The 144,179-nt window shown below is 40.8% G+C and overlaps 1 protein-coding gene across 2 annotated transcripts; it reads left to right on the forward strand.

Moving 5' to 3' along the window:
* Positions 1-16,151: 16,151 nt before the first annotated feature.
* LOC308664803 (protein transport protein Sec16B-like) lies at positions 16,152-93,756 on the forward strand. Of its 2 annotated transcripts, none has more exons than XM_081322319.1 (27): positions 16,152-16,229; positions 17,361-17,528; positions 18,516-18,853; positions 20,587-20,672; positions 24,993-25,113; positions 40,464-40,614; positions 40,820-40,967; positions 43,670-43,824; positions 47,604-47,665; positions 49,623-49,758; positions 50,476-50,706; positions 51,610-51,707; positions 51,807-51,888; positions 53,886-54,003; positions 54,523-54,634; positions 59,349-59,454; positions 60,917-61,057; positions 67,458-67,571; positions 79,197-79,266; positions 80,038-80,304; positions 84,830-84,900; positions 85,819-85,965; positions 87,842-87,931; positions 90,494-90,596; positions 91,782-91,846; positions 92,201-92,287; positions 92,893-93,756. In XM_081322319.1, exons 3-27 carry the CDS (start codon positions 18,573-18,575, stop codon positions 92,974-92,976), a joined length of 3,126 nt encoding a protein of 1,041 aa, XP_081178445.1. In that variant the 5' UTR covers positions 16,152-16,229; positions 17,361-17,528; positions 18,516-18,572; the 3' UTR covers positions 92,977-93,756. The 2 variants fall into 2 exon arrangements, with proteins under 2 accessions (XP_081178445.1, XP_081178444.1); XM_081322318.1 differs by having other exon boundaries at positions 18,552-18,853.
* The last annotated feature ends 50,423 nt before the right edge of the window (positions 93,757-144,179 follow it).

The raw sequence follows: 144,179 nt of genomic DNA on the forward strand, positions 1-144,179 counted from the left end.
AGAAATTAATGAAGGTGAAGGTTCGTTCTCTGAGTTTGTGGGTTGGTTTCCAAATGTTTCAATACCAGGCTAGGTAACATCTTCAGTGGAGTTTAGGGGATGTCAGTGTGAGTGTTCGGTTTATAAGGATTCAGGAGTGGGTGTGTCAACTGAGGGTCTTGTGATGGGTGTTGTGATAGGGAGGTTACATCAGGTCAGGGTTATTGGGAGATGAACTGCTGGTGTGGGGAGGGAGCTTGTGTGGATTGGTTGAGGGTCAATACTGTCTCTGGTTGGCTGTGTGGTTGATTTGGATTCTGAGGGGTTTGTAGGCTGGCTGTAGATCAATGCTGATGGAATTGTTTGTGGCGTGCCAGGCTTCAAGGAACTCATGAGTGTGCTGGGTGGTAGCATGGTCAATGATTTTAGAAATTAATTAATAAATTAAAAACAACACTAATATTATGTAGTATAATGCCACTGACCAATATGGGTAAACACCAACATCTAAAAATCTCTCCCAGAGGCATATCTTTATGTATTAATGGAAATTCATTAAGGAGGAGAACAAAAGCTAACCCCTTCCCTTTGCATACACATACACACCCCTAATTACAAATATAATTAAAGTTCTCCTATACTCACCACTCCCAATAAAAGAGTTCCTAGTGTTACTAGTCCAAAGATATTCTATGGGCATCTACGGTGATCCATCTTTCTCCATCCCATCCACCCCTTCCATTTCTAAAGCCTCATTAGGGCATCTGTTCCCCAATCTATTTATTTAATTTCATTTATTCATTATATTTATATGGCCACCCATATCACAGACTGTAACTCTGGGCAGCTTACAATTATTTATTTATCATTATTTATATAAATGCAGTGGTGCAATGGCTTAGTGCAGACATGTCAAACTCAAGGCCCGGGGGCCAGATCCGGCCCGCGAAGTGGTTTCATGTGGCCCACGAAGCCATCCTGGAAACAGTGAGGGAACGGCCCCCACTGCCTTGGCCCTGGCCCAGAGACCCTCCTTCTGCCAGAGTCCCTCAGATCTGTCCCACTCCTGCCCAGGCCCCCATAGGCACCCTTGATGCGAACGATGTAGAGCTGGCCATGCCCACCCAGTAGGCCATATGCACTCTAGCCACGCCCACCCAGTAGGCCATGCCCACCCAGGCCATACCCACCCGGCCCCCTAAGGGCAACCTCAATGCTGATGTGGCCCTCAATGAAATTGAGTTTGACACCCCTGGCTTAGTGGTTAAAGACTCTGAGCTTGTCAACTGGAAAGCTGATAGCCTGGATTTGAGACCCGAGTGCTGCATGACAGAGTGAACTCCCTTTGCTTGCCCCAGCTCCTGCCCACCTAGCAGTTTGAAATCATGCAGATGCAAGTAGATAAATAGGTACCACTTTGGTGGGAAGGTAACAGCGTTCTGTGTGCCTTTGGTGGATAATCACGCTGGCCACATGAACACAGAAATGTCTTCAGACAATGTTGGCTCCCTCAGCTAAGAAAGTTAGATGTGACTGGACAGAGGAAACCTTTACTTTTACCTTTATTTATATAAATAAATTTTGTGGGACAACTAAAAAAAACACAAATGGAAATCATGAAAAATTATAGGGCTCCAAATAACTTAATATTACATTTATCATGGAATGGATTAGATAATTTCTATTTCTTCTTGTTTTAATGTGTGTTTGCTACCTGCCTGCCTATACATGCATACATACATACACATATACAGTATATACACACACAGGTTTTTTACTACATTTAAAACTAATTTATGTACTTTATTCAACATAATTTTAAGGATAAAAATACACTTTAAAATCTTGATTCATTCACCCCATTTCTCTACATTTATCATGTCTGTGGAGTATAGACCTGCAGTCTTATTTAGTGCTGAATATCTCACCCTATCTAGTCTATCAAACTGATCTGTAATGCTACAGAATAGAAATCACCAGGTATCCTACTTAGCAAGAGATGTTGATAGATGAATATGGAAAAGGGAGTGCTAAACATAGACAGAAGGCAGACTTTCTGCATGAGCCAGAAGAAAGAAGTGCTGGTGACTCTAAAATGTACTGTCCTCATTACCAACTTCTATTCTGCAACAGTAGTGAAGCCAGCATAGTAGTGCTGATTTTATTTATTTCAATGCACAGCAAGTTAAAAAAAAGTGCTTGATAGATTCCCCTGGCTTTGTTTCTCCTCCTATAAAATGCCACCTGCAGTCAGGAAAAACAACCACCAATTGTTCTCCTCAAAATACAATGGAGCAGTGACGGGCAAGTAGAGATGACTGCTTAAAGCAGAGAATTTAGTCACCTGTCAACTTGACTAATGCATTACAGTTCAGAGGTGCCCTGTACCGGTTTCCTTGACAATCAAGTTATATCTGAACAAGATGTAGCATTCTTCTGAAAAAGCACTAGATACGTGTTCAGAAGTCATCCAGCTCATATTGTGCAGGTCCAGAGGGTGTGTGTGTGTGTGTTTGTGTGTGTAAGAGGAAGCAGTTATAAATTGAATACTATTTTTTGCAGTGCTGCAAAGAATAGTAGCACTATGGTAGCACATGGCTATGGCCAGCTGCACCTGTGGACTAGGCAGAACGGCTTAGAAGCAGGCAAAATTTCTCTCCAACCAAGCATAAAACTAGTAAAAGGAATGGCCAGATGACACCTCTTGCAGGCAATGGCAGAGTATGATACACTCACTGATGATAATACATAGCAGACCTTCACTATTCCAGGATCAAATCAATCTTCTGAATAGCACACAACTAGAGCTGTCTCAAGAGAATGCTACTCCTGTTTTTTAAAACATACAGTATTTGTAATGCTCTTTCTTTAACATTTCCTCTGAAAATGCTGAGAAAAACCTTCAAGTGATTCACGTATTGCAGAACTGACTATGCTCTCATTCTAAAGAAGAATTCTTTGGAGCCCTAATGTATCTATCCTCTTTCTTTTTCAATGACACCAAGAATGCTTGAACTTTCTTGCACAACACCCCAGTTTTATAGCAATCTCTAAACTTGCATGATTTTTACATGGTAAATTACTACCAAGTTTACCACTCATTGCCACATCTCACTGAGTTCCCATAAACTAAATCAATTTAGCTCAATGTTTTCTCCCTGGTTGTCTAGCACAGTTGAGGGGAGGATATCCCTTAATGGGATTTAGTCAAGGACTTACTTGTACCTTTGCGATTAGAAGTTGCTTTTACTAACAAAAAACAGACAACTCCAACTCACTAGTTCCTTTCCTCTTTAAAGATAACATGAAGGGAAAGAAGTCACCATTTCAGATTCTTTATAAGGAAAAGATCCAGAAGCAAAGAAGTTGAGTTTTAGGCTATTAAAGTTTAGACACTATCAGATGTGCCTTTTATGATAGATAGTTCTTCACACAATTGAGCAATCAGCTTGTTAAAATTAAATTACAAGTCAGTCAGTTTCCTGCTGTTATACTTTATGCTCTTTGGAAATGAATCTTGAAAACAGAAATGCATTTGTTGGTTGGTTACAAGTCTGTAAGCTAACCAATAGCAGTTAATACATCCTCAGTGCCCGACTGTTCTTCATTTTGTCTGCCAAGAAAACAACACAAGAGCTTTGCTAATCTGCTCCATAATCTCAGACTATATTAATAATAAAATAAGGTATTTCATTTTAGATTTCGGAACTGGTATATTTAACTTTTACAGGATTTTGTCTCACAATTGCCTGCAATATTTCATCTTTTCTAGCAGGAAATTCAAATAACTGCAGAAAAGCATTTGCCTCTAGCTGTATTTGTTCACAGCCTGAGTCATCCCTGAAAGATTGTTGATAGTGAACCAAAAATTGAATTATTTCAGCAATGTATTTTACATAATATCAGTTCTTTTCGACAACCTCAGTAGCATTTTTTTTAATGGTTCTCACTCAGCAGGCAAATCTGGGCAATTAACAGTCCATTAAAATAATGAATACAATTAAAACATATTGTACTCAGGTGGACTCAAAAATGCACAACCACCTTTCCAAAGAAGCAGGCCCATTGTTGGTAAATGGAGGATTAGATTCAGTCTAATCTTCTGAGAAAGGAATTTCACATAAATTAGCTGTTTTTACTACAGTGAACAAATCAGGAAAGATGGTTGTTCTGAAATCAGTGAGTGGTGGCAGTAATAAATTGGTGATTTGCATGAAATAAGAATAATATAGCATTATGCCATATAAGAAAGATCAACATATCACAGATTTCATAAGTGGCTGAAAAGAGATTGGGCTTTTGATGAATGAACCTTTATTGTCAAAGTACAACCATGTATACATTGAGATTGGCTGAACCTCCCTTTGTGCCCCCACCCCCAACTCACAGTGACACAAACCCTCCATCTTATTACACCATGTGAGCTAATTGCACAACGCACCGGCCTCGCAAGTCAATCATGCATAAAGTTTATAAAATTATTTCCCGTTCAAAAGCCTAAGAGCCCATGGATAAAGGTTATTCTTCAGCCTGTTGGTACGGCTGGCTATACTCCTATATCTCCTACCCGATGGTAGGAGAGTAAATGCTATCACCATTTGGCAAACGTTACAGCTCTTAACCACTATAGAATATAACAACTTAAAAACAAGCATCTGTAGATAGAAGGAGAGTACTATTGGGAGAAGAAAAGATCAAGGAAATATATTATTAATTGATTATGGAAATATAAACATTAATTATTATTGACTGTTAATTAGCTTTTTTTAAAAAAATCATGAACCAAGATAACATGCTGTACGTCAGGCACTAAGGTTGTTATTGTAAAAAATCAATAAAACTTTTACAACCACCCCCCCACCAAAACAGCCTGATTCTTCTAACCAGTACAAAAATTTCCATGTGACATGTTGCTAAATTACTGGTCTAGACATCTCTCAGAACTCACCTATCTGTCCATGGAGATTCTTAGTTTTTGGAACAACTCACCAACCCCTTATTCCCATTCCACTCAGGAGAGCGATTGGAGGTTATTTTCCTACCAGCCAGTGACATTTGGTGGAAAGTGGGGAATGCAAAGCTGGAAGAGGCCACCAACCCCATTCCTTAACTTGCTTTACATATCATAAATGCACACCTGATCATTTGTTGGCAAACTAGAAGACCTGCTACAGAGGCAGAATAAGGATCAATGGGAGATAGGTGGATGTGTGCAGCTGGTGGATAGTGCTTTAACGTGGCAGTGAGAAAAGGACCTCAGTTATATATATCTAAGAGAGTTTTTATTCACATACCTGACCCTCCAATTCTGATTTCAAATAGATATAATCGTCAGGGGACAATTTCCTGTATACCCACTCTAACCATTAGAATAAAATATTACACTTTCTGTGATTGACTGGGAAATGGGAAATGATCAGGAATTGATGGGAAAAAACTAAGCTCAAAGAAAAAATACTGTTAAACTGCATGGCAATGAAAGGGTGTAGACCAGTCAGATGTTTTAATCAAAAATGAAGTAGTTCTTCACTTGGTGTAACCAATTTTTGATTTTCCTTGCCTTTATATTGGTTGCATAGTCAGCCCGATGTTTAGACTGGATCGGGCATTTTTATGCACTTATACAGTCCTTCCCAAGGATCTGAGATAGGCAGATGTTATTGTTTGATGGCATTAAAGGTATCACAATATTATGCTTGATCATACTGTCAGCCAGATGCCTAGATGGAACACATGATCTCCCTCCATTCCACTCCAATCTGAAAGGTATACAGGTGCTCTTCATTTACTCTGGGACCATTGCTAAATGAGTCACTCCAATTTTATGATTTTTTTTGCTACAGTTGTTAAGCAAATCACTGCAGTTGTTAAGTGAATCATGCAATCATTAAGTAAATCCAGCTTTCTCCATTGACTTTGCTTATTGAAAGCTGGTTCTGAAGGTCACAAATGGTGACATGACTCTGGGATGCTACACTATCATAAATACAGTACATGCCAGTTGCTAAGCTTCAGAATTTTGATCAGTGACTGTGGGATTACTGCATGGTTGTTAAGTGTGAGACCAATCATAACTTACTTTTTTCAGTTGTAACTTCAAATGGTCACTAAATGAATAGTTGTAAGTCAAGGACTACCTGTAGTTTGAGAAGGGCAAGTGTTGCAACTTGGTCATTACATCTGTAGGTACAATGAAGAAATTCCTTAAATGACCTGCTCTCCTGTTTCTCCTCTTCTCCTTTTCAAATATTTCCAGAACCTGTGTGGAAAATAAGGTTGCTGCTTATCCGAGAAGAGGCAAATTAAGAATAGCCAGCAACTCAAAGAACTGGAGTCATACATCAGCAGCTCCATGGCAACACATTCATCCCCATGGCTGCCCAGTAGCACAAGTAGAATTTCACTGATGGGTGGAATGTAACAAATGGAGTCAGGATCCCAGCTGTTTCTGGCAAAGTGCAACCATCCCACTCTCTGAATCCAAACTCTAGTTCCTTTGTTCAATAGAGGGGGAAAAAAACCCTCAATGGAGGGTGGGTTTGGGGAGGGGAAAGGTACATGAGGAAGCAAATAAAAGGAGAGATCATATAACAGAAAAGCTTTTTCCAGGTCCTGGGAGTTAATTTTTTTAACCATTTTTAAGGAACTAATTAATTACCTGAACGTATCATATGCTATACAGGTCTTGATTCAATATTCATCTTTATTATTGTTGTTGCTGTTCTTGCTGCTGACAGATTCCTTTCTTTCCTCCAAACACCTCTCATGTCAAACAAAAGAGAAATACTCAAGGAGCCTTGGTGGAGCAGTGGGCTAATGCCTCCTTAAGTAACACCAGCTGCCTGCAATTAGTGCAGGTTCGCATCCCACCAGGCTCAAGGTTGACTCAGCCTTCCATCCTTCCGAGGTAGGTAAAATGAGGACCCAGATTGTTGGGGGCAATTAAGCTGACTTTGTAATAATGCCGCTTGGGGGTTGTGTGAAAGCCCTAATAAGCAGGCATATACATAGAATGAAGGCTACTGCTAAGCTTGTAAGCCACCCTGAGTCTTCGGAGAAGGGTGGGATATAAATGGAATAAAAAAAAAGTCTCCCTAGAAGGTCCCCTTAAGTTCCCTCTGTCTCATAGCGGCACCAAAGTGTCTGCTGCCAGTCCCACCTCATTACTTCAAAATTACTTGTAAATGATGGAAAGGAAGATCACCCAAGAGAAAAACCTGGTTATGGTTGGCTTGCAGGTGTTTTCCTTCCTAGATGGCCAATACAGGCTAGAGTTCTTCCAGATCCCACTTGGGAGAGCTGCAGGCTCCTGCTGCCCTCTTCTCTCCTCTTTTCTCCTTAGAAAAGAATGAGTTGGCCCTTGATTCTTTCTGCAGATGCAATATACATTTTCTTCTGTATAGTTGGGACCCACCACCCCATTTATTCAGACCAGTTGTCCAAATCACATCAGTATTTTCTTACTATTTGTATCCAACCCTTAACTGTGCCATTTATCTGTTCTGCCATCTTCTATCATATTTTGACCAACAAGAAAGAAGAGGGAATATGTTAAAAACAGAAATCTCTTAAATTTTAGATATGCTTACTTGTTTACCTCACCATCATGAATAGTCTAGTCAAGAATGCAACAGGTCAAGTAATGATGAGAGTACCAATTTTTTCCCCATGTAACAAACCTACTTCAAGAGCTGTACTTGTTGCTAGTTGGCATCCAAATACAATTCAAGATGCTCTTGAAACCTTAGGTTGTGCGTGGACTAGATAATTACAAGACTGCTTATGTCAGTGGCTTTTGCTCGTTCAGTGAAATTGGGTAGGGTTGGCTTACTCCACATCCCATTTCTTAAAGATTATCATCTGCAGGACCATAAAGTCAAGCCATCTTGGTTGCAACTGTTCTTCTTCAGAGCAGTTTATTTCCTGAGATCAAGATAGCTCTCACCTTGTTCTTTTTAGGAGGGCGTAAGAGGAGAAGGGCTCTCGAATAGTTGGAATTCTCCAGCCTGGGTTTTGCTTAGATACTATTTATATTACATATAATTTTTATAGACCTCCCATTTTAGGAGAATGTGTGGGTGATAGCAAGTAACTTGTTAAGCTGCATTCATTTGTAGTGCATTAATAGCCGGGAGGAGAATCGCTAATTCTTCTCAAGTGTACTAAGATTTCTTTGTTAAGCTGTCCTTAGGTAATTCTTCCTGAATTTTGTTGAAATGGTATTTCTGGACTTGATTTACTATGGGGAACCCTAATATGTGAGCTTTTATTCCATATCTCAAAAATTCCATATTTTGTTCCAACCCAAGATTGGATACCATTGAGGTTTATTTTCAAATTTATATTATGCAAATTTTATATAAAAGTGACTCTGGTCAGTGTACAAGTAATAAAATAGTAAAAATGTAAAAAAATAATAAGACATTATCATAATTAGCTGTAATAATAGAGCCATCTTAGAATGTTACCAATCCCAAGGGTGATGATCTTGAAGAATTTCCAGGATATTAACAGGGATGGAGAAGAAACCTCATTTTGGGGAAGATGAAAGAATGTTCCATAAGGCAGGTGCCACAGCAGAGAAGGCTCACCTCCTAAGACTGTAAAGCCCTAGCAGATGGGACCTAGAGCATACCTTTTCTGCAAGATCTGATGGGATGGGCAGATATAATCAGGGAGAACGGTCCCTTCTATAACCCAGGCTCATGCCACGAAGGGCTTTAAATCCACCTTGAATTAGATGGATCTTGCCAGGATTCAGCTGAAGCCTATTGCTCTTCATCCAAACTCTTACAATTTCCAATCAGCAGGATAAAATGTTCACAGCATTATTCAATGTATAAATGTGCAATAAGCTGTTTGTTTTATCTGAATTCAGGATCTGAATTCAGATGTAGCTTATTAGGTCTGGGAAAGTTTTCAGTTTACTACCAACAATTTCCCTGGTAATAGTATTTGTTTGTTTGTTTGTTTATGGTGCCTTCGAATCAGCCTGGACAGGTTGTTGCAGTTTTCTTGGCAAGATTTTGGAAGTGGTTTGCCATGGCCTGCTTCCTAAACTGAGAGGTTGTGATTGGCCCAAGGTCTCCCAGTTTCTAGCTTGATGCCTTAACCACTACTCCAAACTGGGTCTCCATGCTGCGTACCTTTTGTTAATAATGCTTATTATAAGACATAATCTAAAACTTGGGAATCCTGGAATACAGAGCTCATATCCAGGTTTCATTGGCTCATAAACCAATGTGGTTATATGATTTCTCCACCCACTCAGGCATTCATGCATACAATGTGTTAAATAGCAGTAAGTAAAAGCTTTCTTCTACAATGGCTTTGGTGCACCTTCCTATGCAAGATACAAGCAAAGAACACATTTAAGTACAAACCTTTCTTTCAGTTTGACTGAAAGAGTATCTCAGGGTTTACATGTTAAGAATACAACTTATGAGAAACAGGAAAGTGCAAAAAAAATAGTACAGGCATAAGAATATATACTTAAATGACACAAGACATAAGAGTCTGGTGGCTAATTCAACTCTGCATCCAAAGACCTTCAGCTTGGCTGGAAAAGAAAGAGTGATGCATGCACTGATATCCTGTTACTGTAGTTCCTTTCTTCTTCATATATCAACTTGAGAGGGCAAGAGATGCGTCAGGAGGTACATGGTAAAGTTTCCCAGGCAGGTGGTAACACAGCACTTTTCAGTCCTCAGAAGTCCTCATTACCTCCAAAGCCCATTGGCATTGATTGTTTCTAGTCCTTGCCTTGGATGCTCTGTGCTCTGGACTGAACTGCTATCATCTCATGGAGCAGGAGTGGCTTCTTCAAGCAGTGTTACAGCTTTTGGGTCTCTGTGGTTGGAAAACAGGGATGTCACTTTTTGTAGTGTTCCTGAATTTCCTGACTTCATCCTTTCGTTGTTATTAGACGTAGGCATTAGCTCCTTAGGTCTTTACCCCTTAGTTCCCAGATATACTGTCCTAAGGATATTTATGGTCATTAACTTTTTAGATAGTGTGTTTCATCAAACTGCTATAATAATATGACATAATCAGGTTGCATACCCTGATTCACCATTCTGCAGAGAATGATGTAGGTAATCAACTTACATTCTAGTACCATGTATGAGAGAAAGAATACATCAAATACCATTCAGATACAGTCAACATTGCGTGTCTATTACAGTATCACAAGAAAAGTAGAACATCTGTCTATCTTCCTATCTCTGATTATTATTTCAGTCTTAATTAAGCAACATTATTGGCCTGACACAATTCAATACAACTAAGCCTAACTGACACCTTGATACAATTGATAAATGCTAACCATATATATGTCTTTTCCAGCAGTGTATGCAATAGGAGGAGTGAAAGAAGGGATACAGGGGATGCGCTTCCCCACCAATTTGCCCTCTTTCTTAATGTAAGTGATGATTTCATCATGCTGTAATTGCAAATCATGAAATGTAAATTTACCAGAAATAAATAATGATGGCATCTTTTTTATCATGCTAAAATAAGATTGGCCATTTTATGAAACAAAATTAAATACTATTCTCATACACAACTGGGGAGCAAGGGGGGGGGAATGATGTCTCATCAGGATATCATTGCACAAATGATGCAAATCATCCTTGCATCATTTTCCACAAATGGTATAGTGATACATTCAGGTCAGCATAATTTGCGTCAAATGCTTCTACCTAAGCTGCATTTCAATCAGGAAAATATTTTCCAGCTGTGTAAAAGCACCAATTGATTTTTCTGTCATATAAATAAACAGTCACATGTCACACATTAAAAAAATGGAAAAAAAGCTCGGTATTCTTGTATTTCTCTCTCTATCTTCATATTTTAGGAATTGCAATCTCACCCAGGCGAGGAACTCTCCATTGAGGACAGAAAGGAATCTTACCTTCCCAGATGAGAATCCCTGCTTTAGATCTTTCAGTGTTGCCATCTTTAATATTTTAAAGTTGAATTTATAGCAAACATATTCATTCATAGATCAGATGCAGTCACTGGGAAGTAATACAGTAGTTAACCATTCTAGAATTTATTTTTTTTAAAAACAATAGTAATCCCATTTTTTTTCAAACTTACTTTATTGTGCTCACAGTGACATCTCCTGGCCATTTGTCAGTACTGGTTTCTATGAAAGTAACATACTGTGTACAGCAAATCCTTAATTTAAAGGGCCATTTGTGGGGAGGAGGTGTCTGTTAAATTAAAATGCTCATTAAATGAGAATAGGCATCATTTGTGCCCATTTGCATCATTTACCTACACTAGTGGCCAAAATTGTGGAAACCTTTTGCGAAAAGTGTACAGTAGAAATGCCACCTTTGGTTAAGTTTCCACCAATTTTTCTTCTAATTTCTTTATAACTGTAGCCTTGTTCACTTAATAATACTATTTTAGATCACTTTCTGGGCAAACAGTCAACTTTGTTACTTTAATTTTATTACATTTTACAAGCTCACTAAATGAAAGAACACAAAAAACCCCAACCAACTTGTTAGCGATCACATAACATACTGACAAATATCCTCCTCTCAGCTTCAATACAAGATGTCAGTAACTGAATCCTACTGATATGATTGGCTCATTGCCAAAACAAGATGATGCCTGATTGGGTCTCTAAACACTTGTGCTCATTGGCTACAATCAGATGAAGGAAAACTACCTGATATCAACCTAAGCAAGTTGTGCTTCGTTTTTCTGGTTATTTCGCTATAACCTTTCATAGAATACAGAACAGATAATTGAACAAACTTTGTTGCATTACATTTTTGATTAAATTATCTTTCCATTGATATATAATTTTATGGTACTGCTCCAAAAAACAAGTGGTGTTATTAGCCATCAAACCTCAAAAATACACTTTTCCCAAAAGGTTTCCACAATTTTGGCCACTACTGTAATTACGACATTGACCTAAGTGGCATTATTTGCTATGAAACTTTGGTTTAATATACGCAATTTATTAAACATAGGTGAAGTCTAAATGAACAAAAATGATGTATTGTATCTCAAATGTGCTAAACTGAAATCTGCTAAACTGAGGATTTAATATATTTGTGTAGAATGTCTGAAGGCATGCTTATGTAGCAAAGTTAAGGCTCATGAGGAAAAGGAAAACCCATAGGTACATTTTTTTAGGATCAACCAAACTGACGCCAATAAATTTTCAGATACTTCAGACAAGATGGCGTTAAAACAAGGGGATAGGGGTAGAATTTCTTTTTTTAAAAATCTGTAATTTAGCTTAGATGCTAGATTGAAGCTTATAGTTTGGATTCAGTCCAGATGTCTCAGCAGAGTATGATGAGAAAAAGTCAAGATTTTGGCCAGGAAGGTGTCCTCAAAGTCCACCTGTTTTTATATGCATCTTGACAAGGATACCATTGTGTCTACCATCCTGACTTTTTTGACGATATCCTGTGGACAATGCTGATTCAGTCTCAGGGTGGATCTTGACAACAGAATGAATTCATAAGAGCAAAAAGGATTTGTTGTTTTTATCTGAGTGGCTTCTACACCACTGCTAAGTAGTACAAAATAACATGAACATTTAATAAAAAATTCAGGTTTTTCCCCAAAACCAAATATATGAGGTAATTTCTAGCCTGAAGGGAGCCACCTTAAGTTGTTAATACTACAGAACAAGCTACAGTAGAGCTCAACTGCTTCTTGATACTTATCATGCAATATCTGATGCCTCCTTTCCAAGTGGTGTAAAATTGTAGCTAAAAAAAACAACAAAAAACACCTGTGGTCTGGATACACCACCTCTGAATGAAGCAACTAGAAGCATGTACCTACTTACATAATGACCCTATATTCTGAAACTGGCTGTCCCTTCAGCCAGAAATTTGGCCTTGGAAAGAAGGCAATACAGTCACTAAATTAGTTTTCTTGTTTGAAGATTTCCAGATTATGCACTTCAACATCCATTATTTCAATATATCATGATTAATGGATGTACAGGCTAAAGATGATGGACAATGAAATTTAACACCTCTGGAGAGTACCACATTGCAAAAGGCTGTGCTAAATACTGATTTTGAATTGCAGCCATTTTTTGACACCAGAGAAGAATGTAGAAAGATTTGTCTCTGCTTAGTTTCTCATCAGTGTTGAGTCCTAGTGGCTGAATTAGTCTCTGCTGTTTCCTTGGCAAAGTTTCAGAAGTGGTTTGTTGGTGCCTCCTTATTAGGGCTGACAGTAACTGGCCTAAGGTCACAATTTCCATTATACTTAAAATGGGATTAAAACTATTTTCTAGCCTGATGCCTTAACCAATATACCAAACTGCCTCTTGTTGCTTCTTAGAAACTAATTACTGTGTTTGTATTAGATGGAATGAGAAGAGGTGAAGGGAATGGAAAGAGGATAGCTGCAAAACAACAAATGAAAAAAAAAACACTTCTCTTTTTTCCTCTGGTTTCCATTGCCTTTTTCCAGTGAAGGCTGTAAGGAGGCTTGGCCTTCTCACAAGTTGGTTTAATGTGATTTCCTTTCACTTGAACATAACTGTAGGTTGACCTTTAAATGAAACAAGCCATACTAATGCTTGGGAATGGGGATATGCCAGAAACACTCTTAAGATTTTACACCACCAGTATTTAGACAGGCCATATAAGTTCCTCCAGTTTCAAGCTTCACTTCTGTTAATTGCAGAAAGAGTAGCTGCTGGTGCCAGAGGGCATGTTGCTGTCTTTAAGACCAAGCTACGCCCTCTTCTGCAGGTATCGTTGGTGATGTACAGGAAATCTTCATAATCAGACAAGAATCCTGAAATAGCTAGTTTTTCTCTTAATCCCTCCTCCCACTTTTAGTTGCCAAAAATCAGGTAAGGTTGAATAAGCAAGCAAAACCCAGTTGACTATAGTATAGCTGTCCTTATCAGGTTGCCTTGGTTCAAGAGCTCCTTCCCAATTCACAAATGAGAAGGAACCATTCACAAATGAGACCCTTGCTGGATGAAAAGAAGAAGCAGTTTTCATTGGTTACTCCCCCCATAACCAGCTCAACAACCTGGCTCTGTTCTGGAAGGCTGTTCTAGCACTGAGGGAGGACTGATGATCAGGAGAAATAACTTATGAGCATAGTTCTATGTAAAGAACTTTGGATCAAGCTGGTTTGTCTGCATATTTTCTTTCCTTGTTTGATGTTTCTTATAAAGATAATTATGCTAGAGAAACCTTCACCAATCTAGTGCTTATTTAGGATCTCAAGTCCCATAATTCCCAACAAACATGCTGGACAACTACAACAAAGGAGCCAGATTGACTGCATTTCCTTATGAGTGTGGGGAATTCTGGATGCCTGGAGCTCCACAGCTTAATATTTTGAAGCTTGTTCATAATGAGAACTGATATTGCCAATTTACCAGAAGAGTATTAGGGTGAAATTTTACAAAAAATATGTCAAGAACTGCAATGAAGCTATTTTAAGTGTACAGTAAAATATATTTTAAAATGTAACCATACAAATGAGAGAAAATAGATGTACCAATGCAATAGAACAAGCTTGCCCCTTTTAATGCATAGACTACAAAGCCAATGGATGACCACCCATTTGATGTATTCCATATCACAAAATGAATAAAATAGAGATAGCAGATTTGTCATTTCAACACTTGGATTGGAGAGATAAGGCAAACAATAGAAATTAGACGAAAAAAAGAGTTCTGTTATGCTCAGTCTGGATCTGAAGTTCTAAACTCTGGATTGAGTTTAACAATACAATTTGTCCATTGACAGAATATGCAGTATCAAAGTTTTATGATTTATTGGCTGGTTCACTTAACATACGAAGACAATAAATAAATAAAACACATTTAACATATTGTATAAACTCAGCCATTTCATCTGTGTAAATGTTTTTGAAGAGGTTAAATTACAATGTGCCAATTTAAAATTCTCTGCATCCTACATGGTCTCTACTGTAAAATTAATTCCTTGCCTAATTACATGTAATAACTGTACTCTCCATACTTCAGCTTCCAGTCTTCAGACTACAGATACTTTCAGAAATCACACCTAACATTATTCATTACATATAGTACCATAAAAACAAAAGAAAAGAAAACATTCTTTTGGGAAATTGTTCATGACTCTATTTAAATTACTGTCCTACTGACTTTTCATGCGTCTCTGATTTTGACAGTGTACGTATCTGAGAAATGCAAGAAAGCAGAAAGGCTTCAAATTAAACCAGATGGACTCCACAGTTCTTCCTTCTGAATTTCAAAACTGATAACTCTTATCTCAGCTGTTCTTACCACTATCCATGAATGTACAGTAATCCCGGACTGGTATCAACCTTTATATGCAAAAAGATGAACAGTGCCGAACAGGGATTCTTGGAAGTCCAAGCATCAAATGGATGAAGACTCTTATCCATCACCTCCCTATTCAGGGTTATCCTCCACTCTGCCTGATATAAACTGTAGGCTTATATTAGTTTGGATCACACCCGTGCAGAATAGGGTAGGTCCGCTATTTGAAATGATCAGGGGATTCAAAATTTATAATTCAAGACGGTAAATAATCCCAAGGATGATTTCAGTTCTTCCCGACAAACCCTCTGTCAGAGATCACTGACATGAATCTCCCCCCAAATCGGGGGGGGGGGGGTGGGCAAAAATACGGGGATCAGTTGCAGTGAGAAGAAAAGGTCAGAGTTTCAAATATGCATGCTAATCAGACCGAACGGTACGGTTCCAAACTAGAGAAAAATATGCTGAATGGAGCACACCCCGCCGGCATCTTCTAGGTTCAGGAGGCTCGCAGTGCTAATTCTCCCATTTGGGTTTCATCATTCATGGCTTTGACAAACACTCTGAATTCGTAAGTGGGAAAACTCTTCTTTCCTTTCCTTCAAAGAAATCTTGAATATTTTTCTTTGTCTCAAAACTCACTTTGCAACATTGACTGCAACTCTGCCCCTGCCAATACGTGGCAAGCGTTAACTATAAATTGCCGTCAAACTTCTCGAACGCTGGAATGACCTTCTTTGCATGGCGACCCAAATTTAACTATCTCATTTTTCCCTCGCTTTCAGCGTGTTAAGGAATAGTTCCGGCGAGGAGCAGGAATCCCCGCTCGAAGGTTCCGCTTAGCTGACGTGGCAAGGAAAGCCTGTCCTATCGGCTATTATTCTAATGAGCCAATTCAGCGGCTGAGCTTGCTACCGTCATGGGATGCAGAAGCATCTGCAGACGTTTTGGTTTAGTGATAGACTTTGTAAGTAATCTCTGTAAAAGTATCAGTTGAGAAGAATTGCGGAGATTTTAAAGGTGAAGCAAGGAAAAGAAGTAGTTTCTAAGTCAGGATAGAGAAACGATATATAAAATGAACTTTGTCTCAGAAAACTTTACAGTTTCTATTGGGGAGAGGGAGGAAGAGGAAAGAAAATAATTATTTCTTGTAATGTTTGTTTACAATTATGTGTGGATAAAGTTTTGTTCCAGCTAAGAATTAGCCTTATGTTCAGTTTATCTTCAGTGGTGATCTGCATGGTGATCTACCTCCCGTTAGATATTTCTGTGGTTAAAAATGTCTACAGCTCAAGATAATGTGAACTTAATGTGCAAGATGACACATTCAGTTCTGAGTTGTGTCCAGTCTTGAAATACTTCCAGTTGCTGTACTATGTGATAGAAAAAAATACAGTATCACCCAAACAATGAAAATCTGAATTAGCATTTTTTTTGCACCTGCATAACCTACTAGCCATGTATTCAGAGTCAGTTTAATGTGAAATCATCAAACATTTTGACTGGGAAACAAAAGATTTGTCTTAGTACCCCATAGTATGTCTTCTGTTTCTGATGTAATTGACTGGACTCCTGGATTCATTCTTTTTTCATTCTCTTTCCCCCCCATTGATTCCATAAAGGCAAGTTGCTATCTTCTCCAAGTCTCCGTCTTTCATACTCCCCTTCTGCTATATCTACACCTTGAGGAAACTTGTTCCACCTGGCCAGTACTCACTAGGTTTTACCTGGCCAGTACTAAATTTTAAATTTAGAATAGCTTTTGGAACAAACCTGAGCATCTTGAAACAACTTGCACCAAGTCATTCACTTTTCATTATAAAAACCCAAGAATATTTGGCCCTCGTGTAGAAAAGGTTCCTGAAGATGGGGGGAGGGGTGGGGGGGGGAGAAAGGGGAAAAAAGTGACCCAACTTTGCTGAGCAACTTCCCATGTGTTGTATTTTTAAATGAATTTTATTCTAGTCTACATGCATTTTAAGTGATGCAAAATGCACTAAATATTTAGTTTGTTTGGAAGGATCCAATGTACAATATTGTTTACCAAAGGCTTAAGGTGCCCTTTGCTCTGCTCAGTCAGGATTATTGCATTGTCCAGGACTTTGACACCAGGAAAAAACTGAGAGTGCTCATCTACAGTGGGTAGAAACTTGCTCAGGTATCCACCCATGTGGCAAATGGACTTTGACAGCTGTCTTGGAGATGGGCAAGTACCACTGCGGCTAAGCTGAAAGAACTGGAGCTGGTGGTCACATTTCTAATAAAGGTATGTGCATTTGGAAATAGGAGTGTTGTGGGTGTATAGACATAAGATAGCATTGTTCACTCAAGTTGTCCTGGAGTTATTCTGTAGCATCTTTCATTTTACCTGAATTTTTTTCCCCGTGCTCTTTTGGTGTGTAAATGAAATAGGTTTTACCATACAAAAGTGTTAAAGTTGCACAAAGACAGGTTTGATAGAGAGGGTTGCAATCAATAAAATGTGTTGTCAGATGTTTGTAGGATATCACTCCCTTGCTGGTTTGGCAATGTGACTGAATGACTGATATATAGATAGACGTTGGTCTGTGTATCTGTATGAACCTTTTAAAAATGGACTTAAGAGACCAGAAAGATCTCAAATTTATTCAGCCTTTAGGGAACTGTTGCAGACATCTTTTCAATAATAGTGATATAATAGCAGAAACATTAAACTGTATGCCAGAAAATAAACCATTATCTCATGTTATCATTAATGTATTAGTAAATAATGAAAGTATTTATTAAGCCACTGTTTTCTGTTAAACCAAGCAGGATTTGTTGTATAATTTTGAAATAATGTATGTTGATTGGCCTGATTATAACTTTTTATTTTCATTTAGCATTAAAGTTATCAATGTTAGATATCAATTAGTGTGAAAGCTAATTGCAGTATTAAAAACCTGTAAGAATTCTGTGTCTAAGGCATAATAAACCTGCTTTCTTTAATAGTAACCTCATGTATTTTCTATCAAACTACAAAGAGATGAATAAACTTTAACAATCTCATATATTCTCTTTTCCAAAGGGGGAAAAAGTTTTTTTTAAATTCCTAATTTATAAAAAAGTTATAGATATGTCTAGACCATAGCAAGAATAGTCTTCCCTGGAGCCTTTCTAGACCTATAACATGAAGGCAAAAGCCTTTACATTTTGGCTGTAAATATTTGGAAGAATGTTTCTTTTCATTGAACCTACTATCTTTTGATTGTTTTTATATTTATGTAAACTGAAGAAACTTAGATATTGAACAAAATCTAAATAAAAACAGGTCTTTAATAAAAAGTCCTGAATGGACTCATGGATGCCACCAAGACAGCCCCAGGGCCAAGGGAGTCGTGCAGCCTGGTTTGAAGGATATGGAAGGAGCCCACGGAGGGAAGTCTACTATGGTCCTCCACCTCCACATTTCAGGCATGAAGAATACCATCCTGATTTCCAAGTAGGACCTCAGCCTTGGCTAGATACTCAGCACCACCATCCCATCCATCATCCAAGGCTCCAGAACTATATGAGACCAAACTCCAGGGCAGAGTATTACAAAAACAGCTTTTCAGACTGGTCTTACACAAGGTAAAGCTCACATAAAAATAAGGAATAACAATGTTGGGAAATGAAATAGACAAGCTATGATTTCAGCTGGTTCTAAATCATAGAAGAAACGAAATAGTCTGATTTCAGAAATTATGGGAAAGTGTGTTATATTGCAGTTGGGGTTGTTTTGAATCTTTTTCTCTTATATCTCTATAGACTGCAGAGCCCTGCATTGGGTCCTGAATAAGGCCAAGTGCCACCATTATAATCTAAATTTTGATCTTTTGGATCCTGCAGTGTGGCTGAGCAGTAACATCCACGCAAAATTTATTTACTTAGCCACCTTGTCATGTTTAGCTTTTCCTGATCCTCTGGAAGCAATTGCAAGATTGAGGGGTCCTACAGTTTTCAACTTGGCTTCCCCTGATGCTTTAATTTTTATATCTGGACTTAAAACTTTTGTTGACAACCCCCCACCACTTAATTTTAGTCATAGACTGACTATGGAATTGTGGCTTCCCTAGCTTGTATATTGCTTAATATGCAATTTATTGTATGTTGTCATGCTTCCCTGGCCTATATACTGTATATTGCTTAATATACAGTATATATTTAGTACATTTTATGTTAGAGTTTTACAGCTTTCCAGCGCAAAAATAAGCCCAAAAAATAAGCACACATTCAAAATGAGCAGGAGGCATAGTTTAGAAAAACTTTATAAAATATATATAAACATGATACATACAGTTTCATTCAGCTCTGGGGAACATCAACAACTAACTCAGGAGATCAGGACACAGGGAAAGACTAAGACACGCCCAGACCTAGCCTGCATCACATGCTTCACACAGCCAATACTGTGTCTTAATCAAAACAGTTCTCATTGGCTGGTTTGTTGCTATGGCTATTCCAGTTCATAAATTCTTACACACTGACATTTTATATGGTCTAGCTCAGGGGTGTCAAACAGCCGGCCCACGGGCCGGATGCATCACACAAAAGCCACGCCCACCCCATTGCCGACAATGGCAAAACAGTCCCAATACGTTGTGCGACGTCTAATATATATATTAGATTTGCCTATGTTTCTTCAGTTTGCCTGCTATGTTTTAACCAGGCCTTTGTATCTTTGTATCTTCTAAATTAGAATACAAAAGCTTTGTGGTCTTGCCACTGTTTTACATTCCACATCCTTCAATTTGTCCCATCTTTTTTTTTAGTGCTGCCACTACTTATTCTACTGACTTATAGATCACTAAGTTCAATAGTCTACTGAGTCAGTGGGCTGTAACAAATTGTCAATGAAATCAGTCATTCATATTTTAAAATTATTTAATAATAAAGCTAGGAGAAAGGGTCAAATAATGATCTATTATAACTGTAAATAAAGATCTATTATCATTATTATGTCTAATAATTATGAGAAGACCCAGCTCTCTGGAAAAGGCTGTAATGTTGGGAAAGGTGGTAAGGGAAGATAAGAGGACGACCTGTGGCAAGGTAGATGGACTTACAATGGTGATTGTGTGCACCATGGGAAGATGTGGAGGACCAGGTTAGAGATAGATCATCGTGGAGAAGATCACTAGGAGTTGAAAATGACTTGCTGGCACATAATCAATAATAATATGTGCTATTTTCTGGATCTGTTTTTAATGAACTATTTCCAATTATTTTATTTCCTTCATCAAAAAGATGTAGAAAGCCTACTAAAGCTAAAGCAGATTTTTCTGCTTCTTACCTGGCTCATAACATTTGGGGTTACTTTTCAGGCAAGGATATGAAGAACCGCACCATGGCTTTGTGGAGGATCATGAAGCATATCAAAGATTCACCCAAGTACATCCAAGCCAAATAGGTACTGCGTTCCCCATAGAATAATGGCTGTGTCATTATGGACCTAAAATACCTTTCTCTGGTCTGGTGTCTTCTGGGCTAAAACAATTTATAATTTCCAACTAGCACAGGTAAATCTATATAGGAATAATGGATATTGGGGAATGAAGTAAAGTAATAGGGTGTGCTTGAATTTGTGTGTGTTACGGGAAGTCATTTGTAAGCAATTTTTTTATTCTTTATGCATCCTTTGTATCTTAGTATAATGAGGGACTGAAGTTTAGAATGGTTAGAGTTGAATGTCCTCCTGGTAAGGAGAGAACAGGCCTGTGAAACTGCAACACTTAAGTATTTGTAACTTACTACAGTATATTAACATTTTGAGATTAAGGAGGCAGCCAGTGTAGTATATTGCTTATGAGAATAGAGGACTAGAGAGGATTAGAGAGACTCAGATTCAAGTCTATCTTTGGCCATGAAATTCATTTGGCAACTTTGAGCCAGTCACTTAACCCAGCCTAACAAGGATATACTTGTAGAGAAAACCTGGTAGAAAGTGTCAAATACGCTATCTTCAAGTTTGTAAAAACTGGGAATGTAATGTAATACCGCAAAATATTTCAGTATCCTATCTTGATCGCAGTCTCAAAATCTTCCTCGGATCACATGCTAAATTGAAAATGCTATTTCAGTTCTGTGGCCCCATTTGTAAGATTAAATAACTCACATTTCTGTCTCTTTTTCTCATTCTCTTCTCCTCCCCCTTTATTTATTTTTTTTGTAATATATTTTATTGATTTTTTAAAAATATAAATCACTTAATAATTGGTAAACAGTGTGTTGTCCGGGTTACATTTGTAAAATAATCACTAAGAATTGATTTCTATAATCCATAATTCACATAATGGTTTTAGTTGATTTTCTCTTTTCCCACAATATCCTCTTTTGCAAACATTGAGTTGATACAATTCTTATTGTTTTGATAGATAATAATTAAATATATAATTTTTCCCAATATTCCTAAAAATAATAATCACATCAATATAATATTTCTTTTCTATCCAATCATTCTGGTTACCTTATCATAGATCCTGTTAAAGTCCTTATTTTAATTTGTTTCTCCCACCAAATTCTAGGTGTTCTTACTGGTTAAGATTTCCTCAAAAATTAATTACATTTAAAAATGTAACTCTATTTTTCCATATGAACCATCTCACATTTTAACATTTCTTAAGGAATAGATAAAACAGTGGAAAAAAAGAAAGGAGAGCAAGAGTAAAGAAACATAAAAAATAACATACTGTTTAAAATATATATCCCTCCTAAGCTAATATATATTTCCTAAATTTCTTATTCTTTTTAACCATAATTAAAAATATGTTTAATCTTTAAACATTCCATTTAATACATCTAGTCATCTAATCCTTTAACTCTTATTCAAAATATTTTTATATCTATTATAATTTTCTTAAATTCAATCATATTTAAATATCTAAAACATTTCCTTTATTTAAATCATTTCAACTTTTTTATATTACTCATATCAAGAAAGAGAACAAAAAGGGAAAAAAGCATACTATATTATTTAAGGAGTTCATCCCTCTTAGAATAACTTATATATTCCAAAACATTTCTATTTCTTTAAACATATTCAAACAAATGTTTCTTTTTTTAAGTACCGTATTCTCTCTGGTTAGTCCCATCATCTATTTTCTTGGTTTCCACTTTAGTCTTTTTCCTTTGCCCAGTATCTTTCTTAATCAATGTATTTTGCTGAATCAAAAAGGTTTTCCATATGTTCATAAATGTTGCTGTAGATATAAAAAGCAAATCAGGTGAAGTATCTTTGTAAGGGGCTTCTGCTTTTCCATGTTTGTTGAAAATCTTTTTCTTTTTCTTTCTCTCCGCTTCTCTTATCATTTCCTTTCTCTCCGATGTTCCTGACATCTCTACGGTCCATTTTATTCAATCTGTTTTCTTCTCCTCAGATTTATTTTGTACTCTTAATGGATAAGTTGTTTTTTCCAATACTTGTGAATTTTTTTCCACTAGGATTAAACCATGTTTCCTTGTTTTGTTAAGTTCCATCTTTAAGTCTCTATTCTCAATTCTATATTCATTTATCTGTTTTATCTGCTCCTTCTCAGTTGCTGTTTTCTGGGAATTTTTTTTGTTGTAGAGTTAACTTGGAAATAGATTGATTTATATTTTCAAAGTTATTTTGGATTTCTCTGTGGTTTAAGGTCATTGTTGTTTGAATTAGTTGTAGTATACTTTATATCTCTTCCTGTGAAGTATTTATGTTTTCTTGATATGTTCTTTCTATATGTCTCTGGTCCATGATGGCCAAGAACTTGAGTTTTTCTCTTCCTTTCTTTTCTCTGCAAATAGCTTTAGAGTCCCAATTGAATAGATATTTGTAATCCAAATAGTTCAAAAATATTTTCCCCCCTGAAATTTATAATTCTCTCTTTGTTTACAGCCCAGATTATTGTCTTTTTTTGTCACAGCTGTTCTTTGTTGTTAAAGCTTTCAAGGTCACAAACACAGATTAGTTTTTCCCAGGTTTTGCCAAGTTTTATATTAAAGTCATAGCTGTCATAGTCTTCATCCACCACTAGGTGTCAGGAACTATTTGTTTTTCAATGAACAATTATCTTTAGAATGAGAATCTTAACCATTCAAACAATTTTATATTTATCCAGATTTAAGTTTTAAATTTCAGGTTTTATATTTATTTCACTTCCATATATTTTGATCCTCCATAAAAAGATTAATTCACCACTTCCGTTAGTATAAGGGTAGGGCGGAAATCCCCCTCCTTCCCTTTCAGAGGTATTTTGTTCTCAGGGAACTTTTCCAGGAAATTAAATGTAGAATAGAAAAGAGAAGATCGAATTCCTCACCCAGTTTCAAGCTCGCTGTTCACAGTTGTGCTGGTTAGTGCTTTTGGGCTTTGGTTTCTAATAGCTTGGGCTGGTCAATGCAATATGGCCAGCTTTTCTCCTGTTGGGTTACAAGGCTTTCTCCAAGTCGAATGGAACGGCTGCCACCATTCCAGAATCGCTGGAGCACCCTTCTTTCTTTGTCGCCTCTCCAGGGTGACTTAGACCCATTTAGGGTCCCCTGGCAGGGCGAAATTAGCCATGGGGTAAAGAGAATCCGCAAGCCCATGACCAGTCACTACCGTGCAAACCCAGAAGTCTTCTTCTCCCCCTTTAGCTTAGCCTCAGAACTCTATATCATTCCAGTCTCATCCTCCTTTCTATAGTTCCCCTTGTTCTTCTCCAAGTATTTCAGCTGCAAGAAGCATGGATGCTATTTTCTTCATTAATTTCTATTTCCCCTTAAGATGTGAAAAACCACAGGCAGCTCTACTTACTCCTAATCTCAATTATAGAGAACCTTGGGCCAAGGTTTTACACACAAACACATACATACATAGACACACACACCTACATTTTATTTCATTTCATTTCATTTCATTTCTAATGCATGTGTTTAAAAAATTAGTTGTGCTGTAGCTGGGTTATAAATATCTGGACAACCTGTAGATGGAAGTAGTGAGATGCTGTAAACCAGCAGCCCCCAACCTTTTGGGCATCAGGGACCGGTTCCATGGAGAGATGTTTTTCCACAGACCAGAGGGGTGGTGGTGGTTTCATGTGCTGCCTGCATCCTGTGAATGGGGCTTCGCTTGTTTGCATGCCGCAGCCCAGTGTCGGACCATTGCCTGAGGGTTGGGAACACCTGCTGTAAACCTTCCATCATATAGTTTTTAAGCTTTTTGCAGCCCAAATATAATGGTTCTTAAAAGCGAAAGCTACCAGTCCTTGCAATTTTCTTGGCAAGTTTTTGCCACTGACTCCTTCCTAGGGCTGAGAGAGAGTGACTGGCCCAAGGACACCCAACTGGCTTTGTGCCTAAGACAGGCAAAGAACTCATGATGTCTTGGTTTCTAGCTTGATGCCTTAACACCGCACCAAATTATATTATAATTTGGTTTAAATAGGGAAACATTCCTGCAATGGTGATTTGCTAAAAGAAGGAAGAGAGCAGGTAGGAGTCCTATAACCCTAGCCAGTATTTGGGAAAATTACTATCGTATAATTTCATTTCTCTTGTTTCTCAGCTTCATGCTGTTTACCTGCAATCCTTCCCTATCCCTCCCCCCTCAAGGTAAATAATTGGCATTATCTAATCTGTTCCACTACAGCAAGAGCATAGTTCAATTGTGCAATCTAAGGAGAATGGCATTCCATTCCTCTACGCCTAATTCTGACTAGTCTTTCATTCTTAATGCATCCAAGAAGACCTATTTGTTTATATTTATTTTGTACAGATCCAAGATGGAGAGATAACTGGAATGAAAATGCAGATTCCTGGAACCAGAATTACTATAGAGATTGCCAACCTAGGGATGGTAACAACTCTTTGGGGCATTATGATGTTGTACTAACTCAGTAAGTAAAACTCTTAAAAGACAATGTTTAAGATTGTCCATATCCAATTATTCTTAATACTGTTGGATCAGCTGGTGGCCATATTTATTGACAAAATCTCTGGCCAGCATGATCACTGGCTGGCCAGGTTGAGGACAGAGTTATGGATGTTATACCAATCTTTGCCTTGTCTTCAGTGTTTATGTGTATGTGTGTACCCTATCAAAACCTACTTCCCCACTGGAAATATTTTAGATTTTTCCAAGCTGAGATATGTGAGAAGATGTATTCATCTTCCAATTTTTCATGCATAGAACTTCTATGCATTATTTTAGGGAACTTCTAAGACAGGGGTCCCCAACCCCTGGTCCATGGGCTGGTACCAGACCGTAGCATGCCAGCAACTGGTCTGCACAAACAAGCAAAGCCCCATCCGTGGGATGCAGGCACACAAAACCACATCCTCTCCGGTCTGCAGAAAAACCTTTCTCCATGAAACCGGTCCCTGATGCCCAAAAAGTTGGGGTCCTCTGTTCTAAGATAATTACTTACCATCACAATTGAGCCCAAAATTTATGTTGCTAAGTGAAACATTTGTTAAATGAGTTTTGCCCCATTTTATGACCTTTCTTGTCACAGTTGTTATGTGGATCACTGCAGTTGTTAAATTCATAACACGATTGTTAAGTGAATCTGCCTTCTCTGTTGACTTTGCATACAGAAGGTCACAAAAGCTTTTCACATGACCCTGGGACACTGCAACTGTCATAAATTTGAATCAGTTGCCAAGCAACTGCATTTTGATCACATGACCATGGCAATGCTCCAATGGTCATAAGTGTGAAAAACTGTTATAAGTCACTATTTTCAGTGCCATTGTAACTTTGGTCATTAAACGAACTGTTGTAAGTCGAGGTCTATCTGTATATGGAGAACGAAGGTATTGAATATACTCTGAGCGCTTATCAGTGCATTGCATGTATCTCCTATTGGTGGGTTATGGCAAAAGTAGGCTGGCTTGCAAGGTCATTTTGATTAGTGAGCACACTATAGTATTAGGTTGAAATACTGTACTGTAGTATGAGTGCACTGGGGGGCAAAATTGAGCTTTGGCTGAAATGGTGATTTGTGAGTATCTGCTTATATAAATGTTTGTTTCGAGTGCTTAGTTTAAATGTACAGTAGTGGTCAAAATTGTAGAAACCTTTTGGGAAACGTTTACAGTAGAAATGCCAACGTTGGTTAAGTCTCCACCAATTTTTCTTCTAATTTCTTTATAACTATAGCCTTGTTCACTTAATAGTACTATTTTAGATCGCTTTCTGGGCAATCAGTCAACTCTTTGCACCATTACTTTAATTTTATTATGTTTTACAAGCTCACTAAATGAAAGAACACAAAAAACCCCAAACAACTTGATAGCGATCATATAGCACACTGACAAATGTCCTGCTCTTAGCTTCAATACATGATATCAGTAACTGAATCCTACTGTGATCTGGTTGGCTCATTGCCAAAACAAGATGACACCTGATTGGCTCTGTAAACACTATGCTCATTGGCTACAATCAGATGAAGGAAAACTACCTGATATCGACCTAAGCAAGTTGTGCTTCCTTTTTCTGGTTATTTGGCTATAACTTTTCATAGAATACAGTACAGATAATTGAACAAACTTTTTTGCATACATTTTTGATTAAATTATCTTTCCATTGATATATAATTTTATGGTACTACTCCCCAAAAAAGTGGTGTTATTAGCCATCAAACCTCAAAAATACACTTTTCCCAAAAGGTTTCCACAATTTTGGCTACTACTGTAAGTCTGTTCATGCATGCATAAAAATGAATTGAGAAGCATGATTGATTTTTATGGTCAAAGATTGAGAGTATCATACAAGGATTCTGAGAGATTCTGAATGTGAACCAGATTATTTTTATACGGTACCAAGAATTGGATTTTAGAGAATAAAGGGCACATAAAGAATGAAAATAATTGGAAAAAATACAAGTGGAAGGACTGTAGGAAGAGAAAATATGATTCTTGTTTGGAAAAGTATTAGAAGATAAATGAATTCCCAACAGAATAAATGAGAAGTGTGTAAAAGGAAAGAGGACACGAAAGCTGTTTGTAGCATGTAACAGAAGATTGCAGAGTTATATTAAAGGAAATAAAAACACATTACAGAGGTAAAAGAACTGTAGATTAGGAAAATGCACACAAACACAAATTTGTGGCAAAAATGAGCCAGATAGAAAAATATTTTATAAAGTGTATATGGAGAAAAACAACAACTGCATAGTATACGTTCAACGAGAGCAGGATATGCTTAAGATTTAAAAACGAAGACAAAACAAAAAATTCACCCAAGCGGGGTGAAGCGGGCTGTCGGGAAAGACATTCAGGAGGGTCACCCTGGAGAGGAGAGGGAGCAGGAGGAGGAGGTGATCGACTCGCCCGACCCAGTCCGGGCCGGCCAGCCCCGTAACGTCCGAGCTCGCACCGCGGGCGGAGAGGCAGGAAGCCGAGAGGAAGAAGACCGCCAGGAAGCTGCCTCTGCAGCCGCCGCCACCTCCTCCTCCGCCGCCGCCGCCGCCTCTGTCTCTGCCGCTGCTAGGAAGGCTGCCGGTGCTGCGGCCGCCTCCGCCGCCGCCACTGCCTCCTCCGCCACCAGGGCCCGACCGGGGGTGTCGCCGCTGGAGGAGGAGGAGGCGGCAATGTCTTTCCCGACAGCCCGCTTCACCCCGCTTGGTTTTGCAACTTGAAAAAGGACGCCTCGCTTGGGGGAGGGAAGGAGGCAAAGGCTCCAGCCGGGCGGCACAGAAACGCTTCCTGAGCTGTGTCGGAGACCGCCGAGAAGGCTTGAAAGCTTGCCGGAATCCCATCGCCCTCTCTTGGGGAATCACCCCGAATCCGAGGCGGGGAGAGGGAAAACGCGGGAGCGGGGAAGGCGAGGCGGAGGGGAGGAAGGCAGGAAGGAGGGCAGGCGGGGGGGCAGGGCAGGGGAGAGAAGCAGAAAGCAACCAGCCGAGAGAGCAGGTGGCGGCGGCTGTAGGAGCGGCGGCGGCGGCAGCAGCCAAGCGGGAGGAGTCCTGATCCCTCGCTTCTGCTTCCCCCCCCAGCCCGGGAAGCCTCCTTTTCCCCAACCCCATCCCTCCCCCCCAGCCCAGACCCCCTCCTCTCCCAGCCTTTTCCCTGGCGCGCACCTCCCCAAACCTCCCCAAACGTCGGCAGGTCTCCCGTTCGCCCGCCGCCCCGCTTTCCTTCCTGAATTTTGCGCTTCCTTACCCAACTCCAAACTTTCTCTAGCGCCCCTGTGCTTTAGGAGGGGGAACCAAAGGCGGAGCCGTTTCTCTCTCTCTCCCCCCCGCTTTTGCCGCTCCCCCACCCAACCAGTATCCCGCTTCTCCTTCCTCGGCAGCTTTGCAGATGGGCCACACACACACACACACACACACAAAAGCACAGAGAGTTCCCCTTCCCCCTTGTACAGGAATGAAAGGCCCCCCGAAGGAAGCCCAGCCTCTTCACCGCACCGATCCGCTGAGGAGGAAAAAAGCTTATTTCTATTGCCACGTGCAAACTAAATTAAAACAACTTGGGAAGCTCGCCCGTGGGCTACATTTAGAAGGATTTGGGGGCTTTTGTGATTTGCTTCGCCTACAAGTGCCTTAACCACGACTAGCCCATGGCTCCAATTCAACAAAAAACGCTCTCTCGGTGCCTTCCAGATGCGCGAAGGTCACCCTGACTACAACCAGCCTGGGATTTGGAAAGGCTTCCCAGGTTATTGGGACAGACTGGCTCGAATACTTGGGGTAACATTTTTCAGGAGGAGGATCCTTATGTCCACCCCGATAGGGCATCTTCCCCTCACAAATCTTCCCTTCCCTTCCCTTCCAAGCGGGAGCCCCGCAGCAAATGACCAGCGTGTGAATGGGCGAGCGTCGCCGTCCCCAAACAACGCAATTCCTTGCAGCGATGCGGACAAGAGGGAAAGGAAGCCCAGCGGCCGGACCGCGCTCCCGCCCTGCCTCCCCAAGGGCTTGCGCGCGTCCTAATGGCTTGCGCGCGGCCTCTCGCAAGGTTGCTGCCCCTCGTGAGCCCGCTAGCTGACGCTGGCTCCGTCTCTCTCTCTCTCTCTTCCTTCCTCCCTCCCTCCCTCCCTCGGTCTCCCCATCCCCCTTTTCCGGCTCAGCCCCACTTCACCAGGAGACCAAAACGGGGACATCATGGCAGAGCGGAGGAGACACAGGAAGCGGATCCAGGTACCGGGCTGGCTTATCTCCTCCCTCTTTTCGCAACCGCTCTGCGGGATGAGTTTCCCTTTTCCTTCTGGCTCACCCCCCCGCCCGGTCACCCTTCCCTCCCTCCTCCCCCTCTGCCTCCTCCAAGGCCGCCACCAGTCAGCATCTCTCCTACCGTTTCTGCAGGTTTTCCGTCGCCCCTGCCGCTGCTCCCCCTTCCCCGCGGAGCCGGCCGCATCCAGCGCCTTCTTCCTCTGGAGGGGAAATCGTGGCCCCTCCAGTTCCCGCTTCTTTGGGCCGAGCGCCGCCTTGAAGGTTTGGAGAGCTGTGCGCGCACCTCCACCCGTTCGGAGAGGTGCACGCGCACCAGGCGACTGGGAGCCGCAGGAGACGGCTCAAAGAGCCACATGCGGCTCCGGAGCCGCGGGTTGCCGACCCGTGGTCTAGTTTAATGAAGAGAAGGACTAGGGGTGACATGTTAGCAGTGTTCCAATATCTCAGGGGCTGCCACAAAGAAGAGGGAGGCAAGCTATTCTCCAAAGCACCTGAAAGCAGGACAAGAAGCAATGGATGGAAACTAGTCAAGGAGAGAAGCAACCTAGAACTAAGGAGAAACTTCCTGACAGTTAAAACAATTAACCTGTGGAACAACCTGCCTCCAGAAGCTGTGAATGCTCCAACACTGCAAGTTTTTAAGAAGAAACTGGACAGCCATTTGTCTGAAATGGTATAGGGTTTCCTGCCTGAACAGGGGGTTGGACTAGATGACCTCCAAGGTCCCTTCCAACTTTACTATTAGGATTATGATTTGTGTATGCATCTAGTGTTCTAATTTGGTTTGAGATTCTGAATGATTTGTACTGAATGTTAATTAGAAGTATGGTATTATAAAGAGTTTGAATGTTGATGTTAAGATTTTAACAGCTTCATTGGTGTGAAGACTGCAAAATACATTGCCTGTTGTAATTTATCTTAAACAATTCATGAAAGACTGTTAAGGTTCAGATTGTATAAGTCTAATATAATAGACATTTGTTATCATTCAAATCATGGATTTGTGTCAAGTATTGCAGGATTTTAGATTTCCTATGTAATTAATTTCTTCGATTAACATTTATTATCATAATCCTTCTGATTTTGTAAATATTAACTGAATTTTTTCACCAGTAATAAAAACAAAGGATGGAACTTGTCTCATTTAATTTTTAATTTAACTTGGCATGCCTAATAAAACTAACTCTTAACATCAAAGGGATTTGTATAGTTGAATTTGAGTATAGGTTTTTAGATGAAGATGATAATTTTCAACAATTGTCTAATCTAAATTTGAAGCATAGTATGTGTGTATGTATATACATAGTCAGTATTCTAGATATAACAATAGAATAGAATAGAATAGAATAGAATAGAATAGAATAGAATAGAATAGAATAGAATAGAATAGAATAGAATAGAATAGAATAAAGTCAAATATTCTACTAGTTCATTGTCTGGAAAATATTGGGGTTTTTTATATTGTTCAGAAGCTATCCCGAGGAAGCTACTGAATTTAGTAGGTAATAATATTTCAAAATGTATCACTCAGGTAAAAGAGGCTATTGAGAGGCGAATAAAAACATCCTTCGGTTTCTTGGGAAGAACTAGTGTTATTAAAAACAAAATTACCATCAAACGTATAGATATTTTCAGAGCAATGCTTATCTTGGTTTAGCCTAAATATTTTAAATAAGTAGTTTTTGTTTTATTTAGAAAAGTTAATGATTATTGTAAAATTTTATGGATGGAGAAAATACTTAAGTTTGTCATTGGCTTACTTATTAATCTAAGTCATGTATTGGAATGGAACTTTATTTTTTTAATAATATTTTATTAATTTTCCAATTTTACATTTGAGTATTAAAAAGCAACGTGGTGACTGGGTTAATCAATAGTTCAATGACAAAATCTTTAGTACAAATCTCAGGTTACAACTTCAGACATTTCTTCTCTTTTTCCCTTAATATTTACTGTCTTGTATTCAAGCTAATACAGTTCTAATTATATCAACTCTTTATAAAAACATGATTGTTACATTTATCAATAATTTTTTAGCTTATACATATCTTAATTACATTCAATCTTCATAAACAATCCATATCCAGTTATTAATTTTTACCCAATTTTTAGTTTCTCATCAATATTAAAATTTAACCTTTGATATTTATAATTTTTAGACTTTGGGTGACCAAGATTTCCCTTGTCTCACTTCATAAGAAAATATAATATCCAAAATATACATTTTATCTATTTGAATGTAATCTTGTCTATTTACTAAAAGTTATCTATTTTCCACCATATTAAATCATCTACTTAATAATATAATATCCCCTTTAATAAATCAAAACCATTATATATATATATTACCTGGGTTAATCAATAAATCAAACATATTCATAATAATTAATTTTCTTTTCCCTTTTAGGTCTGATTTTTAAATATTAAACAGATAAAATCCTTATTTTCAACTGATTTCCAAGTATTTTAAATCTAATGACCAAAATTCCCCTTATCTCAACATCTCCCTTTAACCCTCTAATTGATAATATGAAATCCCCTCTAATAAGTCAAAATGCCAATTTTCTTCAACCTTATTCTGGCTTTCTTCCTTTGCCAACTAGGCTTCCATATCAGTGCTTTTAGATCGTCAAATAGATCTCCCTCTATTCTTATATATGTTATTTGAAATAAAGGAGACTAATTGCCAGTTTTCTGGAAGGACTAGCCCATTTGTATTCATTAAATTGTCTCCCTGTTATTCCAGTCTCCAATGCTTGCTCTGATATATTTGTCTTCCATTCAATCTGTTCTTCTTTCTCAAATTTCTTCTGATTTATATAGAAAGTCAATTCCATTTTCAATGTTGTCACTTCCTTTTCTGGATTTTCCATCAGCTGTATTTGTTGGTCAATTGAGTCCTCTGTCTTAATATTTGATTGTCCCATTTCTTCTGTTATCTTCTGTATTATTGGTTCTTTGGTTGTAATCAAAGTTTGGATTTGTGTATCTAAGCTGGGGTCTTGATCTTTTATTTTAGGTCTTATTTTATCACAAGCTGAAAGAATGGTTTCATGTATTGCTTTCAACATGGAAACAATCTTTTCCTGGTCTTCATCCATCTCTTTCACGTATTTATAAATAGTCTTTCTAGTAAAAGTTGTTTGTCAAGCAAAAGTCAGTAAAGGTTTACATTCACAGTTCAAGTAGGCCTATTATGCCGCCCCGCTGTTTTCTTATAGGTAAGTCTCTCACAAGTCAAGAAAGTCTTATCTAAGGTCTGGGTTTCAAGACAAGTCTCTTTTAGGAAATAAATTGTAATACCAAACTTCGCCACCAGATGTCACTGATGCCATTGAAAGTTTTTTAAGTCCAAAATTTTTCTAGTCCTTTTTCCAATTTTATTTTATTTTTTGTAGATAAAAACAAGAGTCTCCAGTAAAAATAGGAAAATTTTTGATCCCTAAGTTTCAGGAACATATAAATCCAATTAGATTAAAATTGTTCTTTTTAATGGTTTGATTCCCCTGGGCAGTCAGATGCCTCTATTCTTAGATGGTGGGATAGAAATTCCCTTCCCTCTCTCTTCACAGCTTTTACAGGAAGAGAAGGTACTTAGGGTAAAGAGAAGATCAGATCTCACCCAGTTTCATCTGTGTTGCTTTTGAAATGCTTGATGGTGAATTTGACTTCGTCTGTCTGCAGCCTAATGACGGGCCATATTGCTATGGCCAGTCTTTCCTCCACCAGTTTGGAGGGCTGTCCGGAACGAGCAGAAGGGCTTCCACCCTCCTGCGATCAAGCTGGGCTCCCCTCCTTGTTCATCACCCCTACAGGGCGACTTTCAACCCTTTCCAGGGTCCCCCAGCAAACAGAAATCAGACGTGGAAGATGGAGCTTGCCTTCCAAGCGTCCGCGGTGTCAAACCAGAAGTCAGAGTCGTAAGATTCTGTAAGGCCCTGCCTCAGCTAATATTCCCAGGGAAGCACAACTCTTGAAACTGGCATTGTTTCAAAAGAAACTTTTATTGAGAGATAGTGAAGACAGAAAAGCTTGGCAAGATCTGAATAATTCCCACATGAAATGTTACATTAAACCCCTCTCTTCAAAAACCCCTCCTAGGTGCCCATCTACGCAGTCCAAATCCAACCAATCCACAGGTGTGTAGTTGTTATGGGAATTGGAAGTTGAAGGAGTGATAAAACTCTGTTCCCAAGCATTGCATCCTCTTCTCAGCGGAGCAGAGATAAGGCAGATAGCCCCAGGCACTTTCCTCCCCCTTTTACATTCAAAGAGATACATCAAAGGTTGAGAGAACAAAGCAAATCAAACACATTCCAGAGCTCACACAACCTCCCCCTCCCAACAGAGGAAAAGCGTCCCCCCTCCCAACAGAATGACAGCACCCCCAAAATGATTTGAGGGGCCTGACATGTCGTCCTCCTTAAAAGAAGAAGTCCACCTGGAGAAATATAAAATTATAAAATGGGAGAGAAAGAGAATTCACAGATTAATTGGGTTTATCCAGGTAATGTGCATGAAAATATTTGACTAACCTAGGGGCTCTAACATGTTTCTTGTGCACCCATTCATTCTGGGATGCTGGGACGTCTTTCCAGGCCACCAAAGACTGGGTGGCTCCATGGTGTTTGCATGAGTCTACGATTTCCTTAATTTCAAAATGTTGTTCACCCTCTACCATGATGGATTGTGGTGCTGGGGAAGTTTCTGGGCAAAAAGGTGATGTTATTTCAGGCTTTAGCAGACTATAATAGAATACAGGGTGGATTTGCCTTAAGGCCTTGGGGAGTTCCAACTCTGCTGTAACTGGATTTATGATGCGTTTAATGGGGAAGGGTCCCACAAATTTTGGCCCTAACTTTTTGGAGGGTTGGAGGGATTGTAGGAACCTAGTGGACAGGTATACTCTGTCCCCTATGTGGAATGGTTTAGGTTCCATGCTCATTTTATCTGTCTGAGCCTTACAGGCTGCTCTAGTCTCGTCTAGGGCTATTCTGACAAATGGCCAAGTATTTTCCAGTTGATTCATCCATTCCTTAAGGGAAGGAATTGTGGGTTCATTAGTGGCAGCTTGGGCATTGGGTGATTCCTGGGGGAGAGCATTCTCAGTGGGCGCGCCTGCCCTTTGGAATCAGCTGCCAGTGGAACTCCGGATCGCCCCCGACCTTCGTTCATTTCACCAGGACCTAAAAACCTGGTTATTTGAGCTGACCGGCCTGGACTGAGGGGTTTTTAAGACTTTTAAATCAAATTTTACAGTGTTAGGGCTGCTAATTTAATTATTTTATTCTGTATATTGTATTTCTTTTTAATTTTGCCCTGTAAACCGCCCTGAGTCCTTCGGGAAAAGGGCGGTATATAAATCGAATAAAATAAATAAAATAAATAAGCCACTTCAGCAAATGACAGGAGATCAGTGCAATTGTCTTGCTGGTAGTTGATGAAGCATTGTTGGTACTGTTCCAGTACTGAGTTTGTTCGTTCTGTCCCACCATTCGCTTGAGGATGATGACTAGAACGCAGGCCCTGGTCCATTCCTAGGAGGTCCAAAAATGTTCTTCGGAACCTAGAAGTAAATTGGACCCCTCTGTCCAAAATTATGTGATGTGGGGCCCCATGTAGGTGGTAGACTTGGTGGAGGAACAATTTTGCTAGAGTCTTTGCTGTTGGGATCTTTTGACAAGGAATGAAATGGAGCTACTTTGAAAACAGGTTGGTCACCACTCAAATAATGGTGTTTCCCATGCTTTCTGGAAATTTTACAACAAAGTCCATAGAAATCTCTCTCCAGGGTGCTGAAGGATTTGCAACTGGCTGTAGAAGGCCAGGCGTTTTCCCCTGCCTCCATTTTGCTGCTATGCATGTAGGGCAGCTGGTCACATAACTCTCCTGTTTGATAGAAGGCCACCAGAATTGTCACTTTAACAAATGTAGGGTCTTTACAAACCCAAAGTATCCCACCACCTTTGAGTTATGGCAGGTCTGCATAGTCTTTAGTCTCTGGCTGGCTGGGACATATAACTTCCCTCCTACCCATGCCAGCCCCTCTCACATGGAGCAAAGGTTCTGGTGACTAATGAACCATTTGTCCTTTTCCAGGGCTTCTTTAAAGGCTACGGTGATAGCGTTGTCTAATGGTGGGATGCCTTTTGATTACACCCTTGTGGTTACTGGGGCTGCTAGCTGCTGTGCCAGGAGTAGAGGCTTGACTATTTTGGCCTTTACACTGTTGTATTGTGGCAGCCTGGATAGGATGTCTGCCAGGAAGTTCCCCCCCCCCGGTAAATAGCAGAGGGTAAAATTGAAGTGCTGCAAGTGTTGGGTCCACCGTGCCGGCTTGGGGGACAGTTTCCTCGGGGTTTTCAACGCTTCTAGGTTTTCTTGGTCAGTCCAAACCTGGAAAGGGATTTTGCTCCCTTCTAAAAAATGCCTCCAAGTGAGAAGGGCCCACCTTACTGCATAGGCTTCCTTCTCCCACACTGCCCAGTCTCAGTCAGTTTTTTCTAAGTGTATGCCCAGGGCTGCAATTGGCCTTTTTTGTTTTCCTGGAGCAGTACCGCACCTACAGCCACATCACTAGTGTCAGCCTGAATGACAAATGGTCTCTCTGGGTTTGGGTGCCTCAGAAAAAAGTCTTTTCAGCTTGGCATTCCATAGTCCACTTTAGTGGCTGGCTAGGGTTTGGCTTATCTCTCCCCTTGGTTTTTAATAAATTCGTAATGGGGAGTGCAGTTTGAGCAAAGGAGGGAATGAACTGCCTATATAAATTGGCGAAAATCAAGAAGCTTTTCAATTGCTTCCTGGTGCATGGGGTTTCCCATTCTAAAGTGCACACGCTTTCTCTGGGTTCATCTCCACCCCCTCATGCAAGATCCGGTAGCCTAGGTAGTCAATCTTCTCTTTGTAGAATTCACATTTTGAAAGCTTGGCATATAGTTTAGCATTGCAGAGTTTATTCAGGACCGCTCTGACCAGTTTTACCTGATCAGCTTTCGTCTCAGTGTATATTAATATATTTATTTATTTATTTTATTTTATTTTATTTTATTTTATTTTATTGGATTTATATACCGCCCTATTCCCGAAGGACTCAGGGCGGTTTACAGGGTATTTAAAACAAGGAATACAAAAGTTAAGAACAATTAAAAGAAATTACGGTACATCAATCCCTGAAAAAAATAAAAACCCCAATTAAAATTAAAATTCTCAGCCTGGGCCAGAGAGCTTGAAGAGCCAGGTCTTCAGGTCCCGGCGAAATGAACGGAGATTGGGGGCAGTCCTAAGCTCCATGGGCAGCTGGTTCCAGAGGGCAGGCGCACCCACTGAGAAGGCCCTCCCCCTGGGTGTTATCCACCGGCAATCTTTTACTGGCGGCACCCTGAGAAGACCCTCCCTGTGGGAGCGCACTGGATGAAGGGAACTTGATGCTGGCAGCAGGTGTTCCCTCAGATATCCCGGACCCAAGCCATTTAGGGCTTTATAGGTCATCATCAGCACCTTGAATCTCACCTGGAGGGCAACCGGGAGCCAATGCAGGTTGCGGAGTAGAGGTGTTACATGGGAGTATCGGGAAACCCCCATCACAACTCCCGCGGCCGCATTCTGCACCAGCTGAAGCCTCCGAGTGGTCCTCAAGGGCAGCCCCATGTAGAGAGCGTTGCAGTAGTCTAAATGGGAGGTCACAAGCGCATGAGTGACTGTGCATAGGGCATCTCGGTCCAGGTAGGGTCGCAACTGGTTCACCAGGCGAACCTGGGCAAAAGCCCCCCTGGTCACGGCTCCTATATGATCTTCAAAATTGAGCCATGAATCCAGGAGGACGCCCAAGTTGCGAGCCCTATCAACGGGGGGTAACACCTAACCCCCCATTGTTAAAGGTGGAATGGTCTGGTTAACCTGAGATGCCAATATGCACAGCCACTCAGTCTTGGCAGGATTGAGACGAAGCCTGTTTCTCCCCATCCAGACCCGGACCGCCTCCAGGCAATGGGACATCACGGCGAGGGCATTGCTGGGTTGGTTTGGGGTGGAAAGAAAAAGTTGGGTATCATCAGCGTACTGATGATACCCCACCCCGAAACCACGAATGATCTCACCCAGCAGCTTCATGTAGATGTTGAACAGGAGGGGCGAGCAAACCGACCCCTGAGGTGGATCTCTGCCCTCCCATCAACACCGACTGCGAGCGGCCCAGGAGATAGGAGGAGAACCACCGTAAAACGGTGCCTCCCACTCCCAACCCCCTGAGACGCCGCAGTAGGATACCATGGTCAATGGTATCAAAAGCCGCTGAGAGATCTAATAGGACTAGGACAGAGGAACAACCCCTGTCCCGAGCCTGCCAGAGATCATTCACCAGCGCGACCAATGCCATCTCCGTGCTGTGTCTGGGCCTGAAACCCAATTGGTACGGGTCCAGATAATCAGTTTCCTCGAGGAACAGAGGAAGCTGATGCGCCACCACACTCTCAACAAAAAGCGAAGGTTGGAGACTGGACGATAGTTATTTAAAGCAGCTGGGTCCAGGACAGGCTTTTTGAGGAGGGGTCTCACCACCGCCTCCTTCAAGGCAGCGGGGAAGACACCCTCCTTCAAAGAAGCAGTTATTACTGCCTGGAACCAGCCTCGTGTCTCCTCCCAAGCCGCATAAACCAGCCAGGAGGGGAAAGGATCCAACAAACAGATGGTGGAGCTCAGCCTCCCCATGATCCTGTCCACATCATCAGGGGAAACAGGATCGAACTCAGTCCAGGTACACCAAAACTCCCTTATACAGGTGCTCATGTAACACTTCATTTATCAGTTGCAGGGATTACTTCTAATCCCAAAGGGAGCACTTTAAATTGAAAGCAGTCCAGGGGGCAATTTAAAGCAGTTTTCCATTTCTCTCCCTCTCTAATTCTGATAACCAGTAATAAGCCCCCCTAAGTCCAGTTTAGAAAATACTTTCCCCTTAGAGAGGTGGGCCAGCATGTCCTTCATGAAGGGCAAGGGGTACATATTCTCCTTGCACACTGCGTTCAGATACCTGTAATCCATGCAGAGACGAAGAGACCCATCTTTCTTCTCTCAGAACAACACCGGGGCTGCCACCTGGGTCTAGCCGGCTGGATGAAACCCCAAGCTAAGTTTTTATTTGTGAACTGGCACAGTTTGTCATGGAGTACAGTTTAGGTTTTGGAAGTTTAGCTCTGGGACAATCTCAATGGCACAGTCTATGGGCCAGTGAGGAGGGAGTTCATATGAATCCCACTCGCTAAATACTTCAGCCAAATCGTGGTATTCCTTAGGTATGCTTCTCAGTGACTCACTCTTTGTGGCTGTCCAGCTGCCCGGTCCAAATCCAGCCAATCCACAGATATGAAGTCATTATGGGAACTGGAAGTTGAAGGAGCGATAAAACTGTTCCCAGGCATTGCATCCTCTTCTCAACAGAGCAGAGATAAGGCAGATAGCCCCAAGCACATTCCTCCCCCTTTCACACCCAAAAAGATACATCAAAGGTTGAGAGAACAAAGCAAATGAAATACATCCCACAGCTCACGACCTCCCCTCTCCCAACAGAGGAAAAGCCTCTCCCATCCCAACATAATGGCAGCACCCCAAAAATGACTTGAGGAGCCTGACAGATTCAGAATTACAATTCTGGTCCAGAAATATTTGTTCTTATTATAGTAGGAGTTAGTTTATTTTCTAGCACTGAAGGTAATAAACAGGTAATTTACTATATGTAATTTACTTTTGTTCTTTTCTTTTTCTCTTTAATGTATAGTGTTTTTAAATGTAGTAGACTAAGTTTATTTTTGGTAATACAACAATAATATAGTTATATTGATATATTAATGTTTAGTTTTTACACAATTTCATAATTAAGGTTTTTAAAGAATGCTTTATATGAGAGTCTGTGGCATGTTGTCAGTTAAGGTGCTGGACTGAAAGTAGATAGACCCAAATTCTAGTTCTTCCTTAGGCAAAGAAGCCAGCTGGATGACTTTGAGTAACAGAAAATTATTAGTTTTTCCCCTGTCCTCCTCCATTATATTTTCTTTCTCTGTTCATCACTTAAAGTTGTATCACACTGACTACTTCTTTCCTTTGTGCATTTTTTTGATGGGGTTTTCATACTAGCTATTGAAGATAAAGCCAAACTGCTATATGTAACAGAATAATGAAGTTGGAAGAAACCTTGTAGGTTTTCTAGTTCAATCCTCCCCCCTCCCGCTCAAGCAGGAAACCCTATAACATTTCAGACAAATGGTTGTCCAATCTGTTCTTAAAAACTCCACTGATGGAGCACCCGCCATTTCTGGAGGCAAGTTGTCCCACTGATTAATTGTTCTATCAGGAAATGTCTCCTTCGTTCTAGCATGGTTTTCTCCTTGATTCGTTTCCATCCATTGCTTCTTGTCCTGCCTTCAGATGCTTTGAAGAATAGGTTGACCCTTCTTTGTGGCAACCTCTTAGATATTGGAATACTTCTATCATGTCACTCATAATCCTTCCTTTCATTAAACTAGATATACTCAGTTTTTGCAACTGTTCTTCATATGTTTTAGCCTCCAGTCCCCTAATCATCTTTGTTGCTCTTCTCTGCATTCTTTCTAGAGTCCCAACATGTTTTTTATATTGGGCGACTAAAACAGGATGCAATATTCCAAGTGTGGTCTTGCCAAGGCATTATAAAGTGGTACCAACATTCATGTGATCTTGCAGAAAACTGCAATTTTTTGTGTATCTGGTGTTCCACAGACTTTTGTAATCCAGAATTATTAGCTTGTGGGAGGAGATATTATCAATAGAGGGAGCCTCTTCTCACCTAGCACCGGACTTGGTGAGGGATGAGAAAGATCTAAGTGAGACATATGCTGAGACAGTTTGCTGTGTACACCAGTTTGCTGAAGAAATTGGGTCAAAATTCTGAAATAGAATCTTGTGCTGAACAGTAGATACTCAAGCATGACATTCATTTTATGTACTTATTATGGTGTAAGGAGACAGATATATAAATTTGCTGTAAGGTTGAGTCCAGTAGATTTTAAGCTCAACCTTTTTTCTTTGATTTCCTCCAGATCTAAGAAGCAGAATTCCTGTGAAGATAGCTATGCTTCAAAGAAAGATGCTTCCTATGATATCAACTACCATTCTCCTTTGTTACAAGGACACATTTGGGATAAATTCCAAGATAACCCTTTGACGAATGCCACTGTTCCAGTCCATGAGGTATCTAATCTCACTCTTGCTGACAGATTAGCCTGCAATTGTTTAGTATAAACCATTGGTGGGAGGAAAGTGGTCCAGACCTTGTATTTTTCTCTTTTTTTCCAATAATAAAATTCCTTGGGAAAGAAGTTATAGATTATTTTGCTTTGTTTTAATTCAGGCTAGCATTCACTCCCATATATTTTCTAATTTTTCCCCCACATAGCTTTCATTGCCTGATGGGCTAACCCCCCTCCAACAGTACAAGGAATCTGGCCTCAGTTCTAGCAGTTATGAGCTTAGTCAATATATGGAAAATTCTTCCAACCACTATGAAGCAACTTTCTCCAAGGACTGGAGCCCTGTTCAGTTAGGTGAGTTATTCAACAAGGATAAGATGCAGGGTGAGGGTAATAAAGGTGAATACTTATCAAAGACTGGATAGAACGATGGTGAAACTCATGGTTAGAAAACCAAAAAATTCTATTTGGCTCAGGAGTAACATCTGAGGATTCCCCCAAATTTGAATGCTGGCACTGGATTGGGCTAAAAAGCTGGGGTAATTTCATAGCAGTTTGATCTGTAGGGAGGGAGAGATGTTCAGAAGGGCTGAATAGACCTGTCTATGAGGATTTTCATCAGAATAACATGGCCATAATTTCTTGTTGTGATATTAGCTTTTATTGCTTTTATTCCTACCCTCCAAAAATACCGTCAAAAAACAAGCATTACTTTTATTATGCCATAATTTGGCTCATTTTCATTGGAAGGGTATGTGATGTTAAGATCGGAGAGAAAGGCCCTGTTTTATGGTCTGCCCAAAGGAGAGTCAGGTTGGATGGTCTTCAGGACTTAGGGTTTTGGTTTTTGTACTTGTGGTGTTTGCTCCAGATTTACATAGTAGTTCTGAGTGAACTCCACTTTCTATTCCTCCTACCCCTTTAGGTTGTTCCTAAAACTTAACAAAAATCAGTCAAGTTTATATTGCTTTTATTCCTACCCTCCAAAAATATCTTTAAAAAACAAGCATTACGTTTATTATGTTCATTATTGATAACATTTGAAATCTGCTCTAGGAGGATTTGTCTGAAAATGCTGACTAGAAAATATTGAATAAATAATATACTCCTGTTGCCTGCCCTAGACTTTCCTTTAGATTAGTTTTTTAAGATTATTGACTATATATTCATAGCTAGATCTGACTTGATGGAAATTGCTCTTTAAAGATGAAACCTAGAAGTAAAGAGAAATTTTCTGACAATTAAAACAATTAATCAATGGAATGGCTTGCCTCCCAGAGTTATGGGTGCTCCATTATTTTTGTATGTTTTTAGAACTAGACTGGACATCTATTTGATTGAGATGGTATAAGGACTTCTAGCTTGATATGGGGTTGGACTAAAGACTTCTAAGGTCCCTTCCAATGATTCAATGTTCTACAATCTGAAATGGTTCCAGTCAGATAAAATAAAAAGTGATGTTCACATTGAAAAGTCAGAAGCAGAAAGCCCAGCCATCAGCTTCCAGTAGCTTTGTTCCTTGTAGTTTCTCTTACCACATGATTTTCTGCTAAGCAAAGAGACCTCTGGGTATCAAAGTGCACCTGAAGAGAAAAGATCTGTGAGATAAACGATGGACCGGGAATCTGGATGACCACTAGATGGCAGCCAAGAGTTAAAACTTCCTGTATTTTTTTGCTGTCATCTAGTGATGACTGGATTTCTGCAGCCCATATTGGCTTGGAGTGATGAATCATTGGCAGAAATAATGTTTTGCACTTCACAATCCTATACCCTTGACTTTTAAAATTTCTCCCAGGCTCTTTTGTATATGCTTATGAGTTTGTACATATGGAACTACAGCCATACAGCCATTGCTGTAGTCCAGCCAGCACCTACTAGATCACCATGATCTCTGCATGACAAGGGGCCACAGGATGCCTTCCTTCTTTTCCCCAGAAGTGGGCATTGATTTTGAGGCAAGGTTGCATAAAAATCTGAATTATATTATCTCTCTTCAGTTTTGAGAGGAAGCATTTTTTGAAATAAATGGACTAGAATAGAATAGAATAATAGAATAGAATAGAATAGAATAGAATAGAATAGAATAGAATAGACCCTGGGGGTCTTCTAGTCCAGCCCCCTGCTCAAGCAGGAGAACCTACACCATCTCGGACAGGTGATTCTCTAGTCTTTTCTTAAAAATCTCCAGTGATGGAGCACCCACGATTTCTGGGGGGTAAGCTGTTCTACGGGTTGATTGTCCTCACTGTCAGGAAGTGTCTCCTTAATTCCAGGTTGCTTCTCTCCTTTTCAGTTTCCAACCATTGTTTCTCATCCTTCCCTCTGGTGCTGTGGTGAACAACCTGACCCCTTCTGCCTTGTGACAGCCCCTCGGATACTGCAATACTGCTATCATGTCTCCTCTATTTCTTCTTTTCTTTATACTATCCAAATCCAAGTCCCACAGCCATTCTTCATATATTTTAGCCTCCAGGCCTTTGATCATCTTAGTTGCTCTTCTCTGTATTTTTTTTTCAAAACTCTCCACATCTTTTTTGTGATATGGTGACAAAAATTGGCTGCAGTATTCCAGGTGTGGTCTTACTACTATTCTATTGTACCTAATTTTAAGGACCTTTCAAAAGAAAAGGGTGTGCTCTCATACCTCTGTAATTACAAAAACTGAATACAGTACCTGATAAATAATGACCAATTGATTACATTTGAATGCTGCCAAATCTATGTAGACTCATGGCACTTTGCAAAGGTCACATTAAAATGTCCATAGTAACAACCTATAAATCAGTAAAATCTGTGTGATACACTATACATAGTAAGACATTCACAGTTAATCAACTGTCATTAATCCATAATAACCACATACTGTATAAATCAACGGCACAGTTCAAAGAATCTGGACTAGAATGCAACTTGATAACTATCAGTTTCTTTTGCACTGTTTGATTTCTGAATAAATAGACACTGGGACATGGTTTGTAGATATTTGTATTTGTAGCTTATCATCTAGGCCGTTTGGCCACCAGTAAAAGGGCTGTCTTCTTGTCTTCTAGCAGAAGACTTCCAAGCTATGTCTAACCATGTGACCTCCCCCAAATTTACCCTCCCTCATGTACCTCTGTGTTTTGGAGCTGGAGGGCAGCTGGTCCGAGGATGTCCAAATGATCCAGCAGATGGACAACCTGCTCTTGTTGAGATACACAGCCTTGAGGTAAACTTTTAATTGCTCGTTAGTAACAAGCTATGATATTGCATATCTGCTTGCATGGGATCTGAACTCTGGCACTACTTGATTGCTCTTTGTTTCTTATTCCTTGGTTTTACTTTCTTCTCTGATTTCCCTATCTCATTTATAGTTGTTCCTAGTTAACAAAGAGCATGCCCTATTATATACCTTTTTTTTCTCTAAGCATCTTCCATCATTCCCTTTATATAGGTAGCATGGTTGTTATAATGCATTCTCTAGACACCCTCAGTTGTGATCTAACTGTTTGGCAAAAACATCCAACAGGCTTTTCAGCATTCAGCTTACATATTAAATGCTCTGAACAAAGGAGAGTGCAGAGGTTATGTAGGCAAATAAAGTCTATATTGCAAAGTGCATTTTGTAACCTACTTGACTGTGGAGACCCAAATGAACTGTAGTTAAGCGACTGCACTCTGAGTTAGGAAGACCATGATTCTAAATTCTCCCTCCTCAAAGATAAACCCAGACGTCTCAACTGGAGCTTTTGTGCTCAGTTTAGTTCAGGGCTTTTCAACCTTTTCAACCATTGTACCACTTTTAGGATAAGGCAATGTCCGAGTACCACCAGTCACCCAGCAAGGTGTCAAAAACTTGAAAAAAAAGGAAAAAAAATGATAAAGTACAGGTAGTCCTCGACTTACAACAATTTGCTTGGTGACTGTTTGAAGTTACGACGGCACTGAAAAAGTAACTTATGACCATTTTTCACACTTATGACTGTTGCAGCATCCCCAGGGTCATGTGATTTACATTCGGATGCTTGGCAACTGATTCATACTTATGACAGTCACAGTGTCCCAGGGTCATGTGATCACCTTTTGCAACTTTTTGACAAGCAAAATCAATGGCCGGGGGGGGGGGCAGCTCATCACTCAGGTTGCAGGGTGCCTGTGTGGGGGGAATCCATGGGTCTCTGGTGGGGGGTGGGTGGGACTGGAGTGGATGCCCTCCTTCCTCCCTCTCCCATTGTCCCTTCTTTCTTTCCTCCTTCTTTGTCCCTTCCTCCTTCCCTCCCTCCCTTCCATTGTCCCTACCACCTTCTCTCCCTCAGGTTGCAGGGTGCCTGTGTGTGTGTGTGGGGGGGAATCCATGGGTTACTATTATGAGTGCGCAGGAGGGAAACCAAACTTTTCAATAGGCATGTTACTGTTTATACTCTGAAGGGCAAATATCCCTACCTTTCTTCTTTCCTTCCTTTCTTCCTTCCCTCCCTCTCTCCCACTGTCCCTACCTTTCTTCTTTCCTTCCTTCCTTCCTTGATTTTTTTTCTTTTAACTTAATCGTATTTGAAGAAGTTCTTTTTATTCTTCCACCAACCTTGGTTCATTCTCAGCAGTTCACAATTCTGGGCTTCTTCTTTTGTCATCTTTTTGTTTTCCCAGTTCTTCCCTAAGATTTTTGGGTCGCTTCTTCTCTTCTTTTCTCCTCCATTCTCCGAGCAATTGTGCTTTCAACGAGTTAAAACAACTAACCAGTGGAACAACCTGCCTCCAGAAGCGGTGAATGCTCCAACACTGGAAGTTTTTAAGAGGAGACTGGACAGCCATTTGCCTGAAATGGTATAGGGTTTCCTGCCTGAGCAGGGGGTTGGACTAGATGACCTCCAAGGTCCCTTCCAACTTCTCCTCCTCCTCCTCCTCCTCCTCCTCCTCCTCCTCCTCCTCCTCCTCCTCCTCCTCCTTGTTATTGTTATTGTTATTGTTATTGTTATTGTTATTGTTATTGTTATTATTACCCCACCTCATCTCCTTTCCCCATTATTTCCTCTTGCTACCAGGCACTCTTGGTTTAGGAAAATCGCTTTCTGAAGTCCAAGGTAGGGAGGTATCAGACACAGTCACGCTTCCATTGCAGTTGCCCTTAAAGTCCTGAAATTGGGCTTATTTTGCTTCCGTAAAGTTTGTTCTTTCCCACTTCTGAGGCTTTGGCTGTCTCAGAAGACGCGAGGGCCCTTGCTCCTTATCAGAGACGCGCAGAGGGAGGTGTTGGGTGGGGGCAGAGCCTGGAGGGAACTCTTCGGAGGGAACTCGCTACCTGCCCGCCTGCCTGCCTCCGCGGCTCCTTCCCCGGGCGCTTCACGTCCTGCAAAGAGCGATGGGAGAGGAGCGGGCACAGGGCCAATCAGGAGCCCTGCTAGGGGGCAAGCCAGCATGAAGAGAGAGAGAGAGTGCCTCTCTCTCTCTCTCTCTGCAAATGCTGGAGGACTGGGAGCTGTAGTTGAAGGCTTAAACGCCTTCAGCTGTAACTGATCACACGTGTTTGTGTGTGTGAGAGAGCAGGGATCAATGCTGCTTTACAGCTGATAAGTGCTTCTTCGGGGCTCAGCAGACGTGCCGGGATCAGTGCTGCTTTCCAGGTGATTGGTGCTTATTCGGGGCTCAGCAGCTCCAGCTGGAGCCTGGCGCTGATCCTGGTGCTTCCGCTGAGCCCTAACTGCTCCGAAGAAGCGCCAAACAGCTAGAAAGCAGCGCTGATCCTGGCGCTTGAGCCCTGACAGCCCCGAAGAAGCACCGATCAGCTGCAAAGCAGCCTGATCTTGGCTTGAGCCCTGGCAGCCCCAAAAAAGCCCCTATCAGCTGCAAAGAGGCACTGATCCTTGTGCTTGAGCCCTGGCAGCCCCAGCACCGGGCCACCACCTCCCTCCCAGCCTCCTCACTGGCCAGGGCTGCCACCAGGAAGCCATCGACCCACCGGGAGCTCTCTGTGGACTGGAGCCCATCGGCGGAGGTTGAGGCCAGCTGTATGGAGTTGCCAGCTGATCGGTGCGTACGGCCAGCTCCGACCTCCGCTGACGGGCTTCAGTCCACGGAGAGCTCCCAGCGGGTCGACACAGCAAGGCTGGTGCATGGGTGCGATGCAGGGGGGGAGGAAGGTGACGCCACGTACCACCAGCCCGGTGCTCACGTACCACCAGTGGTACGCGTACCACTGGTTGAAAAGCCCTGGTTTAGTTTACTGTCAGGCAGGCTCTGATACCCTTTTAGATCAAAGAGATTGACATAATGAATACAAAGGTCTTTGAACATTTATTTAGAAAATAATAAAGTCAGATTTCAGTATGCCACAGAAAGGGAACTAGAGTACAGTTAGTCCTTGACTTACAATCACAACGGAGCCCTAAATTTATATTACTAAGCAAAACAAGTTTCCCTATTTTACAGTTTTTCTTGTCACAGTTGTTAAGTGAATCATTGCAGTCGTCAAGTTAGTAACACAGTTGTTCTGTGAATCTGGCTTCCCCATTGATTTTGCTTGTCAGGAGGTTGCAAAAGGTAATCACATGGCCTGGGACATGCAACCATCATAATATGAGCTAGTTGCCAAGTGTCTGAATTTTGATCACGTGACCATGGGATTCTGCAATGGTCGTAAGTTTGAAAAATGATCATAAATCACTTTTTCCAATGCTGTTGTAACTTTGAACTGTTACTAAATGAACTGTTGTATGTCAAGGACTTCCTGTAGTACAAACAGATATTCAAATGCATATGCTTTCTGCTGACTTAAACCAGTATATTGTAGCATGCTGCCTACATTACAGTTTGGCTTAATGAGTACAGGCAATTATTCTTAGAAACCTACTTGTGAACATAATGCTAATCTATAAAACAGTTTCTTTGTTTTGGCTTAGTGTGAGTTATAAATCCATTCTTTATGAGTGACCCAGGCCATTATAATTTACTGACAATTCTGCCATATGCTAATCAGCAAGCCAGGCCTTTGAACCTGCTTCTGTTTTACAGATTATTCTACATGACACTGCTGAGCAAGAAATGATGAGAATCTTTCCAGGACCTCTAATCAGGTACAAGATTTGAGGGGAGGTCGGCCCTTGCCCTTTCAAACAGCAAAGTTTGGACTAAAGGGTAACAAAATGGAAGTAGATGAAACTAATGTATGGAGAAACTGAGGAAGTTCTCCTGTTTCAGGTCTTTAGTAATACAGTTAGTCCTTGACTTAGGAAGACAATTGAGCCCAAAATTTCTATTGCTAAGCAAGACAGTTGTTAGGTGAGTTTTGCACCATTTTATGACTTTCTTGCCACAGTATATTAAGTGAATCACTGCAGTTGCTAAGTTAGTAACACAATTGTTAAGTGAATCTGGCTTCCCCATTGACTTTGCTTGTCGGAAGATCACATGACCCTGGGATACTGCAACCGTCATAAATACATGCCAATTGACAAGCATCCAGATTTTGATCACGTGACCACGAAGATGCTGTAATAGTCATAAGTGTGAAAAATGGTCATAAGTCACTTTTTTCAGTGCTGTGGTATCTTCGAATGATCACTAAACAAATGGTTGTAAGTGGAGGACTACCTGTAAATGGGTGCAGTGTAATACTGTTTTAATGAAAACATTTATCTAGCCATCTGTCACCCAGCCAAACTCTGGATGACTTACAACCCCAAAATAAATCAATATGTATAGCAATAAAAAGAAAAGAAGCAGTAAAACCGAAAGCCAGGTGCCGCAACTATCCTTCCATAATGCAACTGCCAACATTCTCCTCCCATTCCAACCTCACCTTATCGCAACACTTGGGAGAAGATCCAGGTCTTAAGTGCTTTCCTGAAAGTTAAAAGGGTGGTTAAGATGACAGTAAGCTTCTACAATTCTTGTTCATTCTGACAAACAATTCTATCTCATGATATATAGCAGTGATGGCGAACCTTTTAGAGACCGAGTGCCCAAACTGCAACCCCAAACCCACTTATTTATCACTGGGTGCCAGGTGGGCGTGGCCTACTGGGTGGGTGTGGCTGTGGTGGTCATGGAAGATTGGGTGGGTGTGACCAAGGTGGGTGTGGTCACCTCAATGTCTCTCATGGGGAGGGACACGTGTGGGGGGCAGCTGGTTGAAGAGGGACAGTTGCCACCTCCGAGGCATGGCGCGGGTGCCCACAGGGAGGGCTCTGAGTGCCGCCTCTGGCACCCGTTCCATAGGTTCACCACCACTGATATATAGTGACTAAGAAAAGATACCATTGGGATTTTCTGCTTCAGGCATCCCATATCTTAATGGGGCCTTTTGTTATGGTATTCTTTCAGAACAAAAATTGATATGTATTTTATATGATTTGGAGATTTTTTAATATGCTGTGAGTCACAGAAAGTATTGCACAGTAATTCAACTATTTTAGTTATGTGGCAGAAGACCAAAAGGGGAGAATGAAGGAAAGGGAAAGAGATCTTTACCTATTTCTTTATTGTTTGCTGGAGAATGTGATTACTTGAGCCTATTTCTGTAGCTAGGTCAAAGGGATAAGCCATACTTTTGCTTTCCAGATGCTGGATAGATTGCTGGCTTGCCAGAAGTCCCAGTTATGGGAGATGGCAGAGGAGTCTTTCTAAAGCCTATAATTACTGGCTAATGGTCTAGAATGGCTGGTTGACATTTCATCAAAGGGGAATGGTGACAGGAAATGGTCTCCTAATAGCCAGGAATCTGTCTTCAGCTTTAGGAGTGAAATACCCATCAAAGAGGGAGACAGTTCTGGAGGAGGAACAAAAATGGCTAATGGCATTTTGATGTATGAATGTGGAGAGAATGAGGCAGAAGAATTGGGAGGAAAATGGGAGGGTGGGGGTTTAACTGAAACATGGGTGTTCTCTATGGAAGGTGACATAAATGATTATCTAGGACAAGCCTTTGCTTTTTCGTGAGCTGCTTATGCAAAATTGCATAAATATTACACATATGCATTAAACCCTGCTGAAATTTAATTATATTATTGTTGTTCTTTTCTTTTCTGTCAGGGAAGATCTGCACAAGGTGGACGTGATGACATTCTGTCAGCGCAAAGCAGCCACTGGCTGTGACTTGACAACTAAGCAGGGCCGAGATTCTGCCTTGCTTTGGAAGCTCCTCCTCCTCCTTTGTCGACAAAATGGAGTAGGTATAAAGGAGGGCAGTCCTGGGTGGACTGGTTATGGCAGATGATGAATGCAGTCCAGACAGAATGAGTCTGTATTCTTCTGCATGTGGGTAGGTTGTCCCCATAACTGAATATAGTCTGCAGATCTGCCATATTTTAATCACTTCCTTAGGGTATCTGATGATTATATCATTTCCAACCTGACAGTTAGCGGTCATAGGATTGAAGACAGAGAATGCTTGATCTCTTCCTTTCCCCATTTACCCCAATATTGCCAATGCTGTGTTATTGACATGGGGAAGACTGTGGTTGGTCTCGTGCCTGCAGAGGTTTTTGCAAATGTATTGAATACATATGGGCTGCCCCTCTGGTGAAGCTTCCCTCCATCAATGAAGGTTTCCTCAACTCTTTCCAAATTTTCTGAGATAGCTTTTGGAAGACATTAAGATGATGGTAATTCTCAAATTCTAGCAGTAAAGTATATGATTTAATCTGAAGAACAGATTTGAAAATTGAGAAATCAGTTCTTGAACCTGGTTTTCATGAATTTGAGAGGCTTATTTTCCAGCAAAGTAAAATGTTAAAATTAAAAGTAAATTAAAGGATGAAACACTCAGGAAATGCCCATGGAGTAACTGTTCTGCTACTGCCCCTTTCTTGCTTTATTATTCCCCCTGATGTTTCTGATCTTCCAACCCATTGAATGTGTGTTGTTTTCTCCCTCCCCTTTGCAGTCCATGGTGGGATCAGATACAGCTGAGCTGCTGATGCAAGATTGCAGATACCAGGAAAAGTTCAAAAGACAAGAGCCACGGATGAACCTGATTAACCTGACAGGAGAAGAATGGCCAGTGTCTGGCTATGGAACCATGGACCTTCTCACAGGGGAGATGGTCCCAGCTGCTGGCACACCAGAGCAAAAAATAGAGAAATTCACCAAACTCCTTTTCTATGGCAGAAAGAAAGTAAGAGCTAAGTTTCCATGTTTGCTTTCTGAGGGCGTTATCTGTACAGAGCCTTGGATCACACTCATATTGTTATAACCTCAAATGATTACCCATATGTCTGTGAATCCACAGTTTCATTTTGCATGAAAAATGCAGGGAGAATGCAAATCAGACACAATATATTTCCACAGAGAAATATATTGCTTTTATTGAGAAGTATAGCACTATTAGACTGTCTTTTAATTAAACTCTATTTTAAAGTGTTGTACTCCACTGGTTTTATTGTCTTGCTTTATGGAACTTTGTTTTATTATTATTTACTTTTGTCAAATTATTTTCATGGAACATTGTTTTTATTATTTTTTGTATAGCCTTTGGGGCTCCTTCATGAGGAAAAAACAGTAAAAACCTAAATTACAATAGGAATACTTAGGCAAATGATTATATTGGTTCAGAAGTGACAGTTTGATGTCTTTTGCATGTTTAAGGTTACAGCTTACACAATCACTTCCCACTGACTATGCCTGCTAGTTGATTTGAAACGTTTACAGTAGAATTTCCAACCCCCAAAGGTAGCACACAGCCTGCTCTGCATGCCAAAGATCCACTGGTCCACTCTTTCAGATCTTAAAGAATCTCAACTTGCTGATCTTGTTCTGCTTAATACTTGGCTACCTCTTTTTTTCCTGTGGAATATAATATTAGGGTAGTAATATTTCCCTATGCTTTTCTTGATTCTCATATTCATTTTACTTAGACTACCCAATCCATGGAACACAGTGAAAACCACTGATAATCTAGGCTAGCTCTTATCTGCCATGAACTTTGAGTGTTAGTCACATTGGAAAATAATAGTATGGGATAAATTAGGGTGCAGTTGGCGGATATCAAGAGTTTTGATTATGGTTTGCTTGTTCATAGGAAGCCCTGGACTGGGCTATGAGAAACCAGCTATGGGGCCATGCACTTTTTCTATCAAGCAAGATGAACACAAGGATTTACAATCGGGTCCTGACTGGGTGTGTAGAATGTTTTGCAGTTTCCTTCACGTTAGCCTATTTTTTAAATGCCCATATTTGCCATGTCTGACAAAAATGATTTATTCTGTCCTGTTGCAGGTTCACAAGCACACTGGCCTCCAATGATCCTCTGCAAACACTTTTCCAGCTCATGTCTGGAAGGATACCCCAGGCATCTTTGGTACTGATTTCTGCCCCTGCCCCTCTGCTTTCATGGGTCCTGTTTATCTGGCCTAAGCAGGATGAACCTGAGGCGAGCAAATCATCAAGTGAAGATGGACGACAAAGGGCAGTTCAGATGGAGGAGCCAAGCCTAAGGCAGCAGTTTGATAGGACAAGGTGGAATCTTCTTGGCCCCTGGAGTCATGGACTCTTGGTGCAGAGAGAGCAGGCCAGCAATGCTACAAAGCGTCAATTAGGAAGCACCATAGTCCAGACTAATCCAAAGCTAGACTTTGATAAAACAAACCTTTTTTTCTTCTTCTAAGAATGGGCACTTAAGGGGATTGCTGGAATCACTTATTTTTTGTGTCTTTCTCCTTCCTGCCACCTCTGTGCATATGATTATCTGGAGATGCCATAGTTGGTGTAGGCATGGCATATGTGTAATTCTAGTAAATGTCTACAAGGCTCAGTAGGGAAGATTGCTCAGCTGTCAATATTGACAATAGCTTGTTGACACCGGCAACAATTATGGATTGCTAGGATATCCAAACTTACTGTAGTTATTGGATCGGTAGAATCCAAGGCTAATCTAACTGTTACTATTCTGACATTTTAATCTAGGACTTGATCAGGTTTGTTGACAATGCTTGAGAAGGCATGAGTTACAGTACAGAAGGCAGTGGGTTAAGAAAGGATCAACTATATCCTATTCATTTATTTGGTGGCTAAATAAGTTAAGCTACTTAACTGATGGACATGTTAGGAATACCTGAAAATTGCTGAGGAAATATTTATTTGTCTTAAATTTATTGGCTATGTTCTGGGAATGATTAAGAATAATCATGGTCTAAACCAAAAGGGACTACAGTTAATCAGTAGTATCAAGGCTGAATTGGAATCAGCTGATTCATATTTAGGCTGGAACTTAGGATCTGGCAGTCTGACCTTCAGCTGAACAGAGAAGTGTGGAATGTGTTAAAGTGTGAAATTGTGCCATTCCAGGTACCTCTTTCTGCCTGCCTGTTTTAGGGCTGTATGCTGTACTTGTCCATTCTCTTCTGAAAGGCATGGTCAGCTGCAGTGTAACTGAAATAATGAGGGTGTGGACATTGCCTCAGATATAGCTAGCTTGAATCCCACCTGTTCTTCAGGTTGCACTCTAAGTGCACATTCTACTTTTTATCTTTGCTAGATGATTAGGGCAAATTTTTATTAGGGTAGGGATAGTCTGAATGAAACACTCTGAGAATGGAGTAACTGTTCTGCTACTACCCCCTTTTTTGCTGCATTACTGCTTTTGTTTTCTTAGGAGCATCCAAATCATCCATGTATGTGATTCCTTGGGCCAAGCTCTCCAGCAATCTAAAAATTTCCCGCTGAGAAAGAATCCATGAAGTCAAAAAAGGTTAACCTCTGTTCCATGGGAGGCAATAATAGAGCCAGAAACTTTGGTATAGTTCAGAAGCCAAAATGTGCTGAAAGTTTACCTCAGGTCAGCCCTCCCCAATTTAATGAGTCATGAGGTGACTGACTCATTAGCGTTGGAATCAAACTAAAGAAAGCAGATTCAAGTGCTCCCTCAACCATGAAGCTTGCTGGCTCATTTCTCTCAACCCAATCTACCTTACCTGGCTACTGTCATAGGAAGGAGATTCTCATATACCATAAGCTGCCTTGAATAAAAGCTGGGAAAATAAACTTTTCCGTGTTTTGGCTAGGTTGGCTGAGCATTTTAGGAGTTGTAATGTCAGCACTGGCATTTGGTGAAGGTTTCCTTAAAGAAAGACTATATTTTTTTCCCCCGTGCTTCAGGTCAGATATCCTCGGTGCTTTGTTTAATGTTGCTTTGCTGAATGCATGAAGTGGTACAACACATGCACACAAAATTGGTTTGCTTCCCAAATATTTGTAGCCTTTTTCCTGGATCTTATGCCAAACAGAGGAAACAAGTTTGAGCTAATAATGATGTTTTATATCCTTTGTATCCTGTAATTTACTCTTTTTTGACTATAGTCCTGTGGAGATGAGAAGTGGGGAGACTGGAGGCCACACCTGGCTGTCATGCTGTCTAATCAAGTAGGAGATCTGGACCTGAATTCCAGAGCTATCATCTCTATGGGAGACACATTGGGTGAGGAAATTCACACAGACACGAGGGGGTGGGGTGGAATGATTTCCAATTCCAGTGCCAGAGGAGTTGCATCTATATTCCTTGGTACTTCAGCTGCATACAAATGGAGGAATCACTTAAAGAGGAAAGGCTTTGTGGGAAGAATAATGGAGATGTCCTCCCTCTACCAAACCTTTGATCCTCACATGATGTTCTCATATAATTTCTCCTGTCTTATCTCCTTCCTCCACATCTGCCTGAAAAAACAATGGCAATATCAGAAATAATCAGATTGGCAATCATGAAAGAACTAGAACTTTTGTTGTATTTAATTATACAGGATTGGCTAACTGTTATAATGTCTATGTCTTTCAAAGAGGGAAATGTGGGTGCATTTTAATGCTACAAAAAGGTTGCAATTTCCCCCAATGATTTTTCTCTTTTCTCACAAGGCTTCCTTTTCCTTAAAAGAAACATAATGCATTTTGTATTCTCTTATGTTCTTCCCGTAGTTTAATGTGTGCCTTCTTATCTATTCAGTTGGGAAAGGGTTAATAGAAGCTGCTCACTTCTGCTACCTGATGGCAGATGTTCCTTTCGGCCACTATCGAGTTCAAACAGATTATATGGTATTACTGGGAAGTAGTCAGAGGTGAGTGAACAAGAAATAGAAATTCCCACTTAATTTTTTTTAAAAAACATTTAATTTTATACTTTTCTTTCCCAAACTTTCAAAATTCCCATGAGCAGCCTTAGTACTGATTCCAAGTTAAAGCAGACCTGGGTATCACCCAACAATATTGGATGGTGCTGGAAGACAAGATAGCATTTTATACTGAGGTTGTATGAGATGATATATGAGAATGGGAAGATAAGTAGATCAGCCTCAGATAATTTCTCATGTAGTGGAAATTAGAACTAAGTTTAGGATTTGCTATTGTGCCTTCAACAATAGCTTGTACAAATCAGCAAAGGAAGTTAGCTGTGGGAAGGGAATAAAAATATCATTTGCTAATAGATGCACAATAGGTCACAGGCTGGTTGAACATTTGGCAACATATCTCACAATCATTATACTGGACCAACGTCTTCTCCAGATACTATAGTTATAATTGTTTGTGGTGGACCACTAATTTTTTGTTTCTACACAATATCAAATTTGTAATGTTAGAACATTCATTTTAGAACATTCAGTCTAAAATAGAGACAGCAGTTACCACCACAGATAAATCTATATTATTTCTTGAAATGTTGGTACAAGATGTTTTAGAATGTTTATATTAACTAGAAATAAGAGGCTTTGACATATATTGAAGAGATATTGGCTATGATATAGAATGCTGCTAACTTGTGTCCAAGCTAGCCAAATAATGCTACTGTAGTTCTATATTAACCTGCCTTAGTTTGCAGCCTTCCAAAAGCATAATTGGCATCTTCATTATGTACCATTGTATTTGATATTTCTTTTTTGGGGTGGGGGTGGGGAATTGAGGCTGGCTCATATTTAAGTGGGACAAGCACTTAAATATGATCCAGCAGTGGGCTGCAGCTGCCAAAAAAGCCAACACAATCCTAGGGATAAAATCAAGATCCCATGAAGTATTAGTACCACTTAATAATGCCTTGGTAAGACCACACTTGGACTATTTCATCCAGTTTTGGTTACCACAACATAAAAAAGATGTTGCTAGCCCTGAGGGAGTCCCCCCTCTCTCAGGAATGGCCTTCTAACCTGTGTCGCCTTTTTCTTAATGACGAGTCTTGGGACCCCGAGAGGTGGCATGACACAAAGAGGAAGTTACGGTTTTTTTATGTTAATTTGATTTAATACCTCTTAATGTTTGTATTTTGTGTTTTTATCGTTAGCCGCCCTGAGTCCTTTGGGAGATAGGGTGGCATATAAATGCCATAAATGCCATAAATAAATGCCATAAATAAATGCCATAAATAAATGCCATAAATAAATAAATAAATAAATAAATAAATAAATAAATAAATAAATAAATAAATAAATAAATAAATGTTGAGATTCTAGAAAGAGTGCAGAGAAGTACAACAAAGATGATTAGGGGATTGGAGGCTCAAACATGAAAAACAGTTGAAGGAATTGGGTATGTCTAATCTATAAGTGGGATTAAAATTAAATTAAATTAAATTAATGAAAAGAAGGAGTAGGAGTGACATGATAGCAGTGTTTCAATATTTGAGCTGCTGCCACAAAGAAGAGGGGGTCAAATTATTCTCCAAAGTACCCGAAGGCAGGACAAGCAATGGATGGAAACTAATCCAGGAGAGAAGCAGCCTAGAACTAAGGAGAAATTTCCTGACAGAACAATTAATCAGTGAAACTGCTTGCCTTCAAAAGTTGTGGGTTTCCAATACTAGAGGTTTTTAAGAAGAGATTGGAGAACCTTCTGTCTGAAATGGTATATGGTTTCCTGCTTAAGCAGCGGGTTGGACTAGAACAGGGGTGTCAAACTCAATTTCATTGAGGGCCGCATCAGCATTGCGGTTGTCCTCAGGGGGCTGGGTGGGTGTGGCCAGGGTGGGCATGGCCTACTGGGTGGGCGTGGCTAGAGTGCGTATGGCCTACTGGGTGGGCATGGCCAGCTCTATGTCGTTTGCATCAAGGGTGCCTATGGGGGCCTGGGCAGGAGTGGGACAGATCTGAGGGTCTCTGGCAGAAGGAGGGTCTCTGGGCCAGGGCCAAGGCAGTGGGGGCCATTCCCTCACTGTTTCCAGGATGGCTTCATGGGCTGCATGAAACCACTTTGCGGGCCGGATCTGGCCCCCGGGCCTTGTGTTTGACATGTCTGGACTAGAAGATCTTCAAGGTCCCTTCCAATTCTGTTATTCTGTATGTGGGATTTCAGCTCTCAAAGTCTCTTGCCCCAGTCAAGAATTATTGAAGTCCCACACTACTGGAAGTCAGCAGTTAGGAAAAGTTGCAGCATTCCATGCTACATTGGAAATGTGGAGATAAGCCAACCCCTTCCTGTCCAAGACAGGAGAACTTATACCATCCTGGACAAAAGATTGTATCTTTTCTTGAAAAGCTCCAGTGAAGGAGCTTCTACAACTCCAGGAGGCAAGCTGTTTCATTCATTAATTTTTCTCACTCTGAGGAAATTCCTCCTTGGTTCTTTAACAAGCTTTCACCCATCAGGTACTTTGGAGAATAAGTTGATGATCTCTTCTTTGTGACAGCACTCAAGTACTGGAAGACTGCTATCATGTCACCCCCAATCCTTCTCTTTGTTTGAATTAAGTTCCCTTAACCATTCATCAGTCATTTGTTTCCACTATTATACTCTATAAACCAGACTAAAGTGAATGCCTCTGAATTAGGGAATAGATCCAAAATGAAAATGTAAAGAAAATGTTGTAACTAGTCAATTTTGCAAAAATTGACATTTTGATTTTGATATTTGAATTTAGCCTATGATAACTTTAGAAGTAAATCTACTAAATGTAATGGGATTTACTTCTGAATTATTTTCCTAATATAAAATATTAATAAAAGCAGAACACTTAACTTCAGTAGCCATAAAATGGAATGACAGAGCACTGTAGAGAAAATATTGTTTTATTCCAAATAATAAATGTTAACCATCTAAAACAGCATATCCTGTATGCTGGAATATAGAAATATAAATTATGTATTTCCTCTGCAGTGCCTGAGCCCTTCTTTTTTGCTATATAAAGTATTCTCTACAGCCTACCACAAGATAGTAATCATTCTGTGAAACAGGTGATTCACCAGCTACTGATTTCACTAGCATTCAGTGTGGATGTCAAATGCTGATGAGAAGTTCAAGTATTGGGCAGACCAGGGAAAATTAAAATTAATTTTAGCTCCAATATGGAAAGGAGAGTGTTTGGTATTCTGAGTACGCATATGTAAGTGATTCTCTAGCTGATGAGACAGGTAAAGATCTGAACTTCAGTTCAGTGTACCAAAGTGCCCTGTTGAAGCTAGCTTCTTGTAAGATAAGGCAAACCCTGCAGCTGATTTAATCATTCACCTTTAGAGGCACAGGTAAGGTTAAAAATCCAATTTACAGAGCCAACAATTCCACTTATATTAATGGTGCTCTGGCCAGATAACAAGGATAAGTGTTTAATGATTCATTTCACCTTTAAGCTGATGGTGCCTTATTAGTATGACAAAGCCAAATGCACCTTGCATCTTCAAGCAACACACGTAACCAATTCTTGTGAGTCGCTTAAAGTAATTTCTGTGAAATCACATGTGTTTAGAAATCTGGTCTTAGGTGAAACCAGATTTTTTGCTTACTGCTCCTGTAGTTAAAAATGAAGTATCCAAAGGCAATCCTTGTTATTATTTTTCCTCTCTTTTTTCCATTTAAAGTACCCCTCCCCTTTCTTAATTTTTCCTAATCTTAAGTACCACTTAAAACAATTAAGAAAAGCAACAGCTCCACCTAGGAGTAGAGGAACAACCTTCATGTATCTTTCCAGCTCATATTATAAGTGAACTCTTAGGTACTCAAAATGAAACCATGGAGACTGCTGGTCTATAAATACATCCCTCTGGGAAGCTGTAGCTATTTGCTGAGTGGAAACTTAACAGGAATTGGGTGGGTGGTGAATCCCCTGAGTGGGAGCTCAAAGAGACAAGTCCAAATTTTGTTGATTACAGAATAAGTATCTGTGTTCACCCCATTCCACAGTAATCATAAATCAGAGGTCTTCCAAATTTCTATTTCTACCTTGCTTTATACTTTTGGATAGCTTCATTCAGGAAGTCTCCATTTCATGCAGGAGACACAAAGGAAAGGAAGAAATCAAAACAAACTCAAAATGTTGCATTTATTTAAAGCATTTATATATTGACTTATGTATTGACTTTCATTTGTTCGGTGCCAGATGACTTAATAAAATAAAAATAATGATACAAAAATGAAGCCTCCATATTGTGAATGAAGAGGAACAGAGAATAAAAATCAAACAGTGCTAGCAGGAAACACATTTTTGTCATGAGCAGTTTTATTTTTAAAGTCTATTAGTTATAGTATAGTCATCAGGGAAGAAACATTAAAGATAGATTCCAATTTTTAGAATGAGATTTACCTTTTATTTAGCATAATAGACAATGAGTTTGCCATTTTCTTTAATATTTTGAAAAATATCCAATAGTGAAATTTTGGTAATACTTCAGTGAAGCTTAATTGCCCATTAGTTTTTAAATTAGTTAAACAATCGCCTACCATTTAGACTGTCAGCATCTCTAATTTTATCTTCCAACTTCTGTGGAAGACAGAATTTGATGGAAAGAATAAATTGGGCTCTAAGGATGAAATTAGCTTCTGCTTCTCAACTCTTGATCTGCTTTTTTCTTTCAGCCAAACCTTTTCCCAGTTTGCAAGGACAGAATGTATTCACAGAATGGAAATTCTTGAGTATTGTCGGTTACTGGGGTGTCCCCAAGCTTTCATCCCTTCTTTCCAGGTAATAACAAGCCAATTAAAAAGAGCCAAATGTTCATAGGCCTCTATAATGAAAATATTTCCTGAAGTGAGAGCTTTTTGTTTAGTTTAGCCAACTTCCATTATCTGCAAATGGAAGGAGGCAGCTCTTTGAACTTCTTCAAGGTTAGCAAAGCTTCTGGTGGAGTCTTAGGGAAAGGGATATAGTGCCGTACAAGGCATTATATTGTTTTACAGTAAGGAAGAAAAGAAGTAAGATCCTGTAAAGGCAAAAGCACTGACACCTCTTTGGTAGGAGGATTGTGAAGCAGCAAAATAACAGTTTCCTTTTGACTCCTGATACTAAGGGATCCCCCAAGCTCTTGTACAACAAGCCCCACCTCTTCTGGTGATACCCTTGCTGTCAAAAGATACATATTAAAAAAGTGCAGCTGCAAAAGGGTTGCCGATTCTTGTTTTATGAAGATTTATTTAAAACTACTGCTGTAGTCTTGCATGGAGAATCTAAGGTAATTACAGCAGAGGGATGCGGTGGCGCAGTGGGTTAGGACGCTGAGCTTGTCGATCAGAAGGTCAGCAGTTTGGTGGGTCGAATCCCGAGTGCGCACAGAGTGAGCGCTTGTTACTCGTCCCAGCTTCTGCCAACCTAGCAGTTCGAAAGCACGTAAAAATGCAAGTAGAAAAATAGGGACCACTCTGGTGGGAAGGTAACAGCGTTCCGTGTGCCTTTGGCATCTAGTCATGCCGGCCACATGACCACGGAGACGTCCTCGGACAAGCGCTGGCTCTTTGGCTTTGAAACGGAGATGAGCACCGTCCCCTAGAGTCGGAAACAACTAGCACAGTACGCGTGTGCGGGGGAACCTTTACCTTTATGTATGCTTTACGTGGTTACCTTTGTTAATTTTCCCCCCAGTCTAGGTTAGAATTCAGTGGTCTATCAAAATTATAACTCCCAGGGCTGTTTGTAGTAAATAACAATAATTATCCTTTCCTATCTCTCCAATAGTTCAGCATGATCACATTGAGCACTATATATAGTCTTGTGTTTCTAAGTGATACCATGCACAGCAGTTACTGGGTAATAAATGTCAAATATACATTACTGCCATCTACATTGCCAAGAAATTCCAAGGAGTATTGACACATTTAACTAATTGGTTTCAAAATACTTTGGAGAGGAATTTGTAGTTTGTACTAGGAGTTTTTATACCTGGAATTAATTAATTGTATATTATTTTGACTGTTGAAACTATTTCATGTACATGAGCTCAGTGATTTATTTATTAAGCTTATTAATGCAGATAATATTATACACATACTTTTCTTGTGTCCCTACTTTCTCTTTGCCATTTGACCACAGTAGTTAACTCAGCATTTTAAGACAAAGATTCATACAAACAAGAGCAGATCGGCTACCACACTAAGAGTGTATGAGTATTTCCTCTCTTGAACTCATATTTTCTCTTAATTCTCTTTCATAGGTATATAAACTGATTTATGCATCTCGCCTGGTTGATTATGGTCTTACTTCCCAGGCCTTACATTATTGTGAGGGGATTGGAATGGCACTTCTTACCCAGAACTGGAATGCTTATCCTGTCCTCCTAGAGCAGGTTATCAAGGTGAGTGTCTGGTTAGGGACCCCAATAGGAATTGAGTTTATCTCTTAAACCTATAATTCATCATGTACTCATAATATGTGTTGGAATTCTATACTGCTGGAAATTTCACATGCAATTCATAATGCAGTTGTATACATTGTGATTGTTTATTTATCAAATTCAGATACTGTCCATCACATTTTCTTTACGACTCTGGATAGTTTACGGAGTTAGTCTTTGTTTTTGTGTTGTGAAAAGAGTTGGGATAAACCATTTTTAAACTCACAATGCAGATTTCTTTGGCTAATAGATGAAAGATTAAAAGGGAGGGACATGATGCAAAACAAACCATGTAAGATATTAAATGTGTATTAGCACTGCATACAGCAGCTTCTTGGGGCTCTAATCAGGACTAGACTCTAGTATATGACAAGAGTTATTATATTTTCCCCCAAAATCATGGTTGTGATAAAAATGAACATTTCATGATTGGTGCAGATTAGAAACTCACGCTGGTACCAAAGGGCAGTTCTCTCCAGTGCCAGATAGAAAAGGAGTATTTCATCTGTAATTGTGGCATAGCTATTAAAGCAGTGGTTCTCAACTTTTTCTTCACCATGGACCCCCTTTAAATACCTTTTGTGGTCACCGACCCCCCCCCCCAAGACTTGACTCAACATTTAAATCATAACATTTCAAGCCTTCGCGGACCCCCTGTGATGACATTGCGTTTCCCTTCCCCCAGCGGTCTGCAGACCACAAGTTGAAAACCACTGCACTAAAAGATTTTCTTTTTCCAACCCCATAAGAATTACAGTCCTATTTAAAACAGCAACAATAATTTCAAATATTAATGTATTGGCAAATTAAGAACTTTCCATTACATAAGAGAAATATTTTCAGAAACAAACTACCTATTTGCAGGTCCTCTTAAACTAAAACATGACAGAGGGAATTTATAAATATGTCCCTGTGTTCACAATAGTTTCTTTTCTGAATACAACAATCCTTTTTGTACAACATGAACAACCAAGGCATCCACTCTGGCAAACATCTCTCTTTTGCAAGCCTACAGTATAGAATGACTGCATCTTTTGTAAGGTAAAGGTAAAGGAGTCCCTGTGGGTTTGACTGGGCTAGTCATACCTGACTTTAAAAGGCAGTGCTCCATTTCTTTAAGCCATTGAGCCAGCACTGTCCAAAGACATTTCCGTGGCCATGCCGCAGTGCAAAGCATATGGCAAAACATGGAACACTGTTACCTTCCCAGCAAAGTGGTGTCTGTGTATCTACTTGCATTTACATGCTTTCAAACTGCTAGGGACAAGTGATGGAAGCTCACGGAAGCTTACTTCATCACCTGGTGGTAGGGCTCCAACCACTGGAGTACAGACATTCTCCAGGGTCTTTTAAGCCATTGAGCCATATTTAAATATAGCCTCTGGCTATATTTACATTCTTTTTGACTACCATGCTGAGATTGTCTTTTCCTGACTCCTTCCCTCTTCCTCCCATTTTTTTTAATGTTTAACAGAACAGGAAAATAATGTCTGAAAAGTCTTTGTTGGGATTGGCAAGGCTGTGAATAGATTTGGGAGAAGTTACTCATTCCACCTATTTCTGATCATTTTCCATCCATCACTGTGGCCATGGTGAGGAGAGGGGAATTGAGACAGCCACAGAGACATATCTACTAAGACATATCTAATAAGCCCCACATTTCTGGACCTTCATAGAACTTTGTCTGAGGCATGGACATTAGAGGGGAAATTAATCTTGTAATAAGTTCAGACAAATGGGGAAGATGAGTGATTTTTATCACCAAACAAAACTGGATGTCTTTAAGGTTGAGTCGAAACCTGCGGAATTAATTAACTAGATATGAACTCTGTTTTGGACACAGTTATTTCCCTCCCCCCAAACCCTGTCAAATGTATCATGCAAATAGTAAGGATAACTTTCAGCTCCTGAAATTTCAGAAAGACTGAACTGCTTCTCCCATTTATCTCTAACAATGAGGTAGCTCCAGTGATATTCACATCAAAGTAGGCATGTACAAACTCATAAAGAAGAAGTTTTTGATGCTGCTACTGCAATGGCCTTCTTCCTTGTTTTGACCCTTCCTCCTAGAAGCTGCTGGATTGTCCACTTTGATAGAAGCAAAGAAAGCAACTTGATTTCAATGTCTGTCTGAATGAAGACCTGATTTTTGCCCACAATTCTTAAGCAAGAAAATTGCATTTGATTATAGGTTTATTCTTTGAAAGTCCTTTACTACAAATGTAATATGCTCAAACAACTACCTGCTATATTCTGAACTGATTTACAGAGTTTTCAAGGGCAAATAATTTCAGTAGTCTGTCCTAGAGGTTACCATGACATATGTCAAAATGGCCAAATAATTACTGTTCAAAATAAGCTACTTCTTATGAATAGGGGTTTATTCACTTGAATAGCAGTAGCTAAGATTATGTTGGTGCAGGACAAAGCCTCTGCCTTTCCCTAACATTGATTCAGTTATATACCAGCTCAAAAGAAATGACTCCTCTCAATATTAAAACAGCACAAATTACAAAAAAGTACTTTGCCTATTTTGGATACAACAGTTATGAATCAGCCTGTTTTGTCTAATGTTTCATCTGATGAAATTTATATTTTGCTTCATTTGTGTTTCTTTCACATAAACACATTAATATGAAGGACTGTAGGCCCTTCAATCTGAGAAGTATCTTTGACCTGTATCAGGAAATACATCCCTCAAGAGTAGTAGCTGACATGAATCAACTGCTTCTAGGAGTCAGATTTAAAGATGATGGTTGCAAATGTGGTGTGTATTCTGGCGCAGAGTAATATAGATATAGGGATAAGGCTCCATTGATCAGACTGGTTATGCACAGTAAAAGTAATCCAAAAGGTAAAAGTAACTTTGGATCCAAGCTTCCTCTCTGTTTTTTACCTTTGTAGGAGATGTGGGGAACAAACGAGCATTTGCAAGAGTAGCAGAGAAGAATGTGGTGCCTGGGGTCAACATCAGAGAGGGGCTTCTTTTTGGTGGGAAGATGGGTTGGGAATGTTTGTAAAGCACAGCTAAATATTCTGTGTCAGCCCCAGCAATATTCACTTATTCCAGATGTACCCTGCCAATGGTGGTGAAAGCTATGTTGCTACTAAAACCAGAGCTAAGGGACCTCCAAATGTTTGGCCTAGAGAGTGTTCAGGAGGACCATGGTGGGTGCTTTTCTGTTGCATTGTTTCCTATAGCTGCCTTAGAGGACAAGTTGCAAGTTTCCTCAGTGTGAGACCACTGAGTACCAGGCTACTTCAGAGATCTGTATCGCTGTATTCCTACAACAGTAGAAAGCTAGCTGGCCTTCACAATAGTTTTCTCTTTTTATGAGGAAACCTTCCATGGAAGAAGTTATGGGGCCTATTTGTTTGGGATATGTCTGTGGCTGGCACAATAGCTATTGGTGGCTGTTTGTTTGTTTTTGAGAGAAACTGGAGAGAAAGCCTACAATTTTCCGCCTGCCTGAACTGCCCTCTGAGAGAGCTAGTGCTGTCCTACAACAAATCATTGTATTGTATATTTTTATAAGAACCAAGTGAGGACTTTGGTGCAGTGAACCCACTGAAGCACTCAAACAAATAGTCCAACCTAATTAATCTCATAAACAAAAAACCTGTGTTAATAGCCATTTTCCTAAAAGTAAATGTCATGCTGCATCACTACAATTAGTATTTATTAATTTCAGGAATACAAATGAAGCTCTCAGCCCATTTTTGTTCATCCCTATACAGACTTTCATAATGCTAGTATGACACATTTTCTTCCTTTGGATTGTTCAGGATATAAATGAAAGTTGTGCTGAACTCTGCCTCTTGTTCAGGAAAGGTCTTTACTCTCTGCAAATGAAGTACAATGTTTTTGTACCTTTTTCAGAGAGATTATAAGATTAAAAAGATTCTCAGAAAGAGAGGTTGCAGGAGGTGGCTGAGAGGGTGTTTCATTTTTCATTTGTTTACTCTAAAAATGCCCAGTGTATTTGCTTCTGCCATGCACCCCAGGCTTTTGACTTCCATACAGCTGGTTGCTTACCATTTCAGAGTTAGAACTATACTGTACCTGCAAGAAGGAAGGAAGGAAGCTGTAAGGAGCTCCTACAGGCACTGTGATCCAGCAGAGCAAGGGAAAAAAGATAAGATAAGATAATCTTTACTGACATTTTTTACTGTGGGCACAACAGCACACATCAAAAATGAAATTTAGTTGCCCGCTCTCAAAATGAAAACATACATGACACACACCTAAAACATACTATAAACAACGTATGTATAGACCCACACCCCTACATATACATAACAATAAAATATTAAATACTGTCCATCTTGAATATATAACGGAAGGAGGAGGCCTGAGAGTTCACAAGCTTAATGCTGTATGGAATGAAACTATGGCTGAATCTGGATGTTCTGCTACGGATACCATGAAGCCTCCTCCCAGAAGGTAACAAGGAAAAGAGGTTTTGAAGAGGATGAGTAGTGTCCCAGATAATCTTACGGACCCTGTTCAAACAACACTTCTGTGCTATGTCCTGGATGGGAGGGAGGGAGGGAACTGCCAATGATCTTTTCAGCCATCCTTACCACTCTCTGCACCGCCTTCCTGTCTGAAGCAGTGATGCTTCCAAACCAGACTGTGATGCTGTATGACAGGATGCTCTCAATCGTCCCCCTGTAGAAAGTGGTCAAGATAGGGAAAGGAAGATGAGCTTTTCTCATGCAACGCAGAAAGTGCAGGCGCTACTGCGCCCGCTTCACCAGTTTCTCACTGTTGAGCGACCAAGCCAGCCTACTTGTTAGCTGCACACCCAGGAATTTGATGCTGGTAACCATCTCCACAGGTGAATCATTAATGTACAGAGAAGTGTGGCTGTGCCTGCCTTTTCTGAAATCGACAATGATGTCTTTGGTTTTTCCGGTATTTAAAATTAGGCTGTTTTCCTTACACCAGTTCACCAACCCCTCAACCTCCTTGCGGTAAGCTTCCACATTGTGATCAAGAATAAGGCCCACTACTGTTGTATCATCTGGGAACTTCACAATATGGTTGGTGGCAAACCTAGCACAACAGTCATGAGTCAACAGGGTGAACAGCAGATTTACCACTTCCAGCAAATAAGGAAGTAAAGAGAACTCTTCTTCCTTCTCTGTAGACCAGACATGTCAAACTCGCAAGTCACGTGACGTGCAATGTATCGGGATGGTTTTGCCATTGCCGGCAATGGGGTGGGCGCGGCTTCCGCACTGTTATGTCGGGTTCATGACAGCATACACTACACGCGTGATGCATCCGGCCCGTGGGCCAGCAGTTTGACACCCCTGATGTAGAGTTTCCAAATCAGTTCTTACCTCCTTTTATTTCATTCTGTTGAAACAAAATTTAACACGTAGGAAAAATTTAAAAAGGGAATAAACCATTAGGCACAATCCTAATGCAAATAGATCTTATGTGAGGTTGAGACCAGTGCAAAGGCCTCTGTTTTGACAAAGCCTTCAGGCACCAGCATTAAAAAAAACCAGATGTTAGGAGGAAAAAAAAATCCACCCTGCAACATAATATCTCAGAATTATTTTAAAAGGAGATAGCAATGATCTTGTTTTCCTCCGGTGAGATAATAAAGTGAAAAACAAGGCAAAAGAGAAAAGTGCTTTGAGGAGCAGTAAAAGACATGGTGGGAGATTCATCTTCAATATGCAGTCTTATTAAACTGAGAATCCAGGAAGCTGTTTTCAGGCAATTTAAATTAATTTGTGCAAAAGTTATATTTTAAGGCATACTGTGACAAAGCAACATGGCTTGAGCATTCTTTAGAAATGTGAATGATGCCAGTATATTAAGATCTGTTTCCCTCACTAATTAGAACATATGACTCCTTGCAAAGCAGAAAGCAGAAGGAAAAAACAGTGTTCGTTCTTATTAGCAAAGCTTGATATTAATTTTAGATGATACTAATGAGCTAGCATTATTTATGGCACTTTCTTTTTTAAACAAGGTTTTGGGGCAAATAGGGCAATTTATAGTAGGAATAATAATTCTAGGAGTATCAGTTATTTATAAAAAATAATAAAGGTGGGATAAAGAGATGCTCTTGTAAAGAATCCACAAAAGCTGGACTTTTCTAGACACTTTGTGGCTTTCCTCCCTTTATTTGCTCATCAAAGTCTTAAACGGTTTTAATAGAATATAATCCTTGGTTTTATAGGCAATGCAATGTCTATAGAGTGAAAGATAGATTAGACTCTAGACTCACTTCTGCCCACAATTGTATTTGCTTCATTTAAAAAAATCTTTGTCATACAGTTTAAAAAGTCTCTAATAGCTTGGTGACTAATTCTTCTCTTTTCTTTTCCAATGGAATAGCTAGCAGAACGATTAAAGTACTCTGACCCACGACTCCTGGAGAAGGCAGAGTATGAGATAGATTTGGAACCAGATTGGCTCATTGAACTCAGAGCCCATTATCAACAGTGGGAGGTAAGAATTGTGGGATGGTGTGCCTTTGCAGATGGATTGATTTGTCATTTTGTGATTCTGGCCACTCCAATTGAATTAAATGATGCAACATCAACATGTTACTGGAATTATTTTTTTTGTTATCCCTTTATTATTTTTATAGATACCTCGAGGCAGTGAACTCAAGGCATCTAATTCTCCTTCCTTGTCCTATTTTTTCCACAAAAACAACCCTGGGAGGTGGGTGGAGCTGAGAGAGAGTGACTGGCCCAAAGGCACCCAGTTGGCTCTCCTGGTTACAAAGACCATTTGATGATCAGGGAAAAGTATTTTTATTTTTTCAAACATAGGGATGAAAGTTAAGATCTGGGTCTACCAAATATCTGACTTTATAGGTTTTCTGTTTTCTATTTAATTGTCATTCATTAAATGTATTACTTTTAAACTGAGTTGGACTTCATATTCTGGGGCAGGCAGACTTGAAATTTAGGGTGTTTTTTAAAAATTGAATCTACTTACCACAATATCTAGCTGACTGGTGAGATGTAATCCTCCTTAAGTAACACCAGCTGCCTGCAATTAGTGCAGGTTCACATCCCACCAGGCTCAAGGTTTAGGTTTAGGTTTTAGGTTTTATTTGATTTGTATACCGCCCTTCTCCCTAGGGACTCAGGGCGGTTCACAGGGCATATATAAATAACGATACAAAAGTTAAAAGGAGATTAAACCAGTGCCCAGTTAAAAAAACAATAATACAATACTAGAAACAACAATTTAAAAACCCATAATCCCCCATCAGGCCAGACCAGCTAATTCAAATAAGTGGGTCTTCAGGCCGCGACGGAAGGTTCGGAGGTCTGATGTCATCCGGAGCTCCACCGGCAGTTGGTTCCATAATGCCGGAGCGCCCACAGAGAAGGCCCTCCCCCTGGGGGCCACCAGTCGGCATTCCCTGACCGGAGGCACCCTGAGGAGGCCCTCTCTGTGGGAGCGCACAGGGCGGAGGGGAGTTGACGCCGGCAGCAGGTGGTCCCTGAGGTAACCCGGACCCATGCCATGTAAGGACTTAAAGATCATGACCAAGACCTTGAACCTCACCCGGAAGACAACTGGCAGCCAATGCAGCTCGCGGAGCAAAGGTGTAACATGGGAGTACCGGGAAACTCCCAAGACAACTCTCGCGGCCACATTCTGTACCAGTTGGAGCCTCCGAGTGGTCTTCAAGGGAAGCCCCATGTAGAGAGCATTACAGTAGTCAAGGCGAGAGGTCACGAGCGCATGAGTGACCGTACACAGGGCATCCCGGTCCAGATAGGGCCGCAACTGGCGCACCAGGCGAACCTGGGCGAAAGCCCCCCTAGTCACGGCCACTATATGATCTTCCAGGGTAAGCCGTGAATCTAGGAGGACTCCCAAGTTGCGAGCCCTATCCACGGGGGGTAAGAGCTCACCCCCCATAGAAAGAGATGGAACATTTTGAATGTCCCGGGATGCCGGAATGTACAGCCACTCAGTCTTGTCAGGGTTGAGTTGAAGTCTGTTCCTCCCCATCCAGACCCGAACCGCCTCCAGGCAACGGGACATCACAGCGAGGGCATCACTGGGGTGGTTTGGGGTCGAAAAGAAAAGTTGGGTATCATCGGCATATTGATGATACCCAACTCCAAAACCACGAATGATCTCACCCAGCGGTTTCATATAGATGTTGAACAGGAGAGGCGAGAGAACCGACCCCTGAGGAACTCCACAAACGAGAGACCTAGGGGCCGATCTCTGCCCCCCTGCCAACACCGACTGCGAGCGTCCCAGGAGATAGGAGGAGAACCACTGAAGAACTGTGCCTCCCACTCCCAATCCCCTGAGACGCCGCAGCAAGATACCATGGTCGATGGTATCGAAAGCCGCCGAGAGGTCTAATAGGACTAGGACAGAGGAATATCCCCTGTCCCGAGCCCTCCAGAGATCATTCACCAGAGCGACCAATGCCGTCTCCGTGCTGTACCCGGGCCTGAAACCCGATTGGTAGGGGTCCAAATAATCCGCTTCATCCAGGACCAGAGGGAGCTGATGCGCCACCACACTCTCGACAACCTTCGCAAGAAAGCGAAGGTTGGAGACTGGACGAAAGTTGTTCAATACAGCTGGGTCCAAGGCAGGCTTCTTGAGGAGAGGTCTCACCACCGCCTCCTTCAAGACGGTGGGGAAATAACCCTCACTCAAGGAAGCAGATATAACCGCCTGGAGCCAGCCTCGTGTCCTCTCCCTAGCTGCATAAACCAGCCAGGAAGGGCACGGGTCCAACAAACATGTGGAGGAGCTCAGCCTCCCCATAATCCTGTCCACTTCATCAGGGGTCACAGAATCAAACTCTTCCCAGATAACATTGACAAGACCGCCCGTGTCCTGATCGCCTGACTCTGCCCAGTTGGAGTCCAAACCGGTCCGAATCCGAGCGATTTTATCCGACAGATGTTGACTAAATTCCTCGGCACGACCCTGCAAGGGATCCTCCCTCACCTCCTGATTAAGAAGTGAGCGAGTCACCCTAAACAGGGCGGCCGGGCGATTATCTGCGGACGCGATGAGGGTGGAGAAGTAATTACACCTCGCCACCCTCATCGCTGCGAGATAAGACCTAATATAGGTTCTTAACCGCAACCGGTCGGGTTCGGATCGGCTAGACCTCCAACAGCTCTCTAGGCCCTGTTTCCGACGCTTCATCTCCCGGAGCTCCGCGGAGAACCATGGAGCTCGCTGGGATCTGCGCCGGGTCAGGGGCCGCAAGGGTACAACCCGGTCAAGTGCCTCAGTGGCTGCCCTTCCCAGGCTTCCACTAAGGCATCCGCCGAGCTGTGAGCAATGGAGGCAGGTGGGGACCCCAGCGCCGCTTGGAATCTATCAGGATCCATTAAGCGTCTGGGGTGGTACCATCTAATTGGCTCCGTACCCCCACGGCGGGGGGTGGCAAAACGGAAGACCAGCCGCAGGAGATGATGATCGGTCCATGACAGGGGCATAATAAATGGAGAGCCCCCACCAAGATCATCCAACCACCGTCTAGATAAAAAATCAGGTCAAGGGTGTGGCCTCCCTCATGAGTTGGTTCAGAAATTACTTGCGTCAGGTCCATGGCCGTCATGGAAGCCATGAACTCCCGAGCTAGCTCAGATGAACCTCCCAGGGATGGTAGATTGAAGTCTCCCAAAACTATAAGTTTGGGAAACTCAACCACCAACCCCGAGAGGATATCGAGCAGCTCGGGCAGGGCTGCCGCTGTGCGACTAGGCGAAATGTACACCAGCAGCAAGCCCAACTGCGCCCCAGAACCAAATCTCACAAAGAGAGACTCACACCCGACTATCTGAGAAACGGTGGTCTCCCACGGACATAAGGTCTCCCTAATAGTGACCGCCACTCCCCCACCCCTACCATGAGCTCGTGGCCGGTGTAGCACCCGGAAGCCTGGTGGGCAGAGGTCAACCAAAGGGACCCCACCCTCTGGGCCCAACCAAGTCTCCGTGATGCAAGCCAGGTCCACATGCTCACCCTCAACTAAGTCCCTGACGAGGGGAGCTTTGTTAACCACGGACCTGGCATTCAGGTACACCAGCCGGAGCTCAGGAGGCTGCACATCCTCGCTCCCGGGACCTCGGGGAAGAAGCAGAGGGTCGGAGCGCCTCACCGCTTGCAAGTAGCGGAGACGGCCCTCCCGGTAGCGGTACGGCCCCCTGTCTATCCGCCTGCTGCCATTCCCCGTCGTGGGAATTGATAATCCCACGACCCGCTCATGAGCCCCGGCGACAACGACACCCCGTTCTCCCTCCGTGCGGTCAGACCCAAGTCTGGCCTGAGCCATGGTTGATTGGCCACCCCCCATAGCCAGACAACCCCTATCTCCCACCCCTCTCCCTAACCCTATAAAAAATTTTGATAAAAAAGTAATCAGAGGCCTTCTATTAGATTTACATTGATGGCCCCTACCCCTGCCCAGCCATCTCTCAGAGACCCAAAACTCGGGCCCGTCATCGAGGTTAAAAGTGTTTAAGGAGGCGGGTCGCACCCAGGAGAGGGGGGCACCCCTGAGGGCGTACAAGTCCGTGCTAGTATATTATTTATTTATTTATTTTATTTATTTTTATTACATTTATATCCCGCCCTTCTCCGAAGACTCAGGGTGGCTTACAAGCTTAGCAGTAGCCTTCATTCTATGTATATGCCTGCTTGTTAGGGCTTTCACACACACCCCAAGCGGCATTATTACAAAGTCAGCTTAATTGCCCCCAACAATCTGGGTCCTCATTTTACCTACCTCGGAAGGATGGAAGGCTGAGTCAACCTTGAGCCTGGTGGGATGCGAACCTGCACTAATTGCAGGCAGCTGGTGTTACTTAAGGAGGCATTAGCCCACTGCTCCACCAAGGCTCTTTTTGCCGCATGAGTCTAGAAAGTCCAGGAAGTCCAGGATAGGCATCCCTTAATTGTCCATGGGAGGATTGAACATGAAGACAGATGTCTGGGTCCCCACCCAACTTCACTGCCACTCAGTTGGGTGCCCCCAGAGACAGGCCGCTCCCCGCCCTCTCACGACGGGTTGAGACTCCGTTCCTGGGGGTGGACCAGGTATCCTCTGGGTAGGCAAACCCCATAGAGCTCCCACCTCTATGAGGTTGCAAATGGAGAAGTCCAGCCACTCTCCCACCGTGGCCGATACCCAGGTGTGTCAAAAATCCAAAGGGAGAGGGGGAAGGGTAGGCAGACAGATGGTAAGAAAATATGTCCAAGGCAAAGAGGGTAGGCAGGCCAGAATAAAAGAGATAGTCTGAATCACCGGCGTTACTGCAGAAGCAGTCCGAAGATAATGCAGGAGCCCCATGTTGTCCTTGCTCCGGTAAGATAACCCCCGGTCGTCCTCTTCGCCACCAAAGCGGTCCGAAGACGCCGTCGCCATAAAAGGCGGCCTGAAGCAAGGATAAAGGCCAACCATCGCCGCCAAGATGAATAATAGTCGCCCTCTCCACCGCCAAAACGGCCCGAGGGCGACACCACCACCGAAGCGGGCCAAGGCGGCCTGGGGCAACATGGGAGTCCCGCTGCCGGCGAAAGGGGTCAGAAGCCCAAAAAAGGCACCAAAGCCAGCAGCCGGCCCCCGCAGACGGGGCAACAGTCCCAGAAACGCCGGTACAGCTAGAAACGGCCCAAAAGCAAGCTGGTGAATTCCCGAGCGTCCGGAGCATGCCGCCGTCACCGTCGCCGCCAGACTCGGGCCGCCGCCACTGCCGCCATCACCGCCGAGCGCGGCCCAAAAGATCATCGCGCGGGCTACGACCCGCGCCGAGGCCAACGCCCACGCCGTCGCCGCCATCATCGCCGCCACCCGGACAGCCTCACGGGCGTACTCCTCGCCGACGGGCGTCCTCCTCGTCAACCCGAGCCGGCCCGAGAACACCAAAGTGGCCCAGACGGCCCGAAAGCAGCAGGGAGCGCCACGCCAGATACGAGTAGCCCCAGACGATCCGGAAAAGGTAAAAACGGCGAGAAGAAGCAGCCGGAGGGCAGCAGGGCCAGCAGCCAGCAGCCGGTAGCCAGCAGCCGGTAGCTCGAAAAACACAAGTCCAAATAGACCACTGCCGGCTTTGTCAGCCTCCACGTTGCCTCTCTGCCACTCACCACGAACCTCAATCCCATCTCAGCAAGCCATAGGGCTTGTGAGGGGCTCCCAAGGGACGCCTATCAGCTGGAGCTCGCGGAGCTCAGCCGAGCACGTCCGTTGACTCAGCCTTCCATCCTTCCGAGGTAGGTAAAATGAGGACCCAGATTGTTGGGGGCAATTAAGCTGACTTTGTAATAATGCCGCTTGGGGTGTGTGTGAAAGCCCTAATAAGCAGGCATATACATAGAATGGAGGCTACTGCTAAGCTTGTAAGCCGCCCTGAGTCTTCGGAGAAGGGCGGGATATAAATGGAATAAAAATAAAAATAAAATAAAATAAATAGACTGACAGATTTTTTTTAAAAAAAGCAAAGTGGGACCAGACCTAATTAGTACTTTGATGGGAGCCAGCCAGAAAGTCTCAGGACTACTATAGGTTAGAGATGATAGTCAAAGTGGCAAACTGCTTTTGTATTGTTGCCAAAAAATCCTCATGGATGCGTCCATTTGGTCACCAGGAATCTAATTCAACTCAAAGGACTGACTGACTCTTTTTCAGCAATTGTAAGGACTGAACCTGAGGAGGTGGGAACTTACTGATTCTCAGGCCAGTCAGAACTGCTATGTAAGCATTGAATACGTATCCTTCATTCTCAAGGCTAGAAAGAGGATGACAAAACTTCCACTAACTTAAAAAGGCAAGAGAAAAAGATCTAAAAGTTAAACCCTGGAATAGATACACACTAGATACATAGAAAGACACACACACAGGCAAACCAAGCCTGATCAATTTCTGTGTTCTAACTTGACTACAATAATTTATCTAGCCACGTTGTATCTATGAAACTTCTTTTGTAAAATAACTTCCTACTCCTGAATATGGAGTTAGATTTCTGGTGAGCTAAGGTTTATTGCCATGCCTGGTGTGAAATTTAACTATCTATAAGCTTCTCCAACTGAAGCCAATTATTTTCATAGTGGTTCAGATTGGCATCTACATATATTTTATTTTCACTACAATGGAGCTCTATAGTGAAATGTAAACCTATGCAGTGAATAGGGGAGGAGGAGTCAGTTCTTTATATTTGTGGTAAGGAAGAACCTGTCCAAAGAAAAAAAACAGGCAGTTAGTTGGGGAGAGAACCAATTCATATATTTATTTAAATATAAATCAGCTAAAGAATTGTTTAACTAAATGTCTCAGGCTTTTAAAGTACGAAAAGAAAAATAGGAGTTGGAACTCTTAACCGTTCTGCAGTGTTACAGGCTACTCAGCATAAGTAGCACTTCAGTCATCTGAAGTCCTATAATTTGCAGATGGATTTGATTTTAATAGCACTGCTTGGAAACAAGTTCCAGAATGGCCATCAACCAGAATGCAGGAGAAGGATAAAATTAGATGTGCACTATCATTTATGGTATGGAGGCCCAGATGGTGCAGACTGTTAAATGTCTGAGCTTTTCTAGTTAAGGTGATTGGGTTCTCTTGAGAAAATTTGATGAACTTTGGGTGCCCAAGAAATCCACAAGACAGTTTGTGAAGTGGTGGGATTCAAATATGTGAACAACCAGTTCTCTGTGTGGATGCCGCTGTTTTTATTTTAATAAGAGGTATGCAAATTGAAGAAGCTTGGCGCTTTTTAAGAGCAAGATTATTAAAGAGGCTGGTAGAAGTTTGCCAAGAAGCATAGCCATCCAAACAAATCTAGAAAGGATGGGTGCAATTTTTTTTGCCAGGTCTGACAGCAATTTTTTCTGGTCCCAAGACTACTGCGGCCAAACTATTCAATGAATCCTGGAGCAAATCAACTTTATAGTGTGTCATCAGGCTTGATGCATCCCTAAAAGTTGCCCATTCTTGTTATAGAGGACATTGCCCACTCTTTGTTCAATCCTGTTACAGAAGGAAAGCAGACAAAAAGTTTGGTTCAGCAAACTTTATTTTCCAGTCACAAGAACATACAGTAATTTAACTGAAGGACTTTAAAAGTACTTTTGTGGGAAGGGACATGCAGAGGGGTCATTTAGAATGTCATGCTAAAATTGTTGAATGTTACAGATATAAATAAAGAGGTCACTGCTGCATTCTAAAGTGAGAATACATGCAATACATAATGAGGATTTTTTTTTGGGGGGGGGGGAGAGAACCAGTTGCAAGCTTGATGATTCTGCCAAATCATGAGAAGTGTCTTGGAGACCAACAGCTGTGCAGTGTATTTGAAACGGATATAAAAACTAAAGAAAATGGATTTTCAGAAGTTGTCTGAAAAGCTTCCAGAGTGTGCATTGTCTCCAACTGACTACAACAACTTTGGCAGCAAGAAATTAGGCTGCCTAGGAGTATTTTATAGATGCTACTCAGCACAGAGGCAAAGAATGTAAATGGGCAAAGAAGCATCTGTTGAAATAGCATGTTTACGAGGAAAAACAACATAGAGTCTTGCAAGGAAAAAGAAACCATAAAGATTTTTTCAGTAAACTATAGCTTAAAGAAAGAATTTTTGCCTAGGCCAGGGGTAGGCAACCTCGGCTCTTTTATGACTCATGGACTTCAACTCCCAGAATTCCTGAGCCAGCTTGGCTGGCTCAGGAATTCTGGGATTTGAAGTCCATGAGTCATAAAAGAGCCGAGGTTGCCTACCCCTGGCCTAGGCAGTTCAGCTGGCTAGAATGATATCAAACTTGTTACTGTCAAAATAAAAGCAGAATTGGAAAAGAGGGCTCAGCATGGAGTAAGATTGTAGCAAACTAATGCATGCCAAGAAGATGTGGATATACTTACAACTTTAAAATACATACAAAGTCATGAAAAGAGAGAAACATTCTCGTCAATAGAAGCAGCATTCTTCAATGATTTGCAAAAGCCTGCTAATAGATTGGGCTCATCTTAGGCTGACATATCATTTGGTAGAATTTTCTTCAAAAGACAAACAGGAATTTTTAGGTCTCTTGGGTTGTTACAATGGAAAACTTTTATATCATTTGAAAGATATTTTGATTTTCAGGAAAGGCGACTTAGTCAATGAACTTGACTGAGATTGCCCAAAGTTCTAGGTCCTGTAAAAGCTGTAATTTTCAAATAGAATAAGCATAATGTAAATCCCTCTGATGCTTGGAAAAATTTACATACCTGGGACATTGCAGAAATGAATATAAAATGAGCCCACATCCAAATAAAGTGGAAGCTATTTTAAGAATAAACTCCTCAGTGGCGTAGCGTGGGTTGTCAGCACCCGGGGCAAGGCAAGTAATTTGCGCCCCCTAACCCGTGGATTTTAGCACTCGAGTCTGCCGCAGGGAGCCCCGCATCCTGGGCGTCCGCCGCACCCCCCACCCACGCCTCCCCCGGGAAAAGGGGGAAGGTCCGGCATCCCCTCCCTCACGTGCGGCAGAAGCGCCGGGACCCGAGGCCGTGCCAGGAGGCGGGCGGCGCAGCGGAGCCTCCGCTTCGGAGCCGGCGGGGGGGGCGGCTGGGGGCACCGCCGTCCCTTTCTTACCTCTGATGCCTGGAAGAGAGCGGGACCCGCCAGCGCAGCTGCCCGTCTCGCTCAGGCATGCACCGCGGCTGGCCGGGGCTTCCGCCAGGGGCGCATCCGGGCGCGGGGAGTGAGGGAGGGGGCCGGCATGACGCCCTGTGAGCTTGGCAGCTCTTGGCCGGAGCTGCGGCTGAGCCTGGAGCCGCACCAGCCCGCACCTGCTGCCCCGGGAGAGCTCGGCTCGCTCCTCTGACCCCCCTCCCGCCACCGCCGCCCCCTCAGCCACGTGCACCGGGCCGCCACTGCGGGGGCCGCTCTAGCGCAGAGAGGGGGAGGCCGGTCCCCGTTCGGCCCGCCAGCCCCGGGAGAGCCCCGCGCGAGCGCCTCGCCAGCCGCTGAACTCTGGCTTTTGAGCAGGAGCGACCTTGCCCTGCTTGCCCTTGCCCGGCGCCGGGAGCAGCCGACGACGACCGCCCCGCTTTTCGCAAGCCCGCTACGCCGCCGCCACCTGCCGCGGGGTGAGGGAGTCGGGGCCGCACCGGCGGGCGCTTCTCTCGTAGTGGGGCATGCTGGTGCCCTGCACTGCGCTCCGTCTGCGGGGGCCACCCTGGGAAAGGTGGAAGTGCAGCTGTGGTCTGGGATGGCTCCGAGCCCTGTCTGGCCGGCTTTGTGCCTCCGTCCCCCAAGAGTAGCTGGTTGTGAGTTGCTGCTTCCCCGAGTGCGCCTCAGCCCCGGATCCCCCCCGCGGGACTCCAGCCGCGCGAAGGGCGCTTTGGCGCGTCTTCCATCCCTCCCGAGTGCGAGCGCGCCCCCCCCAGATGTTGCGCCCGGTGCGGCCGGCCCCCCCTGCACCCCCCATGCTACGCCACTGAAACTCCTCTACTACCTTTAATTGAAGTAGGGAGATTCAGGGCATGGTGCAGTATTTTGAAAGATTTCTACTTTTAACTGAAGACTTTACCAAGCTAACTTTAAATAAACTTTAAATAAACTTTTTTTCAATGGTGAAAAAAGTAAGGTTCTACATTTAGGCAGGAAAAATCAAATGCACAGGTATAGTATAGGTGGTACCTTGCTCAATAGTAGTAACTGTGAGAGGGATCTTGGAGTCCTAGTAGACAATCACTTCAATATGAGCCAGCAGTGTGCTGCAGCTGCCAAAAAAGCCAACACAGTGCTAGGCTGCATTAACAGAGGGATAGAATCAAGATCAAGTGAAGTACTAATACCACTTTACAATGTTTTGGTAAGGCCACACCTGGAATACTGCATCCAGTTTTGGTCACCACAATGCAAAAAAGATGTCGAGACTCTAGAAAGGGTACAGAGAAGAGCAACAAAGATGATTGGGGGACTGGAGGCTAAAACATATCTGGAACGGTTGCTGGAATTGGGTATGTGTAGTTTAATGAAGAGAAGGGTGAGGGGTGACATGATAGCAGTGTTCCAATATCTTAGGGGCTGCCACAAAGAAGAGGGAGTCAAGCTATTCTCCACAGCCCCTGAAGGCAGGACAAGAAGCAACGGATGGAAACTAATCAAGGAGAGAAGCAACCTAGAACTAAGGAGAAACTTCCTGACAGTTAGAACAATTAACCAGTGGAACAAACTGCCTCCAGAAGTGGTGAATGCTCCAACACTGGAGGTTTTTAAGAAGAGACTGGACAGCCATTTGCCTGTCTTAATTTCATTCATTCATTCATTCATTCATTCATTCATTCATTCATTCATTCATTCATTCATTCATTCATTCACTAACTGCCTTGCTCCAGAGGCAGTAGATGGAGTGACATCAAATTAATTTTAAAAAGCAGCAGTCTTTTTATTTTCAGGAATTTCCAGAAACATGGTCAAACTGGATAAGTTTGCCAGCAGCCTAAAATGCAGAATCTGAACTAATATCTAAGGATATCAATGTTAAACCTTTATCATCAGTTTCAGGTTCCTTGTCTTCAAATAGGAAACCCAGGACTGTAGAGGCAAAGTGATTCAAAAGCCAATACAAGTAGAAACTGCTTTGTGTAGCTAGAAATAGCAACCGTGTATAGAGTAGACCAGGGGTCTTCAAACTTGGCCCTTTTATGACTTGTTGACTTCAACTCCCAGAATTCCTCAGCCAGTGTCCCTAACCCTAACCTTAATCCCCATATAGGGGGTAGAATAATCCCCAGGTACTATTTAGTGCTCTGTTTCCTACCTCAGAGGTAGGAAATTGAAATTAATAGTGTTGTGTATCTAATTCCTTGGGCAGTGTATTTTATTTTCCAATGACATTCTTTATATTTTCTTTGATTTAATGTTTTAAACAGCCACTGTGAGTTGCTTGGCAAGGAGGCAGCTATATACCTGGAATGAATAAGTAACTAAATAAATAAGTAGATAAAGATGTTATTCTGACTTGTTGAAATTGAGGGTTTTATACTGGGGGTTTCTGTTTTGCCCTTTCTTACCTGTACCCTAGAGCTTACACCATTAACCGGATTTGGATTTTATGTGTGTTTTCTTTCATATCTAATTTAAGGATCAAAGAAGGTTTCCCAACACTACATCCACCCAGCTAGATGTTTTCAGAGACAGTGGATCAATATCAGGTAAAAGAATGAAAGAACAAATTGTGGCAGATGTACCCAGAAGGTGTATTCTGTCAAACTCTTTCAAGTTTGATTTGAAACATTTGAGAACTGAGTTGGTTTCAAATATACGTGCCACTTGGAAAAAGAGATTTAGATCGAAAGTCTGCAGTTGTAATTCTATATGTGTTTGTTTAGGAATGTATCTTATTGAATCAGTAAGCATCTCTCTTATTGAGAGATGGAAGGAAACATAATGAAATTTATAATACTATATTTTTCTCTTCTGTAGTCATATTGTGACCCCTATAAAGCCTCATAAGAACAATAGCTTTTGGCCATGGCTTTTTTTTTGGGGGGGGGGTTTAGGGTTAGGGTCAGGGGAGATGAGGAGAATTGTGACCCAATGCATGACAGTATGAAGAAGGTTGCTTGTAAAAAGAATGAATCTGCTTTTTGGAATTTAATTTTGTTCTCCCTCTCTTTTCTAAAAATCTTTCAGAGAGTTTGCTTTTTTTAAATATACCCATCAGTTTTGCATAGCAGCACTACATCTGAAAATTATTGTTGGAAGAGATAATCCTATTTGCAGTCTGATTTTAGACATGCTTTCTAGAAATTTAAACCTTTCAGCGGTTATGGTTACAAATTATAGTTACAAGGCCAATCTTATTTTAAATTAACCCATTTAAGAGTGTCATTTTTTAAACCTTAATAAGATCATTAGTTCCTTGCCTCTTTTCCTGATCTATCAATTGGGAATAATACTAATATTCAGATTTGGATTATCAGGTTTAGCTCCTCATTTGGAGTTTGAACAAGCTGAGGTATGCTGGGAGAATCTACAGCATCAGCCTTGTAGACACCCGTCACTTGTTAATTCAACTGGGCACCAACCAGATGTGGATCAACAGCTGCATATCTGTTCTGGACATGGATATCCTTCAGAGAGGACACCTGCTAGTTTAGAGGCTTGTTTAGCAGAAAATGACCACAATTCCACTTTGTCTTCAGGAAGCCTTTCAAATGATCCTTCCTCACATCTGAAACAACCACCAGGTAAAAATGGCTGCTTCTGCAGTAGTTATCCATGATGTTCTGTGAGTTGACTTTAATTGTAAAGAACAATAGGGCCACCCTTACTGTTTGTTCCTATTGCACTTTATTCTCCTCTAGTGGAGTACAAGGGCATTGGGGGCAGAGAGTGAAGAAAGTACTGAAGGAAACAAATATATTTAATTTAGAAAAATATAGTATATCAAAATACAGTCTATCTATCTGTCTGTCTGTCTGTCTGTCTATCTATATCTTTATCTATCTATCTATCTATCTATCTATCTATCTATCTATCTATCTATCATCTATCTATCTATTTATTATCTAGTAGTGGAGTATATACTATTTAAGGAAGGCACAAAAGAAGAGGAATAATTGTTTATTCAAGAGTAGAACACAAGACAACCAATTAATTTTAAATAGAATTTCAGGTTTAAGTGCATTTGGTAAATCACCATATTCTCCCTTTCCTGATTGTAATGATTTAAAAATAATTAAATTAGACAAGTGAAATTCTACATTTAAAATGCAGTTCAGATAACTAATTTCAGGCCTGTCTCTTTTGGCAAATTTTGTTGATAATGCCAGATTATATCTATGCATTAAAGGGTTTCTTTTTTAGCTTTGAATGGGAGGAGGCAGGAAGACAAACAATCCTTATCTTGATATTGGATTCCAAAGGCTCTTTGAAAGATAGGAGCATTTGCTAATCCTCTGGATTTTAGGGAATCTAGGAAAGACATGGATTGTTTGAGAGAGAAGGCTGAGATGTTTTGATGGGTGATTTTGAAGACTGCTTAACAGGAGAAAATAACGTAATGAAAACCTTCAAAAGAGGGGAAAATAAAAGATATCTAAGCAGGGAGATGCAGGTCAGAGATCCACCTGCCTGTATCACTCCATTCCACTTTAGTTGGTCTTTTTCTGCTCAGCTGTTTTACAGAAAATCATTGAAATGCTGGGATTGTTCCATAAACTTGTAAAATCTCATTGCTGTTTTTGTTCCCTGAACTCCTACTGCATAATATGGGACTTTCGGATCCTAAACAGACAGATATCTGGCCCACAGAACTCCTAATATCAGTATTGTGGAAAAGAAAAAGAGTCTGAGTCATTGATATTGCAATACCAGGGGATGCATGAATTGAACCAAACCAATATGATCACATTCTTTGATAAAGTGACTAAACTAGTAGACCAGTGAAATGCTGTGGACCTAGTATACTTAGATTTCAGTAAGGCATTTGATAAAGTAGACCACAGCTAGAAAGCTAGAAAGAGATGGAAAGACAACATCACCACCAGATGCATCTGTAGCTGGCTGGCAAACCGTACTCAATGAGTAGTCCTCAACGGCACCACATCTACATGGAGAGAAGTAAGCAGTGGGGTACCACAAGGTTCCGTCTTAGGTCCAGTATTCTTCAATATTTTCATAAATGACTTAGATGAGGGAATTGAAGGGGAACTCATCAAATTGTAGGTGACACCAAACTGACAGGAGTATTTAACACTCCAGAAGACAAACTCAGGTTCCAAAAAGATCTTGACAAACTTCTGGGCCCTATCGAGCAAAATGATAGGGCTTTTCTCCACATTGCTTTTCAATGTGGAGAAAAGCAAAGTTTTACATTTAGGCAGGAAAAATCAAAGGTATAAATACAGTTTAGGTGAGACCTGGCTTAAAAACAGTAACTGTGAGACTTACTGGAGTCCTAGTGGATAATCACTTAACCATGAGCCAGCAGTGTGCAGCAGCCGCCAAAAAAGCTAATACAATAGGTTAGTATAAACAGAGGCATAGAATCAAGATCACGCAAAGTATTAGTACTGCTTTATAAAACCCTAGTAAGACCACACCTGGAATACTGCAGCCAATTTTGGTCTCCATATCACAAAAAAGATGTTAAGAGTTTGGAAAAAATTCAGAGAAGAGCAACTAAGATGATCAAAGGTCTGGAGACTAAAACATATGAAGAACAGCTGTAGGACTTGGGTTTGGCTAGTGTCTAAAGAAAAGAAGAAATAGGGGAGACATGATAGCAGTATTCCAGTACTTGAGGGGCTTCCACAAAGAAGAGGGGGTCATGTTATGCACCAAAGCACCAGAGGGAAGGACGAGAAACAATGGTTGGAAACTGATCAAAGAGAGAAGCAACCTGGAATTAAGGAGAAACTTCCTGACAGTGAGGACAATTAACCAGTGGAACAGCTTGCCTTCAGAAATCGTGGGCGCTCCATCACTGGAGGTCTTTAAGAAGAGGCTAGATAGTCACTTGTCTGGGATGGTATAGTTCTCCTGCTTGAGCAAGAGGGTGGACTAGAAGACCTCCAAGGTCCCTTCCAGCTCTATTCTATTCTGAAGAGAAACAGTTAGAAAAAATAACAAAATAGTGTGATTTGCAAATTGAATTTGAGTGATTGTGAAGGAAGAAATCAATGGTTGTGTCAATAGTAAAAGGAGCCCTTGCAGCAGTACCCAAAGGGCTGCCTAGATACATGGAAATTTTGAATTTATTAGTCCTGAATATCCTGAATATTAGACCTGAATTTATTAGACCTGAATATCTTTGCAAAAAACCCTACCCTTCTTGGAACTGCCTATAATTTAACTGTTCAAGTCCTAACCAAGGACCTAATTGCTATTAAGGCAACGTCTGAGTATACAGTATAGGCCCTATACTGTATACTCAGATGTTGCCTTAATAGCTCTTAGGTCCTTGGTTAGGACTTGAATTGTTAAATTTTTACCAGTCCCAGACTGTGAATTGATTTGAAGATTAACCACCACCACCACAACAATACCCTAATGCTTGTTTAGTAAGCATTTCATTATTTCCAAAGATGGTACTGCAACAATTCTGCCAATTTCCAAACTATTCCTGTATGTTCTTGCTTGGATCTAAATGCCACTCTGGGTCAAGTTAGATATCTCTGAGATTGATGATGACCCTTTCTGTGTCTTTTGCTCCTAAAAGCTATAGAGACCCTCCAGTTTAGTTTAGAGTTACCACTGGGCATACATGCTGGTAATTCTTCTGGGCCAGTGTCCCGGTCCATATACCTTATTTTCTCCACAGCACCATTTGTCTTGATCTTCAGTTGTCATTTTTGATTGCTTTTAGGAGAAGGAAATTATATGGGGAAATCAGGTCACAGATTGGATTCAGGAAAAGTCTACAAAATGGCTGCTAAGGAACAAAGAGACTTTTTTTTTGTTTGCCTGCTTTCTAAAAGCACATTAAACTGAAGACCAAAATAGATGTGACATTACTCACACTGGTTTGATGTTTTTGTTGCTTTGCAAATAAAGAGCTATGAAATATATGCGTTTTATTTTTTTTACTCGTCCAGGTCCCAATTCAATTTTTTCCCACAGGATGTTTCCAAACAGAGGCTGGTGAAAATATGAAAGATCAGAGAGCCGAGTTTTACTTAAAAAAGGACAGAGGGAAGAGACAAGTATCTCCTTCTTTCTGCTCCTGGATTAGTAGCCCAGGTATTAAAAACAAACAGAAATAACAGGTTGAATAAAAAGCCTTGACTTTTTTTGGCCAGGAGAGGGAGTGCTCTCTCCTCCTCCTCCTCTTTTCTACATTTTTCAGCACTCCTGCCTCATGGGATATCAGTGCTTTTTTTCCATCTGGAAAAAAAAGCAGGGAAAGCCAAATGGAAGGGTGGACCACCCTGCATGTGTGTGCCTGTGTGTGTGTGTTTGAAATTTGTTTCCTAAGCTTCTGTAAACAGTGCTACTGTTACAGTGCTAGACCAAATGTTCAATTCCTCCTAAGTCTGTCAGAAAGTTTATTTTACCTTCTCAGCCGCTCTAACAAAACCAGAACTAACACAGTGAGACATGAGGAAAAATTAACATTGTTTAACATTCTTTGGAAAATAACGAGGGAGCTGTAATTGTCATGAGAGAAAGGGTGTTTTTCTTCTCCCAAATAACATTGGAACGAGGAAGATTTCTATGTGAAAATGTTTCTTACCTGTTTTTGTCTACTTAGTTACATAAGTATCAATGTATCTTCCTCAGTGGTGGCTCAGTGGGTTAGGATGCTGAGCTTGTCGATCAGAAGGTCGGCAGTTTGGCGGGTCGAATCCTGAGTGCCGCGTAGCAGAGTGAGCGCCTGTTACTCGTCCCAGCTTCTGCCAACCTAGCAGTTCGAAAGCACGTAAAAATGCAAGTAGAAAAATAGGGACCACCACGGTGGGAAGGTAACAGCGTTCTGTGTGCCTTTGGTGTCTAGTTATGCCGGCCACATGACCACGGAGATGTCCTCGGACAAGTGCTGGCTCTTCGGCTTTGAAACGGAGATGACCACTGGCCCCTAGAGTCAGAAACGACTAGCACGCATGTGCGGGGGAACCTTTACCTTTACCTTTACCTTATCTTCCTCAGAAGCCAGAGGTTTTAGTTTGCCCAGAGCTGTTTCTAGGGTATGAGGGTGGTCTGTGGATATTATTTCACTATTTATGGGAGCTCAGTTTTGAACAGTGTTCTGAAATTTTGTTTGGCCTGCAGAGGAGACTGTGGAATCTTGTGGGCTGGACCATTTTCCTGGTGAGCCAAAGAAGCACATTCCAGAATATCAGGTGAGAAGGGGAGAAGAAGAAGAAGGTCCATGATGGTGGCAGGACGCAGGAGTCAGATCTAAGATTTTTTCTTCTTCTTTTTGGCAAACTATAACAATCCTAGATTAACTATTGTTTCAAAGCCATCCAGGTGGGCAATTTTAATAAGCCTTTGGTCAGATTTATAATAAATATAAATATATTATATAATAATAATAATAATAATAATAATAATAATAATAATAATAATAATAATAATAATAATAATAATAATGATAATAATAATAATAATAATAAATTTATTATTTATTCAATTTTTATCTCCCCCTCCCTTATTACTTTTATAAATAACTTAAGATAGCAAACATATCTAATACTCCTATTTTCCCCACAACAATAACCCTAGTAGGTGGGTTGAACTGAGAAAGAGTAACTGGCCCCAAATCACCCAGCCACCATTCGTGCCTTGGGCAAGACAAGAGCTTGAACCACTACACCAAACTAGTTCTCATATATACAGTATGCCACCTGTCTTGCTGACTCTGCTTTTTAAAGTTAGGGACCACTGAACTGGGATATCTCAATTTCTTGTATCCCACTAGTGACTCATGCATTATAAAAAGCAGCAGTTTTATGATGAAATTGGATGTGTGGAATTTAAATACTAGGACTAAATTCTGCCAAAGATTTCTAGTTAGTCTTGAGAAAGACACTTATCTCCCACTTTCCATCTTTAACAATATTGATTTGTTATAGGAATGGAAACAATGTTGATTTGTCTCGCTAGATTTTCTGTGATGTTAATTGATACAAGGAAAGACTTTGATTCAGTTTTAAAGATAGGATGGTTTAGGCTACAAATGAAGCTATCATTTAGTTATCTCTGTGGATCTGCTCTGTTCGGGTTACCTCATGCTGATGTTTTCTCTTTGATGTCAGGACATTTTCAATTCACGGACCCGGACTGTCTCTGAGAGTTCCACAATAACCCTTTCAGAAGATACACCTCAGTCCCCAGAAGCCTCCTGGGATGAAACCTCATTGGAGAAGAAACTAGTGGAGAATACAGAGCAAGAGGTACTGAAGGTGAGGCAATCTTGTTGAAATTTCAGTTGTATTATCTGAAAATTGTGCAGTTGTGGATGCTAGGATTATATTCTATTCTACCTTGAAGATGGTGGGATTATTGTAGGTAATTGATTCATGCTGAAATTCATACAACAGATAACTGCATTGTGGTAGCCAATTTAAATTCACTAAAAAATAAGCTGTATTATATTTTTCATTTGTTACGTTTCAGTGAGTATTATGCAAGCTTCAGTTCTGGGAAAATCAATTTAGATCTAGCAAAAGAGACTAGCGTTGATTTACTATTTACTTTAAATGTATCTATTTGCTTTACTGTGTGTTTGTATATTTACATTTTTTTTAAAAAAATATTTTTCCCCCAAAAGGTCAATAGCAATAGGGTCATCTGGATTTCTGGAAGGAGGTTGATAAACAGGGTAAATGCAATTGACAAAGTCCCCTCCTATTCCATGGTTCTTATATGAGGTAGGAAGCCTAATTGTCCCTGCTCAAGATGCACAGACTGAATGGATTTGATCTACTTGAAATAGATACTCATGAAGGTTTTAAAATTCAAAATCAGCATATTAAATTGTACCTAAAACCTGCTGGTGACCAATGTAGAGCCCTAAGCCCCAGTGTTAAGTCTGAATAATGACTCTTATTTTTTAATAGATAAGTTAGAGCAGTCATAGCCTCTGAGTAGTCTTGAAGTCTAGACTGCTTTGCAAAAATCTAACTTGCACATGACAAGGGCATGAGTCAGGGTTTTCAGGTCTTCTCCAGGAAGAGCTTCAAGTGATGCACCACCCAGTGCTGAGCAAAGGCCCCTTAATTATAATTTCCCACTATGTATCCATCAATAGCCATGAGTCTAAGCGACTGCCTCTTCCAGAATTATCATTGGTTCAGAGAGAGGCAGCATATTGCAGTGGTTGTCAACCTGTGGTCCACGGACCCCCTGGGTGACTGCAATGTCATCACAGGGGGTCTGCAGAGAAGAAATGTTATGAATTAAATCTTGAGTTATGTCTGTGGCCATGATCCATGGCCATTAACAGTATTTAAAGTGAGTCTGTGGTGAAGAAAAGGTTGAAAGCCACTGCCGTAAGTTTTTGGACAAACCGCAACTCAGTTTTCTTGGGCTTCAATTTTAATCTATTTCTTCCTGATCCATACAACCTTCAGGCACTGGTCAGGGTCCCCAAGATATCCTGATATCACCAGCTTGGCCAGGATAGAGATGTCTATCTGGGTATAATCAGAAAAGTTGCAATACCTGACCCCAAACTGATAGAGGTCTCCTAGTAGTTTACATACATATTAAACAGGAAAGAGAGAGAAGTCTTTGTCTCGCCATATCGTAGCAGGTAAGGAGTAGAGCTCTCTTTCCCACTATTGCCATCTGAAACCATCCACTCATGAAATCATGGAATCACTGTAAAATATTGCTTCAACTTATATATGATTTCAGGTTAGATGAAATTAGAACAGATTAAGTCAGACTACGGAAGTGTAATGGATCTTCCATGTTTGGAGGCAACATGCCATTCAAGATTAGATGTGAGGAGGAACAACAGGGAAATTTGCTTGTTTCTATGCCTACATATGGCTTCTCAGAAATATTTAATTGGGTTCTTCTGGAAACATAATGCTGGACCAGAAGAAGAATTACAGGAATGAAAAATCACTGTAGATGAAACGATGAGGTTGGGGGAGGCTCATATTCTCAACAGTAAAATTTGAGATTCTGGTTCTTCCTGCCCCTTACATAATTTCTACTTTACACAATAAGCCCTATGACATGCTTATGGCTGGATCAGAGACTCAATGTCTTCTATGTCTAGAAGAAGAAAAGGCCAGCATCTCCACTCAAGATTTTGTATCCCTCCAGACTTCTGGTTTTGGCTGGTTCCGATGGTTCCGTTCCAAGGCAAAGAAAGATGAAGCGCCATCTTTGGACTCAACTGCTTCAGTTTCTCAGGTAACAAAGAAACTTTTTAGATGAAAGAGTTTGGGGTGTTTTAGGGTGTGTGTGTGTCCTCTTCATAAAAATCTCCTAGCGTTTCTCAGCAGCAGCAGAATCTAGCCAAACAGCAGGAGCTCCCATGAATGGTCTTTTAACTGATAGTAGTTCTGAAAGTATCCAAGGACCCCCCAGCTTGAAAATATTATCCTAGATCTATCTTTTTAGAAAGAATGGAATACAAAAAGTGGGATCACTATTGCTTATACAGCACATTTGTGTTTTATAGGAAACAATTAAGATACTGGAGTTGTTGGAGGCTCAGGGAGTCTTGCATTATATCTGCTAGAGGCTTATGTGGTGGGGAGGGGGTGACTGAACTACAAGGGAAAGGCTGGGACTGACAGCTTTATCTGACACAAAAAAAGTTTAAGGATTAGCTTGTATGCTCAACAGAATCAAATAGTAAAGCTTTTGTCAGATTGCATCACTTTCAGCTACTGTGAGGATCAAACTTTAGAGCGCCCCTAATGAACCCAAGTAAAAAAAGGAACAACTGTAAGTAAAAATGAATGCCACAGTCTGTTTGCCAATAGAAAAACAGCATGCCGAAGTGAAAACTTGGCAGGATCCTCTCTGACATTTCTTGTTTGTGCAGAAAGGTTTTCACATGGAGGAACATTCTTTTTTCTTTCTTGCACCCTGCAGTTGGTGTGTCTAAATAAAAATTCACAGATGCATTATTCATATGTTGTCTCTTATATTGGCCGTCTTCTCTCAGTCTTTGTCTGTTTGCTTTCCCACCTCAATTTCCAACTTTGTACATACCGCATAGGACCACCAGTTCCCACTGTGAGTGTTTTGTTAATATTTATGATGTTGTTAAAGATTTATTGGATTATTTTCTCTTCCATCTATCCTGGCTTCAGGTTGATTTTTCTCCAGCATTGTTTTAATTCATTTCTTTTGTTTCTCCAGTACCTAGAGATAAAGAAATACTTATTTTTATTGATTGCTTTGCACTTTATTGTGTGGGAATAATAACATTGTTAATAATGCAGTCATTGATACAACAGCAGGCAACACCTGGGCAATCTTGAGTAAGCTGAGAAAACTGGGTTGAATATGGTTAACACTTGGATGGAAACCACTAGGACTTTTGGGGGCTGTAAGCTAAACTGGAAAGTCAGAAAAGATCCAAAAGAAAGCAGTGGCAAATAATAATTATATCTATTTAAATATATTGATTTAAATAATTGCCCTTCTCACAAATGTGACTCTGAATGGCTTACAACAAAAACAGCTAAACATTAAATAAAATACATATAGTGAAAAAGATAAAAGAGACAGCAGCTGGAATCATGAACGGTCATTAACACAAGCAAGAGATGGGCTCCAAACACACTCAGAGCCTTGGATTTGTGCACAAAAGCAGGACCAGCAGAGTCAGGACGAAGCTAACGTCTGGAGGGATGATGTTTCAGAAGGTGGATTCCACAGTGGAAAAACTCTTCTGCTCTTTGGCAGCCGTCACTCTGATGGGACCCAGAGCATAATTCTGTTTCTGGATTAGGCAGGATGGATAGAAACAACCAGGAAAAGACCTTCCCATAAGTAACCTGGTCCCAAGCTAGGAAGGGCTTTACAAAGGGAACAACCAGCACCTATAATTGCATCTAGAAGCAAAGCAGTAGCCAAAGTAGCTCAAAGAGTAGTGATACGGTAACTGGCTACTATCTGCTCCTCGAGCAGGACCTTGAATCCAAGAGGACCCCCACAGCTGTCAGAGGCAGTGCTACTCCATCCAGGACAAAAGATGGAGGATCCTTAGCTCTAGGAGATCCAAAATTCTCAAGCCACTCAGGCTTGCTTGGGTTGAACTGAGAAGCCTGTTGCACTCAACTCGAGCCCTCACAACTTCCAGGCACTGAGATAGAATCTCCATGACAGCACCTTCTGATCAGTTTGCTTCATTTTGAATTTCCCTTGGCAAAAAATGAAAATTGGAAATGCAACGGAAGTCTACTTGCAGCATCTAAATTATATATTTCTTTGTAATGCCCTATCATAGCTATCTTGGTTTTTTGCTTTATTTTTAAGCTCCTTTGGTGCAAGGTCCTTTGAACTACCAAAGGAAGAACAAACCTGCCCTAAAACTGAGCCCCCCTAATAACAGCTAATGCTAACCATTGGGCAGTTCACATTCTTCTAGGACTTCTGGGAGACTTGTGTGCTGTCAAATAGTTGCTTCATATTTCAGGTTTTATTTATTTATTTAACAGATGTATATGGCCAACCATCTTGTAAGTGCAGCTTTGGGTAGTGAACATCAGTATTAAAAACACAAACAATAAACCAATACAAAAAAGAAAAGAAAAAGAAAAACAGACACCCAATCTTGGTCTCTGGGCTCCAATCTTTCTATCCCAGCCTGTGAGAAGTGCCAATTCTTCACTGATTTAAGGAAAGATGGGGCCTTGCCAGATCTCAAGGGAAAGTACGTTCCACAGTCTTCACAGGAAGGTTGGAGGCAATAGCCAGCAATTTATTTTATCACTATTGTATATTTTCCTTCTCTAGGAGAAAATCACTCAGTCCCTTTTGGCTTCACCCATGAATGAACATCATTGCCTTCCTCCTCTTTCTCCCACGCAAGGCAATCCTTTTTCCAAGAGATCTCCAGGTAAATATAACCCTGCATGCTTCTGAATGAATTTATCAACATTTTGTTAGTTTAGTTTAGATTTTCTGTTGCTTTGAACCACAAGATGGGCAAATCATCATCATCATCATCATCATCATCATCATCATCATCATCATCATCATCATCATCTGCTCTGGGACTTCAGAATTCAAACAGACAATTACCTGCAACGTAACACCCCAGACTTAACAATTGTCAATAAGAAAGACAAAAAAGTCTGTATAGTGGACATGGCAGTGTACCAATATTAATAGGTGCCTTGGGTGCAATCCCAAAACAACAGGAGCACCACTTGAACACGATTGGCATTGACAAATTTGCCATTAGTCAATTGCAAAAGGCGGCCTTACTAGGAACTGCTTCCATCCTGCGACAATATCTGTAATACCATCAAACATCCACATCTGCCTATCCCAGGTCCTTAGTAAGGACTTGATAGGTAGACAAAAATGCCAAATCCAGTCTGAACATCTGGCTGACTGTGCAATGATTAATAATAATAATAATAATAATAATAATAATAATAATAATAATAATAATAATAATAATAATAATAATAATATTTTTGACATTTTATATCCTTTTTTGTGCATAATGAAACCCCAATTTTTGGTATACCCCTCAACATTTGATATCAGGTTCTTGGAGATAGGGAAAACTAAAGGGTTTTGATCTCAAGGGGATGCAGTAGAGAAGTACCCTTCCCACAGGTAGTCCTCACTGAAAGACCTCTCAAACCTACTACAGTGCTGAGCAAGGGGAGAAGTATGATGGATCTTCATAATTGTGACTGTGTCCCAATGGTCATGTGATTCTGATTTGGGTTTTGGGCAACTGGTCCTCTCAATTACAATATCACAGTATCCTGTGGTCACATCAACATCATTTGTGACCTTCACTACTGGCTTCTGACAAACAAAGTCATTGGCAAGAAGTTGGCAAGAGGTCACAAATGGTGATCACAATAACCACAGGATTCTATGACTTTGTGAGATTTGCCTAACAATATAGCTAGGACTGCCACAACCACTGTTATAATTCTGCGTGGTCCCCTGGCATTGCACTATATGACCCCGAGGACTACCTGTGTACTACAGTGCTACTTTAAATCTGAGCCATGATGATCTACTTTTGAAAAATATATAATATCTGTTAATTCTCCAGAAGTTCAAAATTCACAAGGCCCTGTCAGCATGGAAGCAACCATCGTCTCAGATGCTGGTGATCAGGTGAGATGTGGAATATAAAATGAAACCTTTGGTTTGGAAAAAAATGTCATTGGGGAGGACAGAAGTCTACTAAACACTTTCTGGCAATCCAGGCTGGAAAAAGAACAAGCCAACTGTTGTGGGAACTTTACATTTAGTGGTACACTACATCCCAGTTTTAGGTTACCATGAATTTTCCCAATGTTTCAGTTTACAGTATCCATAATAATCTTGACTTGGGCTTATTGGATGTGAAATTCAGAAATATATGGTGGAAAACAAATTGGCATTTGAGTGATTGAAGTTGTAGGTAACTTACTTCTTACTTTTCTTGACTACTCTTGACAATTAATAATTTCCCCCCTGATATTTCAGGCTAGTTCTTTCAGACATCAGTACAACCCTGATAGTGTGCCTCTAGCCCACACAGAAGGGACAGTTCCTTTGTTCAATCCTGCTCAGGTATGTGAGTTTACACATGTAAAGTAGGGGGGGGGGAGTTTAAGAAAGAGGAGGTTCAGGCCAAAAAGCTATATTGTAATACGCTATAAAAAGCAGCCTAAGAAGGTTATCAATAGAACGGTGTGTGAATCCTTCTAATACTCCTTTAGAATCCTTCTAATAATCCCTTAATAATGGAAAGTGTGTGTGTGTGGGGGGGGGAGGGTCATCAAATCTAGATAGCACAAGATTGGGAAAGACCGATTCAACTGGACATTTTGCTGCAGACTAGCCAGGAGGGAGACAATAGCTTTTCTAGCCCTTTGAGCCCAGTCTCTTGTCCTAGAGGTATATTTTCTGTATTTAATTGAAAAAATAGAGAAAAATGTATGGGAAAACTTAAGTGTTCCCATTGTTTCAGTAATCCACTCTAGCTTCTCAGTTTTGAATGAGTTCATTGGCAAAAAGTTTTGGGTACAGTTCTGAAACAGTATAACTTTTCATAACCATCATTTTGGAGCGGTGCAAAATATTGACATCTTAAATATTCTTATTGCGCAGTAAACAATAGAGATCTGAAGGCTATGAAAAATTGCCTATGTTACAAGACAATTCTTTCTTATCAGGCTATTACAACAGCAGCCTCTGGCATTGGGCATCTGCAACAGAATTTTCAGCAATATTGGCCACATCATTTGCAAAACAAATAATCCAGAATACTTCTGTGACTGGTCCTCTGATCAGAAGCCATTTCCTTACCCAAACATGGCAGTTCTATGATCTCTTTGCTACTCTTCCTATTTACTGGCATTGGAGCTTGTTATCAAAGGGATACAGCACAAATGTGAACTAATGGATAAGCCCCTTTCACTTTTATTTGCTTGGTACTTTTAAAAGACAGTTTTACAGCAAATGGTATAGAGACAGACATAAAATGAAAAGGGAAGACACCTCCCCCCACTCCTATTTTCTGTCTTCCATTCCAGGAAGGGAACTATTAATAGTTTACATTGCCACTTAATACAGGTATTCATAATCCATTGCTCAATTGGCTTGAAATTGTAGTCCAAACATATCTGGAGGGTACCAACTGGGAAAGAAAAACAAACTTCTTTTTTTAATAAATGTACATAGGATCTCTTGTATATTTGTTTGAGAATAGATCTCAATTGAGATCTGTGTAATTTTGGGGCAAATTAAATTATACTGCTTTGTACTGAAGAAGAACATATACATAAACATAGTTATTTGGGAATAAATCTCATTTTTATTTGTATGTTATTTGTATAAAATACTCAGGGTTTGGTTCCAGCCTGGTATTGTATGAAGACTCTGATGTTTTGATTTCTAAAGCAGGTTCCTCAAACTTATACACACACTTCACACACTTAAAGTCATTTTATGCAGTGCACAACCTTGAAATATTTTACATATTGTCCCAGTAATAAAACCAAAAAATGTAGTCCAATTGATATTAATAAAAATGCAGGCAATTAAATGACCAATGTGAAATGGCTTTCTTTTGCAATAAAGTTATGTTTGTTAGCATACTGTTGTACTCTTCATTTCTTCAGTTTTGAATCATTGAAGATTTTTTTATCAATATTGGATTCCCGCCCCCCTCACTGTTGTAGCCCTTAATTTGTGACGTTGTGAACTAGGACATAAGAGGCACTTTTGATGATTTGAATTTGAGACCCATGTCCCAGAGTGTACCTCTTACACTGACCCCTTTGGAAATTATCTGATGTAAATCACCGTTGCTGGGAAGCATAGATAGGCTGCATTGCTTTGAGGAAGCTCTGTGCATATCTGGTCAGCAGTAATCCTACTTGGAATACTTTTTCTGGTAGACCTTTTGTTAACTACTTGTAAGTTAATCTGTGAAATCATAATCACATTTCTTATTCTCACTTTGACTTGGGGTCTATACTGCACTGCTGAATTGTCTTTTAACCCTATACAGCATTGACATTTGCCTAATACAGATCGGCTGTGGTACATTTAAATACTGGGTGAGGTATTTGTCAATTTTTGTTCAAGACTGTGAGTGACTGAACAATTATCTTGTGATTTTCAGTTGCCATCAAAACCACAAGACTCCCAGCAACAATGTAGGAAGTTTTGCATTAGAAATCAACAAAAATGTTCTCCCTCCTACCAAGTACTTGACATTACTGCAGGTTCCCTAGCTTAAAGCTGCCACTGAGTTTCCAACTTGGACCTTAAAGTACATTATATGGTATCCTATGTGACAAACAGGACAAAACTGAATGGCTTCTGTGCAAAACAATATCAGGAATAGAGAAGTTCCGTTATAGTTCCTTGTAGCCAAATCTGGCGCCATCTCATCTGAGAAATGAGAATTTCTTTCAGCAAGTTTGCACATACAGGTGAAACTCGAAAAATTAGAATATCGTGCAAAAGTTCATTTATTTCAGTAATGCAACTTAAAAGGGGAAACTAATATATGAGATAGACTCATTACATGCAAAGCAAGATAGTTCAAGCTGTGATTTGTCATAATTGTGATGATTATGGCGTACAGCTCGTGAAAACCCCAAATCCACAATCTCAGAAAATTAGAATATTACATGCAATCAATAAAACAAGGAGTGTACATAGAACAATATTGGACCTCTGAAAAGTATAAGCATGCATATGTACTCAGTACTTGGTTTGGGCCCCTTCTGCAGCAATTACTGCCTCAATGCGGCGTGGCATGGAAGCTATCAGCCTGTGGCACTGCTGAGGTGTTATGGAAGACCAGGATGCTTCAATAGCGGCCTTCAGCTCTTCTGCATTGTTCGGTTTTATGTCTCTCATCTTTCTCTTGGCAATGCCCCATAGATTTTCTGTGGGGTTCAGGTCAGGCGAGTTTGCTGGCCAATCAAGCACAGTAATCCCATGGTCATTGAACCAGGTTTTGGTGCTTTTGGCAGTGTGGGCAGGTGCCAAGTCCTGCTGGAAAATGAAGTCAGCATCCCCATAAAGCTCGTCTGCGGAAGGAAGCATGAAGTGCTCCAAAATCTCCTGGTAGACAGCTGCGTTGACCCTGGACTTAATGAAGCACAGTGGACCAACACCAGCAGATGACATGGCTCCCCAAATCAACACAGACTGTGGAAACTTCACACTGGACTTCAAGCATCTTGCAGTGTGTGCCTCTCCATTCTTCCTCCAGACTCTGGGTCCTTGGTTTCCAAATGAGATGCCAAAGTTGCTCTCATCAGAAAAGAGGACTTTGGACCACTGAGCAACAGACCAGGTCTGTTTTTCTTTAGCCCAGGTAAGACGCTTCTGACGTTTGTTGTTCAGGAGTGGCTTGACAAGAGGAATACGACATTTGAAGCCCATGTCCAGGATCTGTTTGTGTGTGGTGGCTCTTGATGCACTGAGTCCAGCCTCAGTCCGCTCCTTGTGAAAGTCCCCAACACTTTTGAATGGCCTTTTCCTGACAATCCTCTCCAGGCTGCGGTCATCCCTGCTGCTTGTACACCTTTTTCTTCCACACTTTTCCCTTCCACATAACTTTTTATTAATGTGCTTTGATACAGCACTTTGGGAACATCCAACTTCTTTTGCAATTACCTTTTGAGGCTTTCCCTCCTTATGGAGGGTGTCAATGATGGTTTTCTGCACAACTGTCAGGTCAGCAGTCTTCCCCATGATTGTGATTCCTACTGAACCAGACTGAGAGACCATTTAAAGGCTCAGGAACCCTTTGCAGGTGTTATGTCTTAATTAGCTGATTAGAGTGGGACACTTTGAGCCTAGAATATTGCACCTTTTCACAATATTCTAATTTTCTGAGATTGTGGATTTGGGGTTTTCATGAGCTGTAAGCCATAATCATCACAATTATGACAAATCACAGCTTGAACTATCTTGCTTTGCATGTAATGAGTCTATCTCATATATTAGTTTTCCCTTTTAAGTTGCATTACTGAAATAAATGAACTTTTGCACGATATTCTAATTTTTCGAGTTTCACCTGTATAGCATCAATCAAAAACATAATCAATAGCAAATCCAAATTAATGTAAAACTGCTAAAAAAACAACAACCTACAAAAGCAAAGCAAAGATAAAACCCAAGATAAATGAACATGATAAGTGAGATCAAAACCATGTTGGAATAACCAATAAATACCAAATTGCAGCAAGAAGCTGAACATAGTTCTTAGGAAAGAATTCCACAAAGTGGTGACTATTGTTGAAAAGGAATGCCATCTCAGTCATGCACCATGAACCTCACACAAGTGTGTGAAGTAAGAGGAGTGAATTTTCAGCGGAGTCTTTCCCAAGAGCAGATTTAATTCTGGCAAGGAATTGCCTGATCTGTTCCACCGCTGTGCAATTCAGAGCTTTAAAAGTAATGTCCACAGTTTGAATTAGACTCAAAAGCCAATGCAGCAACTTTGGAGGGGGTTTTATATTAATGGGGCTGCCACATTTTGTATTAGCTGAAATTACTGAGTGAGCTCCAATGAGCCCTTGTAGAGTGTGCTTTAGGAGTTCATCTAATGGTAATCAAGGCTTGAGTTAATAAGATCAAGCTTCCTAACTTCCTTTGGTTATTTAAACAGATCACAAGTCAGGAAGAACCCTAAGTCATGAAACACCTGACTTCCTCTGGGATTACTGCTTGGAACCACTGTAAAATTATTTCCAATGTTTCCATGTTAGCATACTCTCTCTTTAGACCTGTTAAAAATAGAATCACTATTATACAGAAAATAAAAAAAATGAATCTAGTTTATTTGTCTGCTTGATATTAATTTGTTGGACTAATAAAATCACATTTGTAAGATGTCTGAGTATTATTTATGATTACAGGGAGACAAGGAGCATACTAAATAGAGGCAAACTGGTGTACATGTACACTGCTTTCATTACGTATGCTGATCAGAACATGTCTCTTAGTTGCTGAAGTAGCATGCAGATGTATAAAATTTGCATATATGTTCTCCTCCATGGGTAGATTTAAGGCATCAAATGCTGGGAGAGGGGAGGAGGCATAAAAGGGCATCAAGGTGTGGAGAACCCAAATTATTTAATATAACTTTTCCCAACCTGTAATCTGGGGACATATGGTGATCCCTAACAGCATGGAGAGGGGTGTACCTGATGCCAAATTAAATCATTTTTTTAGTTGCCCAAGTTCCAAATTATTAAATCCTACACTTGCTTAAAACCATAGATTTATGCCATAATTGCCCCAGATTTTAGAAAAAAATCCCTAAATCTTGTAAGACTGCAAACTTAAATATGAAGATTTGGGGAGATCTGGTCATTGCCTGATACTTTGATTTTTTACAAACATAATTTTAAATTGGGAGACACAGGTAGTCCTTGACTTACAACAGTTCTCTTAGTGACCCTTTCAAAGTTACAATGGGACTGAAATAAGTGACTTATGATCATTTTTCACACTTATGATCATTACAGCATCCCCATGGTCATGTGATTTACATTCAGATGCTTGATAACTGACTCAGATTTATGAAGATTACAGTGTCCCAGTGTCATGTGATCCCCTTTTGCAACCTTCTGACAAGCAAAGTCAATGGAGAAGCCATATTCACTTAATAACCAGATTACTAATTTACGAACTGCAGTGATTCACTGAACAAGTGTGGCAAGAAAAGTAATAAAATGGGGCAAAACTCATTTAACAAATGTCTCATTTAGCAACATAAATTTTGGAGTCAATTAGTTGAGGACTACCTATGCTTGTATATTCGTGGGGTGGTACAGGTGCCAGAATTCTCGCAGGCCATGGGTGGTTGACCTCTACCTCATATACAGATTGGAAAACTCTATTTGGAAACCATTACAGGTAGTGTTGTGGCCTGTCGGCTACCAGAAAACTCCACAGCCAACTCAGAAGAAGAAGCACAGGAGTGGGCGTTGGGCCCAGCATCAGGGCCATCTGAAGGCTCTGATGGGGATGAAGGAATGGAGCTGTCACAGCCAGGGACAGAGTCGTATCCTGGGCCATCCACCAGCCCCCAGATGGAAAGGCTCAGACCTCCATGCCTTGAGGCAAGTGACTCAGGAGAGGAGGATCACATGGGGCCAGTGCAGTGGTGGAATTCAACCAGTTCGCACCAGTTCAGCAGAACCAGTAGCTAATTTTTTGTTGCCCAGGCCAAGAAGGGACTTCCAGAAGTGTCATCCACACAGAGAACTGGTTGTTCACATATTTGAATCCCACCACTGGGCCAGTGATTGATGCGTGGGCGTGGCGGAGACTGAGGAGAGGAGAACAGCGAGAGGCTATGGGCCGGTCTTTGGGGCAAAAGAGCCACTGCTGCTAACAGAGCCCCACACTCAGCTGTGGATAAAAGGTAGGGGCGGAGATGAAGAGGTGTGGCAGACAACTATTCGTCTCCCTGCCGGTCAGCCACTTCTAGTTGTAACTTCTGTCAGAGCATGTGCATGTGTCTTATGTTAAAAGAGAGCCAGCTTGCCTGAAGGACTCTTACTGCAAGTGTGGTGAGAGACTGAGATTAACTCTGGGTGTTTGGGCGGCCCCTGCAGGGGAAAAGTGAGTAAGCTCCGTTGTTTGGAGGCAACTAAAGACTTCAACAGTTGGCTGTGTTGAAACTGTTCCTGAATAAAAGGAACATTGGAGATTTATTGGTGCGTCTGTTGTGTTCGGGGAGCCGGGTCAGAATAGGTAGTCCTCAATTTATGACAGCAGTTGGGACAGGAATTTTCATGAAGCATGATGTCACGTGACTGCATCACTTAGCAATGGCAATTCTGGGAATTCTGGCAGTCCTGTTTGCTGTTGTTCAATGAATCACTGCGGGTTGTTAAGTGTCACATGGCTTGCTATTTGTGACCTGCTGGCTTCTCTATTTACTTTTCTTCTGAAAAGCTGGCCACAAAGGCTGCAAATTACTATCATGTGACTGTGGGATGCTATGACATAATCGTGCGCTAGGCACTGCGTGCCAGGATTGTGATCATGTGACCCTAGGGAAGCTACAAGGGCCAAAACTCCAGGAACTGGTTGTAAGTCCTGCTTGTTCAGTGATGCTGCAGGTTTGAAGAGTCACTGAACAAGTGGTCATAAATTAAGAGATACTTGCAATTTAGAGGAGGCAGTCTGCTAGTTTTCCCTAAAAATGCCTGCCACCTTCAGGGAAAAAAGAAGATATTAAATGTAAAATTGCAAATGGAAATTGTTACTGTCTTAATGCAGAGAACTTTTCTTAAAGCAGCTTTGACCCAGTATCTTCCCATTTCCTGCTATATGAATAATTCCAGGAAAAAATCTTATGGTTTAATAACTGGCCTGGTGCGCCAGTTGCGGCCCTATCTAGACCGGGATGCCTTACGTACGGTCACTCATGCGCTCGTGACCTCTCGTCTTGACTACTGCAACCCTCTCTACATGGGGCTACCCTTGAAGACCACTCGGAGGCTCCAACTGGTACAGAATGCAGCCGCGAGAGTTGTGTTGGGAGTTTCCCGACACTCCCATGTCACACCTTTGCTCCGCGAGCTGCATTGGCTTCCAGTTGTCTTCCGGGTGAGGTTCAAGGTGTTAGTAATGACCTACAAAGCCCTACATGGCATGGGTCCGGAATACCTTGGGGAGCACCTGTGGCCGGCGTCAACTTCCCTCCGCCCAGTACGCTCCCACAGAGAGGGCCTCCTCAGGGTGCCACCGGTCAAAGAATGCCGACTGGTGGCCCCCAGGGGGAGGGCGTTCTCTGTGGGGGCACCGGATCTTTGGAACCATCTTCCGGTCGAGCTCCGGATGGCGCCCGATCTCCGCTCCTTCCGGCGCGATCTTAAAACCCATCTCTTTGAACAAGCTGGCCTGGCCTGATGGGACGGGGTTGGATTTTATAAATGGATTTTAACTTTTAATCTGTATTAATTTATTACGGGCACTGTTTAATTACTTTTTAATAATTTTTAATTTTTGTATCTTGTTTTTATGTATTGCCCTGTTCACTGCCCTGAGTCCTTCGGGAGAAGGGCGGTATACAAATTAAATAAATAAATAAATAAATAATAAATAATATATGAACTAGCTCCGAGACTGGAAAGGTACCTGTGATGGAGGATTTCCTGGCGCCAATATTCTGCACACAAAACATGGAATCTCTAACATTAGTTCAGAAAAAGGAAATGTTGTCTCTCTCTTGTCACTAAGGGAATATGTCACTGTTGCCTACTGCTGCAGGCCACCCCTGGGCTTTTGCAAACTTTTCATTTACATTAACTTGCCACATGTCAAGATATATTACAATGTGATATGGATAACCATATGTCTGGGAGGAGAGGCCCCAGTAGGTTGTGGGCATTGCTTATGGCTGGCTACTCTTGCCATTCCAAAAACCTTGTTGGATACTCTTTTCTTTTTACTTTAACTGAAGAAACAAAATGTTAAAATGTCACATTATAATTCAAAAAAGAAATAAACCTGAGATGAAAACAAAAGTTCTAAAAAAGCGCAAAAATATAGGAGCTTTTGGTATGTGACTGAATGCATATCTAATCTTAAGGAAAAATGCAAACACATTAAGTATTTGATTCAGAACAATATTGGTACAAATTTTAAGAATTAGAAAAAAACATTGTTTATATAGCTAATAAAAAGTAATGAGAACTGAATAGCCCTGTACTTAATCTTAGGGCTTTTCAGAATTGTTTGATATTGTTTTAACGTTTTGGCCAAATCTATTTTGCTAACTTCCTTTGGGCAGCTGAATCATGAAACAAATATTTATTTAATATTCAATCAGTTAGAAAATATAGAAAATAGATAGTGGGACTCAATGTAAACAATTGTTGGATGATATTCTCAGTTTTCCTTGCTTCCTTCCTTTCTTCTTTCCTTCCATCCTCCCATCCATCCATCTATCCATCCATGCAAACAGACTTGGGATTGGATAATAATAATAATAATAATAATAATAATAATAATAATAATAATAATAATAATAATAATAATAATAATAATAATAATAATAATAATAATAATAATAGAAGGGACCTTGGAGGTCATCTAGTCCAACTCCCTGTTCAGGAAACCCCATACCATGCTGCTGAGTATGGGAAAATAGTTTACTTTATAGGCAGGATATCGTGCATTTCATGTTAAAACTATAAAAATATGAAAACATAGAACACAGAATAACAGAGTTGGAAGGGATCTTGCAGGTCATCATGAGCTGGTTCTGTGGTGGTTATTGGGTGCCATAGTACACCCTTTCCTTAGAATAGAGAACATAGTATAATAGAGTTGGAAGGGACCTTGGAGGTCTTCTAGTAGTCCAATACCCCGCTTGAACAGGAGACCGTATACCATTTCAGATAAATGGTTGTCCAGTCCCTTTTTGAAAGCCTCCAGTGATGGGGCACCCACAACTTCTGAAGGCAAGCCATTCTGCTGGTTGATTGTTCTCACTATTAGGAAATTTCTCTTAAGTTCTAGGTTGCTTCTCTTAATTAATTTCCATCCATTGATTCTTGTTTTGCCTTCTGGTGCTTTGGAAAATAGTTTGCCCAATTCCTACAACTGTTCTTCATATGTCTTACTCTCCAGCTCCAGTCATCTTTGCTGCTCTTTTCAGCACTCTTTCCAGAGTCAAAACTGCTTTTTAAATCCCTCTGACAAAAAATTATGCATAATTAATCTGTTCCTGCTTATCATAAATGTAGCAAGGAGTTATTCAGGGCAATGGAACTCCTTGCCATGATTGTCAGAAATCTTTAGCATTTGGGGAGGCAAACTCCTACAACTTCACACACTTGTTTTTTTTAAAAGGGCTAGAAATATATTTTGAGAATGGAAGCAAAGAATTTCAGGAAATAAATTCTTTTCCTTAAACCACATGAGACAAATATTCTAATTTCAGGCTCTGGTAAAATCTCAGCATCTACCATTTGGGGCAAATTGCTTTGAGGCTCACTTTTTAAATATAAGCAAGGTTGAAATGGAAGGCAAAAAGATTTATTGAATGACTGAGGGCATAAAGAAAAACTACCATTCACAAGTTTTATTTCACTGACAATAGTATATTTTAATGCAGAAGCAGGCAATTTTTTTGATCGTTAAAAAACAATTAGACCCCTGAAAGCTGCATGTGGAGAATGGGTGAAAGGAAGAATGATGATATGATGGTGTTAAACAAATGGTTAAGATGGATCAGAAGGATTGTTTTTGTAGTGGTTGTTTTTATGTGTTATGCTTGCAAAGCCGTTCTAAAGATTTGTATTTTTTCCCCTTTGGGGTGAAAGAAACAAGAAGCACCATTTATACATAAATAATAAGATGCATTCATATGTGCAGAAAGACATCAAGTTTAACTTTGGGCCCTTGTGGAGATTGTGGCAGCTTTTGTTTACCTAGAAATTCAATGAACTGTATAAATTTAACCTGACGTGTGTAAAGTTTTGCATGATGTGGGCTGAATGTGGTTTGCTCATCTCTGCGTTAACAGATATTATAAAGAAATATAAGTACAATGAGATTCAGTGTAATATATATTGACAACAAAAAGCAACTTCTTGGACTCCCCAACTTACATTAAGAACCAAGATCATGAATATCTTAAAATCCTTGAATCCTTTCCTAAGATTAATTTTGACTGAAAATAGTAAACAGATGTTTGTGGTAGCTATGGTACATTACACCTAAAGCTAAAGGGCAATCAGGCACTAAACCAAGACAGGTTGAAAGTCATTCCTCTGGGTACTGAAGATCAGAGAGTAGAGTTTGCTAAGATTCTTCAATAGCAACCTCTCAGACTGTGGTTCTGTAAGGTTCTCATGACAGCGATTCTCATTAAAAAATGATGAGGGGAGAAGAAGCCTGTGGCCTTGCCGATGTTACTGCTGTAAAATGCTCAACTGGCACAATCAGCATAGGCAAAAGTGAGAGATGTTGGGAGTTGTAATTCAGCAATGTCTGGAAGGATACATGTTTCTTACTCTTGCTTTAAGATTTAAGGCTAGCAAAAAAGCCACATACTTATTTACATACATAAAAACACAGCAGGCCTTCCTTGGCGTCTGTATTTGCTCAGAGTCTGTTCTCGACAGAGGTGGTAGATGTGGCTTTGTGAAAAAATAGACAGTGTCTCTGTATCTTAATCACTGCATTCAGAGGAAATTTCCAGATTATATCGCTTGCATGACAAATTACATTTTGCCGTTTGTTCGTTTTTTGTATTCAAACTGTCATCTTGCTGTTTTAAGAATTGATAATCAGAGTCTAAATAAAACATATCTATGGTTAATAATGTAGAGTAAGGCATTATTCTCATCTTTTCTTCTGATACAGATTCAGTAAATGAGATTTCAGAAAGAAGCCCTGCAGCATAACACTTAAAATTTTATTTTCTGATTTGATTATAGGCAGGAGTGTTATCTTGCTAATTCTACGCTATGAATATAATGGGTTTTATTTTTTTCCATAAGAACTAGAAAACTATGTCTTTGCTCATTTTTGCATGAATTGTTTTAAAATTAGGTCTCAAAAGGGGCTCCTTGCTTTGGTGGTTGTGTGTTCAAAGAAAGCAGAGTGGGGAAAAGTAGAGTTTATATGAAAAGGGGCTTATAAGCAGTCCCCTGTATCACCAGAAGGGGGCGCAGAGCAGATGAATAAAAGCCTCATGCAGGTAGGGTTGGAGATTAAAAAAAGAGCTGCTTTTTATAGCTGAATAACTGCCCCATTTTTCACTCACAATCTGAAGAGAGATCCAGTGCCAGCCCACCAAGCTCTCTGCTTTTTCTCCCCTTGCTGTTCTTGGGGATATTTTGGTCTGTACAGTAGGAGGTAGGCAGCTACACAACACTGTTTTTGCTTCAACTGAAAAGTGTGCTCCAATTGCACAAGCATCATGAACTTTTCTTGTGTGACTCCTTCCAAGTTTCTGTATTCAGAGGCCGCAGAGAACACCTGTGTACCAGCAACATCCAGCACTTTCTGGCTATGAAGGACACTGGCATTCAGTGGCAGAAGGGCAAGGAAACTATATTTAGTGACAGGAGGCAGGCTGGAGATGAGGTACACTGGCACAAGCCCAATCTATCACCTAGTCATGGCACATTATTATCACTGGATCTGATTGTTCCCATAATTTAGATAATACCTCCTGATTTTGTAGGAGTAGATAAACACAAAGGATGCATCTACATTGTGGGTTCAAAGACTCTAAGCCAACCTGGAACAAAAACTCCCATCTAATCTGTATTCCTCCCCCACATTTTGAATGTTCTGTTGTTCTTACATCAGTTCCAAATCACACAGTACAGACATCAGTAGGAATTCTAAAATCAGATTGAATTCCAGCTTTCCTGCAAATGTTGAATGGCAGAGTGTGAATATGTCCTCTCTTGTTTGGTTAAAAATGTGTAAATGCACCTCAGCAGAAAAGCATGACTGAAGTGGCAAATCTGTGTGCTTGGTTTGTCCCATTTCAGACCCATTCTGCCTGTTATCTCTGGATATATAATACAACTCACCTCGCAGGGTTGTTGTTCATGAGGACAATTAGAGAAGGAAGGTGCTGTCGTTGGATTTGTTCAATGCCTTGCGCTATTTGTAAAAATAATAAAGGTATATAAATTAAATATGTAAATTCACAATAATTAACCAACAATAAAACCCTTCAGCATACAAATCTATCAGGTTGAGCACACATATATAAACATGCACATTTACACAAAGCTACTTTATAGACAAACAGTTGTCAGAAAGATGTCTAGATTAGTATTTTTTCTTTACAAAGTATTTTTTGTTTTGTTTTGTGTCATAAAGAGTCTTTTGTCATGTAAGAATTTGAAACAGTATGATACAAACAGCTTTAGCATTTCACTCAGAAACTGATTTAAAACCATCCAGTGAGATTGTTTAATAGCTGTTGCCGCTACTTAGATACTGTGCTAAACTGAACTCTCCACTGTTTTTCCTTACCTCATAATTTTCTTTCTAAGTACAGGAAGTTTGAGACAAAGTCACTTCCCCCAGTGATAAAAATTACCATGGTCTTTGCTGGTAAATACTATTTTGTTGGCATTATTCATGTGATATCAATTTAAACTGTAAACCATAGGAAATAAAAATGTAACCCAATTACCATTTTCAGCTATAGAATATAGAGAAGAATGAATTTAAGTAAGGCTTGTTCTACACAAAATAGAACCAAGGGAAAGGAGAGAGAGAAGAAGAGAGAGGAGTAGAGGAAGATTTCTTTATATGATTTTCTTTTTATTCCAAGATAAAAGGAAAAATTCAGTCATAATGCAAATTTCTATAGTGGAAATCCTAAGTTCTTTATTTAATTAAAAGCAAAACAGAAAGCAGAAAAGGAAGATATATAAGGCCTGAGAAACATCATTTTCTCACATTTTCACTTTGGGGCTCTTCAAAATTGTTGGATGGCAACTCCTATCACTAGCAATGCCAGAGTTGTGCAAGGTATCTGAATAGCACCAGACTGAAGGAGTTTGATCAAACAGTATTGGCAAAGTTGGTAGAAGATACAGTTAGATCTTCTGGGAGATTTGGGGATGATTTACAATTGAGAAACATGGATTTCCCATTCATGATTATTTAACAGAGACTGTTATGTATGCAGGCACCTGCATAGCAACAGCCACCAGGGGGCGTTGGCCTGAACGGTTTTGGCGGGAAACCCAGTTTCGGCGGGAAACCTAGGGCCAACCCCATTGGCTGTCCGCTTACCTGGCTAGGTATTTAAGGAGGCCAGGTAACCCTCATTCCCCAGTTCGCTACCCCCCTCCAATAAAGAGCTGAACTCACACACCGGCTGGCGTCTCTTCCTTACGTCGGACCCACTACACAATAGAGACAGAAGGAACTCCCTGTAGTACTGGATATGAAGAAAGTTTGTGATACAAGTGTGTGTGTGTGTGTGTGTGTGTGTGTGTGTGTGTGTGTGTATAGGTAGGTAGATATTACTCAGTTCTCAGGCAAGTTTGGCCTTGGAGTACAAAATGAAGCAGGGCACAGGCTGATAGAATTTTGTCAAGAGAATACGATGGTCATAGCAAACACTCTTTTCCAACGACCCAAGAGACGGCTCTACACATGGACATCACCAGACGGTCAACACAGAAATCAGATTGACTATATGCTCTGCAGCCAAAGATGGAGAAGCTCTATACAGTCAGTAAAAACAAGACCAGGAGCTGACTGTGGCTCAGACCATGAGCTTCTCTTTGCAAAGTTTAGGCTTAAACTGAAGAAAGTAGGGAAAAGCACTAGGCCAGTCAGGTATGAATTAAATCATATCCCAGTTGAATAAACAGTAGAAGTGACAAATAGATTTAAGGAATTAGATCTGATAGACAGAGTGCCTGAAGAACTATGGACAGAGGTTCGCAACATTGTACAAGAGGTAGCAACTAAAACCATCCCAAAGAAAAAGAAATGCAAGAAAGCAAAATGGCTGTCTGAGGAAGCTTTGCAAATAGCTGAGGAAAGGAGGGAAGCGAAAGGCAAGGGAGAAAAAGAAAGATACGTCCAATTGAATGCAGAATTCCAAAGAATAGCTAGAAGAGATAAGAATGCCTTCTTAAATGAACAGCGCAAAGAAATAGAAGAAAACAATAGAATAGGGAGGACCAGAGATCTTTTCAAGAAAATTGGAGAGATGAAAGGAACGTTTCATGCAAAAATGGGCATGATAAAGGACCAAAATGGCAGGGACCTAACAGAGGCAGAAGAGATTAAGAAGAGGTGGCAAAATTACACAGAAGAACTATACAAGAATGAGCTTAACGTCCCTGATAATCACAATGAGGTGGTCACTGACCTCGAGCCAGACATCCTAGAATGTGAAGTGAAGTGGGCCTTAGAAAAGCTGAGCAACAACAAAGCTAGTGGAGGTGACAGTATTCCAGCTGAGCTATTCAAAATCTTAAAAGACGATGCAGTAAAAGTGCTACACTCAATTTGCCAGCAAATTTGGAAAACTCAACAGTGGCCACAGGATTGGAAAAGATCAGTTTACATTCCAATTCCAAAGAAAGGCAGTGCCAAAGAATGTTCAAACTATCGCACCATTGCACTAATTTCTCATGCTAGTAAAGTTATGCTTAAAATTCTACAAGCTAGACTCCAGCAGTATGCGGATCGAGAACTACCAGAAGTACAGGCAGGATTTCGAAGAGGCAGAGGAACTAGAGATCAAATTGCTAACATATGCTGGATCATGGAGAAAGCTAGAGAGTTCCAGAAAAACATCTACTTCTGCTTCATTGACTATGCTAAAGCCTTTGATTGTGTGGATCATAACAAACTGTGGCAAGTCCTTAAAGAGATGGGCATACCAGACCATCTTATTTGTCTCTTGAGAAACCTATATGCGGGCCAAGAAGCAACAGTGAGAACTGGACACGGAACCACTGATTGGTTCAAAATTGGGAAAGGAGTCCGGCAAGGCTGTATACTGTCGCCTTGCCTATTTAACTTATATGCAGAGCACATCATGAGAAAGGCAGGGCTAGATGAATCAAAAGTTGGAATTAAGATTGCCGGAAGAAACATCAACAACCTAAGATATGCAGATGATACCACTCTAATAGCAGAAAGTGAAGAGGAACTAAAGAGCCTCTTGTTGCGAGTGAAGAAGGAGAGTGCAAAACCTGGGTTGAAACTAAACATTAAGAAAACCAAGATCATGGCATCTGGCCCTCTCAATTCCTGGCAAATAGATGGGGAAGAAATGGAGGTAGTGACAGATTTTATTTTCCTGGGCTCCAAGATCACTGCAGATGGGGACTGTAGCCAAGAAATTAAAAGACGCTTGTTCCTTGGGAGGAAAGCCATGGCAAATCTAGACAGCACACTAAAAAGCAGAGACATCACCCTGTCAACAAAAATCCGTATAGTCAAGGCTATGGTCTTCCCAGTTGCAATGTATGGCAGTGAAAGTTTGACCATAAGAAAGGCTGAGCGCCAAAGAATTGAAGCCTTTGAACTATGGTGCTGGAGAAGACTCCTGCGAGTCCCTTGGACTGCAAGGTGATCAAACCAATCAGTCCTAGAGGAGATCAACCCTGACTGCTCTTTAGAAGGCCAGATCCTGAAGCTAAAACTCAAATACTTTGGCCACCTAATGAGAAGGAAGGACTCACTAGAGAAGAGCCTAATGCTGGGAAAGGTTGAGGGCAAGAGAAGAAGGGGATGACAGAGAATGAGGTGGCTGGATGGAGTCACTGAAGCAGTAGGCGTGAGCCTAGATGGACTCCAGAAGATGGTAGAGGACAGGAAGGCCTGGAGGAACATGGTCCATAGGGTCGCGATGGGTCGGACACGACTTTGCAACTAACAACAACAACAACAACAAAGTGCCAAAGTAAATACCTGAGTTCATTTGATTTTTGCACCTGACTCTGCTTTCTGACTGGTGAATATTTTATTCTAACTAAAACAAGACAATTTCTTATAAATCCATTCACACTACAGAATTTACAATCTTTTTTTTTTGCTAATGCTATTTATTTATACCGTCAGATTAACTGATGGAAGGGTAAAAATGGAAAGCTACATCAGCTAGTCATATTTACATATTTATTCAAAAATCCACTGGGTCTCACCCAGTCTCCAATGAATAGCTACCGGCAATTGCAGCCTTTATTTTAATGTATATGCTTCTAAAGCCAGTTAGGACAGTTTCTTATCAATCATCTTGAAGCTTTAAAAAATGCTTGGATTTGTAGGACAAAGAAATCCAAGTAGTCCCTTTCAAAAAACTGTTGCCATCAGATCCTGGCCATTTCTTCATCCAACACAAGGTGTCTCTCTTTACTTTAGAAGACAACACAACTGCCTCTCCAGAATGGCAATAAGTAAACAAAATGTTGAATATAAAACAGTACAGATAAAACTGCCTCACTTCCAGGTGGCACTACTTCTTTATACCCACTAATGAGGAATACACAAAATTATTTACAAATCATAAACTGTTTCGTATCATTTTTGAGGTTTAAGGTATTTCTATCTGGTTACCTCATTAGATTCTTCCCTATAGCTAAGTTAAAGTAATTTCCTCTGAAAAAAATATATGTGCACACCATATGTGCACAGTTCTCATTGTGAAGCCCTACTCTTTCTCACAAACAAGGCCAGAGAGTAGAACTATTCTTATACATTTAGTGAATATCAACTTAAGGAAGATGATAGTGGTTTGTCCTGCCATCAGACTGACAGCCTTGTCTCACATTTCTCTTTAATGTAAGATGGGGCTGGAGCAAAATTTTACCGGGTTATACCTATGAGTTTAGCTCTCTCTCAATACTTGGTTTGGAAGCAGCTGATTTGTTGGTTGAGAGCTTTTCATAAGCTGATCCTGAAGACCCTAGAACTGAAAAGAGGTACAAGAGAAGTGGGATCACTCAAAACTGATCTATGAGATCAAAGATCAGGTGAGTAAAAAGTCACGTCTTTCCAGGGCTTGCCAACCTTCCAAGTCCTGCTGCCAAAATTAGAACAGGCCTGGAAAACAGTGCCCAGAGCAACTTAAAATAACGGATAGGAGCTGGATAGATCCCAACCTCTTATTATCCATTTATTTCATTATTCATGAAACATTGTAGATCATATCAACTATAATAAGAAAAGAGGGAAAACACTAGATGTATAAATAGCTAAAGACAAATTGCAGTAAGTTAGAGATGAGATAAACACATCATGGAGATGTGTCTTTCAAAAATATTTAGCATGGCATCTTTATGCTGTAGCTGGAAAAATGAGTGGATAAATCACTCTCAATCATTGACTGGATGGATCCAACTGAAAAAAATGCTTACATGTGTAACAATACAATAAAAGGGTCCTTGTGGCTCCTGAAGTTGAGGCCACTGGTTGCAAGATACAAAGCACTAGTATCAGAATGGTGTAGTGACTGTCAGCCCTGTTAGGTGATCAGATTAAGAAATAGACACTGCATAGACCTTAAACTACTTTTATTAGAATACCTATAGTAACATAATCTAAGTGTGAATCTCTTTCATCTTCATATGAATTGGGGGAGGGCTTTCTGAGGTGTTTTTGTAAATCACTTTTTTGGTTTTCTGATTTGGTAATGGATCTCCCCTTTGTTTGTCACGGCTGTCCTCCATACTTTCTACTTTGATTTAATTCATTTGTATGTTGGGAGCATCAAGTGCTGGAATATTACCAGTTCAGAAGCAGAATGACGACAATGATGAAGAATCTCTTTTATAGTCAGAATATGTTCACTTAAACAGTTTATTTTGATTAGAGATATGTCAGTATGGTGTAGTGGTTAAAATGCTGGACCAGGATCTAGTAAATCCAGATCCAAATTGACTTCCACATTCAAGCTAGCTCCCAATCGTGAAAGTTTGCTGAATAACTTGGGCCAGTCAACTTATCTCCCATGTGGTTGTTATGGGGAAAAAAGCAAGTACTATGAATACTATTTTGTATTGTTGGAGGAATGATAGGATATAAATCTACCAAATAAATAGTAAATTTACTGTTTTTTATTCTTTACCAGCACATGTAAGAATATAATAAAAATTATGCTGAAGCAAGCCAAAGACTCATCTAGTTCAATTTTCTGTATCGTGCAATTAGTAAATCTCCCTAACATTCATAAACGTGGACAAATGGCCAGTAACCACTTCCATGTCATGTCCTTCGTTTCTGAAAGGCATACAGTATGCAGCCATCAGAAAGAGTGGCTATTTCCTACTTTGTTAATTTGAGTAGTCCACTTTCAAGCTATTAGAACTGTTGTCGCTCAACATGGGTATTAGCAGTGAATTCCATATTTTAAAACCAAGCATTGTGTAAAGAAATACCCTTTTTAACCAGTCTTGAATTTTCCCACATTTACTTTCAGTATTTGAGTTTCTAAAAATATGAACAAAGGGGAAAAAATAACTCTGTCCACATTTTCCAGCTCATGCCTGATTCTATATAGCTCTAGAGCATTTTTCCCTATATATCTTCTAAGTCAAAACACCTGATATACTGTATTATTCCTTGGTGCATGTAATAATTATTTTCATTTCCCTTGTCTGCATATTTCTAGTTCTTGTGCTATTTTTGAGATGCACTGCTAAGCAAAGTTAGCACTTATTTATATAAGGATTACAACGTTGGCTATTTTATTCTCAATTTTCTTGCTAATATGCCAGTTCAGTATTAAGAACATGTAAGAATGCCCTTGTGACATTTTCACTGAGCTATTGTTTATGTGTACAGTACGTGTGTTTGCACTTGCTTACTTTGCACACCCTCTGTTATTTTAATGCCCACTCTTCTGTTTGAAGACATTATTTTGAGAGTATTTGCAATCCCATCCATGAATAATTTGGAATCATCAGCAAACTTGGACACCTTCCAATTCATCCATAATACCAATTCATTTGTAAACAGGTTCAAAAGAAGACATCCTCCTGGGGTCTTAGTTTAAATGCACCCCTTTCAATTCTCTGCTTCCTGTTTTTTAACATTTGGAGCTTTCTTTGCGATCTATGTTGCACAAACATTCCATTCTATTATTATATTTAACTAACATTCTTTGGGAAACCTTATAAACTTGAGAAAATCAAGAAGGGAAATTCAGGTCTGCATTCCCAGGCAGCCATGCAAGATAAATTATTTAGCTTTTTTGATTATGGTCTCATGTATTGTTTAAACCATCTGTTCTGGTTTGGGAATCATATTTGCAGTTTGGTATTGTGTGAACACAACAAATTGTGTTTATTAAATATGATAGATATGGTATAGCAAAATCCAGCTTAATGAACCAAATGAACCCAAACTATGATTGTTCTTTGGCTTGTCATAGGTCATGTTGGTCATATTAAGTCAGAATAGTGAAGAATTTCTATTTATTATGAACAAACTCAACTTCTTCCTCTTAGCTTCACTCGTCTGCTGGAATGGTTAAGTCACTTCCATAATTCTATAGTGTCAAATCCAGGAATTAAGTCTTATTTCCTGCTTAACCAGATGGAATCAGAAACTAAGAACAAATCCTGCTGCTGCCTACTTCCTTCTGTCCTGTATTTAGGTTCCTGAGGGGCCTTAGAGTACTCTGACTCGTCTATGTTGACTTCATTTCCATCCTGATAGTGTACAATTGTCCTAACAAAATGCCAGAAGAGCAGAGGTAGCTAATAATTAGATTTGGAAAACAAAAGCAGTATCCTTGTTTGCTAGGATTATTTTCCTTTGAGATCAGTTTGGCCTATTTTTTTAAATTGGTGATATGTCTTCAACAGCAGCTTGTCCTTTAGATGTTACCAAGCAACAATCAGATTCCTTCTAATTTCTATATATCAACCTCATGTTAAAGGTGCCAAAGCATTCCAGTTACTTTTTACCTTCTTAATAGGTTGACAGCACTCAGCTTCCAAGCAAGCACATGGTGGACTATTGCTTTAAATTTTAAATAGCAAGGATCAGAGGAAACTTTGATCAGAGCCCGCGCTTTTTTGCAGATCTACATCTAACTCACCCCCATTGCCAGTGGGCAACCACAGCTTCCACAAAACTCAGCTTGGAAGGCCGGTTTTAATCTTCCTGCAGAGCCTATTTCATCAGTCGATTCACTCAGGCAGATGGTGGCTGTGCTGGCTGCACATCAGCTGAAAAAGAAACAATATTAGCATTTCTTTTTCATGGCTGAGAAAAAAAATCAGGCACAGAGCTTATTTGTGCAGTTTCTTTTTAAATCCTGTGAGGCCACATTCAAAAAGCAAGAACCACAGGTTCTCACCTTTTGTATTACTGCTGTCATTTAAGAAGAAAATCTCAAAGCCAGGTATTTATATTGTTAGAGAGATATAATCTCTTTTAGCTGGGTAGGATGATTACATGAAATTTGTAGCCACACTAGGTCGGGTGTATGGTTGGCTATTTTTTGCCTGCACTTTCCACAACCTTGTACTATCTGGATAGTGAGATATAAGTTCCTGTGCATTAATTTGTATACTGCATTGTTTATGTGTTCACATTCTCCAGGACTTTACGAATAATTTATTATCCAACAAAGTAATGATCTCAGCTCCACCTTATAATCCAAACTCAATAGAACAGAGAGGATTTGAACTGAAGAGACATACCTTAAATTGATATTGGGTCTAGATCTGTCTGTCTCCAGAATCTCAAAAGTCTGGGGTGGGTGTGATATACAGATAGTCTTTGACTTATGACCACAATGGAGCTCAAAATTTCTGTTGCTAAGTGGGACAGTTGTTGATTTTTGTCCCATTTTATGACCTTTCTTGCCATAGCTGTTAAGTGAATCATTGCAGTTAGCAAAATGGTTAAGTGAATATGGTTTTCCCATTGACTTTGCATGTCAGAAGGCTAAAAAAGGTAATCACATGACCCCAGGACACTGCAATTGTCATAAATGAGTCAGTTGCCAAGTGGCTGAATTTTGATCTTGTGACCATGGGAATGCTGCAACAGTCACAAGCATAAAAAATGGTCATAAGTCACTTTTTTCAGTGCTGTTGTAACTTTGAATGGTCACAAAATGAACTGTTGTATGCTGAGGACTACATGTACTAGTGGAGAATGAGAAGGCGCATAAGAACATTACCGGTAAGGGGAAATAGTTGTTAGGGTAGAATCTGGTTACTGACATCTGGCAGGCCAAGGAATTGATCCTAATGGTGATGATATTATAAACCAAATGGTTAATAGTTGATTCTTGGTAATAATTTTTTTTTTAATCCCATTTATATCCCGCCCTTCTCCGAAGACTCAGGGCGGCTTACAATTTAAGCACAAACCAATGTGCTTAGCAATAATGAGAATGGAGCTAATATTAAAAACTTTTATCATGGTAAGCAGGAAAAATGGGATGGCTCCCTTTTCAGCTCAATGCCTTTTGATTCTGAGGCAAAAGTTTTGAAATGACAAATGAGGTCATTTAGCTAATCTAAGGGGGTTGAGTTTGCCTGCTGGTTCATGACCTGCAGAGGCCTGAAACAATAAGATGATATGGACTCATGTTTGTAACTGCTGGAAACACTAGAACATTAAATCCATAATTAGGTAAAATGTTGTTGGGAATGTTCATTCCTATTTGTTTCCTCCTCTACATTCTTTTAGATAATCTGTAGTGGTTTGAAGATGTATCACCTTCAGCTCCTGGAATTCCCCAGTCAGTGGTCTGAGGAGTTCTGGGAGTTGAAATCTACACATTTTCAAGCTGCCAAAGTTGAGAGAGACTGGTTTACATCATGGGCTGGCACCTTTTTTGCAGTTGGCCTGCACTTTTTTGAATAACTTGCAGTAGCTGAGAATTGCTGAATGCCATATATCCTTATCATGTCCCTATGCAACAATTTGCCATCAAATGCCAACATTAGGATTTGGGGGATATTTGCATGCATGGAACCCATTGCTTCAGCAGTTGCTCACCTCTCTAGTTTATTCTGTGACATTCATGTGGCTTTCAAGGATATATTAATAAGGTTGCTTTTCATGTTCATTAGGGTGGAGGGCTACTAAATGAAGAGTTTCACACTGCAAGAATTTGGTCCCTCTCCCCTTGCATCTGATAACTGCCTGGTGAGAGCAATGCCATGGGCAATACCTCTCCAGTGTCATCTAGCAATGCCTAAAGAGCAGCTACCCAACCCCCCCACAAACAAGATATTATTTTACTACCCATAAGAATTTTTGAAGCATTGGTATAGATTAGAAATGTAGCCATGTGAGTCTTCCCATTGACTGATTAGTTGGATGGCAGGCATTGAAGAACAATTGGGTTTATTCCACTTCATCTGTCTCTTTGGGTTGCATATCTATGATAGGGCTGTAGACAATCAATTTCTACTATCATTGAAAGAATTCCCCTAGCTTATTGTCTTGGTCCCTTACACATGAATGGGATGAATGGGCAAAAGGAAGATAGCCTCTTTTTCATACTAAAAAGAAAAGTTGCTAGTGTTGTGTACTGGGTTCTTGCTGGAAAGCAGGAGACGAGGCGAGAGAGTTCAGGCAGGAACATGCTTTATTGAAATGCAGGAACTGAACTGAGAACCAGGGCTGTAATGTAGCTATTTATACTCTGGCCACTAGGCAGTGGCCAATAGGTTTAAAGCAACCTATTGCCGCCCTAGAGCCAACCAATGATGGTCCTGGAGACTGACTGTCTGAGGAGCTGGTGACCGTTACCAGCTTCCTGCTTAAGCAATCTCACAGCATTCAAACCCCACGTGGTACAGCTCAAGTTAACTAGGCCCAATACATTACACCCCCCCCCTAGAATGTACACACATTATAATAAACAATAGTAAAAATAGGTTACAGATTCTGCAATAATATAAACAGTAGTAGGAATAAGTACAGCAGTGTACAAATGTTTTCAGTAGTACAGATACTTTCCTGAGCAGGAAACAAGTACAGTAGATACACAGCACTTACAATAGTACAATTATTTAAGGACAAAATCCTGCAAATAAGGTGGAGGCTTACGTGACCTTGTAGATTGCCTGGGAGACCCAGGCAACTCCCAGTCTACCAGCTTGCCCGCCGGGCTGGGTAGACCAGGACTCTTGAATCCATGAGAGTCAGGCTGACTCGAGTCCCTCTGGCTGGCCATTCCAGGTCGGCCCAAGCCAAAGTCCATTGTTGGAGCAGAGTTAGCACAGCAGCTGTCTTGGTCAGGTTGATTTTCCCTGTTGGGGGACCCTTGTTACACTCCCGGGCTTTGCCCATCTATGACCACCTCCCCATTGTTCTGACTGCTAGAGTCCTCAGGGCATGTGAACTGCCCCACTTGGCTGCCGGCTTCTGGCTCTAGGAGAGGACCTGTGGCAAGGTCCCTGCTTTGTGGCTGTTCTGGGAACCGCTTCTGCAGCTGATTAATATGGCGACGAACGACTCGCCCACCCTCCAGAGTTACCTCGTATGAGAGAGGGCCCGAGATTTTAGCGATTTTTCCCAGCACCCACAAGTTCCCATGCCCATAGTTTCAGGCCCACACCCCATCACCCACTTGCAACCCCCTCGGAGGCCTTGGGCGAGAGGTGTCTGCTGCCACCTGGTCTGGGTGCAGCCTGTCCAGTTTAGTGACAAGTCTTCTTCTCCAGCGAAGCTCTGGTGTGCTCTTGCCTGTTTCTGTGCAAGGCATAGTGTGCTGGCAAAGCAAAAAAATCAGCCAGCCTGTGGTGCCAATCTCCAGTGACTGTGCACTTGAGTGACTCCTTTGTAGTGCGCACCATCCATTTGGCCTGCCTGTTACTCGAGGGGTGAAAGGGAGCCGATGTAGCATGCCTTATGAGGTTAGTCCTCAAGAAGGCTTGAAACTCTACCAGTGTGAGCTGGGCCCTGTTATCGGGCACTACGACGTCCACAGCCCGTGTGTTGCAAAAAGCTTCCTAAGCACCTGGATGGTCCTAGCAGTAGTCATACTTGCGATTGGAATAACTTCCAGCCATTTATAGTGGCTGTTGACCACTATGAAAAATAGCTGTCCCTGAAAGGGCCCAGCGAAGTCGATGTGAATCCTTGACCAAGGAGTGTGTGTCTCCTCCCATCTGTGGACAGGAGCATGTGGCTTTTCTGGGCTGGACTGTTGACACGTGTAACACCCGTGTACTTGAGCCTCGATAGCCTTATCTAACCCAGGCCACCATAGGTAGCTTCATGCCAATGCCTTCATCCAGATGATGCCTGGATGTCCCTCATGTAGAGATTGCAGTACCCTGTCTCTTAATGAACTGGGGACAATGACCCTGCTCCCCCATAAAATACAACCCTTGTGAGCTGAAAGCTCATGTCTACGTGTGAAGTAGCTCTGGAACTCAGGTCAAGGACTGTTTTCTAGCCACCCTGTGTGAATCTAGGATAGCACCCTGCTTAAAACCTTGTCTGCAGCAGTTTCTGCAGCCACATCCCCTGCATGGAAGGGAAACTCAGGCAAATCCTGAATGGACAAATACGAGCTGCTGGATCTGGCTCAATCTGTGGCAATGGCAACTGGCTGAAGCCGTCTGCATGGCCCATGTCTTTGCCTGAAGCTGTAGGCTGACAAGAAGATGGACCACCTTAACATCCTAGGGGACAGGATTTGGAGTGTCTGCCTATCTGTAGTAAATAACCCCAATAGTGGCTTATGGTCTTTGAAGACCATGAATTCCCTACTATACAAGTAATCATGGAATTTCTTCACACTGGCCACAATGGCCAAGGCCTCCTTGTCAATTTGCGCGTAATTACGCTCAGCAGAGGACAAGGTCCTAGACTAGTAGGCAATTGGGACTTGAGTCCCATCACTCTCCAAATGACTTAAAACAGCCCCTACCCTGTAAGGGGATGCGTCTCACACACAAGGCATGCAGGCAATAACTCTTTAAAGTGAGTGAGCACTGAATTGGAGGACATTAGTGACTTTACTGCCTTAAAGCTGCTTTCGTGGACCCTAGTCCACTTCCATGGGGTGTTTTTATCTAAGAGCTGGTGTAACGGCTCTGCCACTGCGGCCTTGTTAGGAAGGAATGCATGGTAAAAATTGAGGAGGCCCAGGAATGCCTGGAGCTCTCCCTTTGACCTGGGGCTAGGTGCCAGCTGAATGGCCTTCAGCTTGGACTCGGCAGGGTGGATGCCGTTGGCATCAATACAGAAACCCAGGAAACTCAATTGAGGGGACCCCTATGCTACACTTGTTCTTTTTAAGTTTGAGGCCCGCTTCGTGGAACCATTGAAGGACAGCCTTGAGCCTCCTTGCAAGCACCTCAGTGGACTCATCGGCGATGAGTACATCGTCGAAGTAGGGGCAGACCCCCGGAATGCCCTTGAGCGTACGCTCCATGATACCTTGAAAAATGCCAGGGGCTACACTAACCCCAGATTAGAGGTGCTTTACTTTAAAAGCCCCCCTGTGTGTTACAATAGTCTGCAGTGGCTGTGGCCTCATCCACAGATAGCTGTTGATAAGCCTGTGCCAAATCTAATTTTGCGAAGACCGTACCCCTTTGCAGTGATGCCAGGATGTGGCTCACGACTGGCACTGGGTATGCGTGCTGCTTAAGTGCCCGATTAATGGTGCACTTGTAATCAGCACAAATTTTGACCTCCCCATTGGCCTTAAGTGGTGTGACAGTTATGGTTTCCCATTCACCCCCATCTATGGGCGATAGTACCCCCTGTTCAACTAGCTTGTCCAACTAGGCATCTATCTTGTGTTTAAGTGCAAATGGCACTCTGCGGGGTTTGATCCTGATAGGCATTACAGCAGGATGAAGTTTAAAGGCTATCAGAGGGCCCTTGTAGGTTCCAAGGCTAGTGTCAAAACATCTGCAAACTCCTCACATACTGACGCTAAGTTCGCCAATTGTGTCCGGTGAATTCTGGTGACCTGGATGCTAAATGCATCAAACCAATCAAGTCCTATCAAGCTTGTTCGCTGACACTCCACTACAATAATGTCCAGAGGCCCTGAAAACCCCTTGAATTTGACGGCCAGTGTGGCCTCACCCTTGACGGTGACGTGAGCGTTCTGGAAATCGGTCAAGATGATGTTGGATGGCCTAATCTTGGCCCACCTCTTGCTGCACTTGCAGATGAACCGGAATGTTTCAAGCGAAATGATTGACACGGCTGACCCAGTGTCCAGTTCCATCCTGTAAGGGATGCCTTGCAGCTCGACCTGAAGTTGAAATTTTGGCTTAAGGAGGCAGTGAGCTCCCCTGCGGCAAATGCTCCGGTGGCTGGAGCAAAACCCTACGCTAAACTGTTCCGGGGCCCCGGTACCTCTCCTGATCAGAATGTCCAATTGGCAGTCCAATTGGCGGTCTTTCTGGTGACCTCTGCAGACTGAAGTGATGTGGCCGGTCTTTCCACAGGCCCGACACCTGGCCATCTGGAACCTGCAGTCCATGCGTTGGTGGCAACTGCCACAACAGACATCAAGAGAAGGGGCTTGCCTTGTAAGTAGTCCCTTGTTGGTCATTGCGCCGTTGTTGGCTGTTGTGCTGTTGAAGCTTGCCCACTTCATGGCTGCTGTCAGAGTCTTCTATGAGTTCGGCATCCTCGTGGTGGATGGCCTCCTTGTGCTGCGTGCTTTCGGCAGGCTGCATGGCTTTCACAGCCCCGCCGGCAGCTTTGTCTGCCATGATTTCCTTCAGTGCTTCTTGGAGCGAGAGAGTCTCTTTGGCGAAGAGTTTCTGCTGCAGCTCTCTGCTCCTAAGGCCACAGATGAGTCGGTCTCAAAGCCCCTCTTCTAAATCAGTGAACTGGCACAGGCGTGAAGCTTGCCTCAAAGCCGCAATGAATTTGGTGGCTGTTTCACCCAGTTGCAGAACACTGTTTGAATGTGTGCCTCCAAGCTATTACTGAGAGCTTGGGCTGGAAATGGTCACCGAGCTGTTTCTTCAAGTCTGCGAATGTTACAGACTCCAGCTGTGCCAGTGCGACCAAGTTCTCCGTGATGTCAAACGTTACAGGCCCACAAACACACAGGAGCGTTGTGGCCTTCAAGCTGTCTTCGGCAACTTGGTTGGCGTGGAGGTAGTTTTCGACCCTCAAGATGTATGATGATCATCTCTCCAGGTGAGTGACATCAAATTCTTCCAGCTTTCTGACCTTCGCCATCTCGGGAAGTCTTCCCGGCTGGTGCTTGTCTTCTTCCTTGTCCTGCTCCTTCGTAGGCCTAGGGACTGGTTTGCAGGGTGAGTGGTTGCTAGCATGGCTGTGCTAGGCCAACCAAGGGGGGGAACACTTTCCCTGCCAGGTGCTTGGCTGGCCTCACTCCCTAGTGACTTTCAGCTCTTCTGAAGGAGCAGGATCCCATCCTCGTCACCAGTGTTGTGTACTGGGTTCTTGCTGGAAAGCAGGAGACAAGGTGAGAGAGTTCAGGCAGGAACATGCTTTATTGAAATGCAGGAACTAAACTGAGAACCAGGGCTGCAACGCAGCTATTTATACTCTGGCCACTAGGTGGCAGCCAATAGGTTTAAAGCAATCTATTGCTGTCCTAGAGCCAACCAATGGTGGTCCTGGAGACTGACTGTCTGAGGAGCTGGCAACCGTTACCAGCTTCCTGCTTAAGCAATCTCACAGCATTCAAACCCCATGTGGTACAGCTCAAGTTAACTAGGCCCAATACATTACAGCTAGGAACCTGCAACTTCCCTTCCCATGTGTAATTTAATTTCAGGTTTTCCAAGGTCTCCTAATAGGTATAGCAAAGGTGTCTTAGGGATCACATAAACAGATCAATTCCCTTCAGAATTATTGGATGCTGTGAAGCTGTTTCCTGTATAGTCCCGAGATGTGCCAGCAGCTATGGGCTTTGGATCTTCATTATTCACTCAACTGCCTTCTCTACAGCCTCTTCCCTTCCAGGCAGAATCTTTAAATCAGACTTTGTGACACTTAACTTGTGACTGATGTATTAGATTCTGATCGTTCTTTTTAAACGTTCCATAAGGCAAAGGATGGCAATGCAAACTGAAATTATTGTTTCTATGAGGTGAAAAAACCCTACGGCTAGAGCATTCTCTCTTTTGTTCCCTACGTATCCACCTATGTGATCTGAATCCTCAATGGCCATTCATCTTACTCACTTAATGATCCATTGCAGGAAACAACTTTAAACTTCTGTGTCTCACTGAAACATGTATGGACCATAAATATTCATCAGCCTCTCTCTTTCCCAGTGCTATTCATCACCCTAGCTTGGAGGGTTCTTTGGAGCCCTGATGCGTGGCAGGCAAGAAACTCCTCAATGGAGCAGCAAAGGATGAAACATTGGTGAAGTCAGCCCACCTACACTTTGCCTAAGATCTCTTGCTAGGGGCAGAGTAGACCAAAATTGTGTCTTCTTTCTCTTCCCCTCAAGAAGATAAGCCTGAAGATAGAAAGTTGCTGCCTGAGGATGTGTTCAGATTAGCTTTTTGTTGCAAAAAATGTTCACTGCTTCTGAAGATAGAGTTTCCTGTTGATGGTAGTACCACAAACTGTATTGTTCCTCCATTAATTTGTGAACCATTTATTAGAAAAATACAACTGCGATTGGAAAGCTATAGTCAGGATCTGAAACCTCTAGAGTTTAAGGATTTAAAACTTAGTGTTTTTTGGAATAAAAATCAAAAGGATAATTAGAACATTCAGTTTTTGGAAAGTTAGAATTGGACTAAAGGTCTAGATGGATTTGAAATAAGATTCTGAATTAATTGTAAGAATTGTTCCCATGGGTAAATGTTGCTTTGAATTCTTTAAAAACAAAACATGATAGGATGAGAGTTTGGATAGTACAGGGAACCAGAGGGAACTGAAGATTACAATTAAAGGAGAAGAACCCTTAAATCTGGTTTACTAATACAGAATGTAGTAAAATACTTTAACGTTGGAGGATATTTATGAACAATGGATCCAGAAAATAATTTTAGATAGATTGCCATTATATATAGACTGTATTTAAAGTATGATATAGAAGAGGAATAAGTTTTATTAAACAAGAAAGTATTGATTTGAAAGTGAATTTAAAAATGACAGACTAAAAAATATGAAAAAAGATTCACAGGATATATAAATGAAACCATCTGATGTCTTAACAATTAAAAGGGATATATACAAATACGAGACCAAAAGAATGACCTGGATAACTTTTCCATATGGATTTACAAAAGAGACTTGTTAAAAGTTTTGAATAATTTTGTGAGAAGGGACAATGAATAAAATGAAAAGAAATCAAATCCTTTGATATTATTTGAAGCGTAAAGGGATAAAGATTATTGAAACAATTACCTTAGAATACTAACACATTTCCTTCTTTTTAATGGCCATTTGCCTATTAAAATGTTTCCTTGCTTTCATGTTCTAACTCGGGGTGTCAAACTCAATTTCATTGAGGGCTGCATCAGCATTGCGGTTGCCCTCAAGGGGCCGGGTGTGTATGGCCAGGGTGGGCGTGGCCTACTGGGTGGGCGTGGCTAGAGTGCGTATGGCCTACTGGGTGGGCGTGGCTAGAATGCGTATGGCCTACTGGGTGGGCATGGCCAGCTCTACATCATTCGCATCAAGGGTGCCTATGGGGGCCTGGGCAGGAGTGGGACAGATCTGAGGGTCTCTGGCAGAAGGAGGGTCTCTGGGCCAGGGCCAAGGCAGTGGGGGCCGTTCCCTCACTGTTTCCAGGATGGCTTCGCGGGCCACACGAAACCACTTCGCGGGGCGGATCTGGCCCCCGGGCCTTGTGTTTGACATGTCTGTTCTAACTGTACTAAGAATGCAAAATGTATTCTTATCAAATGGGCATCTCAACTATACAGTCATCAGTTGTGCATTCTAATTTTAGTATCTGGATTTGATGTAATTTCAGAAGTTGATTTACTTCAACTTTTAACTTTTGATAAACTACAATTTACTGATACAATTGGTAATTTTTTTTTAAAATGGTAGTATAATTTATGGAAGAGTAGTTTGTCTTTGGCCCAATACACTGGCCCAGAATCCTTTAGTTTGGAAAAGTAAAATATATTTGAAGGACATGAAGTATGTAAATGAAGCTTATAAAACAATTTGACTATTACAGGGTTAGCACTGCAAGTGAGAGGGAACAGGCAGAAACTGAAAAAGCTGTATCATATAAAAAAATATTTACTGAGTAGAACCTGCATCCCATCTAATGGATGAAGGATTGGCCAACATATCAGGCAAAATAGGCCTTTCCTTAACTTCCAATACATGTTCTGAGAGTACAGTATGCCAATATTTCTATTCAAGGGCAAAATGCCAAGCTAACTTACTGCTATCCCTTACTTCTAAATATAGTGTGATAATGCTTTTATTTTATTTTTTACCCAATTGAGTGGAAGATAGTTCCATGTTTTTTACAAACTCTGGACGGGATTCTGCATCTGTAGTTCCCGTTGCAAGGATCTCTAACCGTTTGGGGCAATTGAGAGTCTATGGAATTTGAGATAGTCATGGGATGTCTCATCACAAAGGGCTTTGCAGCATGCTTACTCCCCACTTGATATTTTAAACTTTGATTTAATAAAAGCAAATATTTTTTTAAAAAAAAATCATAAAAGACCAAAAGTGTGATGGCCACGAAAGGAGGTAGATGACACTTGTGGGTGTCATATTTTAAACCCTATTAATATTTTAAACCCTATTTCAAGATCAAAACCTAGTCATTGTTCCTTACTTCTGGTGGCCTCCAGATTATTACTTCACATTGTCCCAATGAAATATTGAAGCAGGGAAAGCCACCCTTTAACAGTGGCTCCTATGCATGCACAGAAACTACTGCTGCTACTGAGTAAAAGCTACCATCTCACTTTGTTGTATGGTTCTAAGGGGCAGTTCAATTGAATCACTGTAGTAGAAAACCTGTTCTAAGAACTGCACAGATCTGATGTGATGTAAACCACTGTGGTTAATAAATACTATTTGTAGCTTATCATGTTATGGGAACTCAGCCAATATGTTACCTTCATTAAGCAAAGTTATTTACATATTTAAAAAAGTTATTTACATATTCACACGTGTAAAATTAAGGTGCGCCTTCTTACAAGTGCCAGGAAAACTTGTTCTGAGTCTTGTCTACCAAGAAGGTAACATTGTTATCTAACATAGAGAAGACATTTTTTTCTGGAAGGCAATTCATGACAAATTATGCATGCACATCATGTTCTTTTTTCCTGCCAGGTATCTCTAAATCTTGAAATGCTCTCTGACAATATTTCTCTTTGACCAGGAAGACAGGTGTGACAGACTCAGTCCCTGTGACAAAACACTAAAGAAAAGAGTTCAGAGGACCAGAGAATTAAGTTTACAGTTCAGGAGCTGAATTCTATAAGGTATTCTGTAGGCAAAACTCAATTCTGAAATGGGGCAAATGGCCAATTGCAATTCTATCCTGAAAGGAGCTACAGATCAGAACTAGCCAGTGGGAAAGTCAGCAGAGAAACAGAGAAATAAGGTTCACCTTCGGTTCAAGCTCAGTGCAAAAGATGACAGATTACTCCTTCATATTTAACAACTGCATAGAAGAGAAAATTTTAGCAGCTGAAACTTGCCATACTTCACTTGAAGTTTATTTATTTATGTATTTATTTCCCACCTTTATTATTTTTACAAATAACTCAAGGTGGTGCACATCTCTAACATACTTTCCTCCTCCTGTTTTCCCCACAACAATTGTCTGAGATGGGTTGGGCTGAGACTGAGTGATTGGCCCAAGGTTACCCAGCTGGCTTTCATGGCTAAGGCAGGATGGGAAATCATGGTCTCTTGCTTTCTAGCCTAGTGCCTTAACCACTACTAGACCAAGCGTGTAATGCCTTCTTTTGTACCTCATCATCCCACTATAAATTCAATTTAGACTTTCAATTCAATTTATAAAGTGAAGGTTTAGACTTCATTTCAATATGAGCATGCAGTTTCCAGGTTAACTTCAAAAACCTGAATGTAAATTATAAAAATATATAAATTGGAGCACACGGTTGCATTTTTAGAGGAGACTATGCATGCATATTTCAAAGGAGGGCCTTCCTTCCTTCCTTCCTTCCTTCCTTCCTTCCTTCCTTCCTTCCTTCCTTCCTTCCTTCCTTCCTTCCTTCCTTCCTTCCTTCCTTCCCTCCTTCCTTCCTTCCTTCCTTCCAACAAAATTATAATAAACATAATGAGAAACATAATCAAAACAGTAAAGGACTTCCAGTTTGCCGTGTGGCCACCATGGATGGCTGGGAGACTTGTTCTCTCTCCCCCATCCAGTTTCACATTGCGAAAGTCGCCCCGAAGAGGCGACCAGCATGGAGGGGCATTCACTGGATCATAGGAGAGCCACAACTCTCCCATTAGACCTGGCAATCCCTCCAAACTGGTGGATGAAAGGACCGGCCATATAAATATGGCTCGTCCCTAGGGTGCGAACAGCCGAAATCACATTTTCCACCAGGCAACCTTAAAGCAGTGAGGAAGAGACTAGGTGAGATCTACCTCTTTTACACCCTAATTATTTTCTGTACCTGTTTTAAGCTGCTAAGCATTCCCCCCCTGTGGTGAGGGAAGGGGGATTTTAGCCCTCCCTTCAGAAAGAGTGGCGACCGACCACACAGGGGAGTTTAAAAGTTGAAAAAGTAATTGCATTCCAATTGGAATTTTATTTCCTAAAGCTTGCGGACTGAAAGATTTTTTACTTTTTATTTTTCATTATCTATTTCTGTTGAAAATCTGGGTTTTTCCTTATAAATAAGAAGAAAAACTGAAAAGATTAAAATAACTCTGGGACTCAAAGGGAAACTTTAAAAGAAAGAGGTGACACTGAGTGGTCAAAGTTGGTATTTTAATCTGTTATTTTTCAGGGGCTTGGCTGACAGCCCAGGGAAATAGATAAGACATATAACCTTGAAAATTTTGAAATAACAGCTGAAAGGCTTTGTGTTCCTTACCCAGAAAAAAAACTTTTCCTTTCCTTTAGATTTCCTAACTGTAAAGTCTGTAGTTTAAAATAATAATATGGAAGAAAATCAGGAACAAAATCTCCTTATGGATAAAGATCAACAAATTCTTTATGTTGAAAACAATAATTCAAACTCTCATCACAACCAATGAAAAATTAAGAGGCTATGGGAAGGAACAAAAAAGCAGCCCAGATATGAAAGCCCAAACTTTGACCACAACTAAAGAATCATCTATACAAAATACAATAGAAAAAATGAAACATTCAAATATGACAACAGAAGAATTAACTGCTCAACAAATATTGACATTTGAAAATCTAGAAAAGACACCAACAACTTGGAAAAAGGAAAAGGTTTCCTATACAAATCAGAAGGAATTGGAGGATCCAGAAAAAGAATAGTTGGAAGAGAAGATAAACAGTTCAGAACAACCATGTCGATACAGAAGAATAAAGAGACGACTCACCAGATCCACAAGTCCTCTCAAAAGAAATGGTGACCGGATGGTTTCGCCAACATCAAATAATATATATGACATTACAAGAAGAATGGTTTGATGACCAAAAACATGGAAGACAACTTGGCAAAGGAAAAAAGCTAGAATAAGACTGAAGAAGAATGGAGTTTTGACCATCTTATCATAATCTAAAACAGAATATACTTAAATAGGTAAGATGTGCATGTTGAATATAAGGCATTGTTATGAATTGAGATAAAGAAAAAAATTGGTCATTAAAACTTAGCAGTATAAATACTAATAGCTAAATTTGAATATTGATTTGTGCATAAAGGTCATATAAAGGTGAATAGGATGTAGATAAACTAAAAACTTGATGTTATAATAAATAGGTTTATATGGAATGTCAAGAACAAAAAATATTAGTTTAAGCATGAGAGCAGATACGAAGAGGAAGCATTAAATACTGAAACAAAAAGAAATTTTGATCACTACCTAAAAAATCAAAAACTCGCAGAAAGGAAGTTTAATGTACTGGCCTTTTATATGCTGTAAGTGTTTGCTTATGTTGTACTGCTTGCTAATTGCTTTAGTTCAATTGCTAAGTGCTTAGTTCACATGTATGCTTGTAATGGTTGCTAGCCGGCCCAGACTGGTTGTCTCCAGCCGGCTAAGTAGGTCTTTGTGTGTGCTTTAAACCTATTGGTCACCACCTATCGGCCAGCTGTATAAATAGCTGTGCAGCAGCTCCTATGTTGCTTCTGTTATGTTCTGACCTTCAATAAAGCCTGTTGCTGTTTGAACCTTCCGTCTCACTCAATGCCTGCAAAGAACCGGCTACACAACAGGAAGGATATCATATTGCATTATTAATTTGTTGATAGAGAGGGTGAGAAGTTAAATAGATAAGATGTGTATTTTGAATATTAGATTTTGTGAGGAATGGTGATAGAGGAATTGGGAGTATATTAAAAATCTTGGGAATGATAAATATCAAATGTTTAATTTAAATGGTAGTGGAAATTAAAACTGAAAATCTATATAGGTCATTGTCTAAAAGATTGTATGCTAAAACAACTAGAATACATATAAACTAAAAACCATTGATATTTATAAGAAAAGTTATTTTCTATTTGATTGATAGAATAAAACTTGTTTTAAATCTACAAATAGACAGTATATATGCAGAGAAAAAGAGAGGAAATGTTTATGGTACCAACTTGAAATCTGTATTAATGATATTTGTATGTAATTGAATTACTACAACCCAGCCACCACATTGCTTTTCAAATACGTGAATGTAATATTAGAAAATCAATAAAATTTGTTAAAAAAACAGTAAAAACAGTGCACATTAATGAAGCCATTCATTAAAATTAGTCAAAGTACAATAATTAGAGCAGTTGCTAAAATCAAAAGAAGGTCTGATGAATATGCTCCACTGTGGCAACTTGCTAAAGCCATGCTGGAAGCTTATTTCACTAACTGGATGCCAATGTAGAGAATATCTTACCCCCATTCTGAACTGTGGTCAAACTAAGAAGGCATCCTTCCTGTTAAGTCATGGGCTCTGGTGAGCAGGAATGAAGACACATGGCTGAGTACAGAGAAACTCATTCTTTTATTCTTGTTGAAACTGTACTTGAGCTTGGGCCGCTTCCAGCCACAATATATAGCCAAACCCTATGGTAGCAGCCAATAGGATAAACCTGTGCTTGCCGCCTGGGGCTGACCAATTGCAGGACCGGAGACGGCCTGTTTGGGTTGCTGGAGAGCTAATGGCTCTCCAGCAACGCATGTGGTGTGGTACCAAAAGCCCAGTACATAACACCCCTCCCTCCTAAGATCAGGCTATAATCCCCTTAATAAACTTGACATCAGTCAAGACTTATGAATCACTCCCAACAACCAAAATACATAATAACAAAATAGTACAAAATAATAAAAATAATGCTAGAATGACATTACGCGACCTTTACAGACGTGCCATTGCAGTAGGGACTACAATAAGATTAAACAATGGCTAAACGGCTTGCCAATGCAGTAAGAAGTACAAAGAGATTAAACAACATCTCAATGAACATGCTTACAGGCAGTTTCAAAATGCCCCAATTTCTGTAGGTAGTGGTACAATTGTCACAACACTATATATCACTTTATTTTACAATATAGTCTGTGACATATGCCAGAGGTTTGTGTGGCCTGGAGGAATGCCTTGGAGTTCCTCTCACTTTGTGGTCTTACCAGCTTACCTGATGGGCTGGGTAGACCCATGTCCCCTTGTGCTCCATAGTCCAGGGGGATTGAAACACTCTGGCTGGCCTCACCTGGTTGGCCCACCCCAGAGTCAGTCTGTTCTGCAGAGTAGGCACAGCGGTTGCTGAGATTCGGCTGGTTCACCTGGTCAGGGGTTCCATGTTGCACTTCCGAGCTTCCTGGTTCAACTTCTGCTGAGAAGGGGAAACCCTGGTGCTTCTGGTGTGGGCTGGCTTGGGTGCCAGTTTGAGGACCTTGGGAGGGACTTATGCCACAGTCCTCACTTAGTGACCATTCTGGAAACCTCTTTCTGAGTTGGTCGATGTGTCTTCTGACCAGTTGCCCTCCCTCCAACCCCACTTCATAAGATAGGGGTCTGGATGCCTTGGTCACCTGACCAGGAACCCACAAATTTCCAGGCCCATAGTTTCTGGCCCAAACCCAATCATCCATTTGCAGCCCCTCAGGGATTTTGGTCTAGAGGCTTCTGATGCCACTCTGTCTGGATGCAACCTGTCCAGTTTAGTAATTAAACGCTCAGCAGGACTTTTACCTGTAGCAGTGCAGGGCGTAGAATGCTGGCAGAGCAAAAAATCTGCCAATCTGTGATGCCAGTCACCTGTGATAATATGCTTGAGTGCCTCCTTTGTTGCCCTCACCATGCGTTCGACTTGTCCATTCGAAGAAGGATGAAATGGTGCAGATGTAGCATGTCTGATGAGGTTAGCTCTAAGAAAATCCTGAAACTCAGCAGCAGTGAATTGAGCCCCATTATCAGAAACTAAAACGTCAGGCAACCCGTGTGTTGCAAAGAGTTTTTTCAGCACCTGGATGGTCCTAGCAGTAGTCATATTAGGGACTGGAACTACTTCCAGCCATTTTGAGTGGCTATCCACAACTATCAGGAAAAGCTGTCCTTGAAAAGGCCCAGTGTAGTCTATGTGAATCCTGGATCAGGGGTATGCATTTCTTCCCACCTGTGAACTGGGGCCTGAGGCATTTCAGGCCTAGATTGCTGGCAAGTATAGCAACCATGAACTTGATCCTCTACAGCCTTATCCAGGCCAGGCCACCAAAGGTAGCTTCTAGCTAAGGCTTTCATTCTTACAATGCCTGGATGGCCTTCATGTAAAGAGTGTAAGACCTCAATGAAGTGGGGATAATGACTCTGTTGCCCCATAAAATGCAGCCCTTGTGTGCAGACAACTCATGTCTCCTGACAAAATAACTTTGAAATTCAGAACCTGGACTTTTTCCCAACCAGCCCGTGTATACCCATGACAGCACTCTGCTCAGAATTTTATTTGTGGCAGTTTCAGAAGCAATATCCCCTGCGTGGAGGGGCAATTCAGGTAAGTCCTGAATGGACAATATTTTAGCAGCAGGAGCTGGATCAGGATCCATTAGTGGCAGTGGTAGTCTGCTGAGTCCATCCACATGGCCCATTTCCTTCCCTGGTTTATGAATTAACTTAAAATTGTATGCAGACAAAAATATAGACCATCTCAGCATTCTTGGAGATAGTATGTGGGGAGTTTGTTTGTCTGTTGTGAACAACCCCAAAAGAGGTTTGTGATCAGTGTAGACAGTGAAATCCCTGCCATATAAATAATCATGAAATTTCTTGACTCCAGCCACTATGGCCAAGGCTTCTTTATCAATCTGTGCATAATTGCGCTCAGCAGAAGATAAAGTCCTAGAATAAAACGCAATAGGAATCTGTTTCCCATTTTTCTCTATGTGGCTTAAGACTGCCCCCACCCTGTAGGGAGATGCACCACATGCAAGACATACAGGTTTAGACTCAATGTAATGAGTTACAGTGGAGTTTTCTGATAGAAGGGCTTTCAGATCCTGGAAATTTTTTGTGTGTAAGCTAGTCCATTTCCAAGGGACTTTTTTATCCAGCAGCCTGTGGAGGGGCTCTGCTATCACAGCCTTATAAGGTAGGAATGTGTGATAAAAATTTAGGAGGCCCCAAAATGCTTGCAGCTCCCCCTTTGATTTTGGCCTTGGAGCCATTTTGATGGCCTTCACTTTTGACTCAGTGGGGTGAATTCCATTAGCATCGATATGGAACCCCAAGAATTCCATTGATGAGACCCCAATAGTACATTTGTTTTTCTTCAATTTGAGGCCCGCATCGTGGAACCTCTGCTTGCCGCCTGGGGCTGACCAATTGCAGGACCAGAGAGGGGCTGTCTGGGTTGCTGGAGAGCTAACGGAGAGCCGTTAGATCTCCAGCAATGCAAGTGGTGTGGTACCCAAAAGCCCATTACATAACACTTCCCTTAGCATAAAGCTGGGTCATCCTTCATGGGAGTAGGAAGTTCTTTGTATAATCTGTTTACAAAATCGATAAAGCTTATAGACTAACAAAAAAAAATCTTGAACGTTAATCTTATATACGCTTAGTAAAAGTATCTTAGTATCATTATGCATCAACTGCTGTCTATGGATCATTTCTATGATGGCCCTACATACAGTGTCTTACAGTAATCCAGTCCAATAAGTGTCTTATTTTAAGAGGTAAGGTGTAAGTCAAATTATTCCTCTCCAAGAGAGATTGTAGTGGGAGTACAGGGAAAGTGCAACTAATAGATTACTATCTCCAGGGCATCTGTCCTACTGGAAGCAGTTTCAGCTAACTTTCTTGACATTTATGAAATGTTCATTTTATCGTATTTAGATGCCACCATGTTGCAAAAATCTCTGAGCAGTTTTCAGTAAATAAAATTCTGCCTACAGAATAAAATGAAATATGCAAGATAAATATCAATGCTACCTGCAAACCTGCAAAGAGTAAGTGACAAATATTTCCAGTTAAAAATACTTATTCTTTTCACAGCTGGTAGACCCTATGCCTGAGAGCTGGTAATGCAGGTGGGGTGGGGGTGTTACGAAGTTTCACGAGACTTCCGATGGCAAGCCAGAAACATAAGAGAGTTATATCAGAACCTTCTTGTTGATTTCAGTCCAAGAGAGAGAAATACATGGAGCAGGATGGCCTACTGGGTTTTAAAAATCAATAGTTAAACTGAGTCTGAAAACAGGAATATATTGTTTTAGCCAGTGCTTTTTTTGTAAAAGAAAAAGGTGCCGGAACTCACACATGTCATATAACCCGCCTACCCTACCCTACAAGGTTCCATCCAAAAAAGGTACAGGAACTCCGTTCTGAGCATTCTATGAGAAAAAAAGCCCTGGTTTTGGCAATGTATCATCATGCTCCAAATGATAATCCTCAGCCATTGAAAAAGGGGAATTAAACAGAGTCTGTCCTAGACACAGAGATTCAGGAAAATGGTATGGATTATGGGGCAGCTATAGTCATCCCCCTTATTGGGGAAATGGGTGGCATATAAATTTAATAAATAAACAAACAGGTATAATTTGAATCAAAACACATGCCCTCTGTGTAGAAAAAACATACTCTGGGGACATGCCTGGGCAATGGATGAGACAAGGACTTTGAGTCAAGAATGACCCGAACTTTCTGAGGGTGAAAGGACCGGAATTGGAACTTTTTATTTTCCAGGCTCCTTAAACTCCCATTTTCATTTTTACTTTACTTACTTAAAAGAAAACATTGTTGCTAAAATTGAGCTAATATTGGTCTCAAATTTCAAGGGCACAATTCATAGTGTTTTGGAAGCCACTAATGGAGGGGTTTGGAGCAGTACATGTGTCTACTATTTGTGTAGGTAGAAATAGGTAAGGAAAAAAATATCAGAAAGTGCATTAATTTTTTGTTTAGAATGAATTTCGAACAGCTGTGTTTGACCTCAGGAAAGATACTCTCCTTTTAATCTTTTGTTAAGATTTAACAAAACAACTTCTTTATGATTAGTGTAATTATTTAAAAACGTTAAAGAAGCCAATCTATTCAATAACAGGTTAATTTGAGGCTAGATTACATTGCCATGCTGATTTCAAAAGTATATATCTGATTAGATACTGAGTGGTTTCTTCTGAAGAAGAGTATGCAGTAGATGGTCAAAACACTCCAGGAACTCGATCATCAGTTTAATAAATCTTTTTTCCTTGTGGCTTTGCCTTTTCATCAGAGTGCATACAGCATGCTGTCATGAAACTGGAGAAATATCCTGGAGAAAAAGGTTTTTCTTGGGATCTTTGGGTGTGCCTGCTGTGAGAAGTCAGACATATGGAATGCATTCATCAAAGCTAGGTTCATGCGGGATCCACATCTGTGTAGCATGAATTTAATCACTGTGCTGCAAACAGCTTCATTTCCCCCCCCCCAAAAAAAAAATTGGATGTGAATGATAGTTAAAACAACCGTGCAATCCCTCCCTCCCGACAAGCCCACTTAACTAAGGGCAAGAGTTGTTCAATGAATAGACGTCGTGCTAGGAGTTCCCATGAGCCTAGTACACCACTTTTACATTGTGTGCCGGTGTGAATGAGCACATGTTCATCTGTCATCCAAGATCTCGGGATCAAATCCTATAATAACCAGCTTCATGGAAGCTATGGCTTTCAGTGATTATAATCATTGGAGGTGTATAAAGTTCAGTGTGTAAAGTCAGTATGAAAAATAAAGATAGGCTTGAGTCCATATGTCCTGCAGGTTTGCTATTGCTTTCTTTCAGGAAATTTTCTTAGGCTTTACAGTTTGGCTAGGTCCTAATGAGGTCTGATCATGCCTAGCTTTACAGAATAAATGTGGGTCAACTAGATTCTGCCACTGAGGTAGGCAAAAGAACATGGATAATCCTCATTTACAACTGGGATTGGCAGCTCAGTCACTGAGTGAAGTAAAACATCACAATTTTATGACTTTATTTCAGCTCTTCCTTGCTTTACAGACCTATGTAATGTGAGGATTGGTCATACATCACTGTTGTAACTGCAAACTGTTGCTAAATGAGGCAGTTGCTAAACAAGGACTACTTGTATGATGTTGAGAACAACCATTGGCAGCTGTCTATTGTAGCGTGATTAGCCGCTATCCTGTTTTGCTGGGGAGGGCCTTGAAGCAAACGGATGGCGTCAGGAGATGTGTACTTTGATCTACCTTGACTGTTCTGAGTAGCTTTCATTAAAGGCAGAAAGTCAGGTCCCTAGGCCTGGCTCCTGCTTTTTTTTAACCTTTCTTGTTCATACATCTGACATTCTTTTCTGATCTCTGCACAGGGGCTCAGCACTGACTGAAGTCACTGCTCTTTGTCCAGGTGTTCCAGTGGTGCCTCTTTGTAGAACAGTGTCTGATTTATTTTAGCTCTTTTCAGTTCAGTGCACATGATCTTCCTCAGCCACCTTCCCCCCACACCCGCAGCTCAGGCCCAGCAATGCAGAATGATGGGTTTTGCTCAGTAAAAAAGAGATACCTGCTGCTAGAGCTGCGCCAGGGAATAATAGCCCTTTGCCACATATAAAAGTTTATGCCTCTGGTTTTCAAGGCCTCTGAACTCTACTTGGTCCATCCTGGATGAGGCACGTCAGACAGATATGTGCAGCACCAAGGGTTAAGAGGGCAAGTGCTTGAAACTGTGAAACAAGCATCTTCTCTTGAGAGGCTATTTGTGGCCCTTCTCTTGAGAAGAGATTTAGAGCTAATCATGCTGATTAGAAGCAAAAGTCTGGACTCAAATTCTTATCATTCACCAGCAATAAATTCCTCAGGAAGTTATGCTACATTGTTCAAACTGATGCAAGAACAAAGACTTACAAATAGGAAGTCTAAAATGAAAACAGGGGAGATATTTTTGTCAAGGAAAGTCTGCAAACTGCTAGAGAGATTTCTCTCTCATTCATAGTAGGGTTTGTTCAAATTATATTATCAGGTATAATTTAATAGTAAAATAAAGAAAAAAAAACTGGATCTATTTTTCTTCCTCTTTATTTGCTCTGGTATTTTTTTTGAAATATTAAATACTTTGGATCCTAGTTCCACACAGGCTTGGGAGCTCATGGCTTTTATGTTGGTCCTTGTATTTGCCTCACAGCAGTTGTCTGATAATCTGGATAGGGAAAGCAGGATATCTAACTCTTTGCTGTGGTCAGATCACTATCTGGTCCACAGTAAGTTGATTTGCCACCCATGATCTCTGTGGAACAAATGGTCCATTCCAGATATTTTATGGATCCAGAAAGATTCTTGTAGGCACTTGAGGAACAATCTGGTTGGCAGTCCCATCAGTTGAAAGCCTCTGCCATAAAGACACAATATAATGCCTTGATGTGAGTGCTCCCAAGCCAGATTTTCTTTGTTTTCCAGTCCCAGCTAAGTCTTGGTTTGCTCAAAAACTCTAGGAGAAGAAGCAACAGAAATTATTCCTGGAGAACCGGTAGAAGGGAACCCAACTGAGATGGGTATGTGCATAGGTTCAAGCCCATACCATAGCAACAAGAAAAGCAAAGTGCTCTTCTCCTTTCTTACAGTATTGACAGGATGCTGGCTGATTAGCTGCCTTGTTGAAGATGACAAATTCCTTACTGGGCAGGGAGGAAAATTGGCTGCCTGCCAGCTATAACCATTTTACACAATGTTTTGTAGTAGTAGTTCTTCATTACAGGTACTGACCAGCAAAAAAAGAAAAAAAAACCCAGGAAAAAATGTGAGATAATTTTTTTTTGCCAGGAAAATTGCTCATATTTAAAAATCAAAACACATATTCTATTTTGATTCAATGTATAATGGTTTATAGCTATTTGTTGAATTACATTGTGTTGCTCATGAATCTTTATATTTATCCTTGCTCAAAGCTTTGATTTTTAGCTTCTTAAATAAATAAATAAATAATAAATAAACTGATATATTATATTCAATTATTCATAAATAAAAATTATACATTGGAAAGTTATAACCTAGATATTTTTAGATCCGCTTTACTTATTTGTGCTTCATCTTTTCTTTTAAAAAATACATTGTTTATGCAACTTTTCTAAAATATTTAATGAAAATAAAAAAGATAATTGCTCAAATCTGCCAAAGCCTTGATTCCTTAAGAGCTGGTTCTGTGGTGGTAATTGGGTGCCATAGTACACCCTTTCCTTAGAATAGAGAATATAGAATAATAGAATTGGAAGAGTCCTTGGAGGTCTCCCAGTCTAACCCCCTGCTTGAACAGGAGACCCTATACCAGACATGTCATACTTGTGATGTCACATGATGTCGTGCAATGTATCAGAGCCTTTTCGCTATTGCCAGCAATGGGATGGGCGCGGCTTCTGGATGATGCATCCAGCCCATGGGCTGGCAGTTTGACACCCCTGCCCTATACCATTTCAGATAAATTGTTGTCCAGTCCCTTTTTGAAAGCCTCCAGTGATGCAGCACCCTCAACTTATGACAGCAAGCTAATTGCTCTCACCATTAGGAAATTTCTCCTTAGTTCTAGGAGAAATTTTGCTTCTTGGTTAGTTTCTATCTTCATTAAACTAGACATACCCAATTCCAGCAGCTGTTCTTTATATGTTTTAGCCTCCAGTCCCCTAATCATCTTTGTTGCTCTTCTCTGTACTCTTTCCAGAGTCTCCACATTTTTTTTATATTGTGGTGACCAGAACTGGATGCAGTATTCCAAGTGTGGTCTTACTAAGGCTTTGTAAAGTGGTACTAGAACTTGATTCTATCCCTCTATTAATGCAGCCTAGGATGGCATTGGCTTTTTTGGCTGCTGCTGCACACTGTTGGATCATATTTAAGTGATTGTCCACCAAGACTCCAAGATCTCTCTCAAAGTTACTGGCTTTAAGCCAAATTTCACCTGGTCCTGTACCTAAGCGTAAAATCTTACTTTTATCTACGTTGACTTTCATTTTGTTAGACAGGGCCCAGTGTTCAAGTCTGTCAAAATCTTTTTGGACCTTGAGCTTGTCTTCTGGGTCATTGGCTGCTTAGTGTCATCTGCACATTTGATGAGTTCCTCTTCTATTCCCTCATCTAGATGAGGGGTGGGGAACCTTGGCTCTTTTATGACTTGTGGACTTCAACTCCCAGAATTCCTGAGCCAGCATGTATGGCTCAGGAATTCTGGGAGTTGAAGTCCACAAGTCATAAAAGAGCCAAGGTCCCCCACCTCTGGTCTAGATCATTTATGAAGATGTTAAAGAGTACTGGGCCTAAAATGGAAACTTGGGGTATTCCACTGCTTACTTTCCTCCATGTAGATGTAGTTCCATTGAGGACTACCCACTGAGTACCATTTGTTACAAACCCATCTGGTATTGGCTTTGTCTATCCCACATTTTTTAGTTTACCTAGACGTAGGTTGTGGCAACTTTATCAAATGCTTTACTGAAATCTAAGCATACTAAAAGTATATTAAGTATATTTAAAAGGCCCTTATTTCATGGATAATTGTTGCCATATGTGTGTCCTCTCCTTTTTGGGGAGGCTGTTGAGACTATGCTGGGGAGGCAACTTCTACAATTAGACCCTTTTCAGTCAGGGTTCAGATGTGGATACAACACACAGAAAATGCATTGATGGTGTCAATTACTTTTGTTGGAACTTAGATGGGATTCTATTAGATCTCTTGGATGCCCTAAATACATATACTGCTCAAAAAAATAAAGGGAACACTTGAACAACACAATGTACTGTATTTAATAATAGGATGTCTTATCTTGTGTTCCCTTTATTTTTTTGAGCAGTATATATTCTTCTGGACCACTTTTAAAGATTGGGGGTGTGCTGCTTGAGAAGTTCCACTTTTTAAGTAGGGGACAGTGCTTTTAGAGGAGAAGAAACAATAGCTTAATGCCCTCTTACATGAGGAGCTACAAGGTCTTTCTCCCATCTATATGAAATCCGCGGAAAAGATCATACAGTACATCAATTTTGGATGTGGTGACATCAATATACTGAAGATGCCCAATTGTGTGGAGGCTGTTAGTGTCTGGATTGCTAGAAACTGACAGAGTCACTGTGTGTATAACAAGGTTCCAGTTCTGATCTTGTTTCTTCTGTGGATAGTGCTGTTCAGAGGTTCTCCTGGACCCATGGTAACTGCTGGTTGGGCAGATGGATAAAAATCATATTGGCCACAAAGAAATGCTATGGAAATGGCAAAGCAAGCTTTGGGAACTGGAAATAGTAAATGCTGGTGAAAATGGTAACTGTCAAAAATGGGGATAATGAAAATGGAACCAAAGTAGTTATTACTGATTTGTTCTAGGATACAAAAAAGTCTCCTTGAAGCTGAGGTGATTACTAGCGACTTCAAGGATGGAAGCACACAGTTTTCTTGGCAACAATATAGAAGTAGTTTGTTTTCTTTCAGAATGTTCCCCCCCCTAAATGCAATTTAGCTTACATTCCTGTGTTTTTCTGGTAGCTTTCCAGGTCTGCCAGCACTGACCCAGTTTAGGTTTTAAAGGTTAAACAAAGTTAGCTAGATTTTGCCACCTTCGTGACCTGTTCTAGAAAAAGGAGAACACAATCTCAATTCTTGATCCCACAGGGAGATTTGTTTGGGAAAACAAATGAGGGAAGCAAATCATATGCAAACCTGATGAAGAGCTCAAGTAATTCAAAAAATATTCTGAAGTTTTAATAACTAGGTAAAGGTTAGAATTAACTCAACAAATTGGTAGCAACTTTCCAAAATGTTTGCTCTAGATTTCCTGCTTAGTCACTATCATTAGATACAGGTTTAGTAAAAAGGATCTAAGAATTGTGAGAAGATGAAAAGAGGTTAAAAAAATCCATGGGCTAAATTTAATGAAGGTGGAATTGGGCTTTGGACACAAAGCTGCTGTGGCATATGGGTTTTAGTGGTCTGGCCTGGCTGCTGTTCTACTGACATGAGTCAGCAACTAGAGAGAGTAAAAGCAACTAGAGAGAGTACAAGCTCAGAAGCTCCTTGGCCTTGAAGGGTTGGTGAGCTGATCTGGCTGCTAGCCATAGCCGTCAAGGATAATGTAAAGAGCGTAGTCCCGTTGGTCTAGCCTGGTACATAAGAAATGTTGGGGACTAAAGCTCTGGAGCAGAGGCCCCCCCACTACTGTTGTTGGGATGCATGCTAAATATTGGAAAGAGAGAGAGAGAAAAGGAGAAGACAGAAAAGTATGTGCAAAATGGAGTGATTGGAGAGACATGTGAAGTTATGTGAATGTGTGGAGCAGTTGTTGATTCTTGGCTGGGAGAGATGAAGTCCAATGTTGGCTTTCCTGGAAAAAGGTAGACCCAGAGGGATAGGAGCTCCACCCAAGGTCCCGGAACCAGAAGGAGGGACCCAGCTGGCTAGAGGTGGAAGCTTCACCTAAGAGCCCAGAATGGAAGAAGCAGATCAGCTGCTGGTGGAGAAGCCCTTGTCTCTGGGGAAGGATTGGGCACAAGACCTGAAAGAAGTTCTTGCCCCAATGGAGCAGTAGGGGTTCAGCTGAGCAGAACCAGGAGAAGGTCAGATTGGGCTGATACACTACAGGTACAATAAACTCTAGCTCATTTATTTCTTTTCATTTCATTCTGGTCAAACCCAAAAATGTAGAAAGAAGATGGAGAGAAAGGAGAAGGAAGCATGAGAACTAGAGGGGAATAGTCTCCTGGAGAGAGTCTTAGGTAAACAACAGTAAGCCTCCACCTGTATTTCTGTGTTAATTGCTTTAAGTAATTAATTCCAAAACAAAGTACACCTTTAATTCAACAAGATCTGTGACACAAAGTAATGCTGCATACTGTCCACATATGAAGATGGCTTAAAGAAAGAAATTGGACCTATTTACTTCAGAAATGTAATTATAAACTAAATCAGAGAGAGAGCTAGGAAATAATAATTTCTGAACACAAATAGGGACTTTTTTTTCCTAATGCAAGCAAACACAGGTTTATCCAGAAGCGAAGCTGGTCAAAAGGGTACTGGATATCCAAACAAAAATAAAGTACAATTGATGCTCACCCCAAGGACACTCTAGAAGTTAAAAAGAGAATATACAGTTTCCAGGATCTCTGAGGCTATAATACCACCTAGGTAAATCAATTTTTAGATTCTGGGGAATAGAAAGAGAGTTGTGGGTGGTTTCCATCTGATTGGTGGAATTAAAATGAACCAAACAGTGCAAAAGCAGTGCTATGAGAGATCAATTTGCATGACAAAACAACATAGTCAGAAACAGGTCATTTTACTTATGCAATGTACAGGTACCTTCATCGGTGAGTTTGTGGGGCAGTGACTTAATATTTGCAAGTTTGCAATCCATGAAAGCACTTCTGTTATATTTAATCAATAAATAAAACATATAAATAATTAGACTTTGACTCCTCTTCAACAGCCCTAAACAATCTTTGTATTCTAGGCAGCCCTCAGGTTGCTGACTCTGCTGCTTTTCTTGAAAAAAATTGATTTTTTTTTTTAAAAAAGCCAAGGTGTTGCAGCAATGCCAATAGAAATTCAGGGATACAAACTTAACACGTGTATAGAGAAGTCTGGTTGAACATTTCTAGAATAATGAAGAGCAGGTTCAGCAAACATTTCAATTCCGTTTATTTTCTTTTGGTCAGTGACCAGCCTAAAGCAAGATACAATTCAATTTAAAATACTCACATTAGTGTGTAATATATGTAAATAAAATCTAACTTCCAATTATTAACACTACATTTATTAAGTTAGGGCTATTATTTAAAATACAATACCTATTGCTTAGATTAAAATACAATGACATAACAATATAAATGTGGAACATAAAATCTAATGAGTCTAAACTACTGGGGGCCAGTTTCTATTTTCACACAAGCAGATACTCCCTTGCACTCACTAGGCAACACAGCAATACTTACAGACATTTAGTGTGATTTTATTGCTTTTATCAGACAATGACGATTGAAGATAATACAAATGTAGTTGATCTAAGAAATGTATTATTAACAGATGTATATAATGTGCACAAATATAAAAAAGAGTAGTGGTCTCAATATTTCCCATTTCCCATTGACATCATAGGTTTTTTTTTTAATGCTTGCCTTCTAAACCAGCATTTAGTAAAATGTCAAATTATTTCAGTTTCAGGGCTTTTCTAGATTTAGATAAGATTTGATTAAGATATCTGATCAATTTTAAAAAGAAAGGATCAAGTACCTAAACAAACCCTTTATTGCCACACGAAACTGGGTGCCAGCATTTCAGGTGATGGGTGCCATTACACAATTTTGCACAAAGATCATGGGTTCAAGAATAACAAAATAAATAATGTAAACAACTTGTTAAAAAATAAGCAAAATTTCATACAGACGTCTTGGGAGATTTGACCATTTCTGTGAGAATTTGGTGGTGCTTATTATTACCTTTGGAAGGGGATCAGAGGGTGCCAACAATAAATACAATAAAAAGAGTTTTGAATGGAAAAGGACTAGAACTCACCAATGCTTATACTTATACTTACTAAAGACACATCACCTTTGGCTACACACTGATACTCAAAGTCTTAGTATTGTTGGTTTTTTGAATGCATGGATAAAGAAAAGCCAATTAATTGGTATCAATTAGAAGAAAAACAAATTGGTTCAAAATACAGATGTGAGTGCATTATCTTTGGTATCCCCTGTGTTGAAATCTTCAGTGCATCTCACTTGCCTAATATTCAAATGCAGATAATTGAATATTGAATGGGTAATTGGTATGACATTGAGGCATGAAAATTAGGCTCCTTCCCATTAAATGAAAGCCATGGAGCCTCTAAGAGAAAATGTGCAAACAATATAGCTTTGCTGGACAAGCTGGAATGGACAAGTTATCTTTCTGGGAGTAATACATTTATGTCCGGAATATATCACAATTACTAACTTCCAGCTACTGATTCAGTTGCAAAGACAGTGTACTTTTCTTAGAATATGTTCTTCCAGAAGTATGCCTTGAGGATCTAAATGGTCAACTAAGATACAGAACACATGACACCTGCCTGTCCTTGACAACTCACCCCACTCATACCTTTGGGCTTTACATAGCATTCAGCACAAAAATAGTCTCTTTTCCCTCAGACTCTTATAGACAGAAAGTGTTCCCCATCATTTCCAGATAGCATTTCTGGCTAGAGGTGTTAATTATTTTCTTCCTTCAAGCAGTAAGTTGTTAAATGTAAAGGTATCTTGACTTAGTATCCCAAAGACTTGTTTGGTGGAATAGTGATGAAAAGGTAAGTTTATTTACATATTTATTTCTTAAAAGGTTGATGATTAATCCATTAATTTGGCTTAAATGGTCAACAATTGTATTTCAGGGGTTCATTAAAACTGCTGTTCCTTCTGTTCACCTGATAAGCAGCCTTAAAATAGGGATATTTACATGCCTATCAGGCAAGGACCTTATCTTGCTGCTTATTCTTGACTGACATCTGAGCTTCAAGAGTTTCTTTCCAGATAGATAAAATATAGGTTGGAGAGAAACTCAGTGAGGTGATGCTCCAAACCAAAGCTGCACCCCATGATTTTCAAAGGAGAGAGACTCTGTCACTTCACTGCTAAGACTGTGAATTGTAATTGGTCCAACAAATGTGCTTGGTTAAACAGAAGGAAGGAGAGTTATGTAACTTTCTCTTTTCACCCCCATGTGCTGTCTGTCAAAGATTTGGATTTTGTCCTCCTCTTGCACCATTTCTTAAAGGCAGCTTCTGCATTTTTCATGTTTTTCATCTTGCTGTCTTGAACACATTCCTGCCAAATTCTCTTTCACAGCCAAGTTCCTTTCTTGATGTACCTTCCTTTTTAGATCAGTGAAGTGCAGAACTAAGAATAAAATAAAGTTACAGGGTTAGTATTAGTACAGAGTTAGTACAGAGAAGCATAACAAATTGAACATTATGAGCATTTCATTGGCAGACCTCAAATCTTTGAATACCTCTGGACAGACTGAGTTGCCTTATGATTACAGTGGCTTTAATCTACCCTACCGTTTGGCTTTCATTCTAATATCTAGAATCCTGTTGAGTAGGAATTTTTCTGAATATTGCTGTTCTTGGGTCCAATTACAAAGTATGTGACCACTTTCAAATCTTCGCAAGTTTTAGGGAAAAGTTGTAATAAACAGAGATGTTATTTTCCAGCCTTAAAAACTCTTGAACATATTTGGATGGGTATAGATAGGAGCTTAAATTTTGATCCAGAAATCACATGAAAACCTGATGCTGTGGAATAATCCAAATTTGAAGATAGTGGGAAAGTGTTTTATTGGAATGTCTGGGCTAAATCAAGATAAATACCTTAGATCAATTGATTTATAATGGTTGCTTTAAAGATCTTGAAAAATATATTGCTCTTGCTTGGCAATGTATACAATTGCAAAAAATACTGACAAAATAGTGTGGCCAGAAAACCTAGCAATTTCAGAAGTATCTGGAATCCTAGTTTCTTTAAGAGCATAGAGTAAAACCTAGAAGAAATCTGATATTCTGCACTATAAATAAAAATAAATAAAAAATGAAAGTCAGATAAATGATAGGATGGGTGGATGGACGGAGAGACATAATTTGAAATGTGGAATGAAGAATTGGACACCCAATTTCGGTAAATCAAGAAGTTCAAATCTTAAGAAATGTGAAATATAATTTTTATTACTTAAGGATGAAATTAATGTATAAAGATATATTGGTTTGTATTTATTAGACTCTTCAAACAATGGTTTAAAAAAAGGCTGGACATCTAATTTTCTGTATTGGTATTGTAAGAAATCTGTTTTACTTTAGTTCATATGATTTGGTCTTGTTCACCCATAGCTCCATTTTGGTTTCAGGTTACAGCATATATTAATAGATTTTTGGAAAGAAATATAAGAGATAAGGATATAAATATAAGAAATTATATTCCTAAATAGCAAATTGGTGAAAAACTTCAATTTTATCAAATCTGGTGGTCTCAGCAAAGAGGATATTTTTTTGTAGACAGAAAATTATCTTCCTTATGTTAGGGAATAGATATGTGTTTGTTATCTATTTTTAAAAATACATTCAAAAATGAGAAGACAGAGTAGAATAGTTTGCTACATGGTCCAGATTTAATGAAAAGTTTAAGGACTGAATTGAATGATACTATATTTTATTATAGCAGTTGTTATATTTTTGTAATTTTTCAAAAAAATAATATCATTTAAAAGATGAGAAATGAATGGCAAACAATAAGCAGATTAATTGCGAGGGAAATCAAAGTGAGAACATCTAAATTGTATAGTGAATTAGGATGGTGTTGGTGGTGTTCCTGTCTGAGATTACTTTCATACACTTTTCTCTTTTTATTGGTTTAAGACCTATTTATTGTTCATTGCCTTGATAATGAATCTTTCTTCTTTCTGTCAAGGTCATCCTCTATACTTCGCACAATAACTGAATTTGTAATACAAAATATCTGAAGTTCCAAGGTTGGCAAAGAGTACTTAAGAAATGAAAAATGGAGCAACTATAAAGAATCCTTTTGAAATAACACCACTTGAATTTAGTTTTCTTTCCCATACATTGGCTGGGTTCAGCTTAGCTATGCCATAAAGTATTTGTAGGCACTTGCATTTACAAGACAAATAGCTACAACCATTGTGGTATTTATTATAACAGTCCTGGAAAAGGTAGTTCTAGAATACAATAGAAACTGTCTAGGTAGGTCCTTGTATGTTTAGGAATTTTGTAACATGTAACACCCCAATATATTAGTCTCCTAAGGAATTGGATGTGAATGAAATTCTTCTCTGCACTCATCATACTGCACTGGAAGCCTACTCTGGATTGCACTATCACCTGTCCTTTACTTAACTCAGGCTCCTTGTAATTCTTTTTGTATACTCTACTTTCATCTGTTACCTATGAAAATCTTGTTAGGACCGTTCTCCACTCCCACTTGGGC

The sequence above is a fragment of the Vipera berus genome (genome assembly GCF_964194415.1).
Source record: "Vipera berus genome assembly, chromosome: 3".
NCBI classification, from domain to species: Eukaryota; Metazoa; Chordata; class Lepidosauria; order Squamata; family Viperidae; genus Vipera; species Vipera berus.

Excerpts from the sequence above, each read along its gene's own strand:
- LOC308664803 (XM_081322319.1), top strand. The coding sequence starts at position 18,573 with ATGGACTCATGGATGCCACCAAGACAGCCCCAGGGCCAAGGGAGTCGT. Across the intron at positions 47,666-49,622 it reads TTTCCAGGACCTCTAATCAG|GGAAGATCTGCACAAGGTGG; the intron begins GTACAAGATTTG and ends CTTTTCTGTCAG. Across the intron at positions 54,004-54,522 it reads CTCTATGGGAGACACATTGG|TTGGGAAAGGGTTAATAGAA; the intron begins GTGAGGAAATTC and ends TTATCTATTCAG.